Here is a 118,105-nt window from a genome sequence, read left to right as displayed (position 1 = left end):
ATGACCAACCTAGACAACATATTAAAAAGCAGAGACGTTACTTTACCAACAAAGATCCGTTTAGTCAAAGCTATGGTTTTTCCAGTAGTCACGTATGGATGTAAGAGTTGGACCATAAAGAAACCTGATCACTAAAGAATTGATGCTTTTGAACTGCAGTGTTAGAGAAGACTCTTGAGAGTCCCTTGGACTGTAAAGAGATCCAACCAGTCAATCCTAAAGGAAATCAGTCCCGAATGTTCATTGGAAGGACTGATTTTGAAACTGAAGCTCCAATTCTTTGGCCACCTGATGCAAAGAACTGACTCATTAGAAAAGACCCTGATGCTGGGAAAGATTGAAGGCAGGAGAAAAAGGGGACAACAGAGGATGACATGGTTGGATGGCATCACCAACTCAATGGACATGAGTTTGAGCAGGCTTCGGGAGTTGGTGATGGACAGGAAGCCTGGCGTGCTGCAGTCCGTGGGGTCGAAGAGTCAGACACGATTGGGCGACTGAACTGATGTGGCACACAGGATCTCAATTACCCAACAGGCGATAGAACCTTTGCCCTCTGCAGTGGAAGCATGGATTCTTAGCCACTAGACCACCAGGGAAGTCTCTAAAATTGTTCTCTTTTAATTGAAATATAGCTGATTTACAATGTTTCAGGTGTCCAGCAAAATGATTCAATTAAATATGGATTCTTTTTCAGATTTTTTCTACTATTATAGGATATTATTAGATTCATCAGACTTATCACAGTGCCTACAACTTGTGAGCATTGTGACAGCTTTTTCCAGTCTAAGAATCAAACTCTTAGCAGCATTGACAAGTCTAGTCTGAAGAGGTGCACTTGCAAAGAAATACCTTTTTTTTTTTTTATTTTTTTCTTTTAAAGACATACCTTTAAAGGTGGATTATTTTTTAAATATTTGAAAAGCATTTTGGTCCATCTTTTCTTTCCTCCATGCTTTCCTCTGCATTCTGCATCCTTTTCTCTCCCTCCCAATGCACTGAGAATATATGAGCATGTATTGCTTTGCTTAAATTACAAGCCAAATTAGGCAAAAATTCAAAGGTTTTCTAAAATATATATGTTATACATATTATTTGGGGCTTCCCTGGTGGCTCATATGGTAAAGAATCCACCTGCAATGTGAGAGACCTGGGTTTGATCCCTGAGTTGGAAAGATGCCCTTGAGGAGGGCATGGCAACCCACTCCAGTATTCTTGCCTGGGAGAATCCCATGGACAGAGGGTCCTGCAGGCTACAGTCCATGGGGTCACAAAGAGTCGGACATGACTGAGTGACTAAGTCCAGCATGCATATTATTTATATATATGTATATGTAAGCTTTTTACTACACTTGATAAAAGTTTGTGAAAGAACATTCAAAAAAAAAAAAAGAGAGATGGAGTAATTGGAAAACATAAACTAAATGAAATGGAAACACTGAATATGAAATAGAAAAAGTGGAACAAGCTAGATAAAAGATCATCATATAGTTTAATTGTTTTCAAACATGGCCTAAACATTTGGCTAACCAAAAAATTTATGACATTTTGATTCCATTTTGACTTAGTATGAATAAAATGTTAGATTTCTAATAAAAAAATAGATATTCAACAAGCAGCAAAGGTTTACTGTACAGTACAGGAAACTACAATCAATATCTTATAATAACCTATAATGGAAATAATTTCAGAAATAATATATGTGTATATGTATAACTGAATCACTGTTGTGTGCTGGAAACGCTGTAAGTCAACTATACTTCAACAATATATATATTAAAAAATTACAAGCCAAGAATAAATCTCCATATTTTGAAAGATTAGTCACTCTAGCTTCACTTAAGTATGCTGTGTCCAGTACAATGCTGTTCTTGTCTCGGTTCACAAAGCCACAGGCAAGGAACAAGCAGAAGACAGAGAGGATCAAAGCAAGGTCTCATGACACCACTAAGTTCTGAAAGTCACAGGTTACCTGCTTTGTTAGGTAAGTTCCCTGAGGCTTTCTCTTCTCAAAAGTGCTGTTGGCATCTACAGTGAGGGTTAGTCTTATTGTTAGACCCATGTTTTTCTAGTCATGGGTCTTCACATAGTCCAGGTTGTCTACTGGGGCAGAAACTAAATATTAGCATCAAGAGATACCCAGATGATTAAAGACACGTAATGTTTTTCTCTGTTGAGTAGAATCTGTCAGTCAGTAAAGCATGCACTGGAGAGAAATTAGAAAGGGAGCAGAAGATTACTGTCTTTTCTCTTAGAGAGCTTGTACTTAGGGGAGTGTATTCTTAGAAGAGTTTATGTTATTCTTCTATTACAATGCAAATTGTCAGAAAGTTTATTATTAAGAGAAATAATACCTACCCATATGAAATCAACTGAAAGTCTGCTGCTGCTGCTGCTGCTAAGTCACATCAGTCATGTCCGACTCTGTGCGACCCCATAGACGGCAGCCCACGAGGCTCCCCCGTCCCTGGGATTCTCCAGGCAAGAGCACTGGAGTGGGTTGCCATTTCCTTCTCCAATGCATGAAAGTGAAAAGTGAAAGTGAAGTCGCTCAGTCGTGATTGACTCTTTATGACCCCATGGACCGTAGCCTACAAGGCTCCTCTGTCCATAGGATTTTCCAGGCAAGAGTACTGGAGTGGGGTGCCATTGCCTTCTCCACCTGAAAGTCTAGATGACCCAAACATGAGAACATGTAGTATGTAATTATGAATTTGCCCAAATTTATAAGGGGTGTCATCTTCCAGAAAAGCCTGAAGTCATCAGAGACACTTGGCGTCAATCGGTAAGCATGCTAGAGAAGGGGTGAGCCATGTGAGGTGCTAGAATGTGAGATGAGAAGACTCAGCGTAGCCAAGGCACAGTGAGGTTTGCACTGAAGTCCAAGGCATGTCTTGACAGAGCACAAATCATCTCTGGCAGTTGCTTAATGTCTATGAAACTTATTTTCCTTATGAAATGAGAATAACAATGATAAATAATAATTTCAACCTTACAGGTTTGTAAGGAGAATCGAGATGAGGTCTGAGATCATTTTGTAAGTGGTAAGTGGTGGGGGGCTTCCCTGGTGGTCCAGTGGTTAAGACTTTATCTTCCAGCGTAGGGGGGTGACTGTTCGATCCCTGATTGGGAAACTAAGATCCCAAATGCCTCAAGGCCAAAAAACCAGAACATAAACAACAGAAGTAATATTGTAACAAATTCAATAAAGACTTTAAAGATAGTTCACATCAAAAAAAGTCTTAAAAAAGTAAAGTAAATAAGCTATGATTATGATGATAATGAAGGTGATGAGGATATTTCTCCTCCTTTCTATTAAGAGTTGTGAGAAAAAGCTTCTTTCTGCTCCTTTAGAAATAGAAACTCCAAGGATGCTCTTCCCCTCACCTCAGACATCATCCCTTTGGTGTGTGTTTAGCAGAACACAGAATGCTCTCAAGGAGCCACGGATGGAGGTGGAAATGAGTATGTGTGGACATGATGTGTTTTGTGAGTCAGCCTGAGTGGAGATCTCCACAAAGAACATGAATGTGGTCAGGTTTTTCAACAATAAAACTACTATGGGTTAATATATGCAAATTGTGTAACCTTATGAATTTAAATCCTAATATTTAATTTTAAATTAGATGATCTGCTTATGTAAGTATCTGTAAAAGTAACTTTTACGTGTAATAAAACAGCAACATTAACCAAATCAGTTTTATATTAAAAAAGCATTCTTTCTTTTAATTGCTTGCTTGGCCTAGAGAACAGTGCCGGTAGTCCCACAATTCGTCCAGGGAAAACAATCACACGGTATAATTATTTTGTGTTTCTTTATTCTGATAAATAGAGAAAAAAAAACTATACAGCATATGAAATAATATGCTGTAAACAACAACTGGAAAAAGTTAAAAGACACTAATATTTGAAAAACTATGTACACATCAAATCTCTATCAAGGAAAGGCTGAAAGATATCAAGTCAAAATTATTGACCAACTATTTTGTTGGTTCCCAATGCCAAGTCCATAATTTTTAGCATCTAGATTAGATACTAATTTCAAATCAGATATATTAAAAGTAAATTCTGATGTCTTCTTAGCTCAGCAAGGAAAAGTTATCCTTGACACTTATTTCCAGCAGCTGGATCTACTTCCTAGATATTTGCAATGAAACTAGAATACTTGTGATAACTATAGTCTCAAAAAATATCCCTAGGGCTGCTTCTACGTTACTACTCTAACATTACAGGTAGAGCATCCCACAGTTCCCAGATAGTATACCCAGATCTTTGTGCAAGTGGCTATAGTGAAGACTGGCAGAAATCAATGTGGATAGAAAGACGATGAAATTAGAAAGAGGCGGGCCTGATGGTGGTAGAAATGCTAAGAGCAAGATCAGGACAATCAACCAGGTCAAGTCAAATCACCCAAATCTTCTGCTGATCAATGTTAGAAGGAAGTAAACTGAAAGGGGTCATCACATGCTTCCAATTAAACTTAAATCTATTTCCTTGTGGTGGTTCCTTGATGTGTTGTTTCTATTCTAATAAAAACCAGTTGTAGTTTCAAGGGCAAGAGACTTTGCCACTGAACAAGATGCTGTCACCCTTCTTGATTATAAACAGGAATGGATGATCAGCTCGGAACACACTGGGCTCGGGCAGCTGCTTTTCCACAATGTTGCTTCCTGTGGCGGCGGTGGCCTCTGTGCCCTCCTCGGTGACCTCTATGTAAGACTTGTGCATCAGCTTTGATACATACAGACGGCCTCCTGCAGCTATACCAGAGAGATCAGCTCTGGATTCATCAAAGATATCTGTCAGCCCTAGGGCTTCTAAATAGTGCTTGATTTCATAATTCTTCTCTATCTTGAACTGAGGTAGAAACACTTCGACATACTGAGCCTTCATTTTTCTTGGATTGGTCCAGTCCATTAGATTCTGAAAAGTCAGTTTGTTTTCAATCTGTAGAAATAGTTAAAAGGCAATTTAGAACCATATGGTTAAGAAACAGATGAAACAATAGCCTCAGAGGTATATGGTTTTCCATAACAATTCTCTCCTGGATATTTGCTTGTAAGTATGTGGAAGGGTGCCAGGGGAGTCTGGAAATGGGAAATGATTAAAACAAATGGTTCAAGTACTCTTGAATGAATCATATGTTTAATTTGCTCTGCTATGACAAGGTGTGGTTTATTTATATTGATATTTCAGGGCACTTCTGTTCTCTGCCCACATATTAACATATATAGACAAAGTGGAACAGTGAGCAAGTGAAGGAATTTGGGAATCAGAGATCATCAGAGGGAGAAAGGAACTCAGCAGTCATTTGAATCAGTGTTTCCTGACCATTTCTGCCTCATGAAAGACATGGAAAATAACATTTGCGCAACTTGTAGAAGTAAACCAATGGGACCCCAGGTAGCCGACAGCAAGGAGACCCGAGCTGTAGCCTCGGGGCTTGTGTGATCAGCATCCCCCAGCGCGGCGCCCACACTGGAAGATTTGGATACAAATGACCCTGCTACTCCACACGTGTGACAACTGCAACTCAAGACAATGTAGGGAGATGTGCCCAAGATGCACAGCCTGGACCCTCAGTGACATAGTGCATGCGTGTGTGTGTGCCCTGTCGTGTCCGACTTTGCAAACCCATGGACTGTACCCCACCAGGCTCCTCTGTCCATGAAATTCTCCAGGCAAGAACACTGGAGTGGGTAGCCATTTCCTTCTCCAGGGGACCTTCCGGACCCAGAGATCGAACCCATGTCTCCTGCTTGACAGGTGGATTCTTTACCACTGAGCCAGCTGGGAAGCCCCTAGTGACAGAGTGAGGGACCACATATATCTTTCCAACACGCTGCCCCAAAGTGACTCACAAATTGAACTCACCAACTCCTTAACACTGAGAATTGATCATAGATTATTCCAGATTTATAATGGGAAAAGTTTTCTTATGAGCATTATTTACAAATCTTGGACTAATAAATGAACAAATGGGTGAGTGACTAATTCTGACAACCTGAAATCTTGAAGCTGATGGATGAGAACACAATCAAGGGTCCTAGACATCTTCCTATTCCCCAGCAATGAGATCAACAGTGGTAACTTACCTGGGACAGGTCATTATCCGGCAGCATTATGTACATGCTTATACCACCATGATATCTGAGCTCAAGAACCTGCATGGATGGATCTTTAATGACAGACAAATTGAACTTCCGTTCTTGATGCATCATGGCCACTGCTTTCCCAGGACACTGAAAGTCAAGTCATTGAAAAAAACAGTTAAAGCCCTCCTTATTTCATGTATCGACCAAATGCAGTGGAACACTGCTGCGGGCTTTTCTTTCCAGTGGGTTTTCCCCGGCTTGCTGCCAGTGGCGGTCCTACCGGTCCACATCTCGAGTGAAACCAGACTCTGAGAGTAACTACCTGAGTTTTAAACTCACCAACTGTGTGACCCTGGGAAAGTTACTTCACTGCTCTATGTCTCTACACCTCATCTCTGTAATGGAGGTAGACACAGCCTCTATTGCATAGGATTGTTGTCGAGATTGTGTGCCTTACTGTAGCTAACACTTGGAGCATTGCCTTGCATTTAGCGTTTTATCTGAAAATGTCTATATCATGTCATGAATAATTATTAAATAGCATTATAATTTCAAGTGATTGCTATAGATTTTTTTCTTATCTGAAGTATTATCCAGGCAAGTGTTATAAAAAGTACAGTTTAATAATAGGGTGTTGTAAAGCTTTTTTTTTAATTCCTGTGAAATATTTGACAAATTAACTTGAGGGAAACACAGTATCTCTTATCTTTAGGATATCACTTCTAGATTTAGAAACATAATAGAGATATAATAAACTGTCTTTTCCTAAAAGATATTGTGATCCTGCAAGTTTTTCAGTATTTCTATAAAATCTCCCTTTACGAAAGAATATCCTACAGAGGAGGACAGATAAATTTTATGCTTCAATTATGGGCTCTTCTTCCTCCAGAAAGGTTGTCCTTTTTGACAAAGAATCCAAACCCCAGAAAGAGCACCCATGATACAGTAAAGGAAGAAGGCGCCTTCCTAGTGAGACAGGCTGGTGCCTTCTCACTGAGTCTGGAGCCATGGGGGCTGAGCGGCAAAGTCTCATTTCCAAGCTAGGGCAGGGAAGATTCCCACAGCTGAGTTATGCTGGAGAAAGATGGAAACCAGACTTCTTAACAAAAGGGTGATTTCACCAATTTTGGATGGAACCAAAGCTGTCAAGTGATATAGATTCTACAGCGTATTATATTATAAGCTATATATTAGAGCTCTATTATAAGGGATATAGTCACGAAGATTATTTTAAACAATGTTATTATACTTTATACTTACAGATATTTTATTTGCACATACTCATATTTATTTAAATAAGCCATTATTTAGGAGGAAAATACAAACAAACAAAACCCCACAGACATTGCAGGAAAGAGTCATGCTTCATTTTCATTCATGGAAACGAGTTAACAAATGCAGTCTACCAGAGGAGTTGAAGGAAAGAATGGGGAATAAAAGCTCATTTCCAAATACCATTAACACTGTCAGCCCCAGTGATTAAAATTCTGTGTGTGCACTCGGTCACATCCAACTCTTTGCAACCCCATCCACCAGGCTCCTCTGTCCATGGATTTTTCCAGGCAAGAATACTGGTGTGGATTGCCATGCTCTCCTCCAGGGGATCTTCCCTACCCAGGTATCAAACCTGAGTCTCCTGCATCTCCTGCATTGGCAGGTGGATTCTTTACCACTAGCCCCACCTGGGAAGCCCCATTACAATTCTGGGACTGTCTAATATGCTTCATTTTGCAATTACACAGCTAACATCTCTATTAGACAGAGTTATGGTTTATTAGGAGTTAATAGGTTTCAGTTTTTTCACTTAGGATTTTCAAAATACTTCTATGCCCCTCTCTGTGTTCTCATAGAGGCACCTACATTATAGACTTGCTCCCGAGTTGGGCTCTCCTTAGGACCCTGCAGTTAGGGACACACAGCAGGGCTGGCCGCCCTCCATGCGGGTGCTAAAGGCCACCAAACTCCAAGTCCTTCTGGAGTCTGATCTACTCTGTGCTCAAGTTTCTTCTCCTTCCACCCAAAGCGCTCCTCTCCCCACAGACACGGCCTGCTAGACAACCTCTTACTGCGCATCTCCTCACTTATCAGTCATCTTTGATTTCCAGGAGCTCTCAGCACTCCTGTGTCTAAAACTTCTGATGTGGAAAGATGCAGAAAGAACATTTCAATAGCATTTTCCACTTAAAAATAAAACTATGTTTAAACGTTAAATCTGAATTTCTATGCTTCAACATGAAAAACTGAGGATTGAAAGGAATTTGTTGTTGTTGTTCAGTCACAAAGTCGTGTCTGACTCTTTGTACATCATGAAATGCCACACTCCAGGCTACCCTGTCCTTCTTTATCTCCAGAGTTTGCTCAGATTTATGTCCATTGAGTTGGTGATGATATCTAACCATCTCATCCTCTGTAATCCTCTTCTCCTGCCCTCAATCTTTCCCAGCATCAGGGTCTTTTCCAATGAGTCAGCTCTTCGCATCAGGTGACCAAAGTATTGAAAGCAATGTTCTAGGTGAACTAATGGAATCACTTGGTTTTACTTGTGAGAAAGACTATGGTTTTAAGGTTCATGTGCTAAGACAAGGCAATTCCTCTGAAGCAAGGTAAGAACCCTAACGTGGCATGTCTGACTACAAAGTCTTTGATGTTTCTACTATACTAAGATTACTGTGTGAAAGTGAAAGTATTAGTCTCTCAGTCATGTCTGACTCTTTGTGACTCCATGGACTGTAGCCCGCCAGGCTCCTCTGTCTGTGGGATTGTCCAGGCAAGAATACTGGAGTGGGTTGCTGTGCCCTTCTCCAGGGGATCTTCCCAACCCAGGGATTGAACCTAGGTCTCCTACATGCAGGTGATTTCTTTACTGTCTGAGTCACTAGGGAAGCCCTGTAAAGGCATATTATTGGCAAAAATCTTCCTAAATTAAACAGAATTCCATACCTTGGGAGATCTGAAATGGCAACTTTGGGTCTGGTTCTTGGTGAAGGCTGACTCCCACTTGCCTTTGAAGTACACGGCATTCACCAGCACCATCACAGCAGATGAGCTTATGGTACCTTCATGAAAGACATCCCTGATTTTGCCTTTTGAAAAATTGAGGGAAAAAATGTAAATTTTAAAAAGCTAAAGACAAGATGAATATTTTTCTTATCACATAATTAAAATGATCATGATATTAGTAATAATCTGTGATCAATTACTTTGTCCAGCACTTTCCATGTGCAATGCTTTATGTGCAATATTTGGTTTAATTCTCACAAAATCCCTGTAGGAAAGGCACTATTATTATTTCTGTTGCCTGTTGAGAGATCTAGGGCATAGAAAAGTAATTTGTACAAAGTCACATAAAGCAGGATTCTGACCCAAGAAGACAATGCTCAGAGACCTTCCCTACTCATAGACACCAAACTGCCTTCATTTATTTGAGGCCATAGCATTCCAAGTATAGTTTAAGACCATTTCATTGAATGGGCTAATTTCTAAATTCCATGTTCATGAAATTTTTGCTAAATGCCTTGCACTATTCTAGATACTGAACAGGATCCTATGGGGTCTTCCCTGGGCAGACCTTCCCCCATAACCTCTTCTTTAGCTCCTCTCTGAAGTGCCTGCTGCTACTGCTGCTGCTAAGTCGTTTCAGTCATGTCTGACTCTGTGCGACCCCATAAATGGCAGCCCACCAGGCTCCCCCATCCCTGGGATTCTCCAGGCAAGAACACTGGAGTGAGTTGCCATTTCCTTCTCCAATGCATGAAAGTGAAAAGTGAAAGTGAAGTCGCTCAGTCATGTCCGACTCTTAGCGACCCCATGGACTGCAGCCCACCAGGTTCCTCCATCCACGGGATTTTCCAGGCAAGAGTACTGGAGTGGGGTGCCACTGCCTTCTCCTGAAGTGCCTGGATGATAGTATTTGATACACATTTGCTGGTGGCACTAGTGGTAAAGAATTTGCCTGCCAATATAAGAGAAGCAGGAGACTCAGGAATATAATGGGTTTCCCCGGTGGCTCAGATGGTGAAGAATCTGCCAGCAATGCAGGAGAGCCAGGTTCAGTCTCTGGGTCGGGAAGATCCCCTGGAGGAGGAAATGGCAACCCACTCCAGTATTCTTGCCTGGAGAATTCCATGGATAGAGGATCCTGGTGGACTACCATCCATGGGATCATAAAGAGTCAGACACAACTGAAGGGACTTAGCATGCCCACATTTCCTGAGTTGTCTTGCAGATGTAAAAACCTCCCTGGAGGATGTTAAGTGCCTAACACAGGAGCCCATAGCCTCAGGCCTCTTGGAGCCTAAGGCCTGAGAATATGAACCTCTGCGACACCACCCTGGTGCCTCAGCAACAGCCAGAAAATTCTTCATGAGCTGATCACCACTCTGCAACTCCCCGCCTCCCCTGGCTTTTAAAAATGCTGTGCTGAAACTCTTCCGGGAGCTCGGGGCTTTTGGGTCCACCGCATAGACCACTGGCTGGTCCTGCAGTGAACCTTCTCTGCTCCAAACTGATGGTTCAGTTTGTTTGGCTTCGCTGTGTGTTGACCCTGTGAACCTATATTAACAAGCCCAGTGCAGTGGGGGCACCACCTTAATGCAGTTGCAGCATCCTGGGGTCACAGCCCTGTGCTCAGCGTGGGCTGGGAACACAGTGTCTATGGCCAGGCCACCTGCTTGAGCTGAGGGCAAGGTGAGGGCCAGGGAGAATTTCCATAAAGTTGGGACTCTTTATTCAAAACTTGAAAGCTTCGAAGAGCTGACTGTATTTGGGGAAATCCTAACTTATTCTGATTCAATAGGAAGAGTAAGATTGGAAAGGCTGGTGGCAGGAGCCAGATAATTGAGCCTGGAAAGTCTGATAAGAATTTTTTATTATCTTGAAGGCGATGGAAAAGCATTGTTCAGGATTCACTAAAACACAAAAGAGGACATGGTCATGATGGATCAGATTTGCCTTTCTAAAGGATGACTCTGGCAGTGTGCATAGGATTGAAGAGGGGGTGGAGGGAGCGGGGAGGAGGAGGAATAAAACCTAATAAGACCAGGGTAGGTTTATTGGAATATTGGCATCATTTTGAAGTGTTCCTCCAAATAAGTATTGAGTCCATGCCCTCATCACAGTGAGAATAATTATACATAGATTTGCATGAGAAAGGAAAAAAGGGAAATAAATTACTGCTCCAAATAAAGAAAGGTACTAGTAATCTGATACACCAAAATACTTTAACACTAAATGGAAGGCAGGAGGAAAGGGGACGACAGAGGATGAGATGGTGGGATGGCATCACCAACCCAAAGGACATGAATTTGAGCAAACTCCAGGAGATGGTGAAGGACAGGGAGGCCTGGCGTGCTTTAGGGTGGCAAAGAGCCGGACACAACTGAGCGACTGAACAGCATTAGAAAATGGTTGCATAGTTTTTGATTTATGAAGAGTATGTTTGAAATACATGGTGGCTAATGGTCAAATTAACTCTAGTGAAGTGATGATGATGAGTGAGCAAAAGCAAAACTGAGCCACTGTATTCTTGTTTCCTGGAATAATTATATGCCTTTGAATGTTTGCACTTAAAGGAGCAAGTTACGCGTCTCATGTTTTTGAAACAGAAACAAACAGCAAATATGTATATATTGTTCAGAGTATAAGTCAAGGCCATTCCTTAGGTAAAGAAATGACCAGCTTTGAAATCATTGACTAAGGAAACAATAAATAGATTTCTTTCTTTGTTTTGTACTAAACCAGACCATTAGCTGGAACTTCATTTTCAGTTGGAAAGAGACTTGTCAATAAAGAAATATGCTTTTTTGTGGAAGGAACCACCATTGCCAGATACACAATTCTGAAAATGAAGAGAATTTAAAATTAAATTTATTTTTTTGACAGAGCGTCATAAAAACTATGTGTGTGTATGCTCAGTCGTGTCCGACTCTTTGTGACCCATGGACTGTAGCCCACCAGGCTCCGCTGTTCATGGGATTTTCCTGGCAAGAATGCTGGAGTGAGTTGCCATCTCCTCCTCCAGGGGATCTTCCCAGCCCAGGGATCTAACCTGTGTCTCCTGCATTGGCAGGTGAATTCTTTACCATTGTGCCAACTAGGAATTCCCTGGACAACAACTAGAGCAATTTTAAATAACAGCAATCATTACTTCTGGTAAGCAGGAGCAGTTTCTCATATGTACAAAAGACTCCCAACTTTAAAATTGGGAGTTCTCGATATTCACATATAACTGACAATCTTGCAGATAAACAGGGCATTGCACTCACCATGGGTCTCATTTTCAATCCATTTGTTAATTTTATATCTGGTATCTTCCACATCATTTGTAAAGTCAACTCTTTCCACTTTGGCATTATATAATTTCTTAGCACACTCAATATAGTCCTATAAATATAAATGATATACAGCTCTATAAGTAATAAACACAGTTTTTGTACTTACAAATCACCACCAACTAAGCACCATAAGAGATATATATTTGAAATTGTCCCCTCATTTCCACTACCTTACTCAAGGACTACGTCCTGCATCAAAGGTGAAGAAATAGGCTGGGAGGGAGGACTGGGGAACTTGAAGTCAAATTGCAGAGCAAGCACACTGAAATGCACTGGGGGAGATCAGCAGGGCTTGTGGCTGATACCACCCCTTAACTTCACCACTCTTTCCACCATGAATATTTCAGGGGCCTCCTACCTCTTGCCCCTTGTTTGTGTCATTCTCTTCCTATTGAAAAACTGTTCAAGAAACCTAGCAGATACCACCTTAATCAAGTGATCAAAGATAACACTGTCAGCAACAGGATTAATCAAAATCCTGCCAGGGGCCAATAAGGATAATATGATGAAAATAAAGCAATACCCGTGATGTTTTCTATCAAATCAGATGGAGGAGTGATCTAAAGAAAGGGTGATCACCATTTTGCAACATATGTGTGTTAGCTGCTCAGTCATGTCCAACTCTTTGCAACCCCATGGACTGTAGCCCTTCAGGCTCCTCTATCCATGGGATTCTCCAGGCAAGAATACTGGAGTGGGTTGCCATTCCTTTCTCCAGAGGATCTTCCTGACCCAGGGATCAAATCCCGGTCTTCCACATTGCAGGCAGTTTCTTTACCGTCTGAGCACCAGGGAAGACTTTTACGACATATAAGAGTATCAAATTGACATTTTGTACACCTTAGATTTACACAGTGTTATATGTTAATTATGTCTCAATACAGCTGGAAAAAAATATGACTCTAATTATGAAGAAACATCAAACAAATCACACTGAAGGACATTCTAAAATATAACTAGTCTAAAACTGGACATTATGAATAATCATTGAAAGTGTCAAGATCCTTAAAGTCAAAAAAAAAGGCTAGGGAACTGTTCCAAATTGCAAGATACTAAAGATACATACCAACAAAACACAATGCACGATTCTGAAGTAAGTTATTTTGCTATGGGATGATGTAATGATGATTGATTAGATGTAAAAGGATCTAAAGATTAGCTGGTAATGATCTAACAGTGTGAATTTCCTGGTTATGATGGTTGCACTGTGGTTATGTAGGAGAATCTCACTGTTTGTAGGATTACACCAAAGACTTCAAATATGATTAGGGATTTCCAGTGGTTCAGGAAAAAAAATTTTTTCTTCTCCATAATACTTGCAACTTTTCTGTAAGTTTCAGATTATTTCAGTATAGCTTTTCTTTTGAAAAGCAGAAGGAAGACCTAATAAGTCTTCTTCACTAATGGACTGTGAAGCTTAGGGAAAAGGAGAAGACAAATTTGACCCAAATACTTGGTGGAAAATTCACTGAGAGAGAACACAGAAGAAAGAGAAGTCAGAGGACAGGAAGGGTGGTACATGAGAGTCTGGAGGTGCCCGCCTGAGGACTGGCAGGAGGCAGGTACAGCCACAGAGCGTACAGAGGCAGGGAGAACAAGGCTAAAGAACTACACACGTTTTGAACACGTGATCTCTCCTTGGGTAAGAAAGTTAACTGAAAATGGAAGATGGCTGAGGACAGAAAGTTTAAAGAACACTAGTGTTTTAGGGATGCCTGGAGGAACGAATATAAACAAAAGAGACTGAGATGAAATAAAGAGACTGAATAGAAAACCAGGAGAAATCAATACCATAAAAACAATGAGAGGGGAAGGTTTCAGGGAACATCATTCATGTTGAATACTATGAAGAGGCAGATAAGATAAAAACTGCAAAGTGTTCATAGCTTAGGTGTCTACATGGAAGGCAGCAGTCAACTTCATAAAAAAGGATTTCAGGGGAGCATTTAACATAGAAGCCGGATTGCAGTGGATTGAGGAGTAAAAGGGGGGTAAATGGACTCCGAGAATACATATTACTCTTTCATTAAGCTGGATTTTTCAAGCTTACATTTTCAGTCTGAGAAACAATAAGATGGGAAGGAGAATCATTAAGCAGCTTTAAAAAAAAAAAAAACTTTAGAAAAAAGGTACCTTGTACATACATTTATATGCTATGAGAAAGAAGAAAGTAGGTTAGTAAAAGCCCAATAAAGAATATTGTTGGAAAGATAACACCAAGGAAGAAGTAGGAGGCAAGAAAGCAGTGGAGGAATTGACCGTTTAGGAAAACTGTTCCCTCTGAAATTGATGGAAAGAGGGGGAAAGATCAGCAAATGGGTTGGGATATGAATCCCGCCTCTATTTTCTTTGTCAAGAAGACAAGACCTTCAGTTGAAAGTGATGGTGGTAGTAAGGGGCTGTTGGGAATCTGAGAGAAGTAGGAGAGTTTTCAGAAACTGCCGTCAGGAATGAAACACCAAAGCTGGCTGTTGGACCCACGAAGAACGTCTGACCGGGACGGCAGGGAGACCGCCACGCCGTGGTGGTAACTGCACACCTCCAGGCTTCCCGCAAGCATTCCCCTGTAGCCCAGGCACAACTGTGAGTGAAGTCACGGCACTGCTCCCAACTCAGGGCTTTGTTGGGGGAAGAGAATGGGGAAGGAATGGCTGAGAGCAGTTCAGTGTAGGAATAAAGCTAGGCAAGGAGAGAGCTGATACGCTGAGAGAAAGTCGAGAGATCAAGAGAATGAATAGCTCAGTGCAGCTGAAGAACAGGTGGAGCAGTGATGAAAGAATGAGACGCACGCGGTGCTGTGACCACACTGGAAAACCGGAGCTGTAGACTTCAGGTCGTTGATGAGTTGCAGGGTGTGGCTCAGGTATCTATAGTGGTGTAGAGAGAAGGTCAGGAAACTGTGGAAGCAGAATCTTCCATAGGGACACTGAGTTTATTCAAAACAGTGGCAGAATCAGGTATGGAATAACATGTACAGCGGTCCTAACCAAGGCACATTTAGCAAGGATTGGGGGAGGAGAGGGAACATGGGGTCAGAGATAGTGGTTGAGTCTCCTATAATACCATACTTTCATATAATACCATACACAGAGACTATTTACATATTATTATCTTTATCAATTCTAGTGGAATATGTATCCTCTTATTTGAACCCATACTCAAATGTGAGTTAAAAGTGTTATAAGAAGAAATGTAAGCAGCTTGGAGATTATCTATCTTTGTACTGATCTATCTGATTGAAATTTGATGATAGGTACATTTAAATCAAAAGTAGTTTTTAGAATAACTTATTATACTTATAAATGTTTGGGAGAGAAAAAAAAAAAACAGCTGTCTTGTTTTCGAAGATCTTGATTAGACCTCACCTTTACTGTGCTTCTGGGTGCATTGCAAGGAGAGTCAGAAAAAGGAACACAAAAAACAAGATGCTATAAATAGCACCATGATAGACTCATCAACATCCAGGCTACGGCTGAGGGTCCCTCAGGAAGATAACAGCATCTGTGGAATTGAGACTCAAACCGTGGCTGAACATCATGGTGGCCCCTGTAAAACTTGTGTAGGATACCTTTGGGAGGATTAAAAGCAAAGTGACCTAATGCTTCATAATTGACATGTTGCCAAACAATTCGGGAGTGGTGCTGGAAAGGGCAAAGAATCTGAGTGGGTGACAGACAGACAAAGCATTAATGACTGGGCGGAACACAGAGAGCTGGAAAAGATGCCAGCGGAGACCAGCCCAGAGACGTCACGGAGTGGAGTTTTATAGTTGTGTGAGACGTGGAGAATTAAAAGGGAGAACAGACTTCCCCCAGAGAATCGCAGCCACTGTGTCTGCTTAAACAATACTACCAGCTTCTGGTTGTCATAGCAATGATGGGTCAGGCATACCAGCATGCAAGAGTGCATTCTAGGACTTGCTGGCCTTTGAATGAGGAGAATTCCATGATGAGGGAAATCAGTCTACTAGCCTCAAGTTATTCACCTCCTGTGTTGAGTCTTAGCTGCAATTCTACCACTGGCCAGCCTTACTATGTCTCTTACCAAGAACTCTTTTATAAGTGTGTGCCACGTGCTCAGTCATGCCCAACTCTTTGCAACACCATGTCTGTACCGACCAGACTCCACTGTCCATAGGATTAGGTAAGAAAATTGCAGTGGGTAGCCATTCCCTACTCCGGGGATCTTCCTGACCCAGAGATTGAACTCATGTCTCCTGTGTCTGCTGCATTGCAAGTGGATTCCTTCCAAGCTGAGCCATTGGGGAAGCCCCCTTTTATAAGTGATCTTATTGAAAAGATAAGTAACTGCTGGCAGGAGAGATGGAAGGGCATAGCTGAGAAAAAAAAAAAGGGAGGTGAAGGCACTGGGGATGAAGAACTGCCCTAGAAGACAGAAAACTCAAAGGAAAAGTGAATAGGCTTTTTCTCTGCTGCCCATAGACAACCCTAAATGCACTGTCTGCTCCTCCCACCCCAATTCTAACTCCACATCACTGCCAGTGGACAAGCTTTCTCTGTCTTGGAGCATGTCAATCTAGTGACCCTGAATATGTGTTCACTCAGGTGAAGAAAAGCTGTACTTTGGAAATAAAGTGATAATATTGAGAAGGCATCTGGGAACCTAATTAATAGTGACAGGAAAACAATATATCACCTTGGTATGGCCCCATGGAAAGGCGCAAGCCTTTATTCATATGATAAATTGGGCAAGACTCAGGTTCATAACAGAAATAACCATCTAACATAGGAGCCTGCACTTACCTTCCGAATATCAAATACTTTTTCTGCAAAAAGTCCATTGGCAATGCTGAGGTCATAATCCTTGTGGGATGTGTTTATATCAGACAGAACTCTTTTCAGTTGAGATTGGAGTCCTGGCTGCTGTTAAAAAGATTTATAAAAAATTATTCTTGGGCTGCAAAGATATGTCTACTCTTTTTACACATGAAATAAATCACGTATAATATTATCATAAAAGAATTTAAAAGCAATGATGCTTATTAAAGCAGGAAACAATGTCACATACATGTAAAATTTTCACCCTTTTTCTCAAAATAGTGTCTGTGATCAAAGTTAATTAAAGGAGTTAGTGAAATAAATAAATAACCTTAAAATAAAACTATTAACAGAAGATAATGAATTTGTCTAATGCATGTACTAAATAATTCATTTTACCAATGTAAGTTGACTGTGAATATCAAAGCATAAAACGCAAACATTTAGTTCCATGCTATCTTGCCAAATTTTAGCTAACATGTAAGTAAAATATTGGCTTACTTGATAATTTACAAATAAATTATCAAAAATTGTATCTGGAATACCCACAATACAGAAATCTGAAACAGACATGATCCTTTGCTTTAAAGGGGAGAGAAAATAGAAATATATTAGTGAGATGGGGATTTTTCTAAATTGAGTCTTACAGTCTCTTTCTCTAGAAGAACATATTGTCTTTACCTGAGTATCAGAAGAGTTTCCATGTCTTGAGAAGGTATTAAAGTGAAGCACCTGTAAACAGGCAACAAGGAAAGCAGTCAGCAAGTAGTGGCAAACAGGAAGAGAACTAATAAAAAATAAAGTGGAGATGTCACTGCTGGTGGCTGTGTTTGTGAGTTTGTTTGTTAGCACATAGGGCGGCAATGAACTGTGCAACTGTCCTATTGATGTGTTTAGAACAAGACTATTCATTGGGGAAAGTATCACAAACTGGGAGAATTCATAAATCAATGGCTACAAAGTGAAATATGTCTAATAATTTTGGTTTGCTCATTCTTGGGGATCAATTTAATAATCACTCACTGATTAAACCTGAACCAGAATCAAAAATAGTCTCATAAAAAAAAGAAAACTTTGTTTAATGAAACAGGAGGCAAGATTGGGGTTAACTACATATACACCAAGACATAAAAGCAAGAGACTTCCCTGGTGGTCCAGTGGCTAAGACTCTCTACCTCCAGTGCCAGGGGTCCAGGCTTGATTCCTGGTCAAGGAACTAGATCCCGAGTGCCACAACTAAAGCCTGGTGCCACCAATTAATAAATAATTTTTAAGACATTATAAAAACATAAAAAGGAAAACTAGTTATTGAGTATCTAACAAATATTAAATAGGAAGCAAAATTGGGATTTGCTAGATATAATTTTTGATCCTGCAATTATTTGAGAGGCTTCCCTGGTGGCTCAGTGGTAAAGAATCTTCCTGCCATGGGTTTGATCCCTGAGTTGGAAAATCCCTTGGAGAAGGAAATGGCAACCCACCCCAATATTCTTGCTTGGGAAATCCCATGGACAGAAGAGCCTGGCAGGCTACAGTCCATGGAGTGACAAAGAGTTGGACATGACTGAGTGACTAAACAAACAAAAAAAATTACTTGAAATTAAGCAGTTTGGGGTTTCCTTTTTCAGCATGGCTCTCAATAACCCCATTATTCTAATAATTGTTCCTATGCCCATCTTGATTTCTTACTACACTTTATCTGCCTTTTTCCAGGCCCTCTGTCTCTGGGATCTGAAATGCAAAACAACTCCATTAATAGGAAGTAATAAAATGTGCCATGCGTGTGACAATCACTCGTGCAGCTGTCTGGGACAGACTGAGTGCATCCTGCCTCCTCGGCACGGGTGGGCAGTGCGCGGAGCAGCATTTATCTTATATTCCCCCGACCAATCGTCTGAAAGATCTAAATAACTGCCAGGCAATGGTGGATTTGTTCTATTGTCTCAGTTTGTGACTCTCAGAATCTCATTGGTTGAATTTTCTGTAGAAAGATGTAGCTTTGCCTAGAGGGACCTTTTGGGCTTTGTTTGTGTGTGAGGAGTTGGAGTAGGGAGACGGTTGGAAGGTCTGTTCTGATGCAGGGTAAAGAGACACGTATGGGAATTTAACTAAACCAATGTTGCTATCAGGGCCTCTGTGAGGGATTTCTACTTCAAAGCCTCAGACCCCTAATTATAGCACCATCATATTGGCTTGGGGAGAATGGAACTGCTCAGAAAGGGATATGAAAACTTATAAAGGCTACTAGTATCATGTTAGTCTTAAAATGCCACAAAGAATTGGAACCTAACCTCAATTTCTACATCCTCAATCTAGGATGATACTATGAGATGGAATGAGAGAGAAGGCAAAGTCTACAAGGCAAATTTGATATACACATTAGTTCTATTCACAAATGGGGTCTTTACAGACATCAAGGACTATGCCTGGAAGCCTGGGTGTCATTTTTCCCCTAGTTCTAGGCAGTTGTGGGGCAGGAAGAGCATCAACACCCTTTCTCATCCTTCAGGGCCTTCAAGGATATTGTGGTTACCTCTTCCCAGCTGATCCAGTTGACTAGAATATTCCAGGGTTCGTAATTCTGCCTCATAGTTTTGTGGTCAGTTTCACTGTGACTGTGATTCATTGACAGAACACTGAAATTACCAATTTAAGAGACTTCCCTGAATGTCCAGTGGTTAAGGCACCCCCTTCCAATGTGGGAGCTGCAGATTCCACCCCTGGTCAGGAAACTACAACCCCACATGCCTCGTGTGTGGCCAAAACACATAAAATAGAAGCAATATTGTAACACACTCAGTAAAGACTTCACAAAAGGTCCACGTCAAACAAAAAAATCTCAAAAGAAATTGCTAATTTGTCACTAAGAAAGGAAGGTTCAACAAGGACCCTCCTTCCCATGGAGTTTATTTTGTAATTACCAGAGGAGGAAACAAAAGAATGAGTTTTATTACTTGGATTATGTTATTATAGGGCTTCCCTGGTGGCTCAGATGGTAACGAATCTGCCTGCAGTGCAGGAGACCTGGGTTCGATCTCTGGGTTGAGAAGATCCCCTGGAGAAGGGAAAGGCGACCACTCCAGTGTTCTTGCCTGGAGAATCCCCAGGTACAGAGGTATTGGTGGGCTGCAGCGCATGGGGTCACCAAGAGTTGTTTTTCCAGTTCTGACTGATTTGTGACACTCGTGGTAAAAGCTTACCTCTCAGCACCCCCAGAACTGTAAAAGGAAAAGTTGCAAAGGAAGTCTGTATAGTCAGTCACCTCAGTACGAGATGGAAAGAAGCTCTAGCCAGCTTTTGTTCACTGAACTTGAACTTGGGCAGCCCCGTTGCATATTTCCTTTCTAAAATAAGCCCTGGAAGTTGGAGGGTCCATTTCTATCATCTTTGAGAAAGATTTAACCAAGAGAAGGCTGAGAAAATTCTGAAAGTCATATTGATTGTTATGTAATGCTATCTTTAGTAAAATATATATGGCTTTGTGGAAAAACATTTTGAATGGTGTCTGCTCCTCTGAGTTCTAAACCTTTGACTCACTACCTCATAAAAACAACCTAGTAATTAACTTAATTAACTGAAGCTTAGCAAAGAGAAAGGAATCTTCTCTTCTTTTTGACCAAAATTTCTGTCAGACTAACTTTTTAAATTTCCTGTAGCTGTCTTTAAAAAAAATTCCCCAAGGTCACCATTGGATAGATCGGCTATTTGAGAATATGTGGATGTACCAGAAACAGACTCACTTGCTTCTGAAACATTATGTTTTTTAAATAATGAATGGAAATCTTTTTTTATTAGTTGTTAGATTGATTTTTCCAAAGCCAATACCTGTATTTATTAAAATATTGACTTCAAGATAAGTGAAGCTTTATGGTAATGTACTTTGAGCTACCTTTCAGTTTGCTGACTTTAGGGCTCCTCCTCTTGGGGATATTTGGTGGTGCCTAGGGACACTTTTTATGGCACCCACTCCAGTACTCTTGCCTGGAAAATCCCATGGGCGGAGGAGCCTGGTGGGCTGCAGTCCATGGGGTCGCTAAGAGGGACTGAGCGACTTCCCTTTCACTTTTCACTTTCACGCACTGGAGAAGGAAATGGCAACCCCCTCCAGTGTTCTTGCCTGGAGGATCCCAGGGACGGGGGAGCCTGGTGGGCTGCCGTCTATGGGGTCGCACAGAGTCGGACACGACTGAAGCAACTTAGCAGCAGCAGCAGCAGCAGGGACACATTTTATTTTCACGATGGGGGAGAGGTGTGCGGATGACATCCAAAAGGAAAGGGCTGGGGGTGCTGCAAAACCTCCTGCAAAGCACAGAACAGCCCCTCACAACAAAGAATTCTCTGACCCAGAAGGTCAGTAGAGCCAAGGTTGAGAAACTCTGCTTTAGAATAAGACCTTCCTGAGTTTACTAGCACAGAGATGATGTGACAACCCCTGCATAAAACCGGGGAAATGATGCCAACTCCAGGGTTACTGTGAGCATCAAATAAGATACGCGAAGAGCTTATCCCGGAGCCTGACCCTGATGGAGTTCCCAGCTGGCTGTTGTTATCATTGCGTTAGCATGAGGTGCTCAGCGCACCAGTTAGGAACCACTCCAGCTCTGGGACAGCAGCATTCTTAGAGTCTGTTGTTATTCCCTAGCATCAGTTACTGGTGGAGCAGTCCAGAGAGCGAAACAAGTCTTTCCAGCTTGCCTGACTGCACAAATAGCCCTCAACACGTACTTAAGTGTGAGAGGTCACAGCAGGGATCCTGTCCCTCTTGCACTGGTTTATGAACTAAAATAATGGGAGGGGCCGGTGGGCAGAAGGTTGGGCATCGAAGTTTCAACATGCACCTGGGCCCTGGTATCTCACCTGCTGCTGAGCCACTGAATTTCAATGGCAAATTCCTGAGAGAAGGGAGAGAAACCATGAGCTTTTTGCCTCCCGGCAGTCTCGCTCAGGGTAGTGGGCAGGAGTGAGTTAATAAGCTGTTTCTAAATGTGGTGGGGAAGGTGATGCTGGCGACAATGTGACAAGCATCCTGGTGGGCTGTGATCATCCAGGCTGCACTATTATGTCATTTGGGGCAGGTCACCGTGCCTAAGCTAGGACTTCACTGGCGTTTCTTTCTAGCTCTTCCTTCTCATCCATATTACTCAGGTGTGCGTGCATGCTCAGCCCTGTCTGACTCCTTGTGACCCCATGGACTGTAGCCTACCAGGATCCTCTTTCCATGGGATTTTCCAGGCAAGAACACTGGAGTGGGTTGCCATTCCCTTCTCCAGAGGATCTTCCCGACCCAGGGATTGAACCGGGTCTCTTGCATCTCCTGCATTGGCAGCAGGGTCTTTGCCACTGAGCTGCCATCACTCAGGCTGAGGCTCTCTCCTTTCATGTGCGCCTGGAACGTCCATCAGAGCTCAAGCGAGGCCCCATCCCCTAGTTTCTGGTTCAGTAGGTCCGAATCCGAAGATTCCACATTCCTCCTGAGATCTCCAGGTGAAGCTGGCATGGGAAACACACTTTGAAACCCACACTAAGGCACAGTATCAAAGCTGCAGTTCTGGAAAGGTTCCAGCTTAAAGAGCAGGGGTTGCAAGCTGCATTCTTTCCTCCCCTGGACGGGGTCCACTGAGAGGTCTTCCTTTACATGAGACCATTGCAGTGCAATATTCTCTTGGGAAAAACTGTTTGCCCTGATGATCAATTACAAAAGTCGTGGTTGGTGATGCAATCAAGACTGACCTTATCAATCTGAGAAGCACAGTCACCCCTCGCACCCAAACGAACCAGGGCCAGGGCAGTGAAGAGGCTCAGAGAGGAAAAGAACACGTTTTCACCCCCTTGACTGCTGTCCATCTCTCTGAACAGGTTGAAGCAAAAGTCCGCGTCTGCTGCAGCGAGGGAGGCCATGGTGAAACGGAGTACAGCCTAGAGAAGGAGAAAAGAAAGAGCTCCGAGTACATTTTCTGTGGATATTACGGGGTTTCTTTTTTTAATTAGAGTATAATTACCTTACAATGATGTGTTAGTTTCTGCTGTACAATAATGTGCATGCTAAGTCGTTTCAGTCATGTCTGACTCTTTGCAACCCCATGGACTGTAGCCCGCCAGGCTCTGTCCATGGGATTCTCCAGGCAAGAATACTGGAGTGGGTTGCCATGCCCTCCTCCAGGGGATCTTCCTGACCCAGGGATCAAACCTGCATCTCTTATGTCTCCTTCATTGGCAGGAGAGTTCTTTACCACTAGCACTACCTGGGAAGCCCTGAATCAGCTGTCGGTATACATATATCCCCTCCCTCCTGAGTCTCCTTCCCACCGACCCTGTTCCACCCCTCCAGGTTATCACCGAACACCAAGCTGAGCTCCCGTGCTGTACAGGAGCTTCCCACTAGCTGTCTGTTTTACACATGGTGGTCTACATATGATTTTTATATTCATTCGTTTTTTTAAGTCCAAGGCTTCATTTCTTCAACCTTGGATGTAACTATCAAATAACTCACAATAAAAAGAAAAAGTTCTTTTGGCCCAGTATTCTTGCTATCAAAGCTCTAAGACTCTCTTCTGGCAACAATATTATGATACCTTTTTAAAACAACATTGATCTTTTTTAGCACGACGTTTCTATATTTCTGCCTGTGCTCTCATATTCACAACCAGGCATAGTCTCACTGTTCCTGGAAGTGGAACTTCCAGCTTCAGGGATCTTTGATAATTCTGTCTTGAGTCCCAAGCAAACACATTTCTAGGGCCTACTATTTCTCAAATCTCCCAGATTTCTAAGCTGAAATATAGCAGGAATGCTGTCGTTGCTGTCGTTGTTTAGTTACTCTGCGACCCCCTGGACAGTAGCCTGCCAGGCTCCTCTATCCATGGGATTTCCCAGGCAAGAACACTGGAGTGGTCTGCCATTTCCTTCTCGGGGAGACATTCCCAACCCAGGGTGGGAACCCACGTCTCCTGCCTTGGCAGGTGTATTCTTTGCCGCTGAGCCACCATGGAAGCCCCAGAAGTGTTATTACAGTGAAACAAATTTTACATTAGACAGTCTATTCAAGGGACTATATTTCAGGAAGAAAAATTGTGTGTTACATTCTCTCTCTTCAAATAATTTTCAAGACTTCATGTTGATTGCCAAAAAATCATAGTATTTAAATGAAAGTAATCACTCTTAGGAAAGTAACTTCAAAAGCAAAACCATAATAATTCTTTCCAAATATTTACAGAGGAAACTACATTTAATAAAGCATTGTGGGCACATTAACATATTGATACAAATCCTCTTCAGGGACCTACCTGAGTGGTCCAGTGGGGGTCTGAAAGCTATTTGGTAATTTCATAATCCAAAATACAAAAACACACTCTTCAGTATATTTTTCCTCAATCAGGTCCCAACTGCTCTTGTTGTTTTATAAATGCAACTTTTACTATTTTACCCCTAGGTGGGAAAGGGACGTTTCATGTTTTTAAAAATTATTCTTTAAATCAGTTTCTAAAAAAGCACTAACCACAAAATTTTATTTTCTAATTTTTTAGTCATCCTCTTGACTTCACAAAACTGTTGTCGTATTGAAGAGAAGAGAAACTACACAAGAATGTGTTCATTCAAACAATTAAGTACATATTTTTAGGGCTTAGGTAAATTCTGTGGCAGAGAAACCATACTAGATAAATAATCGTTACAGAGAAACATCAGCCAAGAGCTTCTTAGATCTAGTCATTCTCAAGCAATAGCTTTTAAAATGATAAACTGCTCTAGGTAATATACAGTTAAATGTACTCGTACAGACATGTTCATACTCTATGCAAATAAATGCCAAGAAGTATGTTCCACTGCACATCATTGCTTTTGTTTTTTTCTTTTTCTCTATGCAAGTGCTTTGTAGTTTCCAGAAATGAAAGTAAGTTTCATTCCCCTCATCTGATACAAAGACTGAATCCCACTGGCAAATAAGTACCAATATACATGGCTGAATTACTTGTTTTTCACCCTAAATTTCCATCAGATGACATATAATTAATATTGGAAAATTAACATGCTACCAAAACTGATTTTCTTTCTCCTATAATTTCTTTTTCCAGTAACTTTTTTAAAAAATTAAACACACAAAAATATAATTAAATGTAAACAAGTCATCAACAAATGCCCAGTGATTTGGGTCCCAGTTAAATAACTAAACTGAAGAGGAAAATTAATTACATCAAGCTACAGAAGAAGGTATCAGCATGGTGCTCCCCACTATGCCACTATCCAGGTGCAGCAACGAAGGAAAATTCTTTTTAAATCATACAGAAACTTAACTTTAAATTAATCTTTTATTTCACTAAAACTGCAAAAATACTTACAAAACTAATATATAGATATGGAATTAATTTATAATTTTCAAGTTAACATGAATCAAATACTTATGAAGGTCTTTAAATCCTAAAGAGCAAACTTAAGGATGTCAAAGTCCAGGGAAGACTGAAGCCTATTTACTTACTTATGGTACATTTCAACTTGAAAATTTTTTTATTCCTTGCTTTCTTTGTTAACATACTTTTTGTGTCAGACCAAAAAGAATAGATATGTTCTCAGTAAAGCTTTTTAAAAGTCTAATTAAAAAGTAAGAAAAATAAATTTTAAAGCATGAGAAAAACCAGGGACAAACACTTTCAGTAAAACATGAAATTATATTGAAAATATTTCATGAATCTAAGCTTATTATATCAAATTGATAAATTGTGTGCCTTATTGTTTGATCAAAATATTATTTCTTCTTAGGATAATTCTGTCTGCACAAGAAAAAGTAACCATGTTTCATGGTACATTACTGAGGGGAAAAAAGCCTCCTGTTTTTACTGAACTAAAGTACACATAGAGGAAAAAATTGAAACTACAGTTGAACAGACTTAATTTTTACTCTTATCATGTAAGTCAAATGTAATACATTCAAATCTTTCCATTTTTTTCAAAAACATACTTTAAAATTTTGATAAATTCCTAATCAAATAAGTTGAGATACACAATTAAACCAGAATTCAATTCTAATGTCAAGAATGTGTATACGCCAACATATAATGCCTTAAATAAGAACATCAGAAATATAGAATTTTAGACTTGTCCATAATTCCCTTATCCTGTTTCTCTTCTCCAAGATGGGACGTGATGTGTTGGGTGGTCTTGGATGCCCTCTGAGTGGCAGGCGCCCCTATCCTCGGTACCCCAGGGTAAGCGGCTGCAGACGAGCCCCAAGACAGAGAAGCTGGAAGGAGGGTGGACCCAGGGCCACGCTGAGGGACGGGTTCTCGGCAGAGTCGCACTCACTGCCCTCTCTCCCCACCCGCACTGCTCTCTGTCTCTGTGTCTCTGTGTCTCTGTGTCTCTGTGTGTGTGTCTCTCTCTATCTCTCTCTGTCTCTCTGTGTCTCTCTCTCTGTCTCTCTGTGTGTCTCTCTCTGTCTCTGTCTCTCTCTTGTAAGCTGTCTGGCCAGACTTTAAGTTCTGAGCTTTGGAAATATTTACCTTACTCTCTTCATAGAGGAAGTTAGCCACTGGTTGGATGAGTCTGAAAGAGTCTTGCATTACTCTGAAATATAAAGCCTCTGACTCAGACACTCCCTACTTCCTTTTGTAATGATCATGATAATTTTAAATAATGTAATTAAAATGGAGTTATGTTCAGGCACTTTATAGTGCAAATTCAAAGAAGTGTGCAGAGTATTAGCTACAGACTGGATTCAAAACAGTCAAAACAGATATTTTCTAATGAATCCAAGCCTAGCATGAAATTTATTTAATTTGATGTGAGCCCCGCGCAGTCCTTTCATATGGTATATGGTGGTTCGAATGGTATTTTGGGGCATGGAATGGCATACTTGCCATATGCACTCACTGATTCGTGCTGTGTTTGTTCAGCTCCTCACCTTTGAGGAGCTGTGTTCCAGTGAGTAGAGCTGTCGTGGAGGAGCAGCAGGCAGTCCAGAGAAGAGAAGAAAGCAAGTTACTGGAGGGCAGAGAGAGTGCGACAGAGACGTTGCTCTGGCCGGGACCCGAGGGTTTGCTGTGCTCAGGGGAAGTAGGTGAGTGGACTCTTTCAGAACGAAGAGGGTTTTACTCTACATAGTGGTTTTTGTTGGTTTTTGGTTTGTGTTTTTGTTTTTTGCTATGAACCATTTTTCGTTTTTAAAGTCTTTATTGAATTTGTTACAATATTGCTTCTGGTATATGTTTTGGTTTTTTGGCCACCAGACCTGTGACGTCTTACCTCCCCGACCAGGGAATGAAGCCACAGTCCCCGTATTGGAAGGCGAAGTCTTCACCCCTGGAGTTCCAGGGAAGTCCCCACAGTGTCTCAGACCTTGCGTTACACATTATTTATACATTCTTACCCTCCCAGCCTCATCTTCAGTGTATGTTTTCATTCTAAAGTGGAATATCCTGACCATTTGAAGTCTCCTAAGACGAATATCCTCTCAGAGGGACAGATGTGTTTGAACATATTGAACAAGATGGAGAGTATCTACCTCCATTGTAAGAGGAATATGTTACTGATGAACACATTAAAACAAAAAATAAGAAAAAGTAAAATGATTAACTCCAGAGAGAACAAGGTTGCACAGGGAAATGCATACCATACTACACTTTATAGCTGGGCTGTGAAATGTTCTCTTAGTTGTAATGATTTCAATGGACTTCCTTGGTGGCTCAGCGGTAAAGAATCTGCCTGTCAGTGCAGGAGACACAAGTTCAATCCCTGCTTAAGGAAGATCCCCTGGAGAAGGAAAGGGCAACCCGCTCCAATATTCTTACCTGGGAAATCCCATGGACAGAGGAGCCTGGTGGGCCATGGTCCACAGGGTCTCAAGGAGTCAGACATGACTTAGTGACTAAACAACAGCAGTGATTTCAATACTGAGTACTGAGCTGAAGGAGATTGCGGGTGTATCGATACCTTAGGGGTATTAGGAGGAGGTGGAAGGGGACGGGATGGGGAACTGGACGTCCAAGGAGTCCATTGTCCTTCCGTGAAAGGAAGGCCACAGACAGTCTCTAAAAGCAAAACAAAAAAGTCACCTTAGCTTGTTATTTGGATGTCTGGAAAGATACAAGAAGCAACACCAAAAGCGACTGAGGTTGGAGATAAGTATCCACCCATGAAACCAACCCAACAATCAATCATGCTTCAGTACAGTGGCTTCTTTTCTTTAAAAAGCAGTGGGGAGAATTGTTCCCGTTGAGTGAGAGTAGAGTGGGAGGGGGAGAGTGGAGGAGCCTGCTGCTTTGCATGACAAGCTGTGTGGTCTGCTTTTGACTCCCTCACCACCTAGATCATAATAAACTCAAAATAAATGAAGGATAAAATAATGTCTCTGGATTAAATCTCAACTTGGCAACTCACTGTGCTGTGTGACTTTGAGCAAGTAACTTAATTTCTCTGAGCCCCCATTTTCTCATCCATAAAATAAGAGTTCATATCAATTATATTATATTCACATTTTTATTTAAAATATGTATGTAATATATTACATGCTTAGGTTTTACATACATATATATGTATGTGTATGTATATATGCCTGCCTACTTGTGCTATGCTTAATCATGTCTGACTCTATACCCCATGGACTATAGCCCACCGGGTTTCTCTCAGTGAGATTCTCCAGGCAAGAATACTGGAGTGGGTTTTCATTTCCTTCTCCAGGGGATCTTCTTGACCCAGGGATCAAATCCGTGTCTCCTGTGTCTCCTATGTATTCATATAATCACCAGCACAATATTCAATGCAGGGTAAGTCCTCACTAATTTTAATTTCAGGGACTTCCCTCTAGCTCAGATGGTAAAGAATTTGCCTGCAATGCAGGAGACCTGGGTTCAATCCCTGGGTCAGGAAGATCCTCTAAAGAAGGAAATGGCAACCCACTCCAGCATTCTTGCCTGGAGAAATCCATGGACAGAGGAGACTGGTGGGCTACAGTCCATGGGGTCTCAAGGAGTCGGAAGTGACTGAGTGACTAACACACACACACAGTTTTAATTCTCCCCTACCTGCCCTCCACCCTCACTTTGCCTTTGTTACATTTTATTGTATATGTTAATACCATATAATGTAAGAAGTCAGATCACTTCAGCAGTTTTCAAGTAGGATTTTACCCTCCAAAATCAGGAAGTTCATCTCTCTAGTGTATTATCTCCCTTCCTAAGGCAGATAATACAATGGCTTCTTCACAGGGATTTTTGTCACAGGAGGAGTGTGGAGAGCCTTTAGGAATAATGAGCAGCTGTGAGTAAAAATTCCAGAACTAACACAGTAGACAGAGAACCCAACTGGAGGTGGATCTGTGGAGGCAAGGACCCAGGTTACCCACTGGTCCTCGCTTACCTGGGATTTTCCTGGTTTTAGCACTGAAAGTCCTGCCTCCAAGGATTCCCCTCAGTCCTGGTGTGGCGTCCACTAGAATGCATCCTCTCCTTTCAGACGAAGGGTTTCCCAGAGCTTCTCCCGAGACCAAGGTGTATCTAGTTCACCCAAAGCTCTGCTCACAGCAGGTCACGGTCACTCAATCCAAACTATCGTAAGACACCCAGAACATATTCTGAACACCCAAAACTCATCTTCATCTGCTCACTGATGCCCAAAATCACCATGCAGGGGACCTGAAGTCCCACCCCACAGTTAGAAGTAATGCCTAGGGAACCAAGTAAGTCAGGAAGAAAAGAAGGCACACACAGGAGTTCCCTGATGAAATGGTCCAACCTAGTAGCCATGTATGGACGTGAGAGTTGGACCGAAAAGAAGGCTGAGCACCAAAGAATTGATGCTTTTGAACTGTGGTGCTGGAGAAGACTCACAGGAGTCCCTTGGACTACAAGAAGACCAAAGCAGTCCATCCTAAAGGAAATCAGTCCTGAATATTCATTGGAAGGGCTGAGGCTGAAGTTGAAACTCCAATACTTTGTCCACCTAATGCGAAGGATTGACTCACTGGAAAAGACTCTGATACTGGGGAAAATTGAAGGCAGGAGGAGAAGGGGGCGACAGAGGATGAGATGGTTGGATGGCATCATTGACTCAATGGACATGAGTTTGAGCAAGCTCCGGGAGATAGTGAAGGACAGGGCAGCCTGGCGCGCTGTATGTAGTCCATGGGTCACAAAGAGCCAGACGGGACTTAGCGACTGAACAGCAGCAAAAGCAAAACTGGGCTCTTAAGGGTGCTGGCTTACACCGGCGGGCGGGCTGTCCTGAAGAGATGGTGCCTCCAGTGGGGAGAGAAGAGGGGTGTTTGTTGTTGTTGTTGTTTTGTTTTTTGCTAAAGGAATAAGGGAGGGAGACTTCAGATATTCTGATCAGGTTCTGTTTGCGTATACTGAATGCACTTTTATGGATCCAAGTTATCATTCAAAATTTTTAAAAACAAATCAGAATATAAAGAAGGAAAATGCCTCAGAGATAGGATCACAGCTCATTGTCTATAACTGATAGTTGATCTATTCCTAAGAGCAAGCTTTGGTGGAAGATAGGCTGGGACCTGAGCCAAGGTTGAATAGTGTGGCCCCGAGGTCAAGAATATGCTAGTAAGACCCGGAGGACTGACGCAATGCACTCGGCAGAGACCAGGGACCCCAGTGCTTCCCAAACCTAACAAGGTTTACCGAAGGTAATACAGGCTGACTCCCCTGAAGGCCAGTTTTCCAAAGATGCAACTGGAGAGATTTCAGGCTGCTGCATGTGACCACCGGCTGTTTTCTCCACCTTTCTCCAGACTCAGCCAGGAGTTCACCCCTTGCTTATAACCGCAGAGACAGGAGAGGCCTGTTTGAATATGCAAAACCATAACACAATTCACACTGCCATCCTGGTACACAAAAGCAGTGATGAGAATCTGGTCTCCTTTCTCGCTCACAAAGAAAGTATTCCTATATCGTTCAGAGTCTAGACTATTCACTTTTCCCCATGCGCTTAGGAAGGTGCACGGAATCAGATAGAATTTAATACAGTATTTTTGTCGTTCTTTAAGCTCAGACGCTCATCTAAGCTGTTTCAGCGGGCTGCTCTTTGTGCTGTTCTCAACTCCTTTCCCATCTGCTCTTATTCCCAGTTTTCTCTTCCTGGAATTTTCCAGAAGTGTATCCGTTGGCTTAGTCATCTCACCTGGCTTCTATAGATGCTTACCTGAGTGAAGCAGCTTTAGCTAAGAGCTGAAACTTGGGGCGTTAGTTCATTCTTGGCACCTGCCAGCCTCTGCTCCACCCTTCTGATCTGGTAATGGAAAGTTATGTCTGGAACACCCAGTTCCTCCCTGCTGGAGTACAGGCTAGAGCTCCTTCGAGGGGTTTTCCCTTTGAAAAGTGGCCAGGTATGGGGAAAGGTGGGTTAGGACTGGCTGGTCGCTGACACCTGGGCCGTGAGAATGCGGGCAGCGCCCAGGTCAGCGTCGCACTGCAGAGCTGTGTCCCCCGCACCGGCGTGCACAGTGCGTGTGCGTGCCATCACGCCAGTCATGCCCAGCTCTGTGTGGCCAACAGACTGCAGCCCGCCAGGCTCCTCTGTCCATGGGATTCTCCAGGCAAGGACACTGAGTGGGTTGCATGCCCTCCTCCAGGGGATCTTCTCAACCCGGAGACTGAACCCACGTCTTTTATGTCTCCTGCATTTGCAGGCGGGCTGTTTACCACAAGTGCCAGTTGCAAACCTGGTTCTTCTGGCTGAATATTTTCCAATGTAAAGCCAGTGGTTACCCAAGTGGCCGAGTCCTCTGTTGTAAAAGCCATTCGAATCATAAGCCACCATCACTGTGTGGTGCTTGTCAACTGTATGAGTTCTGCCTCTGTCCTGCCAGTTTATACATAGCCAGTGCTCATTTCCATGATGATTCATAAGTAACATAATAGCAGAGGAAACTAAAGTCACAAATAATCCCTGAAACATCATTTTGATTTAACATTTGCAATTTTCTGATGCTTGTTGTGAATATGGAAAATGCAAGCTTAGAAATGGATTGTGTCTTCTGTATTCTGATGACTGTAATAATTAACTAGAGCAAGCTGAAATATTTTTAATTCCTCATCATTTCTGTTATAAAGAAATATAAAGTAGGAATAAAGTACTTTCAGGAGATAAAATGGCTAGTAGGTAAAAGGCAAAAGATCTGAGTGATATGCAGACAGGATAACCCTCCTAGAATTACTAAGAGTCAGCCACATTTAAAATTTTTCTCGCCATTGTTTTCTTCTTCACTTGAACACAGACAAGCCTCCCACAACTGTGTTGGCAATAGTTTATTCAGAATTAACCAATCCCAAAGTGGCATCAATCCAGGAAGGAAACTCAGCAGTGGGAGCTGGCAGGTCACATGAACTCTTGTCCCTTGCGATACAATGGTGACCCAAATATGCAGAGGCCTTGCCAGCTTATGCGCACAGATGTACCTAGGACTTAAGCCTGCTGTACTCTTTGAGCGTTGCCAGGGAAACAAGGTTGCCCGTCAGCTGCACCCGTCACATGGCCTTCCATGTTTTCCTCTGCTCTGGTCCCCCATCAGTGGCAGCCTGAGGACCCCTCACCTTTGTCGCTGCTGCTGCTGCTCACTGGGAGAGCACTGCTTCCTCATTAAGAACACCACTTCTGCAGATTTCTAAGCTAGTCCAGTGGCTTCAGCTGCACACTGCTAAGGCAGGGGGCCAGGGTTCCATCCTTGGTCAAAGAACCAGAGCCTACACACCACAACTAAGACCCGGCATAGTCGGGTACATAAATAAATATTTTAAATATTTATTAAATATTTAATATTTAATTAAAATAAAATATTAAATACATAAATAAATATTTTAAAAGAATACCATTTCCTGATCCCTTCATAGATAGCAAGCAGGAAGTCAACACCTGCGTTTGGTCCCATGAAGAAATGGGAAGAATGTCCCTTCCCCAACTCTTACTTACTTTATTGATAGACAGCCAACAGAGACACTTACTACACCCACTATATCTTCCAGAGCTTGTCATCTAAACAGTTTCTTTGCCTTATGCTCTCCTTGGGAACAGATGAAAAACAGAGACTCTTCCATTGATTCCAAGGAAGAGATTCCTTCATTCGCCCACTGTACTCAGAGACACCCATGCATAAATAGCCTCTGGTAGATTCCTTGTCTCAATTAAAATAATGATTCTAAATAGGCACTTTGAGGGGACTACCAAATCATCATTTGACCCAAATAGGTCTGCATTTTCTCTACTATTATCATAATAGAAAGTTAGAGAAGGAGGTTAGAGGCGGATGACCCATAATCTAGGTGAACTGCAACTTTTTGCAACTTCACAGAAAACTAACATTTTCTATGAAGGCTTTATCTAAAGACTATTCCCCTGTTCTTCTCCCTAAATGAACTGCTAGCTGTTTCCTCTTTTTAAAAGCTGATACAAAGTGAATAAAAATGTCCACCTTACACAACACAAAGATGAGAAATAAAAGAAAGTGGCCTGCCTAACCCAAAGTCATTCTTTACTCCAAAATTTCAACATCTTACATAACTAGGGAGCAATTTTATAAACAGAGGGACCTCTCAGTGTCTGGTGGAGCATACACTGTTTTCACACATGCTTTATCTTCATGCTAAATCTACAAGGAAGTGGGTTTTGTCCCCCGCATAGCTTTGATGTCATGGCTGCCAATCTCAGAAAGTTTTGATTCTCCAGCTACCTAATGTGGACAGAGGAGCCTGGTGGGCTATGGTCCATGGGATTGCAAAGGGTCAGCTGTGACTGAGTGCACACATACAGACAGACAGACAGACATTGTTATAAGAGTCTGAGTCTAAGAGGTCTCCTCTTGTACCATGATTGTGTTAGATTTTACTCTAGGACCTGCCGTCAGGTGAGTCCACACCACACAGATGGCATGCGGAGTTTCTGTTTTCATAACTTGGGAGACACTACACAATTGTAGTTGTCTTGTAATGCAGCTCTATAAAGTGACCCATTTAGAAACACAGGTCAAACTTGTTCTTTTCTGGGTTCCTTGACCTGGAATACATTCCCAAGTCATGGAATTCTTAAAGTGTGGCATGGTGAGATGTTAGGATTTGCCACCAAATATAGTCTTTAATTTAGAAAAATAACAATGCGTGCATAAGGAACATGATCTTTTACAAAGGGAAGTAGCTACAGTATTCTTGGTCCAATAGCCACTAATTTCTGCCACAAACCAAAGATATCACTGAAAGTTGCCGTTCACCTACATTGTGGGTCGTCCGCCTCTAATCTCCTTCTCTGACTTCCCATTATTTAAAGTGCTCTCCACAAATGCTTTCTATTCCCAGAGCACCTGAACGTGAACTGCTTAAGTCTTGGGCCAGCGATCGCCCTTTCGGCCATGCATCCAACGAATCTGAGTGTTATCAGATTTAGCTTCTGGCTGTCACTCACCAGGGTTATTTTGAACCATAATGGAAGATAATGTGAGAAGAACATGTAATATACATGTATGTATACATGTACATATAACTGAATCACTTTTCTGTACAGTGGGAATTAATTGTAAATCAACTGTACCTCAATAAAATAAATTTTAAAAAATAAAATAAAACAAACCTATTTTAGACCTGATCATAAATGTAAACGCTTTGTTTATGAATATTTAAATTATCAAAAATTAGACCAACTCAAACATAAAATCATTTTAGGTTGAATTTTTTAATATTTAAGTAATAACAGAAACCCTATAGAACACTTTATTCTAATCAGCAATTTACTTTCTGGATGATGTTTTCATTGTTTCCACTTGTTAGAATATTATTTATGCTTGTTAAAAAAATTAGTAGCAAGGAAATTTGAAACTCAAGTTTGCATGGAGGAGACAGAATCTTCAACAACTCCCTGTAGCAATTCAGAAAAATTGTGTCAGTATTTTGATAATGAAAAGTAAAGTTTCTTGTGATATTAGTTAGGGCTTTCAATCTCTTTCTTGAGTACGATTTTCATCCATTCTTTGATTCTTTCCCACAAGCAACTATAAAGCGAGTCTGTAATCACAATTCACCGAAAGCCCAGAGTGATGGGATGCGTTTAATGTAGACTACAGAAGGTGGGTCCCCCCCTTTCTTGTTTTGTGATGTAATCTAAAAATAGGGATATGGCCTAACCTCATATACATCTCATCAACCTTTTAATTCACAATTCTGCTTTCATTACGGGCATGAGAGTAATTCAGTGTTTAATTTTACATGTTATACTGTTGTATGTATAAAACTCATGCTCAAATACAATCATATTGTAATGATTGATAAAGAAAAATGAATCTAGAATGTGTCACTGAACACAGTGAATTAAGTCATCATATTAAATGACTCTTCTCCTAAATATTTGTACTCAAATAGGCAAAGATTAAGAAAGCCCTTATTTGAAAAACCAATTTTTAAAAGTAATAGTGTTCATAGAGCTTTAAAGAGAACAAATGCTCAAACCACAGAACAAGTAATAACAAGTCAAATGTATTCAAAAACAAGGCCCTCTCACTCTCCATCTAATACGTGCCGGGGCTCCACCCACAATGTCTTCTGAGATGGATGAGAGTCAAATGGAGCCTGGACCACACCCTCTCAGGCTCCTTCACTGGCTCTTCCTGTTCACTCTGTGCTCTAATTTTGATCCCTTTTCTCTTTCCACTTTTACTTCCAGAGACCCTACCCTTTCTCATCAAGTCCAAGACCACCTACCACTGAGGACTCCCATATTTGCATTTCCAGATCTCTTTTGACTTTATATTCCAGGGCCTACTTGACATCTCAGAGGCATTCCCAACTTCACCTTAAAATCTGCCCTCATCATCTATCTCCCAAACCTGCTTTCCTCTCCAACTTTCTGCATCTCAGCAAGTGGGCCTTCCAATGTCCCAGTTAGAATGAAACCTGAGATTGATCTTTGACACCCCATCTGCCTCATAGTCACGCAATCCATTGCCAGGTGCTACTGATTCCCCTCCAAAGTATAGCTCAGGCCTCTCCACCTTTCATCGTCTCTCCATGGACCCCCTCAGTCCAAATCACCATTGGCTCTCGCCTGAGCCTTGCAGCAGTTGGCTCCTGGCTCTTGCCTCTTTCATCCTTATCTTATGCAACCTGTTTTCTACTATCACCCAGAGTGACTGTCCTTAGACATAAGGTGGATCATGTTACCCGCCTGCTGAAACCCCTTCAGAGACTTTGTGTCGGCCTGATGTTGCCCAAAAGGCCTTCCATGGTCCGGCCATGCCACCTGCCCACCTGCTCTTCACCACTCTCTAGTAGGGGTTGAATTATATCCTCCCAAATGATATATCTAATTCAACCCCCAGTAGCTGTGACCATGACATTATTTGAAAATCAAGTCTTTGTAGACTTAATTAAGGTTTTCAAAATGAAATAATCCTAAATCACCCAGATAGGCTCTAAATTCAATGACTGGTGGTCTTATGAGACGAATGAGAGTGAGATTGCAGACCCAGAGAAGGTAAGTGAAGATGGAGATGGGAATGGAACAATGCACCCACAAGGCGAGGCAGCCCAGAGCCACTAGAGCCTGGAAGAGGCAGCAGGATTCCCCATGGCATTTCCAGAATGACCACTGGTCCACTGACTCTTTGATTTTAGAATTCTGACACTCAGGATTGTCAGAGGATACCTGTGTGCTGCTTTAAGCCACCGAGTTTGTGGTGACTTGTTGCAGTAGCCCTGCATGTTAAGTTGCTTCAGTCATGCCTGAGTCTCTGCAACCCTATGGACCATAGCCCACTAGGCTCCTGTCCATGGAGCAAGAATTCTTTAGGCAAGAATATGGAAGTGGGTTGCCATTCCCATCTCCAGGGGACCTTCTTAACCCAGGGGTCGAACCCATGTCTCTTCTGTCTCCTGCATCGGCAGGTGGGTTCTTTACCACGAGTGCCACCTGGGAAGCCCTAGGAACCTAATACACCCCCTAAACTCCCATATACTGATCTTTCAATTATTTTAGAGCCAGATTTTTCCTGCTGAAAGATTCTTTGCAAATTTCCACCACCAGGAATTAAGGCAGTTTTTCAAAGAGATTTCCTCAAGACCTAATCTAAATCAGGCCCTCCCCCCTGTACTCAGAGGTCTTTCTTTTAGCATTTATAAGAATTTATAACTACATATTTGTGTATTTGTTAAATGTCTTCTCTCTTTTACATTCTAGGCTCCATGAAGGCAACGAGTGTGTCTTTTATGTCACTACAATAATTCCTATCCTGGCAGAATAGCTACTAAAAATGTTTCTCCAATAAATCGCATTACAGAGATAAAAGGGGACTAAATGCTGTCCTTTTGTTGGTGGGTATCTTGAGAAGTGGCTTACCTTGTATTGAGTTAGCTGAAATCCACCAACTCAGTTAAATTTTAACTGAGTTATTGATTAAAGGATTTATACTCCATGGATTAATCCATCAAATCCATAGAAAATTAGAAATCACAATGCCATTACAAAAGAAAATACTTTCTGTTGATACATGATCTGCTAGAGAACAGGGCTACTTGTTTGCATGCAGGCACCAACCACCACACGAACTAGTTGAGATGCCAAGATACACAATGAAAACCATGCCAGGGAAGCTATGCAAATCGGCTCCTCAGCACCTACAGTCTTCATGAATGTGCCTGAAGTGCAGATCCTTGTACATATGATGTCTTCCCATTTCCTTTCATCCCAACAAGCATGTCTCGATGCCTTCATCCCAATAAGCAAGGCCCTCATACCTCCCAACACCTGACACACGCCGATGCACACAGCAATCTGTGAATCAGACTCGGCCACAGGGGGATGACTGTCTTGGGTGGGTGAGCTCTGAATCAGGGTACAAGAACCATATTGCCAGACATAGGAGAAACACATCTCAATCTTATTTCAGAGGAAAATTTCATGGACATTGTGCCAATGAAGCCAAAGGAGAGTATTAAATAAACAAATCTGCCCATTCAAATCCTTCATGTAGGGGCATTTTCCCCCTCCGGTCAGTGGTTTCATTCATCTACTCATTGATCCAACAAGTTTTCCCTGAAGGTTCACTAGACACTGTCCCCTCTCGAGCTGTAGAAATACTATGTAGGAGAACATAGCCCCGCACTCAGTGCCCAGAGTCTGACAAGGGAGACAATCCACGAGCAATTACCAGGCAGCATGGAAAGCGCCACGAGGGGGTGCTGTGTGAACAGCCGGAAGACAGGGTGACTGAGTGCCAGAGGGAGCGGGAAGTACTTCTCAGAGAGGTTCAGACCCATCAGATAACTTGGACCTGACCACTCATAAGCTGGTGCTCAGGGTCCCCTGGGCGTAAATGGCCAGTCACGGGATGATAGGCAGGAAAAGGTTTTCTCAACCCATTTGCTGAAACATTCCACACACCCACATAGAGTGATGATTCATAACTTGAGTAGAGTTCATAACTTGAAACGGAACCAGGTAGTAAGATATGTGAAAAATCTTCCTGGTCTTTACTTTGCATCCCATAAAGTACGTTCTCATTATACAACATCCTTGTGGGTTGGAAAACAGCATCTTTCTACTTTTAAACTTCAAAACTTGGTGTGTAAATCCCTGATCTATTTCTCAATAAATATTGTTACTATTTGTTTCCACTTTTGGCAATAGGTAATATAAAAAGCATCACTATGAACAATGCTAGTGGAGGTGATGGAATTCCAGTTGAACTATTTCAAATCCTGAAAGATGATGCTGTGAAAGTGCTGCACTCAATATGCCAGCAAATTTGGAAAACTCAGCAGTGGCCACAGGACTGGAAAAAGTCAGTTTTCATTCCAATCCCAAAGAAAGGCGATGCCAAAGAATGCTCAAACTACCGCACAATTGCTCTCATCTCACACGCTAGTAAAGTGATGCTCAAAATTCTCCAAGCCAGGCTTCAGCAATATGTGAACCGTGAACTTCCTGATGTTCAAGCTGGTTTTAGAAAAGGCAGAGGAACCAGAGATCAAATTGCCAACATCCACTGGATCATAGAAAAAGCAAGAGAGTTCCAGAAAAACATCTATTTCTGCTTTATTGACTATGCCAAAGCCTTTGACTGAATGGATCACAATAAACTGTGGAAAATTCTGAAAGAGACGGGAATACCAGACCACCTGATCTGCCTCTTGAGAGGTATGTATGCAGGTCAGGAAGCAACAGTTAGAACTGGACATGGAACAACAGACTGGTTCCAAATAGGAAAAGGAGTTCGTCAAGGCTGTATATTGTCACCCTGCTTATTTAACTTCTATGCAGAGGACATCATGAGACAGCAGAAGTGAGCCACGATGGAGCCAGCCACACCGGGACCAAGGCCGTCCCATCACCCAGGCTCCACAGGGGACAGCATGTGGAGAAGGAGACAGAGTCCTCACACACGGGACTCGGACGGGGGATTTCTCCAGTAAGAAGACTTTGGTTCTGCCATTCCATTCAGCTCTTGAAATTTCCTGAGAAAAAAGTGACAAGTCAAAGGTAAAGAGGAAAAACTGGATTTATCGTAAATACACAAACAAACCTCTCACTCACCACTGACCCAAATACTGTTTTGTTTTGTTCTGTTTCTCTCTCACTTTGCCTTTTAAATTTGCAGCAATTTAACCTGGAGGAGACACCCTGAGCAGAGATGCCTGTACAAGTTGACCACTGATGCACCGTGACTCAGAACCTAGTGTGATGCTATCTACAGTGCGTGGTGGGTACCAGGCTTCCCAGGGCTGAGAGGTGTGGATGTGAATGCATTAGGCAAGCAGCTGTTTTGTCTGAGTCATGTGTCCCAAACACCAGTCTGGAGGCTCAGTGTTCTTGCAACAAGAGGGGGAACAAAAGACCATTGATAAACTCAGAAGAACTTCCAAGTATCAGAAGGAATAAAGTCAAGAGAAATGAAAACAAAATACCATCAGAGAACACTTGACGAAATGTAGAGACTTTCTGGGTTTTTTGAAAGCCAGGTAAAGGATATACCCCTTCCTACTTTGTTCCCCACTTCCTTTATTTTTAAACTCATAGTCTTTAGATTTTGATTAATAGTAGTGTTTTGGAATCATTTCAGATTTTCGGAAAAATTGAGCAGAGAGGACACAGAGCTTTCACATGCTCTCCTCCCTCCCCCCAGTGTCCTCAGCTGCTAACCCACCATTAGCAACACACGGGTTACAAATCGTAAGCCTGCATTATTTTAGTTAACGTTAGTAATTAATTTGATTACTTAACTACATTATCATTAACTAAATTCCATAGCTTACCTCGTGTTCTCTCTGTATTTTGCATCCTCTACACTTGGCCAAGAGTATAATGACGGTGTCCTCCAGTTCGGTATCACGCAGAATGGTTTCATAGCTTGAAGTGGTGGACACAGGTTGCTTCCGTGTCTTGGCTGTTGTAATAGATGCTGCAGTGAACACAGGAGTGCAGATATCAATTTCATTTCCTTTGGATGTATAACCAGAAGTGGGATTGCTGATCATATGGTAGTTCTACTTTCAATGTTTTTGAGGAACTTCTCTACTATTGTCAATAATGGGTGAATCAACTTCCCGCCCATGGTGACCAAGAGCTCCCTTTTATTTAAACTTTTGCCTCTTGAACTTTGTCTCTTTTTGATGACAGCCATGCTAACAGGTGTGAGGCGATGCTATGATTTCGATTCATGTCCCTGATGATCAGCAAGGCTGCACACCTGTTTGCGTACCTGTTGGCCATGTGCATGCCTTCTTTGGAGAAATGCATATTTAAGTCCTTTGCCCATTTTTTACTGGGATATATTGACGTATAACATTAACTCTTTGAAAACAAATATGTATCAATGCATATATGTGGAATCTAGAAAAATGGTATAGGTAAATTTATTTGCAAAGCAGAAACAGAGACACAATCAGAGAGAACAAACGTGTGGACACCAAAGGAAGGAAGAGGGGTGGGGTGAAGAGGAGATTGTGGTTGACACAAATACATTATTGATACAAGGCAGGAATAGGTAACTAATGAGAACCTACCGAATAGCTCAGAGAACTCTACTCACTGCTCTGTAGCAACCTAAATGGGAAAGAAACCCAAGGAAGAGGGGATATATGTATATGTAGCTTGATGCTGGGAAAGATTGAAGGCAGGAGGAGAAGGGGATGACAGAGGATGAGATGGTTGGATGGCATCACCGACTCAATAGACATGAGTTTGAACAAGCTCTGGGAGTTGGTGATGGACAGGGAGGCATGGCGTGCTGCAGTCCATGGGGTCACAAGGAGGTGGACACGAGTTGGTGACTGAAAAACAACGATGGCTGATTCACTTTGCTGTGCAGCAGAAATGAACACATTATAAAGCAACTATACTCAAGTTCAAGAAAAATAGCTCTGTGAGAGAGTGAAAACAGCTATGTTCTCCATACCCAGCACTGGGTGCTCGAGGAGCTCCTGGCTTCACACAGCAAAGCCTCAGGAGCGTGACCCCCTCCTCCACGCCCAGCAGCTGGTTTAGTCACTGTCTCTCCAAGTCCTGTGTCTCTGCCCAGGGCCCATTGGTGCTCTTGCAGCCCTCTCTGTAATGGTGACCATCAGCTCAATTCCCACCCCTTCGGGGGACTCTGAGGTTCTGGAATGGAGGCTGTGACTGGACACTCACTCTGAGCCTCTGTCAGGGAGGGAGGTCCTATGGCTTGTCAGCCATGGTCACCCCCCCAGCCCCATGCCTGGTCCCACGGCTCTGCTGAGCTCCTGTACAGCACACACCGGGGGCCATGGAGAAGGACCCAGCATCCACCAGACAGACTGCCTCTGTGGTCTTTCCTAGATGTTTAAGGTGAAAAGTAGATGCCAAGAAACAACTCATTTTTTCACACCCATCATAGTTGCACTGTGGTTCTCATAGTTCTGCAGTTGAACTTGCTGGGTTATCCGTGAGTTAGGCCAAGGTGGCTTCCTGGCTTTATGCCGTGTGACAGATGCTGGGTTATCCATGAGCTAGGCCAAGGTGGTTTCCTGGCTTTGTGCCGTGTGACAGATGCACTCGGTAAAGGATCGTTAGAAGAGCACGTGCAGCCACTCAGTGCCGTGGGGCAACGTCACATGGTATTTTAGGAGGTGTTCTTCAGTTTTATACTCTCTGGAAATCATTGTTTGCTTGCTACTTTATATTTTATTATTAAAGAATAAGGGCTTCCCTGGTGGCTCAGTCACTAAAGAATCCCCCTATAATTCAGGAGATTGCCCGCAGCACAGGAAACCAGGTTCAATCCCTGGGTCTGGAAGTTACCTGGAGAAGGAACTGTCAATCCACTCCAGTATTCTTGTCTAAAAATCCCATGGACAGAGGAGCATGGTGGCTACTGTATAGGGTGTCAGAAAGAGTCAGACATGACTAAGCATGCATGCATCCTTCAGGGTCCCAATTCAGTTCAGTTCAGTTCAGTGGCTCAGTCGTGTCCGACTCCTTGCGACCCCATGAATTGCAGCACGCCAGGCCTCCCCGTCCATCACCAACTCCTGGAGTTCACTCAGACTCACATCCATCGAGTTGGTGATGCCATCCAGCCATCTCATCCTCTGTCATCCCCTTTTCCTCCTGCCCCCAATCCCTCCCAGCATCAGAGTCTTTTCCAGTGAGTCAACTCTTCACATCAGGTGGCCAAAGTACTGGAGTTTCAGCTTTAGCATCATTCAGATCAGATCAGATCAGATCAGTCACTCAGTCATGTCCGACTCTTTCCGACCCCATGAATCGCAGCACGCCAGGCCTCCCTGTCCATCACCAACTCCCGGAGTTCATGCAGACTCACGTCCATTGAGTCAGTGATGCCATCCAGCCATCTCATCCTCTGTTGTCCCCTTCTCCTCTTGCCCCCAATCCCTCCCAGCATCAGAGTCTTTTCAAATGAGTCAACTCTTCGCATCAGGTGGCCAAAGTACTGGAGTTTCAGCTTTAGCATCATTCCTTCCAAAGAAATCCCAGGGCTGATCTCCTTTAGAATGGACTGGTTGGATCTCCTTGCAGTCCAAGGGACTCTCAAGAGTCTTCTCCAACACCACAGTTCAAAAGCATCAATTCTTCGGTGCTCAGCCTTCTTCACAGTCCAACTCTCACATCCATACATGACCACAGGAAAAACCATAGCCTTGACTAGATGGACCTTTGTTGGCAAAGTAATGTCTCTGCTCTTGAATATGCTATCTAGATTGGTCATAACTTTCCTTCCAAGGAGTAAGCGTCTTTTAATTTCATGGCTGCAATCACCATCTGCAGCGATTTTGGAGCCCCCAAAAATAAAGTCTGACACTGTTTCCACTGTTTCCCATCTATTTCCCATGAAGTGATGGGACCAGATGCCATTATCTTCGTTTTCTGAATGTTGAGCTTTAAGTCAATTTTTTCACTCTCCACTTTCACCTTCATCAAGAGGCTTTTGAGTTCCTTTTCACTTTCTGCCATAAGGGTGGTGTCATCTGTATGTCTGAGGTTATTGATATTTCTCCCGGCAATCTTGATTCCAGCTTGTGTGGATCATGGAAAAAGCAAGGGAGTTCCAGAAAAACATCTATTTCTGCTTTATTGACTATGCCAAAGCCTTTGACTGTATGGATCACAATAAACTGTGGAAAATTCTGAAAGAGATGGGAATACCAGACCACCTGATCTGCCTCTTGAGAAATTTGTATGCAGATCAGGAAGCAACAGTTAGAACTGGACATGGAACAACAGACTGGTTCCAAATAGGAAAAGGAGTATGTCAAGGCTGTATATTGTCACCCTGTGTATTTAACTTAGCATCATTAGGGAAGTTGAAAATCCATCCTTGTCCGCCAGCACTGGCAATAGTAAGATGGTGGCCCATCACTGCAGGAGGGAATCAATGGTGGTCTTGGAACTGACTGTTCTAAGACAGTGTAAGAGAAGGGGGATTTGAGGGACTCTTGTGTTCAGCCCTCTGAGAGAGTTCTGGAAGGAAGCATTCGTCAAGATGACACTGAGAAGGCAGTGAATGTATTATGAACACTATTATCTGATCATCACTTCATGTTACCACAAATAGAAATTAAGGAGGATTTCTTTTTAAAAAAGGATGTGAGAGTTGGACTGTGAAGAAAGCTGAGCGCCGAAGAATTGATGCCTTTGAGCTATGGTGTTGGAGAAGACTCTTGAGAGTCCCTTGGACTGCAAGGAGATCCAACCAGTCCATTCTAAAGGAGATCAGCCCTGGGATTTCTTTGGAAGGAATGATGCTGAAGCTGACACTCCAGTACTTTGGCCACCTGATGCGAAGAGTTGACTCATTGGAAAAGACTGATGCTGGGAGGGATTGGGGGCAGGAGGAGAAGGGGACGACAGAGGATGAGATGGTGGATGGCATCACTGACTCAATGGATGTGAGTCTGCATGAACTCCGGGAGTTGGTGATGGACGGGGAGGCCTGGCGTGCTGCGATTCATGGGGTTGCAAAGAGGCGGACATGACTGAGCAACTGAACTGACTGAACTGAACTGAATAGCATGTAGCGTCTTAGTTTCCTGACCAGGGATCAAACCCCATGCCCCTTGAGTGGAAGCTCTGAATCATAACCACTGGACTACTAGGGAAGTCCTTAAGAAATTTTTCTAATAAAATATTCTGATTGATGTCTGTTTTTTTCTGTTGTGAATTTTTCTCATTGCATTATTGTGAATATTGAGGGCTTCCTGGTGGCTTAGCAGTAAAGAATCCACCTGCCAATGCATAAGATACCGGTTCTATCCCTGGGTTGAGAAGAACCCCTAGAGAAGAAAATGGCAATACCTTTCCTGGAGAAGGAAATACCCACTCCAGTATTCTTGCCTGGAAAATCCCATGGGCAGAGGAGCCTGGAGGGCTACAGTCCATGAGTAGCAAAAGAGTTGGACACAACTTAGTGAGTAAACAACTAAACACTATTGAGAAAGAGAGAGAAGGATGGATGGAGGGAGGGAGGGAGGGAGGGAAAGAAAAATCTGATTCAATTTAGAGCCTAAAAAGATTTAGCCAAAGATTCTACTAAAATGTGCACTGAATCGGACTTCCACTTATCCAGTCTTTTCTCATATGTATTGAGTTGCTGCAGAGTACTAAAAATCCTCCAAGAATTTAAGGCATTTCATGTATTTATTATAGTCAATACAGAATTCATGATGTTATATTTACATATACAAGGAAAATAACAGATTTTAAGATCCAGCCAAAGTTGAAGCCTTTACATTGTTCTTCCAAAGGTAAAGCGGCCACTTAACCAAGAGCTCACTGATACAAACAAGTCAAGAAAATCTAATCTTCTAAACTGTTTCCCACTGACTGGATCATATCACCCAGACAACACTTAAACGAGGCCCCAAAGATGAGAGACAGAGGCTTGTCTGTAGCTATAGCTTCTTCCATGATGACCATCATCTGAGGCTTCACCAACTCATGAGATAAGCTAGGAGATGTCCCAGACCCATTTCTCAGAGGCGCAAACTGAGGCACGGAGCAGGGTAAGGTGGGACCCACTTTTAGTCGCGGTTGGTCACTGCCCTCCCCTGTGACCCTGAGCCTTGCTCCACCCACTCTGCTCAGGGAGAGGCCAGCTTGCCACAGAGGAGAATTGTGTTGGTGTGAAAGTGCTTGATGAAGAACAGGAAGGGGTGGTTCACCACGAACTGAGCTCGGATGGGAAGTCTTTTTACTACCAGGATGTCGCCAGTGGCCGCAGCTGCCTCCGTGCCCTCCTTGTTGACCTCCACGTAGGACTTGTGGATGATCTTTGATACAAAGAGGCCCTTGACTGGTGATATTCCAGAAAGATCTGCTTTGACCTGGCTGAAGATGTCTGTCATCCCGAGGGACTCTAACAGGGAATTGAGCTCGTACTTGATCTCCAGTTTGAATCTCAGGAGATGCACTTCCACGTCCCTCTCCACCATGTTGGGCGGGCTGGTCCATTCCTGAAAGGTCTTTGAGTTCAGCTGCTTTTCTACCTAAGAGACAAAACACGGGTGGAGACCACAGGAGCTGAACACACACCCTGAATGTTCAATGCTATTTGCTTTCTGATTCTTGGCATCAACAATTCAACATCAATTTCTTCTCTACCTTTAAAATGTACTCAAGTCCTGTCTGAAAAAACAAAAACCTCATGTGCAGCCACACCTCCCCTCTTCTCCTGTCTACTTCTCACTGATGCTTCATGATTAAACTTGTCGATGTGTATCCTACACTCTTTTGCCTCATTTCCTCAGCAGGGAGGCATCTCTTAAACTCCCTGTATTGCCGTGAAGTCCTTGTGCCCCATTTCCTGGATGAATTCAACCATCTCTTCTGGGCGCGCACATCTGAAACATGAGTCACGTCTCCTTTATGAGCTGGTTTTGCCGCTCTAATCGCATGTCCTGCCCTCATTGTGCCAGAAGCTTCTGAACCCTGGATGTCCTCTGCCTTCACCCAGCAATTCAGTTCCTGGGTCTATGCTCCGATTGCCCCCCAAGCAGTCTCAAAACTCAGACCTCTCACCCTACATCCAGTTTCAAGAGTTTCTGAAGCCCTTCAAATTCTACCCTTGGTCATTTGAAACTCTCTGTTCAGACCTCCCTGCAGCTCCAAACCAGTATGTCAAACCCCATCAATCTATTACAAGAGTTGAAAACTTTTTTGTCACATTTTTCCCCATCCTGACAGTATAAACTCAGGCATAAAATGAAGGTGGTTTGATTCCTAAGCCTCCTTGCCCTCTGTGCTTCTCTGCCCTGATCCACGTCACCACGACTTCATGTCAGACCCCCCTCGCTGCCTCATACTTCCAAGGCATTGGCACGTGTCCCTTTCTCTGGCTGGAGCAACAGGCACTGCCTTTGTTCCTCTTCATCTCCTACTTATCCAGTGAGGCTGGCATCGAGATTGCTCTACTAGGATGCCTTCCTGATTTCCTCACTCAAATTTGGACTCTGTTCTTCCTTTTCTGCAGGGTCTGTCACAGCGCTCCTTACACATTCAACTCTGTGTTGTAACCACAGATTCGTCTGTGTTTCCAGAACACAGCAGAGTTTTCAGCATGCTGTGGACACTCAATGTTTGGTGTATGAATAAATGAATAATTAAATACATGAATCACAATTTTATAAAAACCACTTCTGGGATGTCCCTGGCAGTCCAGTGTTTAAAACTCCACCCTTCCAATTCAGGGGGCACGGGTCTGATTCTAGTTGGAGAATAAAAACCCACATACTTCACGGCACAGCCCAAAGGTAAAAAAGACCACTTCTAAACTTCTTCCAAGTGCTCAATGCCTCCAGGTATCTTTCACTGAAGCCCACAGACCTCCAGAGAACTGAGGTCCCCCTGCAGTGGCCACACCTCTGCCACACGTGTTCTTACAGCCCGGACTGTGATGCTCTTCCTAGAGCTGCAGAGCACACATCCCAGCCCAGGGATGTCCAGAAGACTTCCCTACTTTCCCAACCTAGGGATCAAACCCAGGTCTCCCACACTGCAGGCAGATTCTTTACTGTCTGAGCCACAAGGGAAGCCCGCTATAGAAAGGGGTTTCCCAAACGTCCAATGACCAGTGTGTGAGTGTGTGTGTGTGTGTGCATCTGCATGTGTGTGTGAACTGGTACCACAGGCACTTCTGCCTCCAGATGCCCCTTTTTTAAAGGAAGAATAGATTGTTCTCCCTAAATACAGGGACTTCAGGATGTCCGTCCTTTGCTCTCACAGCACCTGGCAGAACTGTTGAACCTGAAAGAATCAGTGAGGGCAACACTATGGTCACGAAACACACATCGTGTGCGTGCACACACACCGCGCCTTCATAAACACACATCGTGTGTGTGCACACACACACCGCGCCTTCATAAACACACATCGTGTGTGTGTGCACACACACTGTGTCTTCACTGCACATTAGCATTAAACACTCATCGTGTGCGTGTGCACACACACCCACATCTTCACCTCACATTAGCATTAAACACACATCGTGTGCATGCACACACACCGCGTCTTCATAAACACACATCGTGTGCGTGCGCACACACACCGCGTCTTCAGTAACACACCATCGTGTGCATGACACACACCCCACGTCTTCAATAAACACACATCGTGTGCGTGCGCACACACACGCGTCTTCATAACATACCATCGTGTGCCGTGCCACCCACCCGCTCTTCATAAACACACATCGTGTGCGTGCGCGCACACACCACGTCTTCATAAACACACATCGTGTGCGTGCGCACACACACCGCGTCTTCATAAACACACATCGTGTGCGTGCGCACACACACCGCGTCTTCATAAACACACATCGTGTGCATGCACACACACGCCCACGTCTTCATAAACACACATCGTGTGCGTGCGCACACACACCGTGTCTTCACCGTACATTAGCATTAAACACACATCTTGTGCGTGTGCACACACACTGTGTCTTCATAAACACACATCATGTGCGTGTGCACACACACCGCGTCTTCATAAACACACATCATGTGCGTGTGCACACACACATGCGTCTTCATAAACACACATCGTGTGCATGTGCACACACACCGCGTCTTCATAAACTCACATCATGTGCGTGCGCACACACACCGCGTCTTCATAAACTCACATCATGTGCGTGCACACACACACATGCGTCTTCATAAACACACATCGTGTGCATGTGCACACACACCGCGTCTTCATAAACACACATCATGTGCGTGCACACACACACCGCGTCTTCATAAACACACATCGTGTGCGTGCACACACACCCACGTCTTCACTGCACATTAGCATTAAACACACATCGTGTGGGTGCACACACACCCACGTCTTCACCGCACATTAGCATTAAACACACATCGTGTGCGTGCACACACACCGCGTCTTCATAAACACACATCGTGTGCGTGCACACACGCCCGCATCTTCACCGCACATTCTCACCTGGTCTATGTCAGCCGTGCCCACTGGAAGCAGAATGATCACACCGAGTGTGCTGTTGACACAGGGCAGCTCCAAAACCTGCATCTGTGGTTCCTCGATGAGGGCCAGTTTAAACTTCCCAGTCTGGTGCATCATCTCCACAGTCACACTTTTACCCTATGTTTAAAACAAAAAGTTGTAATTAGATGGTACAGTTACATGCGTGTGTGTACAGGTACACATACTGATTTTCCTTTCAGAATAACAAGGGTAACCGCATTAGCACCAGAAAGGCGTGGGTAAAACAGAAATGACAGAATACACCCTGTATGACACTACTTTGCAAAGGTTATACGTTTTTTTAATTTTAAAATGTTTGTGTTCAGATAATATACATACTAATAAAAATGATAACATATATGTTTCCCCAAAACAAAGACAAGGTCTCTAGATAAAGTGATTTACGTGGGAAAATGAGATTATAGGGTCATCTCCTTTTTTTGGATCTGATTAGAGACTTTCTGGGAGAAAAATAGTACAACTAACTTTGCTGTGTTTCTAGAGAAACTATTTACTAGAGAAAGCATGTCTGGGAAGAATGTAGACCCCCAGAAGAACAGTAAGAAAAGGACGAACTTTCTTCTGTTCCTGATCACCCCATTGAGAAAGGTTACCATCACTTCACGGGAGCAACAGAAACAAAATCCATGGAAACACAGAGCCTAGAACCAGTATTTTCACTGAAACTTTCTAAATTGTCTTTAATGGATATGGCATTCTCCGAAATTGATCATCCACCTGAAAATAAAATACTCACCTTACTTAACTGAAAAGGGGTTTTAAATGTTTCTCGTTCCTGAAATTTATTCTGCCATTGTCCTTTGAATTATATGGCATTCACCAAGACCATGACACAGGAGGGCTCAATCGTGCCTTTTCCAAAGAGGTTAGTGACTTTTCCTTGTAACAACAACAACAAAAAAAAGAATAAATAATATATTTGGATTTGAACTTATTGATAGTAGAGAGTTGAAGAGTTACAAGAAATTTGGAGCCTATGTTAAGGCTAATTATAGATTTGAGATCCCAGAAGAATTCCCTCATCTGTGGCCATAAAGCATGTTCTTGTCAAATGAAGTTTATTTCAAAGAATATTGAAAGCTTTGTTATATCTAATCAGAAGCTGGCATTCAAGGAATACCAAGTATGTTAGGTATGAATCAACCTGTCTTGTAACTAGTCATATCCTATGCTTTCTTATACATATAACTGCTTTTTAAAAAATTCTATAATCATCTCCCATAGTGTGTCAGTCGCTCAGTCGCGCCCCAATCTTTGTGACCCCCTGCACTGTAGCCCGCCAGGCTCCTCTGTCCACGGGATTTTTCAGGCAAGAATACGGAGTGGGTTGCCATTTCCTTCTCCAGGGGATCTTTCTGACCCAGGGATCAAACTTGAGTCCCCTGCATTGCAGGCAGATTCTTTACCATCTGAGCCACCAAGGAATCATCTCCTGTGGCTTACTTTTCATATCTATCAGGCTTTATAGTTACCAGTACCTTACCAATTGCAAATATGTTACATATTCCAAAGACACACTGGTCCTTTCAGTATGCTAACCTTCGTGTATCACAAGCATATATGCCAACATTTGAAATAAAAATGTATCTGAAAAATCAGGATTTATAAAACTATACCAAGAATGTCTTGCTGTAAATATATTGATCAAGATGCAACACCAAGCCTTCTTGGAGCATTTTGGAGTGTTGCAATTTATAGCATTTTTTTGGAATATAATCTATCATACAATATGAAACAGGGGTATATGAAATATCAGACTCTAAGCTTGATGAGAGCTTTCATTTTTATTGAACTTTTGGGCCAAACATAATACCTAGCACGTAATAACAATGATGAACATCATTTGATTATATATATACATATGTGTATATATATATATATATACACACAAATGAATGGATAAATAAATACACAAATTAATGACAAAATAACGATAACAGTCTAAACAAATACACAGCATGTGGATCTGTAATGACAGACAACACTAATCAATCTACGCTCAAAATTTTTACAAAACTTTCATGTGCCAGGCATTATTCTAGGCACAGAGCCCCAAACTGAGGCCAGACACTAATCTAAACAAGTACATCTAGCTTCCTTCTTAACGTTAACTCAGCAAGTTTATCAACACAGCTCGAATAAAGTTTGGAGACACGTGGTTGACTTATCCTCACCAGCAGTTTTACTTTCAACCCAAGCATTGATGGTTTTCCTTGTTTCTTCTGCAGACCGTTCAAAATCAACAGTTTGCAGCCTGGCTTGATACAATTTCTCAGAACAGTGTAAGTATTGCTGTAAAAGAAAGGATAGTTGCATAACACCAAAAAAATAGTGTAAGGAAAGTTACTGCTTAACTGGATTCTTTTGTGCCTGAATCCAGGGAAAGCTTAACTGAGAGTAAAATCTGGCCCTAGACCCAGTTCGTGCCCTGAGCTGCGTCCAGCTGTGGCTGGAACATGCTTACGTGACTGCTCACAGCCCATGCGGTGGGAGTTTCTCCAGACAGAATCCTGGGATATCAGTATCTTCTGACAGAGACCGAGACAACCTAATGAAACTAATGGGGAGTTTCTCAAGTCAGCTTCTCATGTCAGATGTAATCATCATTGTCTCAAGTCAACATCTATTTACAATTACACCCAGATCATGACAGCTTTGAGGAAGACAAAAGAATGAGAGAGGGGCCTATAGTTGTTAATCCCCTTACTTCAGGTCCTGTCCATAAACATTCTTTACGCTTCTAGGGCTATAGAAGGAAATACCTCTGAAATATCTATGATACCAAGATGCGCCACACTAAGTTGCAAAAACTCTGACAATCCAAATCTTGTTGAGTATAAGACGTAGCCTGCACCACCAGGCTAGGGAAGAACATTAGAAATTCAAGGCTGCATTTCGCTTCACCCAGCTGACATTTAAGTTGTCATTGCCCAGTTGCTCAGTCATGTCCAGCTCTTTGTGACCCCCATGGACTGCAGCAGCAGGCCTCCCTGTCCTTCACCATCTCCCAGAATTTACCCAAACTCATGTCCATTGAGTCAGTGACGCCATCCAACAATCTCATCCTCTGTCTTCCCCTCCTGCCTTCAATCTTTCCCAGCATCAGGGTCTTTTCCAATGAGTCGGCTCTTCTCATCAGGTGGCCAAAGTATTGGAGTTTCAGCTTCAGTCCTTCCAGTGAATATTCAGGGTTGATTGACATCTAAGTCATACTGGTCAAACCAAAGCTGTGTCACTGAATCTAGGATTTCACCTCAATCATTGCAGAAGAATGTAGTATTTAATATACAAGAAGATGAGTTTAGATAGAGGTCAAATCTAGGCTTTGTCACTTTATGTCTGTGGCCTTTATAGAATCTGCTTCATGATTGTAGAACTGATAACAATTTTATAGCTACATCTTACAGGACTATGTAAGGAATACATGAGATTGAGTAGAATGACTGGCACATAATAAACACTCAGTAAAACTGTATATGTTAATGCCATTGGAAAATGGCATCATTCGTGTTAGAATTTGGGAACTAGAAAGAACGTAGGCTAATCCTCTCATTTTACAGGTGAAAGATATTTGTCCAAAGTCATGCCTCAATGGGAACAGCTCTCTTGGCTCCCAGCCCAGTGTACTTTCCATTAACTCTCAATATTCTGCCATTAAGGACCTTTAAAAGAGAGATGAGAAATATGTTTTGTTTTCTTTCTGGCTCATAAGGGATAATTATTACCAAATTTGTTTTGTGTTTCATCCATGACCTTACTCTTGGGCAACACTGGCGATTTGCAGGAAGTTATGTGACATTTCACAACCTTAAATAGGAGTTTGGTAAAAACCATTTCACTGAGACTCTATTTCCGCTCAAATGTAATCTCTTGAAGATGAATATCATGTGACACTTCTTATCCTTCATTTTATTTTATAATGTGAAATTCAGAGGATGCCAAGAAAGCTGTTGACAACTGTTCCAGAGGGACTTACCTCATGGAGTGCCATCGCATTTGTCCCGTAGAGTCTGTTGGCGATGCTGAGGGTATAGTTAGAGTCTGGCCTATTGATCTGGGAGAAAAAGACTCCTAAGTCTGAGTGAATCCTTCCAGCTTGGTTGCACTGAAGCACCAGTAAATAAAGAAGGGAGTATTAAATTGCTTGATTTCTTGCCATTAGAGAGTATAAATAATGTGAAAGCAATAACCAGAGAGCAGGACGTTTGCCTCTGAATAGAAGGGCAGTGAGTATGAACAAAGCAAGAGTTGGCAATGGAAAGCCTTCTCCTTCTCCAGGTTTCCTCTCCCACAATAATCTCGGCACTCTGGGACTTTGGCTACAGACCATGTGCAGAATTGTAAACTACCGCAAACACACAAGGACTTGTCAGCTCTCGTGGTTTAACCCAAAACTGGACATTTTAATGAAGAGATCCTAGTGGGGATTTTCAGAGCGATGATCCAAGTGTGATTGTTGCCTTTGCGCCTAAAGAATCACTTTCCTTCTCTCTCTCTCATGCTCCTTTCAATGTCTCCATTTTCTATGTGATCATTTAATCAAATACTGAGCTCTTTATTGAACTGACCTGACACACCCATCTGTCCATCACAGAAGCAATTCACTTAAGCATGTTTTTTTTTTTTATTTGAAGGATAGTTGCTTTGCTGACTTTTGCTGTTTTCTGTCAGACCTCAGCATGAATCCGCCACAGTACACATATATCCCCTCCCTCCTGAACCTCCCTCTGCTTCCCTCCCCATCCCACCCTCGAGGTTGGTGCAGAGTCCCTGTTTGAGTTCCCTGGGACATACAGCAAATTCCCGTTGGCTATCTATTTTGCATACGGTCATGTAAGTTTCCATGTTACTCTCTCCATACATCTCACCCCCTCCTCCCCTCTCCCGTCTCCTCCTCTTCAACTTGATGCACCTGAGTTCATGGGAACTGTAGGGACGGGGGAGCCTGGTGGGCTGCCATCTATGGGGTTGCACAGAGTCGGACACGACTGAAGCGACTTAGCAGCAGCAGCAGCAGGGTTTATGCCTCTATTGCCCAAAGTGAATGTTCCCGAACTATGGGCTCCAATCTCCTAACAATAAGGGTTCCATGAAGCAAGTACTCTGTGGCTCTAGGCATGTGTGTCTTTCCTCAATCACAATCAAGCATACATATGTTTCCATGTGGCAGTTCTATCTAGTTTTGATGTCAAAAGGCATCCTTTTATTAGAAAGAACAGAGACCGCAGTCCTGGAGCACGTGGGTTGGGTGGCATCAGGCCCTGTTTTCCTGCTATAGATTTAAAAGGTAAAGCATCAGGTTCTTTCTCAGTCCCCTCATTGGACTGAAGACCTGACCCTACATAGAAGAGCCTGGCAGACTCACCGTGGGGCACAGTTCATAAGAGAACAGAAAGCTGAATGAGGATGACAAAAATCAGATGATAAAATCTGGGGGCTTTACTGTGGTTGTCACTACCATTGCATTAATCCTATTGGCCAGTCACCCTCAGGAGGATTAAAGGAGGAAATCGAGGATTCATCACTCGCGTGCTTATTAATCAATAAAGTGCTCTGCCACTCAATGCCTGGACTATATTATTTCTTGGTGCTCTTTATCAAAGAGCATTTGACAGCTCAGCAGAGATATTATCATATCTTAGCCAAGGCCTTGAACGCTGGTCCTGATGGTTCTACAATATGATTAAAGTGAAGCACCTAGAAAACAAATGAGATAGACTGGCATCAAAAGGAACACACAGTCTACAGAGGCTGACAGCTACAAGGTTTTCCACTTGAGATAAAGACCTAGTAAGAACTAATGTTTAATGATGTTATATCCAAATCCTGAACTAAGCCTTTGCATATCTTACTTAATCCTCCCGACAACTTTTAAAGTAGATACTATTATCCTCATTTTCTGTTAGGGAAATTGAGTTCATGAGGTTAATCCACTTGGCCCCGACCCGGCATTGCCTGTCTGGCGCCAGGCCCTGAGCTCTGGCTCACAGACTCTTCAGCCCCTCTGCCACTGTCTCCAGGCAGGCACTGACAGCTCCTCCGGGGCTGTGCAAATGCTGCATGGTTTCCCGCTAAATTATTTATTTAAATGCAAGAAAATCCTAAAAGTGCATCAAAATATGGAATAAAGGACAAACAATAATAAGATGTGCAAATACCCTGGGAGTTATTAAGTGATATCCTTCTAGACTTTTCACAGCAAAAAAAAAAATCTCCTCTGTCCATGGAATTTTCCAGGCAAGAATACTGGAGTGGGGTACCATTTCCTCCTCCAGGGGATCTTCTCTCCCAGAGATTGAATCTGCATCTCTTCCATCTCCTGCCTTGGCAGGCGATCTTTACCGTTAGTGCCACCTGGGAAGCCATATATACATACATATGTATACACATGTGTGAATGTATGTGTACGTATGTATGGTGGGAAACCACTGCATATCAGCCTATGTCACCCGTTCTTCCCTCGTCTCAGGTTAGTCTCCGTTTCCCCATCTGTAAAATGGGGATAACAATTCCTACCCCTAACACACAGGGCTGGTATGAACTTCAAATGCATAAATGAGCACTGTAAAAAACTGGATAACTTTTAAACAGTCTTTTTTTTTTTTTTTTACTGAATTTGGTCATTTTTTTTAACTCCTTTATTTTTTCATTTGGAATATAATTATTCTACAACACTATGTTAGTTTCTGATAGAGACTCATTTTATTGTAAATTGAAACTGTAGAGGGCAAGAATCATACCATATATGTGTTCTCTGGCATGTTTAAACCACTGTAAAGATAAACTATGAAAGTAAATTTCAGTCATTTATGTGTGAAAGCGCTGATGGCAAGAAAGAGATTGAGCATGGCATGCATTGTGTTATTTGCATTATAATGTATAGCATTATCTAAGCTATTAGTCATAAGAAATGTGCTTTGCCCACGTGTGGTTCTTTCACAGGATGGCAGCGTTTTCTGGGTATAGAGTGTAAGTCATTCTGAGGAAGACCCCAGGCCACCTGGGACTCCTGCTGTGCCCAGTACCTTCTCCATCGGCTCTGCACTGGTCCCTCTGGCTCCCAGGAGGATCATACTAAGAGCATAAAGAAGACTCAGCAGGGAGAAGAAGACATTGTCTCCTGCGTGGTTATAGTTCAGCTCCTTGAACACATCCAGACAAAATTCAACGTTTGCTGTGCTGAGGGAATCCATTTTCAGCAAAGCCCTACCTGAGAATGGAAGGGAAAAAAAATATCTCAGACTTACCTGGAGGCAAAGATAATATCGAGCATTCAGTTATGACCTTCCGTAAACGGAAGCGTCTGAGCCCACTGCTTCATGAGGAGTTACAGCCTGCTGTCACACTGTCTAAGGAGCTAATAAACGCTAGGTGGGGGAGGGCCTTCACAGTAGTTCTTTATTCTCATGAAGAGAAGATTTACTGTTCTCTTCAACCAGTATTTCAAAGCTCTCTCGCTATCGTTTGTGTACATTTAAAAGTGACAGCTAATTTTTCTGGAGCAAAAGCACAGAAGAAACTAGATCCCTTGGCTCTTATTTTCCACACTTTAGGGACTCTCCTCATCCTGGAATGTGTACAAAGTCCTTGAGCTACACAGCCCAGCCAAAAGAGATCCTTAGATCCTTCCCAGCCAGCTCCCGTCTTCACAGTCTCCATCCTGTCACCCTGCACAAGCAAGATGAGAGACAGTGGGGCAAACTCGGATAATGTTCTCTGCACATTTCATCTCCTTGGTGAACCTTATTTCTTGTCTCCTCCACAAAAGTAAGGGGATCCTAGCAAATAGGTCATGCCATCTGAAGGTGGCCAAAGCCCTCAGCCCCGCATGACATCAGGAAAAATGGAGGAAAGGAGGAGGAAAAATTGAGAGGAAGGAAAAGATGCTGGAAACGAGTGTTCTCTAAGGACAGCGGCACATCAGGAAGGAAGAATGTTTTTACTGGACCCCACAAACATCTACTGAGCACCGTCAAGTGCAGAAACAATCGAGCATCACTCCTGCCCTCAGGAACGTGTCACTTTCTAGGGCCCTCCACTGCCAGCAAACACTTCCTTCCTTTAACTTCCTGGCCATCCTTCTCTCTTGCCACATCACCAGCTCCTCGACCAACGCCCTTGAGGCCACCTCAGTCTCTTTTTAAGGATTTTTCTCACATTCTCAACCTCTGGACACAGTAACACATGGGGATACAAATCTTTGCCTTCCATATTGCTCTAGTTTAGTTGCTCAGTCACATCTGACTCTTTGCAACTCCATGAACTGCAGCCCGCCAGGCTCTTCTGTCCATGGGGTTCTCCAGGCAGCAATACTGTAGTGGGTTGCCATTTTCTTCTCCAGGGGATCTTCCCAAACCAAGGATCTAACCAGCATGTCCTGCATTGCAGGTAGATTCTTTACCACTGAGTCACCAGGGAAGCACTCCCGTCTCAGCCTTGTACTGCATGTTTTAATATATTTACCACATATATTATAAATGTGTGTGTTTTATGCATTATATATACATGACTTTATGTAAATATAAGCAATGTTTATGTTTGTTTATATAAATAAAACACATATATGTACTATATATATATATGTATCTATTGCCTGACCTTCTCGCTAGAGTACAATCTCCATTAAAGCAAGGAGTTTGCTTTTTATGCTTTATTCCAGCACCAGTCCTGACAAATTCACTAAATATCTATGATACACAGATGTACACAGAATACTGAGGAAGCTCAGGGGGGACAGAACTAACCCAAGAGTCACAGGAAAGACTTCCTGGAGGAGGTGATGTCCTACTCCCCCTTGAAGAATGAAACAAGTCACCCAGGTACACATATAAAGGAAGATCATTACTGACAGAAGGCAAAACACAAGCAGGGACTCAAAATCCTGAAAGAGAAATTTGCAACAAAGGAAGCCAAAGGTGGTGGCTGGTAGGGCCGGAGAATGGCAGAAATGGCCCGGAGGCCTTGCACACCCCACTGAGGAGAGATCAGAGGGAACCCGAGGGCTCACGGAGTCAGGGCTCCAGGCTGCCTGCTCGGAGCTCATGTCGGCTTTGGGAGCTCTCACTCTCGGTCTCCTGACTTCGATTCTCTTCTCAGGGGTCTCCTGCCCTCCCTTTCCCAAGCTGCTCTAACAGCCACCAATGAAACTCTCACCCACAATCACTCCAGCAAGCATGTCTCCCCTCTTTCGGACACCTTCAAATTCTCCCCACATAGCACATTTTTAAAAAATGTTAATTGCCTGCTGTTCGGTCCTTCCCTTCCGTTCCCCTATTCTGTGCTGAGAGATGGATTTCAAGGTGCAGTTTTCATGTAGACTGTCCTTCAGAAAAGGCTTCCCACTAGTCAAGAATAAGCCGTGATTGGTTTAAGCCAACTGAGGCTTCTGTATCCCACATCAGTGAAAAAAAAACCTGGAGGTGTAAGTCGCTCAGTCGTGTCTGACTCTTTGCGACCCCAAGGACTAGCTCCTCCGTCCATGGGATTCTCCAGGCAACAGTATTGGAGTGAGTTGCCATTTCCTTCTCCAGGGCATCTTCCCTATCCAGGGATCAAACCCACATCTCCTGTATTGCAGGCAGATTCTTTACCATCTGAGCCACCAGGGAATCCCTAACTGGTAAAAACTTTTGCTTATAAGCATAAGATCTAATGTACAGCACGGTGACAATGGTGAATAACATTATACTGTGTGCTCAAAAGTTACTGAGAATAGATGTTAAGCTTGTTCATCATACACCAAAGAAAGGTTTAACTCTGTGAGGTGCAAGCGTGCATGCATGTGTGCTAAGTTACTTCAGTCCTGCCTGACTCTTTGCAATGCTATGGACTGTAGCCCACCAGGCTCCTCTGTCCATGGATTCTCCAGGCAAGAATACTGAGTAGGTTGCCATTCCCTTCTCCAGGGCATCTTCCTGACCCAGGGATTGAACTCACATCTCTTGCCTCTCCTGCACTGGCAGGCAGGCTCTTCACCGCTGGCACCACCAGGGAAGACCCATCACTATATGTTAAATATATACAGTTATTCTTGTCAATCATCCCTCAATAAAGTTGGGGGGGGGCAGAAGTAAATGAATAAAATCTTAAAAATCGGAAGGAGTGGCAAACCTTGCCAGTAAGACAGCAGACTTTGCTGCAAGACTTCTGGAAAATTCCTTCTGATAAAAGAGACTCTCAGAAGGAAACCAATCCTCTTCTTTGTTTTAGGGCTGTTTTGCCTTCACGTGGCCGCTGATGCTGCAGCTATTTTGTAACCAGGCCCGGGTGTAGAGAGCATGATGGAAAGAATCCGAGTCTCTGATGACTCACCTTTGAGCAGATGCACTAACCCACCTGGATCTGCCCTACCTTGGGACTTTTTTTGTCCTGTGAGACAATAACTTTGTTCAAGCCATCTTAGTTGAGTCTTCTGTTTCTTGCAGCTAGAGGCATCTCAACTCTCTTTAGGAGTTGCTTTACACACCCTTGTCCACCTGGACCAGTTAGACCACTGGCCTCACGTGCATGCTTTTCTGCAGCTTTTCTCATTAGCCCCCAGGGAGCTGGAGCGATATCATTCTCCTTTGTCTCATCTTCTAGATCAGTGGTTCCCAACCTTTTTGGCAGCTGGCATTCTGGCTAATGCCAGGGACTGGTTTCATGGAGGACAATTTTTCCACAGACCAGGGTGGGGGGCGGTTTCAGGATGATTCAAGCACATTTATTGTGCACTTTATTTTGATTATTATTATATCAGCTCCACCTCAGATCACCAGGCATTAGGTCTGGAGATTGGGGACCCCTATTCTAGATTATAGCTGTCCCCTCTTTTAGAATCCTAGTCTAGGTTTATATTCTCTAGGCTATTGAGACAGGTGGCCGAGCTGCATCTGCACCTGTGTGTATTTATTTTAGTTACTAACTTACCCTGTTTCCCACCCATGCCCACCTGAGCTGAGCTCTCTGGAAGTGCATTCTCTGGTTGCTGATTTAGGCATCGTATAGAGCTTCTCACTAACACAGCACTTCACACACTGGGAGCCAAACAGAGCCAAGGGCCAAAGCCTCAGAAGTGGGACGGGGAGGAGAGCGCACGGCTTAGCATTAATCAGGCAGAGAGAAGCTGAAGGCAAGTGTGTCACTCATGGACTTTCAAAATAATGGCCCATGACATTTATGTGGTTAAAAAGATGGCCACACATCCCTGTCATCGAAACTCTTTGTCCTAAAATAATCACTAAGGAATAGAAGCTGCGTGTTCCAATCATCAGACCACCCAGCTTGGTTTCATGGGGTCTGGCAGTTATGTTACACCGAGCCTGGACCACACCCTTCTCTGCTCTTCCCAGTTTTTTAAAGCTGTAACTCAAAGGTTTGGCTGATCTTACCTAATGAAAATACTGGTATGTGCCTTTAACAAGATGCTGTTCCACAAGTTAATTTCAGTACAGCTCTCTGTAACATGCCTGATAATAACAGTATCTCTGGAAGCTCTTTGCTTAGTTATTTTAATAGCATTTCAATAACGAAAGCACATTCCATAATGAAGCATGTCCAAGCCAGACACGCTTCATAAGGCTTTCTGGCTAACACCAGGTTCTGGGATGCAGTTTCTGATTTATAAGCAAATATGAGTTTATGCTTCTTAAATCTTTGTCTTATTTTCATTATTAAACAACCTGCCTACATAGCATAGTTGCTGTAGCCCAACAGTTACTGGAACACCTAGGAAGAGTTTGGAATACACTATCAGTACTTACTGTGCTGCTTTTGCTGTTGTTCAGTTGCTAAGTTGTGTCCGACCATTTGTAACTCCATGGACTGCAGCCCACCAGGCTCCTCCCTCCATGGGATTTCCCAGGCAAGAATACTGGAGTGGGTTACCATTTTCTGCTCCAGGGAACTTTCCTGGACCAGGGGTTGGACCTGCACCTCCTACACTCGTAGGCCATTTCTTTACCACTGAGCCCCCAGGGAAGCCCTTATCGTGTACAGGCACCTTCCTTTCGTTAAACGTTTCGTGTGTTTGTGTCTGCTTTTTTATTCATAAGCATAAAAAATTGAGGTAATCACATCTCTCCGCTCTTAGTATGAGCCATCATTGGACTACAGAAGTCATACTCTCCTTGGCTTATTACCTTCAACCCAACAGATCCCCTTTCTCCTCCATTCCTATAGAAGACAAAATTTGTTTAAAAGCATGTTCTTCTATTTATGCATTCATGTATAATATTGATTTCTTTATATATGCATTTTTTTATTTTCATAAATGAGCTTATGTTGATTTTTTACTCAGTGTTATTTTTTTTAGATTCATCTGTGGGGATTTCCTTGGTATTCCAGTGGCTAAGACTCCAAGCTCCCAGTGCAGTCAGCAGGCAAGTTTGAAATATGGTCAGGGAACTAGACCCCTTATGCCTCAACTAAGAGCTTGCCTGTAGCAAATGAAAGATCCCATGTGCTTGAACTAAGACCTGTGCAGCCAGATAAATGAATATTTTTTAAAAAGATTCATCCATGTTACTCTGAAAATATAACCTGTTACTTCTGGGTAATTGTGCTTTTATGTTTTCACCGCATTTGGTGTATCCACTCCTCAGGGACAGGCACCCAATGGCCTCCTAGTCTACACCATCGCAAACACTGCTGGGGGCATCGCCTCCTGCACACTCCCTTACCACCTGGGCGGGAACTTCTTTGTAAAGGAAACGGCTGGATCACAGGGCTCAGGCATGCGTCAGTCACCACAGACACGTTACTCAGACTCTGTCTTGCAGAATGGGTCATGTTACCCTAGGGTTGCAGATGAGACAGCAAGGACTTGGGAATTCACACACTACCACCATGTAAATATGGGTCCACCTCTTCTGAAGCCTACGCTTTGTCCACATGCTGTCATATACTATTCATGTTTCTGTGTGTGTGTGTGTTTGTGCACATGCATGCTAGGTCGCTTCAGTTGTGTCTGACTCTTTGCGACCCCATGGACTGTAGTCTGCCAGGTTCCTCTGTCCATGAGGATTCTCCAGGCAAGAATACTGGAGTGGGTTGCCATGCCCTCTTCCAGGGGATCTTCCTGACCCAGGAATCGAACCTGCGTCTCTTACGTATCCTGCATTGGCAGGCGGGTTCCTTACCACTACAGCCATCTGGGAGGCCCCCATGCGAACTTTTACTTGAGATGAGATGATCTTATTTTTATTGCACTATGATTATTATAAAATAGGATGATTATTATCCCTATTTTATAATGATAGCATTCTACCAGAAAAATTATGAAATTTGTCCAAGATGTAAAGCATTAATAGGCTTAATCTGATAGTTAATGAAACAGTATTATTTACCTTACTTCCCAGTTAGATTTTATCATTTTTCAAACATTTAGAGCACAGAACCAAGAAGGAAAACTTCAGGCTCGAGTTTTGCTTCTCGGTTCTGTGCTCTAAAAATTATTAGGAATATTTAATTAAAATTAATTAATAAGCCATGGTATTTGTTTATTTACAAGACTGAGTTTTAACTATTGTTAACCCAGCACTTGAGAATTCTACTTCCTCCATTTATTTTCCAAAATTCCACCTTTCTAGCTGTTCGAAGAGTTCTTTCACAACAGAGTCTCTGTGTTAATCTTACATTCAACTGGTTTTATGCAGTCACCTTAACTGAACAATTTCCTCTACACCTGGTGACCGTGTGTACACAGGTACTCATAGATGAGCTTGCAGATTCTTGTTCATTGCATAGGCTAGTCTTCATCACTAGACTTAACATTTATTGAGAGCAGGGAAAATTTACCTGGAAATTATCAGTGTCTTGCACAGTCACCCAGGAATCAATATGTATTAACAACAGGGACACTCCATATATTTTACAATTTCTGGTCTCATTAATATTATCCAGTCAGTTTCAGGATAGAGGAACCCATGGAACACAGAAGCTTCAGGGCACACGGATCCCACCAAAGGTATAAGCTACAGTCCATGGAGTCACAAAGAGTCATACACGACTGAGACACACACACACACACAGGGAAGACGCCACCCAGGCAGCGAGGGCAAGTTGGAAGTGTCCTTAGTGGTAGAAGGACTTCAAATTAAACCTCAAAGACAAAGAATTGCAGACATTTTCTTTTAGTACACCTCTCTATCTGCTTTTAGGATAAAAAAAAAAATCCTCCCAAGCAGTAGAGATGTGTCATCTGGAAGCTGTCATGGAGAAAAAGAAAAGACAGAAAAATAAAAGGATGTGCAAGGCTGCAGCCCTTCTAAGTTGAGAAAGGGTGACTTTTGTTCCGGAAACAGGAGGAGAGAACGTGCCTTAAAAGGGGAGCATTATTGCTGTTGACTCACCAACTCAGGTCCGACTCTGTGACCTCATGACTGTGGCCCACCAGGCTCCTCTGTCCACAGGATTCTCCCAAACAAGAACACTGGAGTGGGCTGCCGTTTCCTCCTCCAGGGGATCTTCCAGACCCAGGGATGGAACCTGAGTTTCCTGCATTGGCAGATGGATTCTTTACCACTGAGCCACCAGGGAAGCCCCTTAGAAGGGGATATTGACAACTAAGAGACTGTGAGAAGACTCGGGGTTGGGGTTTGTCCCTCTGGGGGACGCACATCTCCCAGGGTGGCTAAGACAGCAAGTGCTTCAAACCTGGCGCAGAGCCCGGCTAAACTCTTAACCGTTTCACGCAACAGCTTTTCTAGTGCCTCCTCTCCTTCCCTAAATCAGGGCTAATCTTTGCCTCTCAGGCCCTGTCCTTAAAACTTTGTAAATTTCACAATGTGCTTGTTGATCCTAGAAGTAGTAGGAACTTTAGAATGGCCACCCCATCAAACATAAACCATGAGATTTTACACTTGTTTACAGAATGCACTGTTACCTTAAGAGACTAATGTTAAAGCCCTAAGAAGAAATTTAGACCCAGAAAACGAAAAGAATTCTTCCCCACACAGAAAGTTTTTACTAAGGCATTTCCAGTGAAGCTAAGATCCTCTGAGGAACTAAGAAGTGCTTCATCACATGGAGCTGACAGCCACGTGTGACCAGCTGTGCTCTGAATAAAAGTTATTAGGGAGTTTATAAAAAATATCCACAGAGTTCTGTTTCACTAAACAAATCGGAAATCTGAAATCAGTTTTGCCTGCCTCAGAGACTTAAAAATGCACACTATCAGTGACATTCAGACCGGTTAAGGTACATATGAACAAAAAACCACCCTCATTAAAGAGTAAGTTTCCCCCTCATTTTGGTTCATGGCAACTCTGTTCAAATGCCGTCGTTTATTGCCTTTATCTGTTCGCCTTTGACAAGAAGCACAGCTGAAATGATAAAGCACAAAGCTACTTCTCTTTACTTCTGTTGTTTTTTGGTGGTGAAGTGGACAGTTGGGCCGGAATATGCAAGCTGCGTCTCTGAAGAGGAAATATAAGCCTTTACGTTCTGCCCTTCCCTTTCCCTGTGTTCTCTTAGCGATTCAACTCCACCTGCAGGGCGGGAAGGACGGCTCTGAGGAGGAAATCCTTCTGAGAAGCTCCAGGGCTGCGCTGGGAGGCTCTCAGGACGGCTCTAAGGGGGAAATCCTTCTGAAAGACCCCAGAGCTCTCAGGATGGCCACCAGCCCGAGGTGTGGCTCCCGATGCTGGAGAAGCACGCCCGTCAACCTCCCTCCGCTTTGCTAATGGGGAAGCATTGTCGAGCCTAACTTCTGTTCAAGAAGATAAGCTGTCTTTCTCAAAAGAATAACTTGAACCCATTCAAGCCCATGGTGCCATATTCAGCATGGGAAGGGTAGCTGGAGTCACGAGCATGCACAGAGCTACTCCAGGGAAGGCTCTCCAGCCGTGAACAAAGCTGCCTGACCTGAGGCACGTTCATCTGAGATCTCCTGAGCTCTCTTGCAGAAGCAATCTGCTGGCAGGTAATTCCTGTCCCATAAAAAGAATACAAGAATGAGCTCGAGCAAGAGTTATTCTGTTTTCATTTAAAAGCTTGCTAGGAGCTGCAAGCCACCCCACCTAAGGTGAGTTAGGAGGTGTGATCCAGTGCTGTGTAAGAGAGACTGGAGATGACGGATGAAAACTGGAGACAAAAAAACGATGTTTGGGACGCACAGTCACCAGGATCAGCACCTTGAGTGAAGGCCACTTCCCCCAGGCTCCCGGGCCGGTGACTTCCAGGTTGACACTGACGCCACTGCCCGGAGTGGAACAGGAGAGCTGAGCTGCACTGCATACAACGCGGGAACGCTCTTCATGGAGCTTTTCTCTTCATCTTCGGTGCGCAACATGCCCTCTCTCAGTCAAAATTACACCCTCTACAGACCTAGAACAAGAAAAGTTAGGCTTGAAATTATGCCCCTACTCTCCACTGTCCCCATGAGATCCTCTGAAAAATATTTGTACACAACCATCTGCACAGAATTAAAGAGTCCCAAACCTGCCCCATCTTTCTCTGCTCAGAGAAAGTGCTTTCTGATGGGAGCCCCTTCCAGTGCGGAGTTTCTGTCATTTGGAATCGTCATATCCAACGTTAAGGCTGATTCTCCACCTTTTCATCTTGCTCTGATCTATTTTTCTTGTTGTTGAAATTTAGTTGATTTACTACGTTGTGGTAGTTTGAGGGCTACAGTGAAGTGACTCAGGTTTTATACATGTACATATATATATATATATTCTTTCTTCAGATTCTTTTTCATTATAGGTTATTATGAGAAGGAAATGGCAACTCACTCCAGTAGTCTTGCCTGAAAAATTCCACCGAGAGAGGAGCCTGGCGGGTTACAGCCCACGGGGTCGCAAAGAGTCAGACATGACTGAATACACACAATGATAGGTTTTTATAAAATACTGAATAAAGCTCCCTGTGCCTACCAGCTGAACTTTTTACATAGCTCAAGGAAGAACCTGGAGGCAACCAGGGAGGCCCAAGTGATCTTAGCAAAGTTGCTTGAACAGTGTTCTAAGTGCAGAGTCTAGGATGCAACACGTGGCAGAGAACATCAGAGAAGAGCCCTCGCTTCGGGCGGAGTTGTGATGTAAGACGATGCTGGAGGAAGCAGAGCTGACGAGGTCTTATGTCTGCAACTGCAGCCTATTCAGATGGGGAAAGACAGGGAGTGGTGTGTGTCCGAACCTTCCTCCCTGCCTCCCTTCCCAGAGGAAGGAGGTCAGGAGAGCAGCTACATGGGCCGGGACCCCTCCTGTGGCTTCGACGGGACAATCGGGGAAGGGTGAGTGTGGGCACAGAACCGAGAAGCCGAAGAGCTGCTGTGGAGCTGAGAGCCTCTGGAGGGATGAAACCACACCAGGAAGGGAAATGGGCAAACGGGAGCCGGTTTAGACTGAGTTAGCTGCTCTTAGGCCTCAGCAGGCGCCTCGGGGAGCACGGCCCAGCCACCTCCACAGGGCCCTGTTTGCCTCCCTGAGCCACAATCACAGATGAATAAAATGGTTCTTTTAAGGCACTCAATTCTGTCATCATCTGCTGTGTGTGTGTTAGTCGCTCAGTCGTGTCTGACTCGTTGCAGCCCCATGGACTGTGCCCGCCAGGCTCTTCTGTCCATGGAATTCTCCAAGCAAGAATGGGGTTGCCAAGAGTGGGTTGCCATTTCCTCCTCCAGGGGATCTTCCTGATCCAGGGATAGAACCTACATCTTCTGCGTCTCTTGCATCAAGCAGGTTCTTTACCACTGAGCCACATGAGAAGCCCTGCATCATTTGCTACTTGGCAACAGAGAAGTAAAAGGACCAAACAAATCAAAACCTACCAGAGGAAAGCAGATGCTCTCTCCTGTTTCTCTTCCCCATCGCGCTGGATCTGTGCAGCCGGCAGGCATTATATAATCGATTCATGAAACACCAGACCCTGTGAGGGCACGGTGCTCTCAGGTTCTGGCCATTCTGCCAGGATCTTGGCTGCCGTCCTTAGGGGAGATGCACCCAGTTCGATTATTGCCATAAAATTCTTTCACCTGTAGCTTTACGAGCAGAGTCAAGGATTAGCTGGTTTCCTTCTGTGAAATGAACATGTTCAACTGGCAAACATATACAACAAAGGAGGAGGAGAGATGTGGTTCCCAGCCTTCCTTTCTAACTCTTCTTCCTTAGAAATTTGTCAAAAACCTTACTTGACTATTCAACTAATATTTATGGGATCCTATGGACAGAGGAGCCTGGTGGGCTGCAGTCCACGGGGTCCCACAAGAGTTGGACACAACTTAGTGACGAGACAGCAATGAGTGCGCACCAGCACTGTTCTGGGAGGCTGCGGGGAGGAGCCCCTCTCCCCCCCCCAGATCCCCTGCGTTTTCAGGGATCTTTTCTGGACCACATTGATCTTCTTGAGACTTCCAGGTTTTGCTCCTGTCCCTCTGCCCTTGCTCCAGGTAGGTCCTGACGTTCTTGTTACAAACATAAGTGAACAGTAACAGAGGCACCCTTACTGCTTCTTAACTATCAGAAATGCTGAGTTTGCAACTGTACTTCAAATTTTCAATGCACCCTCTTCTTCAACTGTAGAGATAAAGGGTTTCCCCCCACTTGCCTAATCTCTGCTATGAGTTATCCTTTGTCCTAAAGAACAACTCTCTTTCCACCTACAGGCCCCACAGCTTCTGTTTGCATCTGTGTCTTTCAATCAGTTGTCTCTCACTGGAGTAGAACACTGCGTCTGAAATGAGATGGAACATCTGCGTGTGTAGTCAATCAGTCGTGTCCGACTCTTTGGGACCCCATGGACTGTAGCCCACCAGGCTCTTCTGTCCATAAGATTCTCCAGGCAAGAATACTGAAGGAGGTTGCCATTTCCTCCCCCAGGGGATCTTCCCGACCCAGGGATGGAACCCATGTCTCCTGTGTTTCCTGCATCTCCTGCATTGGTAGCCGGATTCTTTACCTCTTGAGCCACCTGGGATGGAGCACTGATGGTGTGCTGAAACTGCAGATATCTACGCCTCTGTGGAACCACAGCATACCCTCCTCTGACAGGCCGGGGCCCTGAATTTTTGCCAGTTTGACTTACCCGGGTTGATCTGCTTCCTGTGTTTCTCAACCTTTCAGCAAATCACCTCCACCCCAGCCTGGCACCAACCTCTGGGTTTCCACGTTCCTTAGAGACTGCAGTCCACAGGGTTTGTGTTACTGCATGGGGAGACAGAGTTCAGCTCAGCTTCTCAAAGAGGGGCTTACCCAGGAAATATACAGCCAGACAGGTGGGAGCTACCACACAGCAGCCACGCTGTTGGTTTGGGGTTTCCAACCTGTGCACTGAGTGTCACTGACAGCAGGAAATAGTGATGTTACCTGCGCTTATTATCTGAGGCTTGTGTTTACAGTAGAGTCTTATTTGGAGAGTTTAAAAGAAAAGAAACTTTTCCGGGGCTAAGATCCAAAAGGAGCATCTGGGACAGGAAGAGAAGTCGTTTTCAGGGGTTGTGAGGGGTGGAAGTTGGTGTACAAATCACAGGGTAAATGCAGAGTCACTATGCAGTTTAATTAAAGGACTCTTTTGGGGGGCTTCCCAGGTGGCTTTATTGGTAAAGAATCCGCCAATCAATGCAGGAGACACAGGAGATGTGGGTTTAATCCCTGGGTCAGGAAGATCCCCTGGAGCAGGAAATGGCAACCCACTCCATTATTCTTGCCTGGAGGGTCCCAAAGAGTTAGACACAACTGAAGCAAGTTGGCACATGCACACACTCTTTTTTAAGAGAGATAAATATAGAATATTTAACACACCCACTTGTAAAATTAAAAAAGATTCAAAACAGAACACTAGATTTAGTAAGCATAAGTATGGGTTTTAGAAAAGGCAGAGGAACCAGAGATCAAATTGCCAACATCCAAAAAAGCAAGAGAGTTCCAGAAAAACGTCTATTTCTGCTTTGTTGACTATACCAAAGCCTTTGACTGTGTGGATCACAATAAACTGTGGAAAATTCTGAAAGAGATGGGAGGAACAGACCACCTGACCTGCCTCTTGAGAAACCTGTATGCAGGTCAGGAAGCAACAGTTAGAACTGGACGTGGAACAACAGACTGGTTCCAAATAGGAAAAGGAGTACGTCAAGGCTGTTTATTGTCACCCTGCTTATTTAACTTCTATGCAGAGTACATCATGAGAAACGCTGGGCTGGAAGAAACACAAGCTGGAATAAAGATTGACAGGAGAAATATTCAATAACCTCAGATATGCAGATGACACCACCCTTATGGCAGAAAGTGAAGAAGAACTAAAGAGCCTCTTGATGAAAGTGAAAGAGGAGAGTGAAAAAGTTGGCTTAAAGCTCAACTTTCAGAAAACTAAGATCATGGCATCTGGCCCCATCACTTCATGCCAAATAGATGGAGAAACAGTGGAAACAGTGTCAGACTTTATTTCTGGGGGCTCCAAAATCAGTGCAGATGGTGATTGCAGCCATGAAATTAAAAGACGCCTACTCCTTGGAAGGAAAGTTATGACCAACCTAGATAGCATATTCAAAAGCAGAGACATTACTTTGCCAACAAAGGTCTGTCTAGTCAAGGCTATGGTTTTTCCAGTGGTCATGTATGGATGTGAGAGTTGGACTGTGAAGAAGGCTGAGCACCAAAGAATTGATGCTTTTGAACTGTGGTGTTGGAGAAGACTCTTGAGAGTCCCTTGGACTGCAAGGAGATCCAACCAGTCCATCCTAAAGGAGATCAGTTCTAGGTGTTCATTGGAAGGACTGTTGCTGAAGCTGAAACTCCAGTACTGTGGCCACCTCATGCAAAGAGTTGACTCATTTGAAAAGACTCTGATGCTCGGAGGGATTGGGGGCAGAAGGAGAAGGGGACGAGAGAGGATGAGATGGCTGGATGGTATCACCGACTCAAAGGACATGAGTTTGGGTAAACTCCAGGAGTTGGTGATGGACAGGGAGGCCTGGCATGCTGCCCATTCATGCCCTGGCATGCAGACCCCATTCATGGGGTCACAAAGAGTCAGACATGACTGAGAGACTGAACTGAACTGACTGATACTAAAAATTTCGATAGTTGTTGTTCAGTCGCTCAGCCATGTCCAGCTCTTTAAGATCCCATGGAGGACAGCATGCCAAGCTTCCCTGTCCTTCACAATGTCCCAGAGTTTGCTCAAACTCATGTCCATTGAGTCAGTGATGCCATCCAACCATCTCATCCTCTGTTTCCCCTTTTCCCGCTGCCCTCAGTCTTTCCCAGCATCAGGGTCTTTTCCAGTGAGTCAGCTCTTTGCAAGAGGTGGCCAAAGTATTGGAGCTTTATACTAGGCAATAAAAGAAGAGGGGAAGGAGCTGGAAGTCAAGGTAGGGGGATAGAAGCAGAGAGATAAGGGATAGGGGAAAGATGTGGGTGTGTGTGCTCAGTCCTGTCCTCCTCTTTGCGACCCCATGGACTGTAGTCCACCAGGCTCCTCTGTCTTTGGGATTTCCAAGGCAAGAATACTGGAGCAGGTTGCATTTCCTCCTCCAGGGGATCTTCCCAACCCAGGTATCGAACCCATGTCTCCTAGGTCTCCTGCATTGCAGGTGGATGCTTTACCTCTGAGCCATCAGGGAAGCCCAGAGATGGGAAGGGAGCCAGAGGAACAGAGGAAAGAAACAGAGACACTGCAGGCTGGCGGGGAGGGCGTGGGTGGGGTTGCGGAAGAAGAGACCGTCGCCCTCGTGGCCCGCTGACTGAGGTCACGCAACTAGTCCCATTTCCTGGGCCACCTTAGAAAATGTTCTTGGCCTCATCTTCCCGGGTGTTAAGTCAGGCAGGTAGAGCAGTTTTCTGGAGTTCCTTCTCTGTGCTGACCTCACCCGTCTCAGGCCTGAAGCTGACTCCGTGCAGAGGCTCTAACACAGCAGCCCTACTGAAAACTTGGACGGCTGCCATTTTGCTGAATGTTTAATCTGCTTGTAGATTTTTAGCCCTTTATGCATAGTCTGTAATTTATTGTATGCTTCTATGATTATTTGCTTCGCTGAGATTTTGGTACCAGCTATTATTAATGCTGTGAACCAGGCAAGAAGGTCTACGTAGCGTTGAGCCCGGAGATTCCGTAACCATCCTAGGCAGCAACGTTGGAAGACTGCTCTGTTGCCTACCTGGTTGCTCCTCAGAGAAGAGGAAAACTAGGGTTTCTTCTTCCAGTTACACAGCACAATGAACAGTGACAAGGCGACCACGCTTGTTCGTGTTTGCGTAACTTATTCGAGAACAAAAGCTCGCAGAATCGCTGGAGCTTGTTCATGGGAACCAAACAGTGCAGAGTGCTGAGGTTCCGAGACTTACTGTGCTTAAACAATGCTCCCAGACTCCCTAGATGGCCTCACAGAAAATCAGTGTCACCCTCTGGAACGTTAAGTCTAACCACAGGCTATGTCTTCGTCCGAAAGTTACTTATTCACATCATTGAATGTGTGCTTATTGGAAGAAATTTCCAAATAAGTGGTTGAGTAACATGGGTGGGAGAATCTGTCTCTCCTTTTTACATTTTATCTTGTACGGGACCTCAGACAAAACTGGTACTGAGGGAGCATACAGAACATACTTGTTTAATTAGTGATGCTGAATCAAAAGAACCAATAAATAATTAATACACAAATGATTGAGGTTTGCTTGTAATGCCAGCAGAGATACTAGAACGGCTTTCTATGTCCAGTCATCCCTGAATCCAACTGCCTCAACAGTTGGGAGAAATTTATGGAGGAAACTTGGCTCATCATTCTAATTTAATGAAGTGTGAACAGGATGGATTTCAGCTTGTACATATGAGCGCTGGACGACACCTCAAAGTTCACTGAGGACAAACTGCTCCTCTTACACAAGACAAACCAGGGAAGCTTAGATCTTGTGTGTTTGGTTAAGGTCTCACTAGTCCGGCTTGTGGTCAGTCTCCACCTGGACCATTAGAACTCTTTACCTTATTGATATCTGAATCGTCCTTTCTTTTAGCTGTTGCCTGTGCCAACCAAGTAAGTCCTGTACGAAATCCTGGGGGATGTTCTTCTGCCTTTCTCAATGAAATATATCAACATATTCCAAAACTTACAGCCTCTCCTTCTGGGGAAGAAGCACCAAAGGCACACTCTAAAAGCCTCCCAGACGACTTCCCTAGGGGTGCAGTGGCTAAGGCTCCGCTCTCCCAGCGCAGGGGCCGGGGTTCAATATGTGGTCAGGGAACTGGATCCCGCATGCCACAGCTAACAGTTCATATTCCACAACTAAGACCCAGTGCAGCCAAATAAAAAAATAATTTTAAAAGAGATACTGCCGAACCAGGCAGCATCAGCAAGGAGGATCCACCGTAACATGGGACCAGTCCTGTGAAGTAACCTCCATCCCCGTTGGTTAGAGACGCTTCAGAAATTCAGAAATTTCTGAATTTCTTTCTTCCATCTAGTGGAACCAAGAGACCCTGCCTCAGAAAACTCCCTTCACCCTCTGCAGCGACACCAGTCATGACTAGTCACGACCGGCGGGATCCACAGCTTTATCAAGCATCACACAGACAAAACAGCACGGCAAATGCTCTGACAATAAAATTTTCATTGGAACCACAACCCACAAAAATTTGATGCTATTATAAATGGATATGTTTTCTTAATCTCCTTTTCAGATTTTTATCCTTTAGAGCATGCAAATACAAACCATTTTTGTGTGTTGATTTCATATTGCAGAAACTTCCTGCAATTATTAAATTATTTGTTAGAGCTAGAAGATTTTTTGTGGCCTCTACATGGAACAACAGACTGGTTCCAAATTGGAAAAGGAGTACGTCAAGGCTGTTTATTGTCACCCTGCTTATTTAACTTCTATGCAGAGTACATCATGAGAAATGCTGGGCTGGAAGAAGCACAAGCTGGAATCAAGATTGCCGGGAGAAATATCAATAACCTCAGATATGCAGATGACAGCACCCTTATGGCAGAAAGTGAAGAGGAACTAAAAAGCCTCTTGATGAAAGTGAAAGAGGAGAGTGAAAAAGTTGGCTTAAAGCTCAAACATTCAGAAAACGAAGATCATGGCATCTCGTCCCATCACTTCATGGGAAATAGATGGGAAACAGTAGAAACAGTGTCAGACTTTATTTTTGGGGGCTCCAAAATCAGTGCAGATGGTGACTGCAGCCATGAAATTAAAAGACGCCTACTCCTTGGAAGGAAAGTTATGACCAACCTAGATAGCATATTCAAAAGCAGAGACATTACTTTGCCAACAAAGGTCTGTCTAGTCAAGGCTATGGTTTTTCCAGTGGTCATGTATGGATGTGAGAGTTGGACTGTGAAGAAGGCTGAGTGCCGAAGAATTGATGCTTTTGAACTGTAGTGTTGGAGAAGACTCTTGAGAGTCCCTTGGACTGCAAGGAGATCCAACCAGTCCATTCTGAAGGAGATCAGCCCTGGGATTTCTTTGGAGGGAATGATGCTAAAGCTGAAACTCCAGTCCTTTGGCCACCTGATGCGAAGAGTTGACTCATTGGAAAAGGTTCTGATGCTGGGAGGGATTGGGAGCAGGAGGAGAAGGCGATGACAGAGGATGAGATGGCTGGATGGCATCACTGACTCGATGGACGTGAGTCTGAGTGAACTCCGGGAGTTGGTGATGGACAGGGAGGCCTGGCGTGCTGCGATTCATGGGGTTGCAAAGAGTCAGACATGACTGAGCGACTGAACTGAACTGAACTTAGGGTGTTCTACATATAAGATCATGCCATTTGTGTCTAGAGAGCATTTTATTAATAATACTTCTTTCTTTCCAGAATGCCTTTTATTTCTTTTTCTTCCCTGACTACCCTAGCTAGAAATTCCAAAACTATGTGAGTAGAAGAGGGAAAAGAAAGTGCCTGTTCTTAAGGCAGCCGCTTTAAGTCTTCACTTAAGGCAGCCGCTTTAAGTCTTCACTTAAGGCAGCCGCTTTAAGTCTTCACTCTGCAGTGTGAAGCAAGCTGTGGGTATTTCGTAAATATCTTTTATCATGTTGAGGAAATATCCTTCCATTGCTAATGTGCTAAATGCTTTTATCAAGAAAATGTATTGAATTTGTCTGATGATTTTCTACATAAATTGAGATGATCTCATAGAGGTTTTTCCTCTTCATTCTTTGCTTCTCTGCTGTTGGTGGTGGTAGTTGGGTTGCTAAGTCGTGTCTGACTCTTTGTGACCCCATGGGCTGAAGCCCACCAGGCTCCTCTGTCCATGGGATTTCCCAGGCAAGAATCCTGAAGTGGGTTGCCATTTTCTCCTCCAGGGGATTTTCCTGACCCAGGGATCAAACCTGGGTCTCCTGATTGACAGGCTGATTTTTCACTACTGAGCCACCGGGGAAGCCTAATGTGCTGTAGACGCTGATTATTTCAGTGTTGATGTTTCCTTGCATTCTAGAAATGAATCATGCTTGGTTACAATACATAGTTCTTCTAATATGCTGCTGAATTCAGTTTGCTATTATTTTATAAGGACTTTTGTATTAGTATTTATGGGAGATACTGGTATGCAGCTTTCTTTTTTAGTGTCTATTTAGCTTTAGTATCAGGGTAATGCTGCCTCTCTGGGATGAGTTAGGAAGTACTGTCTCCTCTTTGATTTGTTTGAAGTGTTTGAGAAGGATTGGTGCTGTTTTCGAATATCTGGTAGAATTCAGTGAAAGCCATTTAGCACAGGACTTTTCTTTTGGGGGAGAAACAACGAATTTTAGTGAACACAGAAGAAGACCACATCCTTTACATGAACAGATGAAGTATAATCCATCCACCATCCTGTCAGTTAAAACATCATTCTCTCTCCCTGGATTCTCCCTCTCCTAATAACTTTAAGTAGCCCAGGGTGATCCCAAGTTGAGATATACAGGAGGATCATCAACCTTCAGTTCAGTTCAGTTCAGTCGCTCAGTCGTGTCCGACTCCTTGCGACCCCATGAATCGCAGCACGCCAGGCCTCCCTGTCCATCACCAACTCCCGGAGTTCACTCAGACTCACGTCCATCTAGTCAGTGATGCCATCCAGCCATCTCATCCTCTGTCATCGCCTTCTCCTCCTGCCCCCAATCCCTCCCAGCATCAGAGTCTTTTCCAATGAGTCAACTCTTCGCATCAGGTGGCCAAAGTATTGGAGCTTCAGCTTTAGCATCAGTCCTTCCAAAGAAATCCCAGGGCTGATCTCCTTCAGAATGGACTGGTTGGATCTCCTTGCAGTCCAAGGGACTCTCAAGAGTCTTCTCCAACACCACAGTTCAAAAGCATCAATTCTTCGGCACTCAGCCTTCTTCACAGTCCAACTCTCACATCCATACATGACCAGTGGAAAAACCATAGCCTTGACTGGACGGACCTTTGTTGGCAAAGTAATGTCTCTGCTTTTCAATTGCTATCTAGGTTGGTCATAACTTTCCTTCCAAGGAGTAGGCGTCTTTTAATTTCATGGCTGCAATCACCATCTGCAGTGATTTTGGAGCCCCAAAAAATAAAGTCTGACACTGTTTCCACTGTTTCCCCATCTATTTCCCATGAAGTGATGGGACGAGATGCCATGATCTTCGTTTTCTGAATGTTGAGCTTTAAGCCAACTTTTTCACTCTCCTCTTTCACTTTCATCAAGAGGCTTTTTAGTTCCTCTTCACTTTCTGCCATAAGGGTGCTGTCATCTGCATATCTGAGGTTATTGATATTTCTCCCGGCAATCTTGATTCCAGCTTGTGTTTCTTCCAGCCCAGCGTTTCTCATGATGTACTCTGCATATAAGTTAAATAAACAGGGTGACAATATACAGCCTTGACAAACTCCTTTTCCTATTTGGAACCAGTCTGTTGTTCCACGTCCAGTTCTAACTGTTGCTTCCTGACCTGTATACAGGTTTCTCAAGAGGCAGGTCAGGTGGTCTGTTCTTCCCATCTCTTTCAGAATTTACCACAGTTTATTGTGATCCACACAGTCAAAGGCTTTGGCATAGTCAATAAAGCAGAAATAGATGTTTTTCTGGAACTCTCTTGCTTTTTCTGTGATCCAGCGGATGTTGGCAATTTGATCTCTGGTTCCTCTGCCTTTTCTAAAACCAGCTTGAACATCAGGAAGTTCACGGTTCACGTATTGCTGAAGCCTGGCTTGGACAATTTTGAGCATTACTTTACTAGCATATGAGAGGAGTGCAATTGTGCGGTAGTTTGGGCATTCTTTGTCATCAACCTTACACCTGCTTTAAAGAGAAAATACCAGAAGTCTGTGTTGTCCCAGGAAGTCTTGTACTGCCGAGTTGCTGTTGCGGTTACTGCCACACGGTGTCGCTAGTGGTCTGGCCAGAAAGAGGCCGCACTTGGGCACACACAGCAACAGGGTGGCCTGAACCGCGCCTGCAACAGTGACGCCCAAACCTGTTGTTCAAGAACAGCTCAGAACTTCTGTTCCCCCTCTCCCGTAGTTTTTAGATGCCATCTAAAATCTGTCCGTACTGTAAATAGTTATAAAGGATAATTCATGACCTACTCTATATTGTAGTGTTGGCATTTATAATAAAACTATCACATCACATTTTAAAATGCATCCGGTGGAATCAACCCTAAGATGCTCACTATCATCCATTTTCAAAACACATGACAAGGCCCGTAGCTTTCTGTTACAGTGTTCGTCCTTACCAGGAGACTGTACTTCTTCCTCCACTTTCTCCAAAAAATTTTACCCTACTTTTATACTTCAAAGTCTTTTATTGATAACTCTGTCATCTTTGCTTTCAAATGAAAGTATTTATAAATTTAAACTATGAAAGATTCTTGTTTTCTATTATCATATTTCTCTAAATTTCATAGGTCTCTTTTGGATTGAACTGTCACTACACTTACCATTACCATACAACTGAAAAAAGAATACATTAAAAATTTGATAAATGATTACTAAAACAAAAGCTAATTTTTTATTGGAACAGCATTCTCATTCTTAATGAGAGACAGAGCAAAATTATCCATATTTTAACTTAAGGTAAAAATGTCAACTACTAATTGACATTTTTAGTCAACTATTAATTATTTAGTCAATAATTAATTCTTTGGTTCTGCATCTCGCATAGAATCTCAGACTTTCTTGACAACCAGCCAGTGGAGCCTTTAACACTTTAGAGATAAAGTGAAATGAGGGTCCTTTCACAGGAGAAATAATCATGATGAGATCTGATGAATTAGATTTTATATATTGATTGAATGATGCACACCATATCTGAAAAAACGTTTCATACATTTTATCCAAGGAGACTTAAAAGTATATCATCCAGTAGAGCATTCCAGTTGGTTTGGCATTTTCTTGTCACTACTTCTTGCTACTGTTGACAGTACTGCAATTAACCCACAACATATGGCTCTTTGAGCGCAGCATGTGAGAACATACAAGGTATACGGTTCAACAGAGAACTGCTGAATTTCAACCACATGCCACCAAGTATTAATAAGTTACTTATATTAGCAAACATTTTCATCAGCAATTTATCAGTCATTCTCTTCTTCCACATCACACCAATCCTTAATTTTTAAGAACTGACAAAAACTAAAAATAAAAATAAAATATTAAAGCAACAAGGGAAACATGACAAATAACATACAAGGAAACTCCAATCAGATTATCACTGACTTCTCAACAGAGACCCAGAAGTCAGAACGGAACGACAGGATGCACAGAAGGATGAAATCAGATTATCACTGACTTCTCAACAGAGACCCAGAAGTCAGAACGGAAAGACAGGATGCACATAAGCGATGAAAGGGAAGAAACTACAACCGGGAATACTCTACCCAGCAAGACTCTCATTCAGATTTAATGGTGAAATCAAAAGCTTTCCAGACAAGCAGGAAAAGCTAAAGGAACTTCTCTGGGCAGGGAACACAAGACAAGGAAAAGACCTACAGAAAATAAACCCAGGACAATTAAGAAAATGGTACTAGGATCATATATATCTATAGATACCTTAAATGATAAAGGATTAAATGCACCAACTAAAAGGCAGGCTGGCTGAGCTGACGAAAGCATGTGCACGCAGCACTTCTGCTTAAACGCGCCACCTGCTTGACGCCCCCCAGGCCATTTCATATTGTTGGGTTAACCATGTTCCCACTAAGACTTGTGATTATAATTATCTTTTATTTTTTGCCTGGCTATTGATTGTGAAAACTGATAAACATCTTTTACTACTGTGATTATGTAACTGTTACTCATTAATACCATTATATCATGATTGAGCAACAGAAAAATAATAAAATTATAAAGCACCAAAACTACCATTTAATATAAAAACTTGTAATCACTTTTTAAATCCAGATGCATATTGGAATTATCTTGGAATTTTTTGAAAAATACAAATGCCTGGTAATGCTTTTTTTCTCCAAAGCTCCTGATATGAGCAGCCATGTTTAAAAACTACTGGACTACATGATGGTCTTTTACTTTTATTTGGCATGTTTCATTTTTTCTATTTCATATTCAGGGCTCCCATTTCATTTAGTTTATGTTTTCTAATTTCTCCATCTCTTCTTTTTTTTTTAATGTGATTTCTCAAACTTCTATCAAGCATAGTTGAAAAGCTTTTGTATGCATGCATGCATGCTCAGTCGCTTAGTTCTGTCCAACGCTTTGTGACCCCGTGGACTGTAGCCCACCAAGCTCCTCTGTCCATGGGATTCTTCAGGCAAGAATACTGGACTGGGTTGTCATTCCCTTCTCCAGGGGAACTTCCCAACCCAGGGATTGAACCTGCATCTCCTGCATTGCAGGCAGATTCTTTGCCACGGAGCCTCTAGGGAAACCCCAAGCTTTTGCATATGTATATATAAATAGTATGTATAAAATGCATATTTTAGAAAATTATGAACTTTTGCCTAACTAAAAGATTTACGACATTTTTGATTCCTTTTGTTTGATTTAGTATGAATAGAAAGCTAGATTTCTAATTTTAAAAAAATCAATATGCAACAGTCACCAAAGGTTTACTGTATAGCACCGGGAACTATAGTTGATATCTTGTAATACCCCAGGATGGAAAATAACCTGAAGAGGAGCATGTGTGCATGTACAACTGAATCACCTCGCTGTGCCCCTGAAACATCACAAGGCAAATATACGTCAATAAAATATATGTTAATAAAAAAAAACTGGAGAAGCAAAAGAAAGTCCTGAGCATACCCATATCCCATGTAATCAATTTTTTATCCCTCCAGAAGGTTCCATCTATATTGGTACTCTAGTGACAAGCATTAACGACAATTAATATTGTTTTATTAAAGAAAATATTCAAATAGGTATTAAACATCATGGATCCAATTTTTAAGGGTCAAGAAAAGCTTTTGGAGGAAATTCATTTAGAATAGAGATGTGAAATGAAACAAGAATCAACTCAACTGTTGCAACAAAATGAAAATTTTGCAGTTGCCCAGCACTGGAAGGAGCTGGGATAAAGTGGAGCCCAAAGGGCGCGGAGGCCACAGATCACTCAGTGACTATTAAGGAGTAACATACAAGACGGCAGGTAGGCACATCCTGAAATACCTGGAGGGCCAGAAACTTAAAACAGGACACAGGGACAGAGAAAGAACAATGGCACTAGGAGTAAAAGAAAGGGAAGGCCATGTTTCCTGGAGTTACAGTGTGAAGAGGCCGGTAAGGAGTTGCCCTTGGGAAAAGAGCAAGAAAAGATCAAGATCATGGGAAAATTCATACTTCACATAAAGAAAGGAGAAAGAGGGACAGTCGTACTAAAAGGGAGTGCCTGCAATGATTTCTCTGGGTGGCAAAACAGGAATGCCAGGGTGAACCAGGAAGGGAATTATAAGAGATCAACAGGGAGCAGCTTTGGATTTGATTGAAAGCATAAATTAGGATGACTGTCTAGGGTGGAAATGGAAATGTGAGAATGAGTGGAAGGCTAGCGTCTTTGTCTTACTTGATAAGCCTACATAGGAGACTAATTCCCCAGATATTAATCTTTTTATATCTTACTGCAATTGGTTCTCCTCTGAGAAAATTAAAGCGAAGCTTATTAACCCTATTATGATGTCATTCAATGTGTGCACATTTGTATCAGTATCTGTAGGGAAATTGCAATTGGCAGGTATCCTACTGATGGATGTTTGAATGGTCTTCCCTCCTAACCAGTTTCACTATGACAGGCACGACCACATACTTGGTAAGAAGGAGACATAACATGCTCCCCAGGATGTGCAACTCAGTAACACTGACAAACCTTCACGCCCTTCACAGGGAGGTAAAGGTTTAGGGAGACAGAGGAGCTGCTTCTTAACCAACCAACAATGGTATTACACCAACAGTTCTTGGAGGTGTGATTGCCTCTTGAGTTTTATTGGGTTCCTTGATTCCCAAAGACATAAACTAGAAATTACAGTCTTGCAAAATCCTCTGAGAATTGCTGAGTCTTCTGTAACACTTTTGTAACAGCAGGGTGTCATAACCTTGCCTATGAAATGCCAGGAGCACTTTTCAAAGACAGGAGGAGGGGTTGGGGTGGGGAGAATGATACAGTTTCTATTCGAACTAGCCTGAGATCTCTGCAAGTTTAGTGAAACTCCTAGTCTTTACCAGTGAGTGCCTTTTCCTCAAAGCCATAAGCTGCATGACAAATCTTGAAAGTTTATTCTCAGACGAGAAAGTTTATTCAACAGTGTGGATGAACCTTGAGAATACTATGCTGAGTGAAAGAAGCCTGATTTTAAAAAGCCACATACTGGGCAATTCCATTTATACGAAATACTCAAAATAAACAAATCCATGGAGACAAGAAGCAGATCAGTGGCTTCCAAGGAGGGGAAGGAAGAATTGTGTAGGGAGCTTCTTGGGGAGTAATGAAATTATTCTGGAACAGATCATGGTCATGGTTGCATAACCCTATCTGTGGGCCAAAAGCCAATGACTTTTACAGTTTTAAAAGATGAAATCTACACTGCAGACATTTCCTGAGATCTACAGGGGATTGATTCAAGGATACCTCAAGGATATAGAAATACTCAAATACCTTCTATGAAATGACATATAACCTACATACATTCTCCTTTATACTTAAAATCACCTCTTGATTTCTTATAATACCTAATACAGTGTAAAGGCTATTTGAAGAGTAGTAAATACAGTGGAAAGTAGTTCCTGGTGTGGGGCAAATTCAAGGACTGTTTTTTGGAACTTTTTGGAATTTTTTCCAAATATTTTCAATCTGCTTGATTGAGTCCATAGGTGCAAAACCCTTGGGTTTGGAGGGCTGACTGTATGTGAGTTGTGACTCGGTTGGAAAGTCGGTCCACAGTACAAACACTCCACATCCTTTCAAAGGGGAAATATTGGACCAAATGCCATGGAAATGCAACCCTTCCACTGACAGCCATGCCTCAGGGAACAGTGTACTCTGGAGAAAAACACGTTCTTTTGTCCACCTTTATTCCCTTCCCACAGTGACTCATTTCTGCTAAATCCCAGCTGGATAGAGCAATCTGGGGAAATGCTGAGTGAGCACGGTTTGACCATTCTCTGAAAGCCTCTTCTCCAGAGGAAACCGCTCCAAGCCCATTCCCCGCTCACTGCGCCTGGGGTCTCTGGTTGGAGCCCGGCCTTCCCTCTGAGTGACTGTGGGTCCCACGGGCAAGAACATGGAGATGCATTCCCCCCTCTTCAGATTTTGTGGGATGACATGATATCCCTTGAGAGGGCAGAAAAACAGGTTCTTTTCATCTTAACACAAGGAGATAGGTCAGTAAAATCCCAGAGTCTGTCTACACACTTCCCTGTGCGAGTGAGCACACACGCAGCCTGCTTGAACCAGCTGCTTGCCTGGAGAAGGCACCTGAGAAACTCGCCACCTTACACACCTGGGCTTCTCTTCTGCTGCTCTGCGCTTGCTTCTGTCACTTGTGAAATGGGGAACACGGAGGCACCATCCTGAAAAAGGCGCTACATGGGTCAATACATACTCCCTCAATAAAAATCATATTTTCTTGGGCTCCAAAATCACTGCAGACGGTGACTGCAGCCATGAAATTAAAAGACGCTTGCTTCCTGAAAGAAAGCTATGACAAACCTAGACAGTGTATTAAAAAGCAGAGAAACGACTTTGCCAAGTAGTGATAAAAGTCCATCCAGTCAGAGCGATGGTTTTCCAGTAGTCATGCGTGGGTGTGAGAGCTGGACGTAACGAAAGCTGAGCGCCGAAGAATCGATGCTTTCAAAATATGGCACTGAAGAAGACTCTTGAGAGCCCCTTGGACAGCAAGGGACAGTCAATCCTAAAGGAAATCAACCCTGAATATTCATTGGAAGGACTGATGCTGAAGCTGAAGCTCCAATACTTTGGCCATCTGATACGAAGAGCTGACTCACTGGAAAAGACCCAGATGCTGGGAAAGATTGAGGGCAAAAGGAGAAGAGAATGGCAGAGGATGAGATGGTTAGATAGCATCGTCAACTCAATGGACATAAATTTGAGCAAACTCTGGGAGTTAGTGAAGGACAAAGAAGCCTGATGTGCTGCAGTCCATAGGGTCGCAAAGAGTCGGACATGGCTGAGCCACTGAACAGCACCAACAGTAAAAGTCAGCAGTTTTTAATATTATTCTGTTATGAGAATGCAACACCCTTGAGGAGAATACAGCGCCAGTGACAAGATCGAACCATAGTGTTGTTCAAAGAACAAATTTATCTCTCTTTTTTAAACCGGCATTTGATTCCATTGTCCTGACCGTGGATCGGAAGCTGGTTTGCTACAGTGCAAGCTGACTGAGAAATGTCGTGATTCTGGAGCTCAAACAATTCATTTTTCTGATCCGTCTTTGTGTAAAAATCCGAAAACTGCCCCCTAGCTGGCCCCTATTTGTCCATTTATCTCCTCATTGAGAGCAGGTGACTGCAGGGAGACAAGCTGCCCTCTGGCCTTCGAACGCGAGGACCCTCGGGACGGGCTGCCAGGCAGGTGGTGGGGCAGGGTGGAGATCGAGGCCGTGGCCCTGCCTTTAGAGGAGGGCGGGGGACACCTGTTCTCCTTCTCCCAGGTGGACTAGAGTGAAGAACCCGCCTGCCAGGGCAGGTAGAAGAAGGCTGGGTTCGATCCCTGGGTCAGGAAGGTCCCTGGGAGGACGACGTGGCAGCCCACCCCAGAACTCTTGCCTGGAGAATCCTATGGACAGAGAAGCCTGGTGGGCTACAGTCCCTGGCACCGCAGAGAGTCAGACAACTGAAGTGACTTAGCACGTATGCACCCGTTCTCCACCTACTGCTGCTAAAACACTTCGCCAGCCTCTCTTAAGCTGAGAGTCTGAAACATTTTCCTGGTGATACAGAATAATTGTTAAGGAAATGGTCAGGCTGGACAAACTCTTTCCAAATATAGCTTAGAAAATGTAATTTTCTAATTGTACTTTTTTATGAATTACTAGAATTGTACTAGAAGTGGCCTTGAAGACAATTCAACATGTAAGAGAAGAAAGACTTTTTAAGGGCTCTCATTGGGAATAGTAGCTTAGGGCACATGAAGAAGTTGGAACTTAACTTTACTCTCCCCGGTCTTAGAAAGACATGTACATGCATTTCATATGAGCTAATGCTTGCAGGTCACAATTTCTTCCACAGAAGAAAAGGACATACAGGAAAAGAACAATAACTTTGTCTTTACTCATAGAAACTTCATGCTCGTGAAAGTGATGGATGGCCTGGTGAAGAACCCAAACGTTGATTTACTTGAAATACCAGCTTCTGTGAAGAAGGGGAGGAATCGAGAGAGGCATATATTGAGGAGCTGAGCACCCACAGCACAGGCTTACAGACTGCCTGCCCACCTCTGCTCACTCCAGGAAAACAGGTAAGTGCTTCCATCACTTCTGCTGAGCTACATGAATCCTTTCTGAAAATAACAACAATGATGTGTTATTTATCTATACAATTGTACATCATTTATCTGTTTCATTTTGTCTGGTTGTATTTTATTATTTAGCCAGGGCAAAAGTAAAACAACTTTTCATCTGCTTTAATCTTTAGGTAATTTATTAATTTCCAAAACACAAACGCTTCCTTAGGAGGAAGTGTGATGAGGGGTAGGAGGTGCAGCACCCACAAATCCTTCAAGAAAAATGCAGGGCTTCCCTGGTGGTCCAGTGGATGGGAATCCGCCTGCCAATGCAGGGGACCCGGGTTCCATCCCCGCTCCGGGAATACCCCACATGCCAGGGCAACTAAGCTCAGGCACCGCAGCGAAGGAGCCAGAACTCTGGAGCTGCGCTCCACGACAGGAGACACGCCGCAGGCGGAAACCGGGCATCTCACCTGGAGAAGAGCCCCCGTCCTCCAAAAATCAAGAGAAAGCCTGCTCACTGCAACAAAGACCCAGTTAGTTTTTTTAAATGAAAAAAATGGCAGAGAGGTGCCTCATGGTAGTTGGCTGGATGTTATCACATCAATCTTTGTTTTGGTATCTGTTATAAGGTCTTCTGTACCCAGTCTTAGTACGGCAGTTAAGAAGAAAAGATAAAGATATTCTATTAGTTTTTAGAAAAGTTTTTTTTATAGTCTTCCAAGTATGAAGTATATACATTGAAAACAACTTTAAAAGTAAAAGGAAAGAAGCTATAGCTCCAGATGGCGCAGTGGTAACGAATGCAGCTGCCAACGCAAGGGACATGAATTTGGTCCCTGGTCGGGAAGAGCCCCTGGGGAAGGAAACGGCAGCCCACTCCAGTATTCTTGCCTGGAAAACCCCACCCACAGAGGAGCCTCCCAGGCTACAATCCGTGGGGTTGCAGAGTGGACACGACTGAGTGACTGAGCACGTGCACACACATAGCTGGCAGAATCCCACAACCACGCACAAGACGTTTCTTTTAAGAAAATTTTATTACAGACTAACAAACTTCCCTTCACTAGAGTGATTATAAAATGCATCTGATGCTCTTCCAGGACTTCCAGACCACATCCGGCCACCATGAGTTCCCTCAGTGAAGCAATCATCCACCTTGCAATTGATCTGTTCCACCAGATCAGAAAATCAGAGAAGGAAAACATCTTCTATTCCCCTTTCAGTATCTCGTCAGCCTTAGCCATGACTTACTTAGGGGCCCGAGGAAACACCGCATCACAGATGCAGAAGGTGGGTGGCAGCTGCCTTTCCCACACAGGTTTGCATGGGGTGTCTGCCGGCTGCTGTGCAGATGACCACAGGTCTGCTGTCCCCGGGTCCCACGGGAAGCTCAAGCAGCCCCACGACTGGGTGGGCACAGAGTTATGGGGGCAGGGCTCCCCACCTGCCTCCTGTGCCTGGACTTCCTCTGGGGGCTGGGATGAACCCCTACAACTGCCCAACAACCAGAGGTGAGGCTTTAATGGAAGACCTCAGTAGAAGTGAGGCCCTGACTAAAATCCATGTTTTTAGTGTTTTTTAACACATTTCCTCAACAACGGTTACAGACTAGCCAGGATCCTTGCAGTGGCTCCTTATAAGCGAGTTCTGTGCTTTGCACACACAGTTTGTGTTTCCTACAGAGCAAATGCTCGTATTGAACGTCTCTTTGATTTTGGGTTTTCCCTTGTTTTTTTGGTTTTCTTGTTGTTGTTTAGCAATTTGTTTTGCTTGTCTGGATTTGTCCTTTCCTTCCTTCCTTTATTTCTTTTTTATTTACCCTGATGTACATAGGTTTCTAAAGTCTCCTTGTCCTACTCCCTGTCTCCTCCAGGTCCTTCACTTCAGTGAAATCGCAGCCAACACAAAAGGAGGAGCCACAAAAGATCCCGTGAGTCACACAGCACTGGATCTAGAAGGAGGTCATATATCCAAGAGGGTTATTGGTTAAACTGGGAATTTCAGATAGACTGGGAAAAGTCCATTTTTAGAGCACATCCTAGGCAAAAATGCTCTCCTGTTGGCTCAGCGGGCAAAGAACCCACCTGCCAGTGAAGGAGACATGAGTTTGGGTCAGGAAGGTCCCCTGGAGAAGGAAATGTCAACCCTCTCCAGTGTACTTGCCTGGGAAGCCCCATGGACAGAGGAGCCTGGTGGGCACAGTCCATGGGGTCGCAAGAGTCAGACACGCCAGAGCACACAGGCACAGGGCACCAGGCAAGACAGATGAGCAGAGTTGTCTCTGATACCACGTCACATGCTGATCTCAGACGTCTGTTTTCTGAAGAGAAGCATGTGTTTCAGAGCAGAGGGTCTAAGGAGCTTCATGTTGAAGGGCTCCTTTCGTGTGCTGACCATGCCGTCTGCACGATCTTAGTTCCCCCACCAGGGACTGAGACAAGCAGTGCTGAAAACCTGGCTCTGTCTCCTTGGAGAAGTCGCTTAGTTCTCTGAACGCTCTTGTTTTCACGTGAACTGAGCTAAAGACTTAGAGATGCTGCTGTACAGCTGCTCGCAGTGTCCCAGGCACACACTCTTCCTACACCGGGAAGTGTGAGCACTATGTGTGATCACAGTGAACAGCCATAGAGCACAGTCACCAGTGTTAGAAGATAATCTCACCAAGGAGTATAACAGGACTTCATGTCATAATCTAGGACAGTATACAAATTGCATGTTCTCACACAGTTGATGACTCTTAGAGATGCAATACGATGCATTAGGCCTCAAGGAGCTCAAGTTTAACTGATCCCTAAACATTCAAGGGACTAACCGGTGGCTCAGATGGTAAAGAATCTGCCCACAATGCGAGAGACCTGGGTCGATCCTGGGTCGGAAAGATCTTCTGGAGAAGGGAATGGCTACCCACTCCAGTATTCTTGTCTGGGAAATCCCATGGACAGAAGAGCTTGGCAAGCTGCAGTCCATGGGGTCACAAAATGTCAGAAGTGACTGGGTGACTAACACACACACACACACACACACACGTTTAAGATAGTGAGGACACACCCGAGAGCGCAATGGTGCTGCACACACAGTTCAAAGAGGAAAGGTCGCAGTCTACTAGGGAAGGGAGAAAGAATTACCTGAAAGCCTGAATGTGAGCTTATGAAGCATATTTCCAGTAAAGAGGAAAGGTCGCAGTCTACTAGGGAAGGGAGAAAGGATTACCTGAAAGACCGAATGTGAGCTTATGAAGCGTATTTCCAGTAAAATACCCCAAATACGAGGGAAGAACAACAGTCATCCACAGAAATACCAAAATCTAGGCACTGATCAAACAGACTTACGTGGGTGCAGTATTTACATTGTTAGAGAATCTAGTGAGCTCACTTTTTGGTGTTTGAAGGTTGAAAAGCCAGGAAATGTTCATCATCACTTTCAAAAGCTTCTGACGGAATTAAAGAAATCCACTGATGCCTATGAGCTGAGTGTCGCCAACAGGCTCTACGGAGAAAAGGAGTTTCGGTTTCTCCAGGTGAGTTTCCTGGTCTGTCACGCCTTTGGTCTGCATCCCAGGTCCTCGGGCCCCATCTCCTAATGGGGGGAGGGATCAGAGGAGCCTGGGGACCCACACGGGGGGATTTCTCCCAGGGGCGCCGGGCTCCCCGACCACAACCGCACCCGCTGGAGTGTCCAGAGGCTGATAGCACACCGGTGAGGGGGGGCGAGGGATTGGCTTGTGAACTCTGCTTGATCAGGATTTAACACATTTAATTTAATTTGGGAATATCTACATAATTACTGATAAATTACTCTTCATTCTCCCTTTCTTCTTGCTCATATCATAGGAATACATGGATAATGTTCAGAAATACTACCTGGCCAGTGTAGAATCTGCCGATTTTATCAGCGCTGCAGAGGAAAGTCGAAAGATGATTAATTCCTGGGTGGAGAGCCAAACCAATGGTAGGTTATGAGAGAGTCACTCATTACAAATCCCGGCTGAGTCCCCACTGTGTGTGAACACAGTGCTGGACCCTGACCGGGCTTTAGGAACAGGGGGAGGCCCTGCAGGGGGTGGACGGTCCACGTCATGCGGAGAGAAACGGCCGGGGTGCTCCCAGGACCAGGCCCTGCAGGCACAGCTGGGTCTGGAAGACAGTGTCTTGTGGATCCCAAGTCTCCGCTCAAACATTAGGTTGAGTCATAAATTTTCCTTTAAAATAGAGGCTTAACTTCTGGATTATGATCCATAAGAGAAAATATGAAAAGAGTTCCCTTTTGCTTTCTTAACTGGGAAACAAGCTGCTCTCCTTTAAACCACTTCTCTTGCCAAAATGACCACCTGCAGCAGGAGGTGCCTGGCCCACGTCCCCCCCCAACAGGATTGTCACAGGTGTCCTCCCCACCCAGGGAGGGGGCTGGACAATGTCTCCATCCCATGAACTGTATCCTAACTCCCTTCCGAAATACAGATCTAACCTAAGCAGCTCAAAATTGAGAATGAAGACAAATACACCCCAGGGAATGGTGTCTGGGCACGCGTTCTAGACTTTAATGTTCATATCATTTGTCCTAAAGAACTTTCAGGCCCGTTTCCTCGGATTGCTAAGTTCAAATTTGAAAATAGCAATAGAAGAATAAAGTGAGGAAGAACAGAATAGAAGGAAGGGTTGAGTAGACAAGAGACAAAGCTCTGAGGGAACAGGAAGGGAGGGAAGGGAAGGAAGAAAGCTGACCAGTAAAACCAACTGAAATCAGCTCATCAGGGTTCCTTGTGAGATGACTGATGTCCCCACACACACAGAATGAACACCTTCCCAGTCAGGAGCAGGGGCGTCTTCCATGAGGGCAACTCCATTAGGCTGGGGTCGTGAGCAAAGCCTCACCTGGTGAACCGCTGGGCATGGAGTCCCTCACGGGGTGATTTGTATGACTATTTAATCATCACTTGTAACTTACAGACAAACCACTTGTCCCTGTCATAATTGTCATTTGTCTTTGCAGGAAGAATCAAGAATCTGTTTCCCCAAAACTCTCTTAATAGCTCTGTTCTGGTTCTGGTGAATGCTGTCTATTTCAAAGGGCAGTGGCAAGAGGAATTTAAGAAAGAAAATACTGTGGAGGAAAAATTTTGGTTGAACAAGGTATTGTCTATAAGTTATGCATATAACATAATGTAACTACATATGCGCTGAGAGGTGTAAATACGTATTGATTAGTATATAACTGCAGGTAGAAGACAGAATTCATCACACCTTTTTTTTTTTTTTTTACTTTATCTAGTTGGGATCCCCTGAAGGAAATCTTGTCTCTAATTCACAAAATTCCCAGATCATCTCTTAGAAGGAGGATGTGTTTGGTATCTGAACAAGATTATCTTTCTTTATAACTTATGCCCATTTAGCACTTTTTGCCACATGAATTTATTGCAGGGTACAAGCAAACCTGTGCAGATGATGAAACAAACCAATCATTTCAATTTTGTGTCACTGGAGGATGTGCAAGCCAAGATCCTGGAAATCCCATACAAAGGCGGAGAGCTAAGCATGATGGTGCTGCTGCCCGATGAAGTAGACGGTCTGCAGGAGGTAAAACCTGGTATTCACAGTCTCCATGCTATTGCCGAAATTCCTAGTGATGCAGTGCTTGTGTGGCTGCTCATAGCATGATGATAGTGATTAGCAGAGCTCAAGCACATAACAAAAATGTCGAGTCAATATGCTAAGTATCACAGTATAATATGAAGAGTGTACAAAAATCTGCACACCACAGGTCAGAATAATATTCTGGTGAGACTATGGAATGTCAGTTGACAAAACAATATACCTAGGTACAAGCATGAATATCTTACGACTGTAAGAATCTCTGGTGTAATCCAGGCCACTCATTTGAAGATGAAGAAATTAACACATATGTAATTGACACATGGAAATATCTGCAAGTTTACTCACAAACAAAACGAGAAAATTAAAGCAACAGAGTTCCCATCATACTCATGCCAATGCTCCATCGTGTCCAACTCTTTGTGACCCCATAGACTATAGCCCACCAGGCTCCTTGTCCAAGGGATTCTCCAGGCAAGAATAATGGGGCCAGTTGCCATTTCCTCCTCCAGGGGAACTTCCAAACCCAGGGATCAAACTCGGGTCTCCTGTGTTTCCTTTGCAGGCAGATTCTTTACTTGCTGAGCCCCCAGGATAGCAAAGTGTCCTATAGCCCACTAATTCACAGAGGTTTTTTAGACTGTGAGCAAATGGATTTATCTTGAATCCCAGTTTTTAATTTGGAAGTATTTAGTTTCTAAGTACTCAAAACTCATTCACAGTCTCATTTCTAGAAGTTCAAAAGTGGGAGGAGGGGGAATTATACAATTTTCTTCTTAGCATTGCTATCATAAACTAATATATAAAAACACCGATAAGACCATGTCATAAAAGGACATCCCATGAAAGGCCATCTATAGATACTATAACAGCTGATAATGATGCAGAAGAGGCAGTAAATTTGCCACACTCAAAATACATACATGGTAACACTGGAAATCAAAACTTCATAGGGAAAGTAATATCGCAGTCAGTGTGACAAGTCCTCAGAATACTTGTCTCCTGCTCCAAATTCCCCATTATCAGTGACATTGGGAATATCTCTCCTAAGATTTTATCCTATAGCAACACGTTGAAAGAACAGAAAAGCTGTTGGACATAAGTAACTCAAAATACTGAAAATTTTTAAATAAGAAACAATGGTATGTATTTGTATTACCTTACCTTAGGTTTGGAACTGACATGCAGTGAATGCTTAAAAGATATTACTTAAATAAATATAGATATCTACTGTATCAGCTTAATGACAGTATTATGTAGCAACGTAAACTTGATTAGAGAAATATTTATTGAAAAATTTTACAAATAGATCAAGCAAGAAAAAAGAATACAATTAGGATGTAAGCTGTAAATGCACTATGTAAAAAATTTTGGACAAAAGAACATTAACAAGAGAAGTCTACTGAAAGCGAGCATGCCATCGGTAAACAGCATAAGCAGTGGACAGCTCATCTTCTACAGTTAATTTTATTTAACCATCCTGTGTTGCATATACATGTGCATCATATACATTTGCATCTTTATGTGCGTTGCTGTGCTGTGCTTAGTCGCTGAGCCTTGTCCGACTCCTCGCAACCCCACTGGCTGTAGCCCACCAGTCTCCTCTGTCCATGGGATCCTCTGAGCAAGAATACTGGAGTACGTAGCTTATCCCTTCTCCAGGGGATCTTCCTGACCCAGGAATGGAACCAGGGTCCTCTGCATGGCAGGTGGATTCTTTACCAGCTGAGCTACCAGGGAAGCCCTTGTGTATTTATACATACGGATGTATTATGTGTACAAAAATAAAGGGCTTCCCTGGTAGCTCAGACAGTAAAGAATCCACCTGCAATGGACAAGACACGGGTTCGATCCCCGTGTTGGGAAGATACTCTGGAGAAGGAAATGGCAACCCACGCCTGTATTCTTGCTTGGAGAATCCCAAGGACAGAGGAGCCTGGTAAGCAATAGTCCATGGGGTCTCAAAGATTTGGACACGACTGAGCAACTAAGCACGCAAGCATGCATATACATAAAAATGGCAAAGTCATAAGTATATCAGTTCAGTTCAGTCACACAGTCATGTCCGACTCTGTGCGATCCCATGAACCACAGCATGCCAAGCTTCCCTGTCCATGACCAACTCCCGGAGTTTACCCAAGCTCATGTCCATTGAGTCGGTGATGTCATCCAACCATCTCATCCTCTGTCGTCCCCTTCTCCTCATGCCCTCAAGCTTTCCCAGCATCAGGGTCTTTTCAAATGAGTCAGCTCTTCGCATCAGGTGGCCAAAGTATTGGAGTTTCAGCTTCAACATCAGTCTTTCCAATGAATACACAGGACTGATCTGCTTTAGGATGGACTGGTTGGATCTCCTTGCAGTCCAAGGGACTCTCAAGAGTCTTCTCCAACACCACAGTTCAAAAGCATCAACTCTTTGGCACTCAGCATTCTTGATAGTTCAACTCTCACATCCATACATGACCACTGGAAAAACCATACCCTTGACTAGATGGGCGTTTGCTGACAAAGCAATGTCTCTGCTTTATAATATGCTGTCGAGGTTGGTCATAACTTTCCTTCCAAGGAGTAAGCGTCTTTTAATTTCATGGCTGCAGTCACCATCTGCAATGATCTTGGAGCCCCAAAAAATAAAGTCTGACACTGTTTCCACTGTTTCCACTGTTTCCCCATCTATTTCCCATGAAGTGATGGGGCCGGATGCCATGATCTTACTTTTCTGAATGTTGAGCTTTAACCAGCTTTTGCACTCTCCTCTTTCACTTTCATCAAGAGGCTTTTGAGTTCCTCTCCAGTTTCTGCCATAAGGGTTGTGTCATCTGCATATCTAAGGTTACTGATATTTCTCCCAGCAATCTTGATTCCAGCTTGTGCTCCTTCCAGCCCAGTGTTTCTCATGAGGTACTCTGCATATAAGTTAAATAAGCAGGGTGACAATATACAGCCTTGACGTACTCCTTTACCTATTTAGAACCAGTCTGTTGTTCCATGTCCAGTTCTAACTGTTGCCTCCTGACCTGCATAGAGGTTTCTCAAGAGGCAGGTCCGGTAGTCTGGTATTCCCATCTCTTAAGAAGACTTATTTGATTATATAATATATATCAAGGACTCTGTTACTTTTGCCTCCTAGGATAAAACCTAATAAACTGAATCTCCTGTATTCATGTTTACTGTTAAAATAAAGGTTTTCCAGACATTTCAATCCAAGGTTAGGTGGGCTCCATGACCATGAGAATCCTGACAGTTGTTCCTTTTCCATTGCTACAGGTTGAAGACCAGCTCACTGCTGAGAAGTTAATAGAGTGGACGAGCCCACAGAATATGGGGAATAGAGAAGTGGATTTATACCTGCCTCGGTTTAAAGTGGAAGAAAGCTACAACCTTGTGCCCACACTGCAAGCCCTGGGGATGGTGGATGCCTTCTGTGGTGGGGTCGCCAACTTCTCGGGCATGAACGGGAGCCGTGATCTGGCAGTGTCAAAGGTCATCCACAAGTCCTTCGTGGAGGTGACCGAGGAGGGCACGGAGGCCGCGGCTGCTACCGGTGTGGTTTTTACACGCACATCATTACCGTTTCGTGAGCGTTTCCGCTGCGATCACCCTTTCCTGTTCCTCATCAAGCACATCAAGACCAACAGCATCCTCTTCTGTGGCCGAGTCTCTTCCCCTTAGACGTCCTTGGGCAGCGGCCACACTCGGGGACATTCAGAGAGCTGTTTCCGGAGCTTGAATGCTGGTGCAACAGGTTCCCTTGGATGCATTTTCCCTTCCAAACTTATGGTCACCACTCACAATGTATTGGATAAAATATTGTCTGTCTCTCTCTCTCTACAAACACGTGTAACCTACTCTAATCCCCATGAAAACGCCTCCTTGGACAAAGTGTTCACTGTATTTTAAAAAGTTATTTCCATACTCTATCTTCTACTAAGTTTGAAATATCATAGCTCCTATTTCAAAAGTTGTTTTTACTTTTCAAACCTAGACATTCACATTTATTTGAGTTCAGGTGGTATGTGGGACCCTTACATGTCTAAATTTTTTAATTTTCTGAAATGCATTATCAATAAAACCATGGCTTGTTCATGTCATTTGTTGCTCATCCTTTTTTTTTCAACAAAGTGCAAGTGACCCCCCACACATGGAAAAGATCATATAGAAAGATATTATCCTACATAGAAATCAAAATAGTGCAGCATGATGAGGTTAAAAAGGCAGACTGCTGTCAGAACATGGAAGGCTCTGTAACCCATGTAAGAGCCTAGATATAAGCATCTAGAACTCAGACTTGGGATGTGAACTGAGTCTCTAAGTAGGTAAGACAGATGATACATATGTTAGAGCTACCGAGAGAAATATGGTAATTGTGGCTGAAGGCAGAGATGGGATAAGACTGGGAGAGCATCCAGTGAGAAGAAGGGCTGACAAGTGACCCTGAAGTCCACCAACCCATAAAGCAAAGAACTGACAAATTTTATTCCCCAAAACATAACTTTTCTCAGGGCAAGAGGAATCATTTGGAGCTGATATGTTTATAACATAGATTGGCATGATGGTTTCACAGATATATACTCACCTCAAAACTCATGACGTTCATACATTAAATACATACAGCTCTTTATACATCATTCATACATGAAGAAAGTTATTTTTGAACACAAAGTAATAAAAATCAATGTGTGACTTTAAACATAAAGAAAATAGATGCTTAATAAAGAATATAATGCATATACACCACAGGACAGGCTTCCCTGGTGGTGCAGTGATAAGGAATCTGACTGCCAAGCAGGACACCTGGGTTCAAAAAAGAGCTGGACATGAGGTAGTGACTAAACAACACAACACCAGACACCACAGGACACCAACTTGTGCCCATGGGATTGCACAAAGCTAAAATTAAAAGACTGGTCAAACCCTGTGTGGAGAAAACGTGGATCAACCGGAACTCTCCCACACCACTGGTAAGGATACAAAAGCTGCAACCACTCAGGAAAATAGTCATGCAATTTTATTTTTTCCATCTTTATTAAAATATTATTGGCCCATAGCACTGAGTAAGTTGAAGGTGAACATGCAGTACACTCATTTTCTACATACAAATCTGATACACTCATTTTCTACAAAGTGACCACCAGCACAGCTTGCACTAACACTGCTCTCTCAGGGAAGAGGAATCATTTGGAGGTGATATGTTTATTACACAGATTGGCATGATGGTTTCACAGATATATACTCACCTCAAAACTCATGACATTCATACATTAAATACGTACAGCTCTTTATACACCATTCATCATTCATACATCATTCACACTCTCTCATCACAGTATTGCCATTTCTTTTTCGGGAGGTGTGTTGTTCAAGAACAGGTGTCACACTGTTGATCTCTAAGGGGGAGGGGAAGCTGGGGTCTCCTATGCTGCCATCTGGGTGATGTCTCCAGAAAACCACATATCTCCTTGGCTGAGCAATGCACTTCTAGAGAAAGTCTTTCTCAAGTACACAAAGTGGCACATATCACTACTTTCTTACAGGGTTAAAAGTTGACCAGACTATTACCAGACCAGTAATTCCACATCCTGATTTTACCCAAGAGATATGAATACATCCACCACAAAAGGACTAAGACACAAATGTTCACTGAAGCCTTATTCGTAATGGCCAGAAAGCTGGCAAAACCTCAAATGTCTAACAGGTGAACGAAAATACAAACACAAGAATAGTACTTAGAGATAAAAAGGAAAAAACTACTGACAACATGGATTAAACTCCTACCTGCTGTGCTGTGCAAAGAAGAAACTGAAAAGAATGAGTGCGTGTTATGTAATCCCCTCAGATGACAATTTTAAACTATGGATAAATGTAGCTGGGCATCCCCGGTGGCTCAGTGGTAAAGAACCCGCCTGACAATGCAGGAGACATGGATTTGATCCCTGGGTTGGAAAGGTCCCCTGGAGAAGGGAATGGCTCCTCTCTCCAGTGTTCTTGCCGGGAGAATCCCATGGACAGAGAAGCCTGGTGGGCTACAGTCAGTCCATGGGGTCGCAAGGAGTCAGATAAACCGAACGACTAATCGACAACGAATGTAGTTACATCTCAATACAAGAGACCTTGAAACACTTAGAACAATACGATCATAGGAAATGATAGTAAAAAATACAAAGAAGTGATAGCCAATTATTAAATATGAAAGCGAGTATTTTATTGAATGAGATGGATCAGAGCATAATTTCCCTGTGCTATTTCACTTACGATGAAGATGTATACCGCTAAACACTCATTGGTTGTGTGGCTAATGTAGAGTCTTAAGCTTTGCTATTGGCAGGTTGAATCACTAAACATTTCCAGAGATGAAATAAATGAGGAATCACCTTCATAAGAGAAGAAATTTTGATCGGATTAATAACACAAAGGTTGTATATTAATTGATTACTACACACTGTATTGGCAAGAAATTTTATAAGTTTCATTCATGGGTTTAACCCAACGTATCTTAAAACTATATAACCATTAAACACTCCAGAGTTTTGGTATTTCCTTGTGTTTGAATAAGTATCAGGAATAACATAAAAATGTGTCCAGTGTAAACTCATAGGTAGAAATCTCACATTTAGTTTGAGTAGATTTCCAGACGCTCCTCTGGTTGGGTCTCCAAAAGATCCCAATCTGAAAACAGTGAAAGATTTGAGAAGTTATGTTGTTAGTGAAAAGTTGTCATTACTCCTTCCATCACCTTGCCTTATCTTATCTTCAGAACAGGTTGTTCTGAGCTGAACTACTGCCCTTCGGATGCTGCACTCTTCACAGCTTACAGGAATCTCTATGAGCCAGGGAAGCAGAAGCCCTGTGAGTGGGCCTGTGCAGTCTTGATCCATCAGTAAAGGAGATTTGTCTTGGTTGCTCCCAGGCGTTTCTCATCAGGAAGATCTGAGGGAGGCGACAAGCTCACTGTTCTTTTGTGACATGTGGGCAGGTTGGGAAACCTGCCCCTGTGAACGCAGGAGATTCTCAGCTAGCTAAGTCTGGAGACAGAACACAGGCCCTTGAGCTGTTGCAGCTTCGTACAGTAATAATGCCTCCATAGGCACCTGGAAGCTTGCTCCAAGGGTGCGCTGGGGCAGCCTTCCAGCCTCACGCAGGGGCTGGAACCTCAGCTGTGACGGTCCAGGACCCCGGTCCGCCGCCGGGGCTCAGTCTCTCTGCCTCCCTCTGCACCGCCCTCCCTTCCACCTCTCTCTCTCTCCCCCTCTTTTCCTCTCCCTGCCTCCCTACACGTTCTCTCTCTCTGTCTCTCTCTCTCACCAAACACGCACAGCATCTAAACAAGGGAGCTGGGTCAGCAGGGCTCCACCATTAAATACACCTCGGCTTTGGAGCTAAGCCTCCAGGAAGGCCTCAGGAAAAGCCCCTGCCGGGGCAGCCAGTTTCCCGCGCTGCCCTCCCATCTCCACCCTTGAAACGAGGACTTCGCCTCCTGGGGCTCTGAACTGCTGCCACGCTTAGTGGCCCTGAAACCAGGAACAAGCCAGAGCGCATCTCTCCTCACCCTTCTGGGTTCTGGGGAGGAGAAGCACCGCCGGAGCCACGACAGAGCCGCCCACACCCGCAGGCCGGCCCTGCGAGGCCCTGACCGCCTCCTGCGCGCCGCCCCCCGGCGCCGCGTCCGCTCCAACGCCGCCGCCGGCCCCGCTGCTCCAGGGCCTCGTGTCCTGAGCTCAGTGTCCGCGCTGCGCAGGCTTGCTCAGGATCGCATGGATACAGATAAATGTCTCGTGGTCACGGAGAAATACTGCCATGGCTTCTCTCCAGACTCTTACGAGTGTTTAGTTTGGCTGATAGGATCGCTGGTGGCACCGCACTGAAGAGAACTTCCTCTGCCCCCCACACCCCCCCCCAATTTATTTCTAATCACAGAGCGTGACCTTATGTGTAAATAGATCATAGACATAGCTAGTTAACATAAGATCGTACTGACTCAAGCTGGGTCCTCATCCAATGACTGGACCCTTCTATGAAGAGAAGAGGCACAGGGAAGACGGTCATGTCGAGACAGAGGCACAGGCCCGGAAACTCGAGGAACCACCAGGGAGTAGAAAAGGTAAAGAGATTTCTCCCCGAGAGCCTCGCGAGGAAGTGTGGTCCTGAGAACACACTGATTTTAGACCTCAAGCCTCCAGAAGTGGGAGAGAATGAATACGGTGGTTTGAAACCTCAGTGTGGGCCGCTCACGACAGAGGTCCTAGGAACCTAACACAGTGCCTGGAGAGCAGAGAAGTGCCCTCTCACGCTCCCGTGCCTAAACTGTTAAGTTACGGTAGTTTACTAGAGCAAAAAGTCAACCATTTCAGCAATCAAAAATACATTCAAAGAAGGACATGAGCCCCATCAAAACAACACTGTACATCAACATTCAATGCAGTGCCCTGAATTTCAGGAGCACATCTTGCCGGGTCCAGCCCTGGTGGATCCAGGGAATTCGAAGCGGGGACGGCTTGGCGAGGATCAGGAAACAACTGCTTAATTAAACGTTAATTGAGGATATAAAGAGTAATAGAATAAGGATCGCTCAGTGAGGAAATTCAGTGGAGAAAAGAGGCTGAATAATTCAGCCAGAAGGTAAGAGAAAGAACGACATGGTGAGACCAAGTTTCGGTGAACAAGGCCCGCACTTTATTTTCCAAAGTAGTTTTTATACCTTAAGTTATGCATAGAGGATAATGGGGGAAGGGGTAGAGTCATGCAGTAAGCCAGGCTTTCTTCCTGCAAACTTATCATATGCAAAAGTTTAGGTGATTTGCATCATCTTCTGGCCCAGAGGCCTTTTCCTCTAAAGGTGATTATTCTAAAGTCAGGTGCCAGCCTCCAAAAAGCATTAGATAAAGTTGCATTCCTACAGAGCAAAGGTGTGGTGGGCTATAACAAGAAAAAGAATTACCTCAAGGGTCCCAGGTTACAAACATTAAAGCTACTACTTACACCAATTTTATTAATCAATACACTGCCAGGGACACAGCAGGTAAGGGATATGGAGACTTAGCAGCAAATATTGGCCCAACAAGTGAAAATCCCTTCACCAATACAATTTCTAATCAATCTTTTGACTGCTCAAAGGAATCTGTATTTAGACAGTTTAGAACATCTCATGCCTCTCATAGTTTGGAGGCTCTGAGCAATCACATGTGGCCGGAAAAACCTATTCAGGCAGGCTAGAGGACTTCCAAGGGAGTTTGTAGGTTGAAACACTGTCACACCCAGGAATTATTAACTGGAGCTGTAAGCTAACTCTTTTTTCAGAGCGAGGTAGTGGGGGACAGGTGAAAGCACAAAGCAGAAAGTAGGCAGACTCTGGTTTTGGGGGTAGATTGCTCGAGAATTTCCAGGGAGACTCCTGAGGCTTGATCCTGCCTTTGTGTATGCCAAGCCTCCTTCCTCATGACCTTTGCCAGGGGCGGAGCTCCTCACATGGCTACCAGCAGTGATAGAATTCCAGTTGAGCTATTCCAGATCCTGAAAGATGATGCTGTGGAAAGTGCTGCACTCAATATGCAATATGCCGGCTCCCGGCATCTCCCCGTTTTTTATTTCTTAAAACAGCCAGAAATCTTTCACTGGAAGTACAGGTAATTAGGATGTTCTGTCAGGTGGTCATCAGATGCAGGGAGGAAATCCCTGGAACGAGTTACAGCCAGGCGTTCCTTGAGCAATGATAGACATTTACTGGGGTCTATGGAGTTGACGTTATCTTGCTTGGATCACTGAGAAACTGAAGGTGCTGATGACAGCTGTCCCTGGCAGTCCTGGTGAGATATGTGCTAAAGCCAGAGTCACGTCCGGGAACACAGAGGCTGGTTGCAGAAGTCATGGGGTGGGGAAGGATGGTGCTATCGTGGTCTCAGAGTTTGTCTCAGAGGATGAGGCTTAGGAAGTCAGTGGCCACCAAATGTAAAGGAGCCTTGGCAAACCTCCCTTGTCATTGAGTCCCTGCTTCTAGCACTGTGGTAGAGACCCTTCACTAAGCTCAGTACTAAGTCATGGAACATAATTAAGAACTCAATGAATGGAGAGTGAATCATTAAGAAATTATAAAAATAGATAATCCAACACATTATGTGATCACCCCTACATTCACACCGAATCAAGAAGCCTTCATTCAAATGTAAGAGACCAAGAGTCAGTGATTCCTAGTTCATGCACAAAGAACAGTCTCTCTCTTCCTGCATTCTACCAAAAAATTAAGAGACCCATAAAAGCGAATCCTGGAGGCAGTGCAATTTTTCTGATATGATAAGAAGTTATAGAATAAAATTTTGACTAAGGACTTACTCAGTCCTTCCTTAATATATAATTTTAATCAATTCAAGGGGCTTCCCAGTTGGCACTGGTGGTAAAGAACCAGGTTGCCAACACGGGAGACATAAGAGACCCAGGTTCAATCCCTGGATTGGGAAGATCCCCTGGAGGAGGGCATGGCAACCCACTCCAGTATTCTTGCCTGGAGACTCTCCATGGACAGAGGAGCCTGGTGGGCTACAGTCCAGAGGGTCACAAAGAGTGGGAAACGACTGAAGTGACTTAGCAAACACACACAAAATCAATTGGAATGTTAAATGTCAATCAAAAACTGCTGAAAGGAAGGGCTGTAGAAATGGTTCTAGAGACAGGAGATGTGAGAGAGGGTTGGATGGTGCTAAGCACAGAGTAGGATGACTGTCCCGAGTGGAACTGGAGGCATGGGAATGGGGAGACGGGTGGTGAGAATGAACTGTCTCAGTCTGCCATGACACACCTACAGACAAGACCATTCCCCAACTAAGGGACATTAAGGTAAATCTGATTCATCCTGTTCAGATGCTATTTACATTGTACGGATCTGTATCTGTATGGGAATATTAAAACAGTAATTGATCATATATGAAACGAGTCGCCAGTCCAGGTTCGATGCACGATACTGGATGCTTGGGGCTGGTGCACTGGGACGGCCCAGAGGGATGGTATGGGGAGGGAGGAGGGTTCAGGATGGGGAACACATGTATACCTGTGGCAGATTCATTTTAATTTATGGCAAAACCAATACAATATTGTTAAGTTAAATAAAATAAAATTTAAAAAAATAAATAAATAAAACAGTAATTGGCAGATATCCTGTTATTGAAAGCTTGAAGGGTTTTCTCAAGTAACCAGTTTACCTGCAGATGGGTATGACCACGTGCGTAATAAGAAGGAAGAGATAAAATGCCCCCTAGGATGTGCACCTCAGCAAAGCTGGTGAACCTTCACGCCCTTCACAAGGAAGGAAGAAAACAGGAGGAGATCAGAGGAGCTATTTTGAAGCAACCTACACAGGTATTAGAAATATGTGGGATGGTTCCTGGACATGTCATTTCCTCTTCAGTTGTATTGGATTCTGGGATTCATGATGCCAATGATGTTGGTATATTTAGAAAATACCCAAAGACGGGTGGCAAGTACTGACTTGCAGAATCGTCTGAGAAGTGCTGAGTGTCCTGTGACACTGTGTGACATCGTGGTGTCTTCACCTTGTCTAATACATGCCAGGAGCACTTTTGAAAAGGAGAGGGACAAGGATGTGATATGGATTCTTATTTGAACTAACCAAAGTTCCCTCTAAATTTAAGCAAAATCCTTTGCTTTGCATACATGCTCAGTCGTGTCCCACTCTTTGCCACCCTATGGACTGACTGTTGCCCGACAGACTCCTCTGTCCCTGGGATTTCCCAGGCAAGAATACTGGAGTGGGTTGCCATTTCCTCCTCCAGAACAAAATCTTGATCTTCATCAGTTAGTTGCTTTTCCTCAAAGCCAGCCTCTGCACCACCAACCTTGGTAACTTACTCACAGGAGGAATCAGCTCAGTCAGTGGTTCCCTTGAGTCCTCGACTCCTGCTCTGTCCCCTGGGCTTCCTCCAGGACCAGCCGGGGCTCCTTGCTTCTGTCTCTGGGCTCAGAGCCCTTTCTCTTTGAACCCAAAGACGTTCACCCTGCTCTGGCCTATTCACCCTGTTCACCCTGCCCAGGGGGCTTCCCTGCTCTCTGACAGCGCCCGTGACCCAGCCTTGACTGGGACCTCTTATACCTCATGTTTGTTGTTTTTCATCCTGGGTCTTTTCTCCTGCTATTTCCTTCTTCTTTACACTCAGCTTCCCATCAGACTCCAGCAGACTCCATCCTCGCTCAGCCCACCCAGTCTCAGCTCTGGGGTCTTTGACCTCCAGTGTCATTCAGGGGTCAGGACACATAACCAGGAGGAGCCCTAAGAGCAGCAGGGCTGAGCTCAGGAATCATCTTTCCGGTTTAGGCACACAGGTCTCCCCTTCCTCCAGCTCGTGTCTCCATCCCTGTGCTTCTGGGACTCTGAGGTGGGTGAGGCTTCCTGTGAGTGGGTGCTGTGCTGGGACTGCAGCCTTGGACCAAGCGCAGTACTGAGTGCCGGGGTGAGGAGAGGATTGGAGCCCACACACACGTGCTTTCTCCTAACCTGCTGGAAGTAAAGTGGTGCAGCTGCTGGGGAAGGCAGTCTGGTAGTTCTTCTAAATCAATCAGAGAGTGAAATTCAGCCAATCAATCGATCAAGTGTAAACTTACCGCTGACCCACAGATTTCATTCTTAAGTATATGCCTAAGAAATTAAAACATACGTCCACACTGAAACTGCTAAATTTTACACAACCCTAAAAGAGTATCTGAAACCCTGCCTTCCTCCCTAATGACTGTGGCGTCCTTGGAGGAGAAATTAGGGACCCATTCCCACACCTTTATATTTTGTGGGAGAACGTGATCTCTACTGAGAGGGCAGAAGACGCAGCTTCTTTTCATCTAAACACAAGGAGATTTGTCAGTAAAGGCCCCGAGTCTGTCTACACCTCCCTGTGGGGAGTGGATACACGCGCAGCCTCCTGGAACCAGCTACCTGCCTGGAGAGCTCACCTGGGCAATTCACCACCTGGGCTTCTGTTCAGTCACTCTGTGGCTCATTTCTGTTATCTGTGAAATGGGGAAAACCAACTCACCAACCTAAACATGGTACTAAAGAGGAAAATCGGTGAATACAAAACCCCCTCAGTAAATAGTCAGCAGTGTTTAATATTATTCTATTACAGGAACACCAGATGCTTGAAGAGATGAGACTCCAGTGGTGAGACTCAGCCATGCCATTCAAAGAACACATTTTTTCCTCTTTTTTTCTTACAGACATTTAACTCTGTTGTTCTAGTCATGAATCAGAAGTGGGTGTGCTGCAGTTCAGGATGATGGAGAAATGTTGTAGTTCTGGAGCTCAAGCTATTTACTTTTCTGAGAAATCTTCGTAAAAAGCATTAGAAAACTGCCCTTAAAATGGGTCCTGTTTGTATCCGTTGTTCTTCTCACTGAGAGCAAGTGAGTCTGCTGGAAAATGAGCTGCCCTCTGACCTTAGCAACCAGGGCACAGCTGGGATTAACCACGAGGACAATGGGGTCACCGGGAGGACCGCGCCAGGGTCCAGCCTCGAGGGGAGGCAAATCACCCCTGGTCTCCACCTACAGCTGACACAGTTTGCCAATGTCTCTTCAGCTGAGACATTGAGCTATTTTCCCAGGTATACAAAATATTTTTAAAGAAACAACCTTTTCAGAACTTAAAAACTGTCAGCGTTTCAATTGTTTGTGTTAGAAATGGTCTTAAACACGAGTCAACATGTATTAACAAGAGAAGAAAGATTTTTAAGGGTTATTTCTGGCTGGGCCTAGTTCCTCAGGGCACGTGAAGAATCTGCCACATAAGTGTACTGTCACAGGTGCCGGAAAGGCATGTACATGCGTTTCCCATGAGCACGGATGGTAGGGCACAATCTCTTCTGCAGAAGGAAAGGACCTACAGGAGTTGGTGAATAATCTTGTCTTGACTCATAAAGACTTCTTCCTCATGAAGTTGAAGGTAACTGGTGAAGAAATCAGAAGTTGATCTTGAAATGCCACCTGCCTTGAGGAAAGGGCGGCGGCTGGTAGAGGTATATATATTCAGGGCTGAGCACGCCCGGCACACAGGCTTGCAGGCTGCCTGCCCACCTCTGCTTCCTCCAGGAACACAGGTAAGTGCTTCCAGCAGCTCTGGGCTAACTCAGGAGTCCTTTCTGAAAATAATAATGAATGTGATGTTTTATCGTGCGTGTGTTAAATATTTCATTTGGTATGATGGTATTTGACATATTCTGCCACAGAAGAACTTTTTCTCCTGATTTAGTCCATAGGTAATTTACTTATTTCTAAAAGAAAACCCGCGTTCCCTCGGGAGCACGTGTATCAGGGGTAGGCTGTCCAGCATCCACAGATCCTTCAAGTAAGGCACGGAGGTACCTGATGGGAGATGGCTGGATGTTACCACATCCGTTTTGCCTTTGAATCTGTTATAAATTCACTGGGAAAGACCTGGAGGCTGGGGAAAATTGAAAGGAAAAAGAAAAGGGGGCAGCATGGATGGGATGGTTATACAGCATCACGGACTCAATGAATAGGAATTTGGACAAACTCTGGGAGGTAGTGGAGGACAGAAGAGCTTGTCCATGGAGTGCAAAGAGTTGGACATGACTTAGCAACTGAACAACAACAACACAACCTCTGTTCAGTTCAGTTCAGTTTAGTCACTCAGTCCTGTCCAACTCCTTGTGACCGCATGAATCGTAGCAAGCCAAGCCTCCCTGTCCGTCACCAACTCCCAGAGTTCACTCAGACTCACCTCTTTCGAGTCAGTGATGCCATCCAGCCATCTCATCCTCTGTTGTCCCCTTTTCCTCCTGCCCCTAATCCCTCCCAGCATCAGTGTCTTTTCCAATGAGTCAACTCTTCACATGAGGTGGCCAAAGTACTGGAGTTTCATCATTAGCATCATTCCTTCCAAAGAAATCCCAGGGCCGATCTCCTTCAGAATGGACTGGTTGGATCTCCTTGCAGTCCAAGGGACTCTCAAGAGTCTTCTCCAACACCACAGTTCAAAAGCATCAATTCTTCGCCACTCAGCTTTCTTCACAGTCCAACTCTCATATCCATACATGACCACAGGAAAAACCATAGCCTTGACTAGACGGACCTATGTTTGCGAATTAATGTCTCTGCTTTTGAATATGCTATCTAGGTTGGTCATAACTTTCCTTCCAAGGAGTAAGCGTCTTTTAATTTCATGGCTGCAGTCACCATCTGCAGTGATTTTGGAGCCCAGAAATATAAAGTCTGACACTGTTTCCACTGTTTCTCCATCTATTTCCCATGAAGTGATGGTACCAGATGCCATGATCTTCGTTTTCTGAATGTTGAGCTTTAAGCCAACTTTTTCACTCTCCACTTTCACTTTCATCAAGAGGCTTTTTAGTTCCTCTTCACTTTCTGCCCTAAGGGTGATGTCATCTTCATATCTGCAGTTATTGATATTTCTCCTGGCAATCTTGATTCCAGCTTGTGTTTCTTCCAGTCCAGCGTTTCTCATGATGTACTCTGCATAGAAGTTAAATAAGCAAGGTGACGATATACAGCCTTGATGTACTCCTTTTCCTATTTGGAACCAGTCTGTTGTTCCATGTCCAGTTCCAACTGTTGCTTCCTGACCTGCATACAAATTTCTCAAGAGGCAGGTCAGGTGGTCTGGTATTACCATCTCTTTCAGAATTTTCCACAGTTTACTGTGATCCACACAGTCAAAGGCTTTGGCATAGTCAATTAAGCAGAAATAGATGTTTTTCTGGAACTCTCTTGCTTTTTACCTCTGTTATAAAGCACTGTTTACCCACTCTTGTATAGTCAGTAAGGAAGAAACAGTAAAGATACGCTATTACTTTTTAGAAAAATGTTCTTTAAATACTAATTTCAATAGTCGTCTAATTATGAGATGGATACAGGTACATCTCTCAATTATGAAATGTATAACATCAAGTTTCTATTATATTTAAGAAACGTTTTCTATAAATAAGGCTTCCCAGGTGGCACTAGTGGTAAAGAACAAATCTACCAGTCCAGGAGCTGTAAGCGATGTGGGTTCAGTCCCTGGGTGGGGAAGATCCCCTGGAGGAAGGCATAGCAACCCACTCCGGTATTCCTAATTTCAAGTCTTCTAATTACTAAATGTATACAAAGGAAAAATCTTCGTTGCCAGAAATCCACAACCCACACATAAGGCATTTCTTTTAGAAATTCTCATTACAGACTACCTTCCTTCCCTAGAGTGATGATAAAATGCATCTGATGCTCTTCCAGGACTTCCAGACCACATCCGGCCACCATGAGTTCCCTCAGTGAAGCAATCATCCACCTTGCAATTGATCTGTTCCACCAGATCAGAAAATCAGAGAAGGAAAACATCTTCCTGTCGCCTTTCAGTATCTCGTCAGCCTTAGCCATGACTTACTTAGGGGCCCGAGAAAACACCGCATCAGAAATGCAGAAGGTAGGTGGCAGCTGCCTTTCCATCACAGGTTTGCATGGGTTGTCTGCTGGCTGCTGTGCAGATGACCACAGGTTTGCTGTCCCTGTGTCCCACGGGAAGCTCAAGCAGCCCCACGACTGGGTGGGCACAGAGAGGGGCACGCACTCTCCCGCAGGGCTCCCCACCTGCTTCCTGTGCCTGGACTTCCTCTGGGGGCTGGGATGAAGCCCTCCAGTTGCCCAACAACCAGAGGTGAGGCTTTAATGGAAGAGTTCACTGGAAGTGAGGCCCTGACTAAAATCCACGGGAGACCTCTTTACATGTTTCCTCAATGATGAATGAGAAACGAGACACGGTTCTTTAAAGTGGACAGCGCTCAAGCAGCTTTGTGTTTTCCACACACAGACTGTGTTTTTTAAGGATGAAGCTTTCACTGAACATTTCTGTGTGCTTTTTGTTTCCTCTTGAGTTTGTCTCGTGAGGGGCGGTTATTTGGTATATAGTTTTGTCTGTGGGTATTCTTTTGTCCTTCCGTTCTTTCATTTTTACTTACTCTGATGTGTATAGATCGTTACAGACTCCTTGTCCGACTCCCTGTCTTCTCCAGGTCCTTCACTTCAATGAAATCACAGAGAAGCCAAGAGGAACAGCGACAAGAAATCCCGTGAGTCAGAGAGCATTGGATGTAGAGAGGGTCATATGTCCAAGAGGGTCGTAGCTTAAACTGGGGATTTCAGATAGACTGGGAAAAGTCCATTTTTAGAGGTCATGCTAGGCAAACTGGAGAGAGTTGTTTCTCAGTTCACGTGTGTGCGCGTGGGAAATCATTTCGGCTATGTCCTACTCTATGTGACCCCATGAACTGTAACCCTCCAGGTTCCTCTGTCCGTGGGGTTCTCCAGGCAAAAATACTGCAGTGGGTTGCCGTACCCGCCTCCAGGGGATCTTCCCACCCCAGGGACTGAACCAGCATCTCTCATGTCTCCTGCATCAGCATACAGGTCCTTTACCACTGGCACCACCTGGAAAGCCCTCTCATTTCACATTACATGCTTATTTACTTCCCTGGTAGCTCAGACGGCACAGCATCTGCCTGCAATGAGGGAGACCTGGGTTCGATCCCTGGGTCAGGAAGATGCCCTGGAGAAGGAAATGGAAACCCACTCCAGTACTCTTGCCGGGAAAATCCCATGGACGGAGGAGCCTGGTAGGCTACAGTCCGTGGGATCACAAAGAGTCAGACATGACTGAGCAACTTCACTTCCCTTCCCGTCCCTTCACTTATTTACTTCATATCTTTGTTTTTCTGAAAGGAGAGAAGCATATGCTTAACATCAGGGACTCTGAAACCTGAAGGAGCTTCAAATAGTGATCTGCTGTTCAGGAATGAGGAACATGGCAAAAATACGATGGCTCTCAGCCACAGTGACTCCATCCCAATTAGCCAGGGGCAATAAAAGGGTTGCTGCATCGCACCCAAATACATTCAAATAGGACAGCAGGGCCAGGAAACTCTGGTAAACGCTGGTAAACTCTGGAAACTCTCATAAAGGTTATATATTATTATATAGAATAAAAATGAGTATATTAATCACAATATGTTCCTATAATTGCATAGACTTAATTAGCTCTTAGATTAAGAGCAATAAGCATACGATCAAGTGTATTATGGAGTATTTTGGAAAATGAATGAGAGCTACGTTTTATCTAAATAGTCTAAAACTCTTAGCCAGAAAGTGAGAGATTCTGAACTGAGACAAGCTTACGTTGAAAAAGTTATCTGTATCTCCTTGGAGAAGTTTCTAAGCTCTCTGAGCTCTCCTGTCTTCATGCGAATGGCACTGAAGACTTAGAGATGCTGAGGTACAGCTGTTCCCAGGCTATCTGGCACCCACTGTTCCCGCACTGGGAAGTGTGGCCATCACAGTGAAGAGCCACAGATCACAGTCAACAGGTCTTCGAAGGTAATCCCCCAAAGGATATAACAGGGCATCGAATCACAGCATAGGACGACACACAGAGTTCATGTTCTCACACAGCTGGTGACTTAGAAATTCTCTATGGCTCCAGGCCTCCAGGAGCTTATGTTTAGCTGAGACCTTTACCCTAACCGTTGAAGACGACTGAGACACAGTGCAATAATGGAATGCTGATGCATCTCTAGTTCAACAGAGAAAAGGTTGGAGTGTGTTAGAGCAGGAAGAGAGAGTTACCTGGAAGATTTAATGTAAAGATTAGGAAAGCTAATTCCAGTAACACGCGCCAATTAGGGGAAATAACCACAACCATCATCCCTGGGGATACCTCCCTCTAGACAGGGATCCAACAGACCCCTGGGGGTGTAGAGTTCACATTGACAGAGATTCCAATGAGCTCACTTTTCAACATTTGAAGGTTGAAAGGCCAGGAAATGTTCATCATCACTTTCAAAAGCTTCTGATGGAATTAAAGAAATCCACTGATGCCTATGAGCTGAGTGTCGCCAACAGGCTCTACGGAGAAAAGGAGTTTCGGTTTCTCCAGGTGAGTTTCCTGGTCTGTCACGCCTTTGGTCTGCATCCCTGGTCCTCGGGCCCCATCTCCTAATGGGCGGAGGGTGCAGAGGAGCCTGGGGACCCACATGGGGGCATTACTCCCAGGGGCGCCAGGCTCCCCGACCACAACTGCACCCGCTGGAGTGTCCAGAGGCTGATAGCACAGCAGTGAGGGGAGGCTAGGGATTGGCTTGTGAACTCTGTTTGATCAGGATTTAACACATTTAATTTAATTTGGGAATACCTACATAGTTATTGATAAATTACTTTTCATTCCTGCTATCTTCCTGCTCATGTCATAGGAATACATGGATAATGTTCAGAAATTTTATTTAGCCAGTGTGGAATCTGCTGATTTTAAAAATGCTGCAGAGGAAAGTCGAAAGATGATTAATTCCTGGGTGGAGAGCCAAACCAATGGTAGGTTATGAGAGAGTCACTCATTACAAATCCCGGCTGAGTCCCCACTGTGTGTGAACACGGTGCTGGACCCTGACCGGGCTGTCAGGAGAGGGGTGAGACGAGACTGCAGAGGGTGGGGAGGTCCTGCAGGGGGTGGATGGTCCACGTCATGCAGAGAGAAACGGGTGGGGGTGCTCCCAGGGCCAGCCCCCTGCAGGCACAGCTGGGTCTGGATGACAGTGTCTTGTGGATCCCAAGTCTCTGCTCAGACTTCAGGTTGATTCATAAGTTGTTCTTTAAATTAAAGGCGTAACTTCCGGGTTATAATCCCTAAGTGAAAATATGAAGAGTCCACTTTTGCTTTCTTAACTGGGAAACAGCCGCTCTCCGTTACACCATCCTTCTTGCAGAAATGACCACCTGCAGGAGAAGGATCCTGGCCCACGTCCCCCTCCCACTGGATTGTCACAGTGTCCACCCCACCCAGGGAGGGGCTGGACAACGTCTCCATCCCATGAACCATATCCTACCTCCCTTCCGAAACATAGGCTTAACCTACAGCAACTCAATGTGCAGAATGAAGAAGACAGGGAATGGAAACAAGAGACAAAGCTATTGAGGGAACAGGAAGGGAGGAAAGGGAAGAAGAAAACTGACCAGTAAAGGTCAGCTGAAATCAGTTCTTCAGAATTGATGACCTGTTCATCAGTTCTGATGCACAAGGTATTGTCAGAATTGATGACCTAGAATTCTTGGGTCAGGAAGAGCCCCTGAAGGAGGGCACGGCATCCCACTCCAGTATTCTTGCCTAGAGAGTCCCATGGACAGAGGAGCCTGGTGGGCTGCAGTCCGTGGGCTCACAGACTGAAGAGGCTTAGCACAGCATGGCATCTTAAGTATCATAGAAATATCATGGCATCTTAAATATCAGAAATCAGTTCATCAGGATTCCTTGTGAAATGACTGATGTCCCCACACACACAGACTGAACACCTTCCCAGTCAGGAGCAGGAGCGTCTGCATGAGGGCGACTCCATCAGGCTCGGGCCGTGAGCAAAGCCTCACCTGGTGAACCGCTGGGCGTGGAGTCCCTCACGGGCTGACGTGTCAATATTTAATCATCACTTGTAACTTCCAACGCATCTGAGAGATCAACCACTCGTGCCTTTCATGACAGACCTTTGATTTTCTGTCTTTGCAGGAAAAATCAAGGACCTATTTCCCAAAGACTCTCTCGACAGCTCTACTGTTCTGGTTCTGGTGAACGCCGTCTACTTCAAAGGGCAGTGGAACCAGAAATTTAAGGAAGAACATACTGCAGAGGAAAAGTTTTGGCTGAACAAGGTATTGTCTGTAATTTACGTGTATAACAAAGTGTAGCTACATGCACTGTGAAATTTAAATGCATGGTAATTAATATATAACTCGTACAGAGGATAGAATTTGTCAAAGCTTATTTTCTTGTCCTTTTTTTAAACTTTATTAACCTGGGATTCCTTGAAGAAACTCTTATCTCTAAGACACAAATTTCCCAGATCATCTCTTAGGAGGCTGAGTTTGGTGTCTCAATAATACTATCTTTTTTCCTGGACTACTGCTCACTTGGCATTCTTTTGCACATGAATTTATTGCAGGATACAAGCAAACCTGTGCAGATGATGAAACAAACCAATAGTTTCAAGTTCGTGTCACTGGAGGACGTGCAAGCCAAGATCCTGGAAATCCCGTACAAAGGCGAAGAGCTAAGCATGTTGGTGCTGCTGCCCAATGAAGTAGATGGTCTGCAGGAGGTAAAACCTGGTATTCACAGTCTCCTTGCCATTGCTCACATTTCCAGTGATTCAGTGCTTGTGTGGGCTGCTCATAGATTGGTAGTACTGGCTGGCAGCATAGAACAAAAAATAATAATAATAATAATAACATCTGCTACCGCTACTGCTACTGCTACTGCTACTGCTAAGTCACTTCAGTCGTGTCTGACTCTGTGCGACCCCATAAACGGCAGCCCACCAGGCTCCCCCGTCCCTGGGATTCTCCAGGCAATAACACTGGAGTGGGCTGCCATTTCCTTCTCCAATGCATGAAAGTGAAAAGTGAAAGTGAAGTCGCTCAGTTGTGTCCGGCCCTCAGCGACCCCGTGGACTGCAGCCCACCAGGCTCCCCCGTCCCTGGGATTCTCCAGGCAATAACACTGGAGTGGGCTGCCATTTCCTTCTCCAATGCATGAAAGTGAAAAGTGAAAGTGAAGTCGCTCAGTTGTGTCCGGCCCTCAGCGACCCCGTGGACTGCAGCCCACCAGGCTCCTCCATCCATGGGATTTTCCAGGCAAGAGTACTGGAGTAGGTGCCAGTGGCTCAATGGTAAAGAATCCGCCTACAGTGTGCGAGCCACAGGAGACACGGGTTCAATCCCTGGGTCAGGAAGGTCCCCTCGAGGAAGAAATGACAACCCACTCCAGTATTTCTGCCTGGGAAATGCCATGGACAGAGGAGCCTGGAGGGATACAGACCATGGGGTCACAAAGTGTCAGACATGACCTTCACATGAAACACATGTTGTTTCATTTCTGTGTGCATGTTTATATAACACACATCCACACATGTGTATAGACATTTCTGTATACGCGTATATAGTGTACATACATACATAAAAAGAGCAAAGTTATAAATGTATAACAACATTTATTTGATCATATGATATATATTCAGGACTGTTATTGTTTCCTCCTCAGAGAAAATCTAATAAACTGAATCTCCTGTATTCATGTTTACTGTTAAAATAAAGGTTTCCCAGACATTTCAATCCAAGGTTAGGTGGGCTCCATGACCATGAGAATCCTGACAGTTGTTCCTTTTCCACTGTTACAGCTTGAAGACCAGCTCACTGCTGAGAAGTTAATAGCGTGGACGAGCCCACAGAATATGAGGAAGAGACAAGTGGACTTATACCTGCCTCGGTTTAAAGTGGAAGAGAGCTACGACCTCGTGCCCACACTGCGAGCCCTGGGGATGGTGGACGCCTTCCGTGATGGGGTGGCCGACTTCTCAGGCATGACCGGGGGACGCGATCTGGTGGTGTCAAAGGTCTTCCACAAGTGCTTTGTGGAGGTGACCGAGGAGGGCACGGAGGCCGCGGCTGCTACCGGTGTGGGTGTTCGTGTCTTATCAGCACCGTTTCGAGAGAGTTTCCGCTGCGATCACCCTTTCCTGTTCCTCATCAAGCACATCAAGACCAACAGCATCCTCTTCTGTGGCCGAGTCTCTTCCCCTTAGACCCTTGGGCAGCGGCCACACTCGGGGACATTCAGAGAGCTGTTCCCGGAGCTTGAATGCTGGTGTAACAGGTTCCCTTGGATTCGTTTTCCTTTCCAATCTCACAGTCACCACTGAGCATGTACTGGTGGAAGTATGAATATGACGTCTGTCTATCGCTCTCCTTCCACAAACATGTAAACGGACTCTAACTCTCCGTGATAACTCCTTTCTGCACAAAATGTTCAATATATTTTAAAAGATTAGCTGATTCATGTCAATGTATGGCAAAAACCACCACAATATTGTAAACTAATTAGCCTCCACTTAAAATAAATTAATAAGAAAAGATTATTTCTATACTCTATCTCTACTAAGCTTCAAATATCATAGCTCTTATTAAAAAGTTACATATACTAAAAAATATATACTGTAAATCATATATACTCTTCACCTAGGCACTCACATTTCTTTGAATTTAGGTGGTATGTGGGACACTTACATGTCTAAAGCTTTTGATTTTGTGAAATACATTATCAATAAAACAATGATTTATTCATGTCGTTCATTGCTTTTCCTTTTTTTTCTTATCAACAAAGTATAAGCGAACCAACCCACATAGAAAAGGTAATTTAGAAAGATATTGTCATATATAAAAATTCAAAATAGTAGAGCATGATGAGGTTGAAGAGGTGGACTGTTACCGGAGTGTGAAAGGCTTTATAACCCGTGTTAAGAACTTAAATATAGGAGTCCAGAACTCAGAGATGGAATACGAACTGAATCTCTAATTAGATTAGGAAGACAATACCAGGAATAGACAGATAACAGAGTTACTGAGAGAGCTGTGGTAATCATAGCTGAAGGCAAGAATGGGATCAGACTGGGGGAGTATACAGTGAGAAGAAGGGCAGGCCTGCACGTGACCCTGAAATACACAAATACTTAAATGTCAAGTATTAGCAGTATCTATTTCCTAAAACATAGCTCTCCTTAGGCCAGGAGGAATCTTTTGGAGGTGACAGACATGTTTACTACACAGATTGGGGTGATGGTTTCACAGATGTATTCTCATCTCAAAATTCACAAAGTTGTATACGTTAAACATGTCCAGCGCTTTCTACATCAGTCATACATCAATAAGGTTATTTTTGAATGGAACATAGTGAAAATATTTATGTGGTTTAAAAAATAAAAATACAGATAATAGAAGTTTAATAAAGAATCTCATGTTCATACAAAATACCTCTCCCCAGGATACCACCTGGTCCCCATTGGGTTGGCCAAAGCTAAAAAGGCTGTTCAAACCCCGTGTGGAGAGAACATGGATCAGTCAGAACTCTCCTATACATCTGGTAGGGATACAAAAACTGCAACCACTTTGGAAAACAGTCTTATAATTTTAATTTTTCCATCTTTATTAAGATATAATTGACCCGTAACACTGAGCAAGAAGAAGGTGGACAACGTGTGGATCTGACCCACTGATTTTCTGCAAAGTGATCACCATCCCAGCTCACACTGATACCTCTGCCACGTCACATCATTACCATTTCTTCTTTGTGAGCTGTTTTTGTTCAAGAAGAGTTGTCTCCTTCTTGATCTCTTTGGGGGACAGGAGGCTAGGGTGTCCTAACACTGCTATCTGGGTGATGTTCTTCCAGAAAACTTAAAAATCTCCACGGTTGAGCAATGTCCTTCTAGAGAAAGTCTTTCTCAAGTGTGCAAGATACTCATATTGGTACTTTCTTGTAAAGTCAAATGTATACTGACCAGACAATCTAGTAATTCCATGACTTGATTTTACCCAGGAGATGTGAATACCACCATCACAAAAGGACTAGCATACAAATGTTCATTGAAATTTTATTCATAACGGCTGCTGCTGCTGCTGCTGCTGAGTCGCTTCAGTCGTGTCCGACTCTGTGCGACCCCAGAGACGGCAGCCCACCAGGCTCCCCCGACCCTGGGATTCTCCAGGCAAGAACACTGGAGTGGGTTGCCACTTCCTTTTCCAATGCATGAAAGTGAAAAGTGAAAGTGAAGTCGCTGAGTCGTGTCCGACTCTTAGCGACCCCATGGACTGCAGCCTACCAGGCTCCTCCATCCATGGATTTTCCAGGCAAGAGTACTGGAGTGGGGTGCCATCGCCTTCTCCGTCATAATGGCTGAAAAGCTGGCAAAGCCTCAAACTTTTATCGGAGCTTGCTTTTTTTTTTTTTTCCGGAACTTTTATAGAAACAAAAGAACAGAAATCTCTGATTCCTACAGCGACATAGATAAAATTCCTACACACTACACTGTGCAAAAAAGCAGCTGAACAGGAAGAGTGCATGTTATGTCATTTCTCTATGTGACAATCTTTTAAAGAGTAAATTTACTTACATCTCAATACAAAAGAGACCTTTGAAACACTTAGAGCAACATGATCATGGGAAATGAAAACAAAAAACACCAAAAAAAGATAAATGATTACTAAACATGAAAGCTAATATTTTACTCCAATATCATCTGTTAGTGAGATGAATCAGAGCTTAATTAGGGCTTCCCTGGAGGTCAGACAGTGAAGAATCCACCCGCAATGCGGGAGCCTCGGGATCGATCCCTGGATGGAGAAGAGCCCCTGGAGAAGGGAATGGTACCCACTCCAGTCTTCCTGCCTGAGAAATGCCATGGACAGAGGAGCCTGGCGGCCTACAGTCCACAGGGTTGCAAGAGTCAGACACGACTGAGCAGCTAACACTTTCAAAGCATAATTTCTCTGTGCTTTTTCATTTAAGATAAAGATGTAGACTCTTAAACACTTACTTGTTCCGCATCTAACATAGAATACTGAACTTTGTTAATAGCAGTTTTTAAATTAAAATAACACTTTTTAAAACTTTTTATTTTGTATTGTGGTATAACCAATAAACAACGCTGTGATAGATTCAGGGGAGCAGTGAAGAGACTCAGCCACACACACACACGTTTCCATTCTCCCCCGAGCTCCCCTCCCATCCAGGCTGCAGGTGACAATGAGCAGAGGTTCTGTGCTCCAAGCACCAGTCAGCTGTTTATCCGTTTTAGATGTCGTGGTGTGCACCTCTCTCCCCAGCGCGCTGACTGTCCCTTCCCACACCCTCCCGCCTGGGGCCCTAAGTTCCTTCTCCAAGTTCGAGTTTGTTTCTGTTTTATAACCAAGTTTATTTGTGCTGTCTCTTTTAGGTTCTGCACATGAGGTGTTATACAGTATTTCTCCTCCTTTGTCTGACTTACTTCACCCAGTGCGATAATCTCTAGGTCCATTCATGTTGCTGCTAATGGCATGATTTCATTCTTTTAAGAATCAGAATCCCAGGGATAGAGGAGCCTGGTGGGCTGCCGTCTGTGGGGTCGCATGGAGTCGGACATGACTGATGTGGCTAAGCAGCAGCAGCAGCAAATGTTTCTAGAGATAAACTAAATGAAGAGTTGGAGAAGGAAATGGCAGCCCACTCCAGTATTCTTACCTGGAAAATCCCATGGACAGAAGAGCCTGGCAGGCTACAGTCCATGGGGTCACAAGAGTCAGAACTTAGTGACTAAACCACCACCATCACCAAATGAAGAGTCTATCTATCACAGGAAAAAATGTTTTTGACCAGACTGTTAAAAATACATTTTATGCATTAATTGAATAATACACACCAAAATTACTTCCATGACTTCTCTCCAAACTCATAAAACTTTTTAGTTTGGCTTATATGATGGCTGATCGTACTGGATTGACGAAAACACCCCCCTTCCACATAAGAAAATTCATGCCTAATCATAGGTTGTGACTTTATTTGGAAGTAAGTCACAGACATAACTACTTAACACAAGATCATACTGACTCAGGGTGGACCCTAACTCAATGACTAGGATCCTCAGAAGAAGAGAAGAGACATTCAGAGGAGAGTCACGTAAAGACAGACGCTCAAGCCCAGGAACTCTAGGGACCATCGAGCCTGCAAGAGGCAAAGCTTTCTCCTCTGGAGCCTTCAGAGGAAGTGTGTGCTGAGAACACATTGATTTTAGGCCCCAGGCGTTCAGAAGAGAGGGAGAATGAGTGCCAGTGGTTTTAAGCCTCAGTTTCAGGTATACCACGGCGCGCGTCCTAGGAATCCGACATGCTGCTTGAGAGCAGAAGGGAGCCCCTCACACTCCCCTGCCTAAACTGCTGGATGACCTTAATTAGCTAGTGCAAAACTCAAGTATGTCAGCAATTTTAAAAAATATTTTCAAACAGTCACATACATACAAATGAAATAATATTACAAATCAAAATTCAAGGAAATTCTTTGATTTGAGCAATACATCTTTGACAAGAAGTACAGATAATTCACATGTTCTGCCAAGTGACCGTCACACACAGGGAGGACATCACTGCAACGAGTTAGAGCCAGGCATCTCTTGTGCAATACTAGATACTTACCGGAGTCTATGGAGTTGATGCTATCCTGCTTGGATCACTGAGGAACTGAAGGTGGTGCTGACAGCTGTCCCTGGAGGTCCTGGTGACATATGTGCTAAAGCCAGCATCATTTCTAGGAACACAGAGGCTGCTTCTGGAAGCCATGAAGAGGGAAATGTACAGTGCTGTCATGGTCTCTGATGGGATGAGATTCAGGAAGTCATTTGTCACCTACTGTAAAGGATCCTTGCAAACCTCCCTTGTCGCTTAGTCCCTGCTTCTACCACCGTGGTCCACACCCTTCACTAAGCCCAGGGCCAAATCCTAGAAAATAGCTGAGAACCCTTTCTCTGAACAATGAATCACTAGGAAGCCATAAAAATACGATGATTAAACACATCATGTGACCATCCCTACATGCAAATGGAATCAAGAGCCTTCATCCAAATCTGAGAGGCCAGCAGTCAGTGGTTCCTAGCTGATGCACAAAGAAAAGGCTCTCTTTCTGTTCCAAAGATACACTCATCCTAGTGAAACATTAGCAAAGACCCATAAAAGCTGAGGCAGGAGGCAGTGTCATTTTTCTGATAAGGCGAGAAGCTATACAATAAAATTTTAACTAAAAGGGCAACCCACTCCAGTACTCTTGCCTGGAAAATCCCATGGACAGAGGAGCCTGGTAGGCTACAGTCCATGAGGTCGCAAAGAGTCAGACACGACTGAGCGATTTCACTTTCTTTTCACTTTCAAGGAATTAATCAGTCCTTCATTAAGCTATAATAATCCATTAGAATGCTAAATGTCAATCCAAAACTAATGAAAGGAAGGGCTGCAGGAATGGTTCTGGAGATGGGAGCTGTGGAGAGGATGGAGAACGGAGTGGGAGGGAGGGGAGAGAATGGCACGGAGCTGAGAGAAGTGGGCCAGGGATCCTCGTCGGAAGCTGCTGCTGGGGTGGGTGAGCACCAGGCAGAACACAGAGAGCACCTGACGTCCATCCCCAGGCAATGAAGAAACCTGGTGGCTTCCCTGATGGCACTGATGGTAAAGAACCCACCTGCAACGCAGGAGACCCAGGTTCCATCCTTGGATAGGGAAGATCCCCCGGAGAAGGGCATGGCAACCCACTCCAGTGTTCTTGCCTGGAGAACCCCATGAACGCGGAAGCCTTGGGGGCCACAGTCCATGGGGTGGCAAAGAGTCGGACATGACTGAGGGACTAACGCTAAGGGTGGCCACAGGAAGTGAGTTTGAGAGAGAAGGTCAGAGGTGTGGAGGACAGCTGAAGATAGGATTCCAAGAAAGAGGACTCAGCAAGAGACGAGTCTTTCAGAAAATTCACTGTAAAGACTGAGAGGGGACCATCAGGAGGCGATGAGGAAGCCACTGTTGGGCTCCAGAAGGGAAGTTTCAGAGGTGTGATTGGTTAGACTACAGTGGATAGAGGGGCACGCGAGGAATCCGCTCCCACCTGGGTTAGCCTCAGCCTGGAAAACAAAGCACAGACGCTGTCAGTGTCTCGGTGTTTCTGTAGACAAACCACATGTAAAGCAGATGATTCTCAATG

The 118,105-nt window shown here is 43.8% G+C and overlaps 4 protein-coding genes across 8 annotated transcripts; 2 read left to right on the top strand and 2 right to left on the bottom strand.

The window, feature by feature from the left end:
* Positions 1-3,817: 3,817 nt before the first annotated feature.
* Positions 3,818-26,789, bottom strand: SERPINB7 (serpin family B member 7). Of its 3 annotated transcripts, none has more exons than XM_024984243.2 (8): positions 26,697-26,789; positions 22,936-23,121; positions 17,887-17,937; positions 17,191-17,307; positions 12,359-12,476; positions 9,036-9,178; positions 6,096-6,242; positions 3,818-4,947 (listed from the first exon to the last, which is right to left on the bottom strand). In XM_024984243.2, the coding sequence occupies exons 1-8, from the start codon at positions 26,754-26,756 to the stop codon at positions 4,549-4,551; spliced, it is 1,221 nt and encodes a 406-aa protein (XP_024840011.1). In that variant the 5' UTR covers positions 26,757-26,789; the 3' UTR covers positions 3,818-4,548. The 3 variants fall into 3 exon arrangements, with proteins under 3 accessions (XP_024840011.1, XP_010799074.2, NP_001192689.1); XM_010800772.4 differs by having other exon boundaries at positions 17,191-17,310; positions 26,697-26,787; NM_001205760.2 differs by lacking the exon at positions 26,697-26,789 and having other exon boundaries at positions 4,549-4,947; positions 22,936-23,103.
* Positions 26,790-45,272: 18,483 nt separating this feature from the next.
* SERPINB11 (serpin family B member 11) lies at positions 45,273-63,722 on the bottom strand. Its single transcript, XM_059881121.1, is given in 7 exon segments — positions 45,273-46,139; positions 49,099-49,254; positions 49,895-50,037; positions 51,333-51,450; positions 53,135-53,293; positions 56,142-56,368; positions 63,489-63,722. Coding segments are annotated over 6 exon segments (1,191 nt in total). The 5' UTR covers positions 56,352-56,368; positions 63,489-63,722; the 3' UTR covers positions 45,273-45,734.
* A 20,179-nt stretch (positions 63,723-83,901) lies between these two features.
* LOC511106 (serpin peptidase inhibitor, clade B like) lies at positions 83,902-93,617 on the top strand. Its single transcript, NM_001105619.1, is given in 8 exon segments — positions 83,902-83,947; positions 85,039-85,228; positions 85,812-85,868; positions 87,327-87,455; positions 87,769-87,886; positions 88,928-89,067; positions 89,356-89,511; positions 92,794-93,617. Coding segments are annotated over 7 exon segments (1,170 nt in total). The 5' UTR covers positions 83,902-83,947; positions 85,039-85,063; the 3' UTR covers positions 93,199-93,617.
* A 9,918-nt stretch (positions 93,618-103,535) lies between these two features.
* LOC519132 (serpin B3) lies at positions 103,536-112,684 on the top strand. Of its 3 annotated transcripts, none has more exons than XM_024984458.2 (8): positions 103,536-103,613; positions 105,733-105,955; positions 106,542-106,598; positions 108,329-108,457; positions 108,771-108,888; positions 110,072-110,214; positions 110,505-110,660; positions 111,738-112,684. In XM_024984458.2, exons 2-8 carry the CDS (start codon positions 105,791-105,793, stop codon positions 112,140-112,142), a joined length of 1,173 nt encoding a protein of 390 aa, XP_024840226.1. In that variant the 5' UTR covers positions 103,536-103,613; positions 105,733-105,790; the 3' UTR covers positions 112,143-112,684. The 3 variants fall into 3 exon arrangements, with proteins under 3 accessions (XP_024840226.1, XP_024840225.1, XP_059737099.1); XM_024984457.2 differs by having other exon boundaries at positions 103,540-103,613; positions 105,766-105,955; XM_059881116.1 differs by lacking the exon at positions 103,536-103,613 and having other exon boundaries at positions 105,646-105,955.
* Positions 112,685-118,105: the final 5,421 nt, after the last annotated feature.

This window comes from Bos taurus, chromosome 24 (genome assembly GCF_002263795.3).
Source record: "Bos taurus isolate L1 Dominette 01449 registration number 42190680 breed Hereford chromosome 24, ARS-UCD2.0, whole genome shotgun sequence".
Classification (NCBI taxonomy): Eukaryota; Metazoa; Chordata; class Mammalia; order Artiodactyla; family Bovidae; genus Bos; species Bos taurus.
Note: the sequence above shows the minus strand (reverse complement) of the source record. Positions and strands in the feature narration are given on the sequence as shown.

Coding starts and splice junctions, on each gene's coding strand:
- SERPINB7 (XM_010800772.4), bottom strand. CDS start 26,756: ATGCAAGACTCTTTCAGACTCATCCAACCAGTGGCTAACTTCCTCTAT. Junction 12,477..17,190: donor AAGTATTTGATATTCGGAAG/GTAAGTGCAGGC, acceptor TTATATTTATAG/GACTATATTGAGTGTGCTAA. Junction 4,948..6,095: donor CGGATAATGACCTGTCCCAG/GTAAGTTACCAC, acceptor CTATTTCTACAG/ATTGAAAACAAACTGACTTT.
- LOC519132 (XM_024984458.2), top strand. CDS start 105,791: ATGAGTTCCCTCAGTGAAGCAATCATCCACCTTGCAATTGATCTGTTC. Junction 110,215..110,504: donor AAAAGTTTTGGCTGAACAAG/GTATTGTCTGTA, acceptor AATTTATTGCAG/GATACAAGCAAACCTGTGCA. Junction 110,661..111,737: donor AAGTAGATGGTCTGCAGGAG/GTAAAACCTGGT, acceptor CCACTGTTACAG/CTTGAAGACCAGCTCACTGC.